This window comes from Empidonax traillii, unplaced genomic scaffold (assembly GCF_003031625.1).
Source record: "Empidonax traillii isolate 1590-97213 ecotype Southwest subspecies unplaced genomic scaffold, ASM303162v1 scaffold1395:size116970, whole genome shotgun sequence".
NCBI classification, from domain to species: domain Eukaryota; kingdom Metazoa; phylum Chordata; class Aves; order Passeriformes; family Tyrannidae; genus Empidonax; species Empidonax traillii.
In genome coordinates, this window is record NW_020956588.1 from 1 (window position 1) to 113,550 (window position 113,550).

General features: G+C 40.6%; 1 protein-coding gene across 2 annotated transcripts; it reads right to left on the reverse strand.

The window, feature by feature from the left end:
• Positions 1-23,283: 23,283 nt before the first annotated feature.
• LCLAT1 (lysocardiolipin acyltransferase 1) lies at positions 23,284-103,957 on the reverse strand. Of its 2 annotated transcripts, none has more exons than XM_027907050.1 (6): positions 103,860-103,957; positions 98,672-98,840; positions 95,756-95,954; positions 83,622-83,768; positions 74,954-75,070; positions 23,284-25,650 (listed from the first exon to the last, which is right to left on the reverse strand). In XM_027907050.1, exons 2-6 carry the CDS (start codon positions 98,834-98,836, stop codon positions 25,142-25,144), a joined length of 1,137 nt encoding a protein of 378 aa, XP_027762851.1. In that variant the 5' UTR covers positions 98,837-98,840; positions 103,860-103,957; the 3' UTR covers positions 23,284-25,141. The 2 variants fall into 2 exon arrangements, with proteins under 2 accessions (XP_027762851.1, XP_027762852.1); XM_027907051.1 differs by lacking the exon at positions 103,860-103,957 and adding an exon at positions 101,680-101,698.
• Between the last annotated feature and the right edge of the window lie 9,593 nt (positions 103,958-113,550).

The following is a 113,550-nucleotide window of genomic DNA, read 5'->3' on the forward strand; positions in this document are numbered from 1 at the left end:
GTGATCCCCTGCCTCGAGAGGACAGGGGGGTGCCCGGGTGGCAGCTGCCGGCAAATACAGTGAGAATCATCACTGGCCTTCACAAAATGACCTGAAAGAAAAAATGGATATTTTTCCTGGGGCTGTGTGGGTTAAAGAAGGGGAAAATGGTTGGGCTGATTATTAGAAAGGTCTTTCCAACAGTAAGGAAATGCTGGACTAGGCTGCCTGGAGATCTCACCAACACCTATCTTGGGGCACTTAGGACCAGTTCAGCAATACCTGTCCAGAAAGGCACAGGTACAGGCAGTCATCCCCCCTAACAGTCTCACAGTTCAGCAGCAGACCAGAGCATTCTCTTACTACCCGATTTCTGCACAATTTCTTTCTCTTTCACTATGAACTTTACAGAACTTTTTTGCTGGGAGTCAAAAGACTGCCGAGTGCCTTCAGCTGTTTCTATCATCCCCTGTTTCCCTGCCCCAGCTGTGTTTTCCTGAAGGCTGCAGCTCCTGTGGAACTCCTCTGCTTCAGTGGCTTCATGGCTGCTTGTCCTGAGTTTGCTCCCTGGCAGGATCTAGCTCAGAGGGGCTGGAGGAACACTGCAACTTGCACTGCCCTGCAGCCAGTGCCAACTGCAGCTGGCACCAGCATTTCATGGGGAGAGCAGCAGAGGAAACACCCTGGGGCCACCTCTGAGCAAGGCTCCTATCCTGTGGTTAGCCCTGCTTGTGTTTTACTCGTGGGACTGAAAATTTCAGCTTTGGGATTGCTCAGAAAAAACCCCAAATGCAGAAGTGGGAGGCTGCACACCCATGGTTGCTCCAGGGGAAGGAGAAGGAAAACCCAAGCTTGGGTGCAAAGCAGAAATCCTGCTTTGAATTGCCAATAGTGACCAAATCCTGCCCTGTCCTTCTCCTCTAGGACTGTCAGAAACAGCTCCCAGGCCTTGAAGCCAGCTCTGCAAGCAGACCTGGGGCTGAGCAAATCAGGACAACAGTCTTGCTCACTCTACAATACTCCCAAGGGCCCAGGAAAGAGATGGATTTTGCAGCCTAGGGTCTCCCAGGACAGGATGGCAGGGCTGGGAAGATCCAGAAATGAGTTGCCAAAGGGCCCTAGAAGAAAGCTGGAGAGGGACTTACAATGCATGCAGTGATAAGACAAGCAGGAATGTCTTTAAACTGAGAGTAAGTTTAGATTAGGTGTTAGAAAGGAATTTTTCACTATGAGAACAGTGAGGCACTGAAACAGGTTGCCCACAGAACCTGTGGATGCCCCATCCCTGGAAGTTTTCAAAGGCAGGTTGGATGGGACTTTGAGTAACCTGGTGTAGTGAAAGGTGTCTCTGCCTGTGGCAGGGGGGGTTGGAAATAGATGATCCTAAGGTCTCTTCCTACCCAAACCATTCTGGGATTCTTTGATATGATTCCACCTGCAGAAGAAACCACTGGGTTGGAATTTTTCACCCAAGCTGGCTGTATCCATGTTTCACATTTCTTTATCACTTGCCTTGGCCAGGAGGCCACATCTCCTGCCCATGCTCTTTTCTGACAGCTCCCCTCTGGCACTCACCTCAAATCCAGGAGTGCTTTCTGGCACTCCTGCAGACTGTGAGCATCAGGGTAGTGCCCCCTTGGGCTGCACAGACACCCAATGCCTCTGCTGCTGGGGGCATCATCTGCTTGTTCTCTTACCCAACAAGTAATAAGTAGCAATACCAATATCAATAATAACAGCAACAACAACTGCAACGCTTCCCCTCCAAATGCCAGAATAATCCTATGTTGTATTTATGAGAAAAAAAAAGTAAAATTAAGAATTCAGATGTCTTCTTCAAACACAGATCATGAGAGAACTGGAAACTGGAACAGATATCCTTAATCCTACTGCTCAGCTCAGCCACTGTGTAAAGAAGTTAGAGAATATCTACAGAGCTATCTCTAGGAAGTGTTGTCCCTCTCAAGAGGAAAGTGGTAAGAAGCAGAACTGAAGGAGCTGTAGTCACCCCCATGGTTAATGTCATGTCCAGCATGGATAGTGAGGGCTGATTGTCTGGCAGAGCAGAAATAAGAGCAGCCAATGCCTGCCATTACCCCAGGGTTGCGTTTCCCTCTTTTCTTGAAGGAGCATGATGCCAAGAGCAATGGAAGAGGTCTCTCCTCCACAAAATTAGTTGTGTCTGATTTCCAGAAAATCAATCAAATGGGACAAAACTAAAGCAAACAGATCAATCTGCAGAGACTTTTCTCAGTCTTTCATAAGGGAAAAAAAAAAAAAAGGAACAATCCCTTCCCTTAAAAAAAATCAACCCACCGATGTCATCTGCCAGCACTGTTATTTCCACTCCTGGTGGGGAGGCAGACTGGTGCTGCTCCCAGATTTTCTGTGAATGGTCTGGGAAGCAAAGCAATTAGGCAGAAAATAATAAACCATTCATCCAAACACAACAGCCAGCAGAAGTGTAGTTGTAAACAAGTCAAGCTTTCTTATCTCCTCACTGCTTTGAGCACTCAGTGGTTTTGTGAAAAAGCTGTGAGCAGTGGGAGGTGTGGTGCCCACCCAGTCCCTCACTCAGCCCCACACCAGGGGCTGCCCCCAGGGCAGGTTCTGTGCCTGTTAAGAAGCACAAGGTGGTATTTACCCACCTAAGGAGTCATTTGTGTCTGCAAATATTAAAAATTCTAAAATTCTCCAATATTCATAAGGAGTTTTTGTACTTGTAGCCTCCAAGAAGAATTTGTCTGATACTGGTGCGTCAGGCCAGTTTGCAAACCACCTTAGATTCCCAGTCCTTGCTGGTGCAGTGCCTGTGTCACCTTCACACTGTTAATAAGCTCTTCCTTGTCATGACTCTGGGAGTGGTAAAACCGACCTTCTTCTCAGGTCTTGCACAAATGTTCCCTAAACACTCTGGTGCAGCAGGCTGAAGCTGGGAGGCAGAGGAGAATCAAGGGGGATCCTGCCAGGACCCAAAACTTCCTGATGGCCAAGGCTGCACTGGAAGCAAGGAAGGCTGCATCCTTCCTTGGTCCTGCTGCTCAGCAGGAGGAGGGAGAGACCTGACACTGCCAGGCGGATGCAGGTTTGTCCAGAGAGGAGCCATCCAGGTATGACGGCTGCACCTCCAAAGGGTTCACTTGTATCAGTACAACTTCCCAAGGGATAACAAATCTGTTGTTATCTGCCACATTGTTTCCACTGATTGAGTGTTTTGGTGGAAAAGCTGCATTTTTCATAGAAATGCCACCTCTTTGGCAAAAAAAGTACGATGCTTGCTGAGAAGTCAGTTTTCAGGCAAAAATATTGCATTGGGAGAGAAAACTCTCCCATGTGAGCAGTCCAACTACCCCTACCTGAGCCATACAGCCTTGGACCTGGGGCAGCCATGGGAGTGAAACAGAGGTACCACTACAGATGCATCCCCTCAAAGAAATGGTTGACCAAATGGTAGAGGACAGGACAGGAAGGAAAAAATAAACGCAGTTTTGTAATATCCAAAAGAAAGACAGAACAAATTTAAAGGGAAAAAAAAAAAAAAAAGAGAGAGAGAGGGAGAGACTCTCCATTTATGAACTTTAAGAGAAGTGATGGGCAAGGGATGAGAGGAGGAAGAGCTGTGCTACTCAGGTGTATGACACTGAATAGGCTTTTTAGAAGCCTGCCACAGCCTCTCCTAGGCACATGTCTTAAGATACAACAATAATTTTGTTTAGTTTGGCACTTTCACTGCACCTGACAAGCAGGCATCTAGAAAGGCTCTTTTGATTTTTGCTCCATAAACACAGGCTTCACAGGAGGAAATTTCTGTGTGATGATAATCAAAAAAGCAGATGCCAGAAGAGGCTGCTTCAGGGAAGAGTTAACTCTTTGACCACTGGGGCTGACTGTCCCTCTGGCATCAGATCTCGGGGGCACACATCTGAGCAACTTGGGAAAAAGCACCACGAGTTTGGTATGCTCATTTTTCAAGTTCTGTACAATTTATTGTCAAATAAATAAAGTCTTTGCTGAAGTTTTTGTGGTTTTTGTTTTTTTTTTCTGTGAGCAAATAAAATATAAAACATGATTTTGAGTGAAAAGCCTGAAGCCAAACAGTGACGGATACCTTTTTACCACCATCAATCATGTGGAAGAGCTGTTTGGAGACTGCTGTCTCTAAATAACATCCCATGTGTTTGAGAAGTGATCTATACAACCATTCCATCTGTCTTTGGGAAGACAAAAGCCTTCAGATCAATCTCCTTACAGATTTCTTCATCTGCATCTCCTCACCTGATGATGGGAAACCTGGGATACAAATCTCTTCTGGCTCTTTTAAAACACTTCATTGCAGAGTTGGCAGTGCCATATGATGAAACCTGACAATAATGTTTTTTATTTATTATTTATTACTTTATTTGCTTACTTATTTATTATGGTTGGCCCTTCTTAGCTTTTGGAATTATTGGGACATGCATGGATTTCCTGGCTGAGCCAGGGGACTTTTTCCCCTTTTTAATGCACAGATGTATAGACCTTCCACCTCTCCCAAACCCCTTAGGGCATTGTCTGCTCATGAATGATGGCATGGACCACATGGACATTTGCTGAGTGCCCAGTCTTCTCATCCCATATAGCACAAGAAGATAGAAGCACAAGTCTGTAAGCAGGTGGCCCTTATCTCCATCCTTCTCTGAGCAAGGGCATGTGGCTGACTGAGGTGGTCCTGGCCTCTCCCAGGACTGCCCTCTCCCTCTCTGTTACCCTGGTAATACAGATTCTGTCCCATTAAAGGTTGCTGTCCCTTCTCTCTCCCAGGCAGTCTTGAAGCTTCTTGCTTCTCTCCTTGGGCCATAGACAGCATCACCAGAAGTATTCCATCATCTTCCATTGATCTGTGTAGGACAACCAAAGGGCTAAGCAGGCAGAAATGGATAGTCCAGTACATTTGGGTGGGCCTGCTGAGTGATGTTGATTCCCCAGCTCTAATTCAGCTTCCCCTGATTTGAACTGTTGTTCTTTATTCCCAAATTATATTCCAGCTGACGTTCACCACAGGTGATTGGGAGCCCATCGTGACCTCAGAAGAGATGCCAGAGACAAAGCTTCCTGTGTCAGCTCGGGATTGTCTTTCTCAGCCTTACCAGGACAAGCTAATGGAGGAGTCTCAGGAGCTTTGCTTTTCCTACAAGACCCGTTCTGCCTAATTTGCACGTGTGCAGGCTGGAGTAGGGCCCTCAGACACCCTCCTCTGAGAGCATGTGCTGCCCTGGTTCCTTTGTGCCCTGTGGCTTATGGGAGCTGCCCCCCTGTGCCCTGCAGCAGAGAGGGCTGAACAGAGCTGTCCCAAAGGCCGAGCACTTCATGCTAATTGAATTAATGTCTTCCGTTAAGGTCCCTGGGTAGTAAAGTGCTAATTTTCTTCCCGAGCCTGAGGACCAATTTTCCAAAGCAAGGAGAACACCGATGCAATGTGAGCCCCTCACAAACTACGTCTGGTGTCTTACCTGGGTCCTCACTGCCAGTGACCTGAGACACGTTTAGCAGACACCTACTCTGACATCTGTAGATTCTGACCATCTGGCCATCAGCAGAGACTGAAGCCTCAGCCATCACTGTAAAGACATTTTTCTGCTCAATGTAGAGAATCACACCCTTAAGCAAGAAGGATGTTGCAGGCTTTTGCCATGTCACATTGTGTACAGAGATTTAGTGTGACTGTAAACAAGGATTTACTCTTGCTGTACTGCAGATGAACCACAAAACAGCTAATGGGTTCGTCAGCTCTGCAGGTACTGGGTCTGCACAAAAATTAGGCCTGCAGCTTTCCCTATAGCACCGATGTGCTGCCATGCTGTGAAAAAATCAGATCTGTTCACAGCTGCTTCATGCCAAAAAATATTGTACCTTTGACAAGACTAGAACAAAAACCAAGATGGATGGCTTGAGACAAAATCACTTAAAGGTGTCTTCTTGTCTCCTTGAGTCTATATCACACAAAGGAGTTACAATAAGTACAAGATTAAGTACTATCAAGACTCTAAAAGCAAGCTGTGTGTAGTAGTGCCCCTGAACAAGACAACGCCTGGGATGAAGGCTCTTAGAGGAGATAATCTCGGTCTCTTCTCCTCTGTGCACACACAAAACAACAATCTCATCATTCTGATGTCATGGCACGTCCAACAGATGAAAAAAAGCAACTAAACCCCCCGCAAATCTCACAGACACATCAGAGGAGTGCAGCCAGTGGAGGAAGCCAGCACACATATTACATCAGCCTGCATCGGGTTGCTATGCGACCAGGAAATCTGCACGTGTTGCCATGACGATGTCACTTCATCATCATTCAGTGCACAGTTCAAAGGAGTGCAGCGAGTCCTCACTGTGCACATACTGGGACACAAAGATGTGGGATCAAGCAAGAGCCTCGCAGTGTGGTGGGCATGGGGGGTGCTGCTGTCAGAGCCTCTCACTTGGGCAAAGCACACAGGGGTGCTGGGAGAGGTCTTTAACCTTTTCCTCATAACACTTCATGGTTCAGCACTTTCCCCTGGCATTTCTCAGCTGATGCCATGTCTGTGAAAGCCCTGGGCAGCATACAGATGGGCAACCCATTCTGTGTGAGGTGGCAGCATCCTCCTCCCCTCGCCACTCCCAGGGAATAACAACAGCCAGGGGAGGATCATAAGGGAGAGTAAATATTCCAGCTGGGAAGAGAGGGAGCTGCTTGTGTGTGGCTGAAAACACAATGCTGCTTCACAAGCTTTCACAGCAATAGTATGGTTGCTGCTACGTATGATGCTCACAACAAGTAGCACCAAAAAGAATTAGGTGACAACGTTAAAGACCAACTGGAAAGCCACATAATGCCACACTTACCCAGGAAGCATGAGTAAGCTGGAGCTTGTGTAGGTAACCTCAGCTTGGCATCACTGCCTAGATTTGGTTTGGGATCTTTAGGTCCCTTTGAACGCAAATCACCCTGTGATTCTATGATCCTGCAGTGTTGAGCTCTTCAGAAATGGGAAGAGAAGGAAAAACTTTGATTGGGAAGGAGGCATGTTGTTAACCAGGCTGTGGAAAATAATCACTCTGGCCATCAACTCCCTCTGCTACTCTCCTCCACACTCACCTTTTGCCACATGAACCGCTGCTCATTTGCAAAAACCATCAGCTGCTGGTGCCTCCAAGCACTGAAAATTGTGGAAAGGTTTCAGAGAAGAAAATCTTGCCGGATAGGTGGGATAGCCAATTCTGGCCCTAAACACAATGGAGGGATCGCAACTGGTTTGTAGCCACCAAGTAGATGAAATGACAGATGATCACAAGTTGTCAGGTGAGTTATTCACAGCTGACACTGGACTGGCCCTGCCAGATAAAATTTAGTGGTGGAGAGGGAGAAGTCCTAGGTGAAGACATGGCTGGAGAGGAAGATCTAAAACATGTCACTCTGAGGAGCTAATCAAAAATAAGATTGCAGCCCAGTGTGATGCAAGAAGGGGCTGCTGTTGTTGAACATTATGGGAAGTGTTCCCTCCACACTGGGATGCACGGGAGAATGCTAGCCCTGAGGCGGTGGTGGTGGCTGAGCTGGGACAGTCTGATGGTTCCTCTCTGCAATGTCCATCATGTCACCAGAGTTGGTGGATTGATTTCCAGACTAATTTTTATGGTTTGAGCAACAAGTCCTTTTCTTTCCTCTTCTTGTACGAGGTCTATGCATTGCTGAATCTCATCTAAACTCAACAAGATGAATTACCAGAAACTGGACATGCAGGAGCTTCCTATGAACTCAGGTGTGAAGGCTGCCTGGGTTTCTCCAGAATCCATGCCAGCCTCCTGCCCTCCTGCTCTGGCTGTCTGCGCTTGCGGTTGATGCATCAAAGTCACCAGGAATCATTACAGAGGCTTCTCAGCGAGGTTTGAACACCACCAGGTACATTTCCTTCTCTGAGTACTAAGTATCTGCTCCAGGGTTGTACTCAGGGTGGAAAAGCTGAAACACTGAGAGTGGAAACGGTGTGGGATACACTGCATTCTGGTCCTGGTCATTGTTACTCTTATTGTGGAGGAAGGTGTACTGGCAATGAAATATCGATTCCAGCTATTGCTCTGTCAGTATGTGTTTTGCCTGGATATCCAGCAAAATGCTTGTTCTTTTGCTTTATAATCTAAGGTTGCAACACCTGCCTATGAGGTAAACACATCCATAGGAACACTATTAAGAAAATGGAAAAATTCAGATCATTTGCCAGTCTGTTCGTGCTTGGAGCAGCACCCAGGGTTTGGGTTTGAAAATAACCTTTACATTTCATTTAATAACTGCTATCAAAAGCCTATCTGAACACTAATGCAATTATTTTTCCTCCTTCCTGCTTTCCATATCCATCTATTCTGAGGAAGGAATGACAAAATATTGTCATTATGTATCCTTCATGTCTCTGTACAACTCTTTGTAATTTAGCTGGTATTTGACTCAGCCATTTGAAAGAACAGATCGTAACACCACACATCCATGCAGCTCCTTTCTCAGCAAAGGGAAGGAAAATTGCTGGCATCACACAAAAGCTTCTGTATTTTGCTTTCTATCTTTCTATATGTATTTTCCCCTTAGTGCTCTGTGGCTTTTCAAAACTACCGGACTTGCCCAACAAACACAAATCTATTTCTTTCCATTTTCTTCTTCTACTTTTTGATTTGTTGGGATTTTTTGCCCCCCCCCAGAGGTTTTGTTTGTATTTCCATTGAATGCCCCCTGGGACTGATTGCAAGGGGAAACAACTGTTTGTGCTTGATCCATGCCCCAAATTCCAAACTCTACATTTGATCCAGGGGCACTTACTGAGTAGAGTTGCAGTTGTGGTACCCCTGCCCTTTTCCATAGGGAAAGGTAATGTTCCTGCTTTGCAGTTAACTGTGAGGAAAGATGAGGAGAAAAGCCCCTTTTTTATCAAGCCTAATGTTTAGGTCATGGTTCTGTTTATGGCAGCATGGACTTTACCCAGCAAGTCTGCAGGATTATCTTGACAGTGATTTTATCTTATTTCTTTTTTCATAGTCATAATAGAGATAAAAAAATAGCCAGTGGTCCTATGGAAGGATTGTTTGGTTTCCACATTGGCCCAGGTAGAAGCTGGTCAGAATAAAGGTCTGCACAGCCCATTACCTGAAAAGAGGCTATTAGGAGAAGAATAAAATTGGGTCAAAACCCGATGGGTTCTTGCTCACAAACCCTACACATCTCCAGCAGCGTGTTGCTGAGGAGCTTGGCACCAGAGATGTTTTCTGGGCATTAATAAGTCTTCAAAAAGGCCTTCTTCTGCCAGTGTGCCTGCTCTTCCCCTGGACTCCTATGACAAGGTTTTTTTGTGCCCTCAGCATCCTGGGACCAGGCACTCCCCTGTTTTTTTGCTCACTACACAAAGACCCAGCTATTGTTGCTGCGGCCTCACAACCACAAGCAATGCATGGAGCAGACCTCATGTTGAGGGACATGGGGTAAGCCTTGCCACACACACTGCTCCCACTGCTCCCCCTCCTCATCTCCTGCCAGCCCCCATCTGTACAGGACTCCTTCCTGGCCCCAAAGTAGCATCAGAGTGGAGTGGCAGCTTCCTATTTCTTTGTCATTCAGATACCAAGTGCTCAGGTGGGCAACTAGCTGTGGGATAGTGGGCAAAGGCATGGAGAGGGAGCCACAGAAATGGCTTTCAACAGCTGGCAGGGAATAAAAATAGCTTTGCTGGTGCATGGGTATAAAAAGGTTTATGTGCTATACTTTGGAGGAGAAAATTGACTCTATTACAGTCAAGTGTCTTGGTGCCTTTAGCTCTGTCTGGACACTTCTGATTCTCAAGGAAAATTATTTTGATACCTTTTCTTGTGCTCTTTTAGCAGAGCTATGCAACCAGTGTGCTCAGCCACCCGCTCTTCACACCACTGCCTTCCCTGTGCCAACTGGACCCAGCAGATGCAGGAATAACTACGTACAAAGTCCCCAATTTTCCCTTGGTCCTGCTAGAGTTTGCCCAGCTACTTCTAAACCCACGGTCCCTCCTGTCATAGAATCTTCTCTGTCTCAGTTGATGAGAGTGTCTTCTGCATGTGCTATGCTGGATTTCTGACTGCAGATCCCCCTGGCAGGCAGCAAAGATCATTCACACTACCTACTGCTGAGGTTTGGATTTATGCCCCCAGCAGAGATCCTCCTCCTCACCTCCATTTTTCACAGCATCCCCTGTGCCCTAGGGGATGCTCAACTTCTCTGAGTTTTCTGGGATGCGAGATCCATGCCGCTTTGGGACTGTGCTAATGCTCCCAGTTGAGACCAGTGGTGCCATGCACCATTTGCTGTGGAAACACCCACATGGGTGAGGACCCTCACATCAGCTGTGCTGTAGGGTTGTGACTTTCCCCAGTCTTGAAGTATCCACTTCTCTGATGAGCTATGGGGGCATCAGCCAAGCGCCACCTCTCTCCAGCTTGCCCACACATCAATGACAACCCTGCTCAGGCATTACTGTTGCTGGATCTTGACATCTGTGAGCCAGAAAAAAAAAAAAAAAAATCTTTAGAAGAATTTGTCAGACTAGACTAAACTTGGTATAGGGGCTTCAACTTCCAAGGACATTGAGCTGAAGCCAGCAGAGCTACATGAGTTAATTGCAGCAGAGAATCTGGCCAGGTGTTCAAGTCTCACATGAAAACTCAGAGTCTGAAGTGATTTCTGGCTTCGAAATATCCTGTGTGTTGGCTGTTTCTGACTCTGTAATTAACTCGTTTTGTTGCCATCACATATGTTTTAGATACACGGGCCTTTCTGGCATACCTATATTCCCTGTAGGAAACCCATATTCCCCTGTGTGGGCACAGCCTACCAGGCAGCTAACGGGGCACAGTGCGTGGTGAAGAATCAAGTTTTCATCTTCCTTTTGGAGCAGCAGCCCCAGCACGCAGATGTAGCCAAGTGACGCTGACATTTAAAGCAACTACCGAGATTACATTACGGAGATTATATTTAATATGGATGGCCAAATCTTTCAAACAAAATCAATGTTCTTTTACTTAATAATACCCTTGCCACATCTTAATGAAGGCTCCTCCAGCCCAAGGCCCTATTTTTCTGCCGTCATTTCGTTGCGTGACATCGCTGACTGCATCAGATGGTACATAATGCTATTTTCATCCGTTTCTATTGGATTTTATGCCTTCCCATCCTTGATTTGTCAATTGCCGGATCAATTAATCAAGGGGCTCTTAGGGGAGAAACATTTTTATTACTGAGAAGGAAGGGGAATTCATTTAAATTCTGCATCTTCCTGCAGCATCCAGCATCTATTATTAACTCTCCCCACCAAGCACAGACAGGAGGACGACAAAGAATCTACAGACTGGTCTATGGCTATCTGAGTTATCAGCAGAATTAAAACCATGCTGGGCTGATCCCTGGTCTGTCCCTCAGTTCTCACACCAGCACAGGCACCCAGGCAGTACCCCTGAGCCTGGGCAGTCCCAGGGGAACCCAGGGGTCCTGCAGCAGGTCCCTGCAGAGGACTGAGCCTGCCGTGGGCACAGCCCAAGGACCAAACAGGCTGTGCAGGAGTCTGAGCAGCAGTCACAACATCTGTGGGTGAGAGGAGAAAGACACTTGTCATCCCAGTAAATTCAATTTAATTAGAGATGCCTGAAGAAATTTAGTCAAGACAAGAGCTGCACTAAAACTTTGTGCAATTACAGAGCCCAGCATCAGCCTTTGTGAAAGCTGGGGGGGAAAACCAGTTAATTTATGTGTCAGCCGGTGCCTGTCTCAGGGTGAAGTGTGCCCCAGCAGGGACTCCTGAGCATCCTTGTCAAGCTGTAAATTTGCTGCAGGCCCAAGTCTAGCATATTCCAGAAAGCAGATTCCTGGCCCCAAAACAATCACCAGCAACTACATTTTCTCCGGTCACCCCAGCATGGACATGATTCCTGCCTGTAAGCATACTCCCATCACTGGGTTCACTGTTAAGTTTCCAGTTGGGATTCCGTCTTTGCATGTACCAATCTTTGCATGCCCTCTCCCAAAATGCAACGTGGCCTTTCCCCTGGGAGACTCCACAGCAAGTTTTGTGGCTGAAGAAACCAGCTGGGAGTTTGTCCCAATGAAAACAGAAGCTTAACACATTGAGTCCAAGCACTTCTGAATGCTTGGGCATTTAGGGACAAATCAGACTGGGATTTGCTCTGGACAAAGTTACATATCAATATCTCTGCGTGATCCATCCCTCTCCCCAAATTTTCTCTAAAAGCAGCCTTGTCTGGGGGTCAGACCCAAACTTCCCATGGACATCTCCTCACACCCAGCTGACCAAGGGCTGTTGGTCCTCCTGCTCTGAAGACAGAGTATGTGCTACAGAGATTAAAAACAGATTTAAAAAAAATTATTATTTCAATAGTGTATCCAAAGAGGATAATGAATTTGCATGGACCATAATGCAGTTTCCCACTTTTCCATCCCAATAACCCCCTTTAATTTTTTGTCAGTATAAAAGCGCTGGGGTGAACTCAGTCCTTGCAGCCACCTGCCTGCACCTTGCAGTGAAAAGGCACAAGCTCACCATTCCTCCTGACAGCCCTTCTCTCCACTCCACAGGGAGAAGACCCCCTGTATTTTGCAGCCACGGAGAGCTGGGACAGCTGTTGGCACACCAGGTGTCCGGATCTCCCCCTGCCTTTGGCGCCTGTCAGGTTCATTTGATGATCGGTGGTTACTTAATGAGGATATGTGGAGCTGCTGAGACTGCAGGCAAATGATAAAGGTAGGGCTTTTGTGTCCTGGGGTTTAAAAATAAAAAGTAATTTCAGCAGCCGCTGCAGGAGAGGAATGTGCCTTGTGAGCCTGTCTAGGAGATGTGGGGCTGGGGGAGGAGGAGCTGCTGAGTTATCTGCAGGGAAGACTGATGGGAGCAGAAAAATGTATGCAAAGTTCTCTGCCAGGACCAGCTCTTCCAAAAAAATTACCTTTCTCAGGAAATAAGCAGTGGGCAGACCAGCCCCACAGCTATATTTGAATCAATACTTTTCCTTGTTTGCCATGGAACAGAGCCTCATCCCACAGGGGCCAGGGATGCTGATCAATGCATCCATGGGGTGGTGCTGGGTTGGGTCTCTGAGCATCAGCCAGTGACATTGCTGGGAGCAAAGAGGAGATGGCACTCAGGTGCTTGACCAGCAAGAGCCCAGAATGACTGATCCAGTGCCACTAGTGGCATGGGTGGACTTTGCAGTGACTGCAGAGACCCCACAGACTTGAAAAAGTAAGAGAACATCCTCCTGTGGTTTATGTTGAAAACCACCAAGGTTTACACTGAAGGTAGGACTGACACTACACACGAGTGCAATACAGATGAAGACCTTACCCAGTGCCCCTGGCCTGCAGCATGGATGTGACCACTGGTGTTGACCTCCCTGTCCTTCTCCAGGAGTCTGTCCTCCCTGTCAGGGCTGCCAGCATCTACAGGCATGGGAGATGGGCACGATACCTGCAGAGCTCCCCATGGAGCACCTACACGGTGCCTGCACTTGCCTGCATTCCTCTGTCCTGGGCAATCCCTGAACTGCTGAACCCTCCTCTTCTCTCTGACCTCTTCTTGTACTGTCCCCAAGACACTGCTGCTCCTCAACCCACAGCTCAGCAGGATCCTCCTTTCAAGCTGGAGCAGCATTCCTGGTCCTGCAGGAAACCTCCACCCTGACATTCATGGGAGACAGCTGTCTTCAGAAAGACACAAAAATAGCAATAAGAAAGCACTTTATCATCAAGCTTTTACAAACCATAACAAAGCATGGAACTCCAGGTGGATGAGAGTGAGCCCCTGGGACTGCAGTACTTGAATCAGTATCAGCACTCTGCAAACCCCACTGAGAGGAACATCAGCCTTGGCTGCAATGGGTCACTGACTCAGTGCTCTGTGCAGTTTACCCCTCTACAGTTTTATTGTTTGCCAAGTGGTGGGCAGAGATTAGAGCCACACAAGCCCATCCATGGTGGCCCTTGCAAGGGGCAGGCCATGAGAAGCCAAGGACTAAAACATCGCTGGGGATGTGACAGGAATGCACAGCCATGGGAGTGATGGCCAATCTCATGGGGCAGGCTGTGTGGCCAGGCTTTGCTCTCTGCCTTGGGCAGGCAGGTCCACCAGCTGGTCTACAGAAAGGCAGAATTTGGTCCAGGGCACGGTATTTAAGATCTCAGAAAGGTAAATGACATGTGTAGACACTACACAAACACAGCATGGGGCCTATGGGGCGAGGACCAGTATTTGCCTAAGCTGCTCTGAGTAAACCAGGGCACTGAGCTGTGCTCTTCGGCACTACAGGCAGACAAGTTCACTTAGTAGAAACCAAGAAAACAAAAGTCTATCTGTTATTTCCTTACACCTGCACCAGTTTCCTAAACATAGATCTCATTAACTATCTTTATTCATGCAAGACAGCAAAAACACCCCTCCAGCTAGCTGCTCACCTCAGTGTCTCCACCCTGACACGGAGTGGCTGTAGGCCACTGCTGATGTGCTGGAGCTTCCCCACTACGATGACAGTTTAGGGAGTGTGAGGTGACACAGTTGCTCCTGAAGGCTGGGCACTGAGCATGACAGAGACAAACCTGCCCCCAGTTTCCCCAGTGGAGAAGAGGAGGAGGAGGAGGCACAAAGCACATGTACCACTAGCACCCAAAGCAGGGCTCAGCACAGGTAGTACAAACCAGCCTCCACATTTGGTACTAGCCAAGGACCACCCCGATTCTGAATGAAATCAAGCACTTGTACTGGTTCTACACCCTATAAAGAAGGATAAATCTCATGTGTGTTCAGGTTTCATCCCTCAGGCTCAAAGGGTGACTGGTGCAAAAAGGAGGTTGACTTTACGATACAGTGGTTATGGCACGGGCCTTTCTCTTCCTTTAGGCACAGTTCAACAGCCAACACCACAACAGAAGTTCGAAAGGAGGCTTAGCACAATGTGGATCCTACCCTTTCAGAGGCAATGAGCATCTGAGCATAGCACAACCCCAGCTGGAGCTGGAAGGGCACATTGGGGCCTCCTGACCTTGGCTCCCTGAGCAACTCAATGATGCCCTTCTGCAGCCGAGTTGTATTTTTAGGTCTTTCTCCCTGCTGATTCATTAGGGGAGCTAATGTTCTCCAAACTGCTGGGCTTCTGACCCTCGAGGTGTGTACGCCATGCACTCCTGATAAATATAGACCACTTCAATTACATAACCTCTCTAATAAGCAGTGCTTGTCCTCCCTGTGGGCACGCGGGGAACCAGGAACTGAAATGCCTCTGCCAAGGGTGTGAATGGGTGCCTTGCTCTTCATTTTATTTCCACTGTCTTCCATTTCCAATGACTTCCTGCTGTACCATCTTAACGAGTGACTCAGTGAGGCTGGATGGTCCTGGAAGTACTCCAGGTTCAGGGTGACCTCTCTGCTCTGCCCACTGCCACCAGTGTGCGGGGTAAGGTCCCCCTTCCTAATCCTCCCTTCTGCCCAGGGAGACATGGCGATGGGATGATTATGATTCAAAAAGACTGAGCTAAAAGCTGGATTCATTTCTTAACTGTATTGTGTCAGAGCATTTGGCAGACTAGAGGTAACCAAAGGACTTTACACCTAGGGGTACAATGATCTTTCACTGGAAAAGGCACCTGGCTTGGTTAATAGAGCAACAAAAGCACCTACCTGTGTGCTGTGTCAGTACAGAAAGCTTAAAAAGGTCATGTGATTGGTAATAAAGACATCTTGGTGTCGAGTAATGAGTCATTGGTGGAGTCAGGCTGTGACCTTACAAGATGTATGTCTGATAACTTTAGGACCTGGATGTAACTGAATCAGCTGAGTTGTAAAATGCAGAGTAATTATTTTAAAAAAAGCATTCAAAGTACAATGTGAAGCACATTATTAATAGACTAAACAAATGCATGCACAAGTGGGGGGATTTTTTTTTTTTGTGCATTTGTTTTTAACCCCTGATCTCTGGTTCCTTGTGGCACTTGCAGCAAGAGCCCCATGGACAGGACATAGGGAAACCAGGTCTGCCCCACGACAGGAGGTTTCTCCCCTTGAGAATGCAAACCTTGTACTATTAATAGAGAAAAGTGGCTGTTCTCATAAAATGCCCCCACTGCTTGCCATGGGCTTGGCATTGCTCTGCCAAGCTGGCTGTGAGCAGCATCATGATGGCAGAGGGCTGTCAAAACAGCTTGAGTGATATTTATGACAAGGACCACTCTACCTATATTTGTTGTTCCTGCTGTGCCAGCATTCCAGTATGTCCTGTAATAACTTTAATAGCTTTTATGCAATGGATAGGAATGATGAAGCTAATTCAAGATTAGGTACTTAACCTCACTGGTTTTATTCCTGTCTTTATCTGACAATCAACAATCTGATCTCTTCCAGCTTCCCTCACTACCACATTCAGGCTGAAACAGGGCAGAGGGCTGGTCCCAAAGTGAGGGGCTCTGCTCTGACCTTCACACAAGCAAATAGCTGTGCTTTTGCTCCTGGACTGACCCTCTTCTGAAATGCCATGGCCTGCCACTAGGCACCACCTGAGGAAAGGTGACAACTGCAACCATACTCTCATGGGGCTGGAGCACCTTTTCACCCACAGAAAGGGTCTGTGGCACAGTGTGGTGTGTGTCCCCAAGCAGCAGCACATCCCCGGGAGGTGTCTCCATTCCTGCCGAACCACTTGGGATGCAGTATGAGCATGATACGCACCACTGGACAGTGGTAGACCCAACAATAAAGCCCAAAGTCTTTGCCCCAAGGTCTGCAGTGACAGAATCACAGAATATTCTGAGTTGGAAAGGACCACAAGGATCACCAAGTTCAGCTCTTAAGTGAATGGCCCGTATGGGAATCAAACCCACAACCTTGGCATTTTTAGCTCCATGCCTTACCCAACTGAGGTAATCTCAGGGTCCACCCATGGGGCCACAGGTTTGGGGTCTGTCCCAGCCTGCAGCAGAGGATACCATACCCCATCACTCCTCGCCTGCAGTGCCCTCCTCTACCTCCCATCCCTAAATGATGTGCAAAGTCTGCTAAGAACTTTCCTGCTGGAAGAACTCAGCAGGAAACAGCTAATGCAACCTCTCTTGTTCATCCACGGTACTCATGTCCAATGGGTAATAAAACCACAGGCTCCTTTCTCATTAATCCCTAATTAGGCTCTCTCTCACTCACATAGCACTTTCTGTCATTAGCGGTGGAAAGCTGAGAGCCTGTCTTTAACCTTCACATGTTGTGAGAAGGCAGACCCGAACACCTTGCTGTGATCTTGCATAAAACATCTACTTGTGCTGCCTCTCAGAGGCTCCTGGAAAAGAACCTCCCTTTCCCCAGCATGGGCAGAAAGCAAAACCGCTAGGGGAGTGCAGCATCTGCAGCGAGGAGGCTGGAAATGTCCACTGGGTGTGACACTTGACCACTGAGTGACCACAAGGCCAGGTTTGCCCTTTTATGTCTGCAAGAGCCCAATTGATGGACTGCAGAGGCCTGATCCAGCTGCCCTGCTGCTAGTTCATCGCAGAGTGAAAATAGAGAAGGCAGCCACACTGCTCCTAGAGCTTCAGCATCTTAATTTAAAGCCTGGCTGGTCATGAAGGGATATAGGCTGAGGCACCCCATGTTCTGAAACCGTGCATGCGTCCCTCACATGGTGTAGGAGCAGGAACTGCAAGAGGAGAGCAGAGATCACAGCTGAACATCAGCCCTTCTCCCAGTTGTATCAGAAAAACTCCCACAATATTACTAGGATGAATGCTCTGGGGTGGGCGTGCTGGGCACGTGCCAGGGCCAGGAAAGGCAGGTAGCTGAGTCAGTGGATCTGTAATGCAAGTGCCAGCCCTCAGTGCTGCTGGAAATGTGGCACTTGTTGCTGTTATCTGGGCAGCTGTGGGGCAGCTGCATCCTGTGCTGTCCTGCCCATGATGGTGGGGCTTACTCCCAGCTGAGGCCTCAAGGGCCAGGAATAATACCTGTCCCAGATGGATGTGCAGCATCAAACCCATAGGTAAGTGTTAAGAGCCTGATGTCGGGCACATCCCTGGCTTGCAATAAGTGCTGCCTGTTCTCTGTCCTTACCCCTGGCCCACATTACTCACAGCATCCTTGATAAGACCACTGAGGACACCTGAGGTCTATCAGTCGGCAGGTCCCTTCCCAAGGGCTCTTCTCCAGCTTCCCAGCTGCTGGATGAAGCACTGGGGAGCTGTAGGATGCTGCTGCATGTCCCATTGTCCTTGTGTTGGGTGTGAGGATCTCACGTTGTTCATGCAGTAACCCAGGAAGACAAACCAGCTGGCCTGTGCTCACACAATAGACTAGCAGTGGGTGAGAAACTGGATCCAGTCCCTCTCCATGTGGGTCCCTCCAGGGACAGACAAATGCAAGGAGCTTGCAGTGTTGAGCAGTCCTCAACTCCTGCCTTGTGAACCTGCTGGGCACAGCTCAATCCACACAGGACAGTGGCTTCAGCATCATGTTCTGCTTTAAGCAACTGTAGCACAGAAGGTGTCCCAAAACTTTCTCCTCTCTTGCTCCTGGCAGGGAAAGAGGAGAAGGAAGGCATAGAGCAAGAAAGGAATCAGGAGACACTTGTTTACTGTTAAAAGGGGTTGTTTAGAGCATTAAATGGCTGATTCTGCTCCTGCAGGGATTGGTGTTAAGGCCTGTTAGAAGCAGCATGAGTTCACCTCCTGACCTCCCCGTGTCCAGGACTCCGCATGGTATTCTGATCCAACCGGAATCCAAGTGTTGGAAGGGAATCCCTCCTGCCCTTACAGCAGAGGAAAGGTTTCCTCTCCATGACCTTGAGACCGACCCACTGACTGATGATTTGTGCCCATCACAAAGCACCAAGGAAAGCCCCTGGGAAAGTGGGGACCTTTGCTTAAGTAGCTATAAAAAGGGCACTTCTCAAGTGAAAGAGTTCAGAGATGAGCTTCAGAGAGCTCTTGAAATAGCATTGGCAGGGACTGCAAAGCTGTAGGAAGCAAACCTGGGGATCTACCAGCATGCACAACATCTCCACTTGGATCATTTCAGGAGATAATCTGGAAGAAGAACTAACTGCAGCGGTGGTGAGGGGGATGATGAGGCAGCTCCTTGCCAGCAAGGTGAGGGAGCACCCAGCTGCCAGGCAAAACATGGATTGCATAAGGCAGCACTGTGTTACAACTGACTTTGCAAGCTTCCCTGGAAAGGTGGGTAGCTTCCCAGCCTGCTGCTGGGAATCTTACTGACAGTGAGGGATTATTTTATCCTTAAAGAACTCAGGGTCTTGCACAGCTGCCAGGAAAAGGAACAGGAGGAGCTGTTTGAATGTCTTAAAAGGCAGGACATCAAGTGAGACACTTGAGTACAGAAAGAGAGGATGTATCACCCCAACTAGCTACAGGCACACACAGGCCATGCCAGCATCAGTGGGCAGCATGGCAGGTAAGAACAGAAAGAAGGCAGTTAGTGGGTAAAGCTGGGAACCACCCCATGGAGGATGTTCTTTTTCTCCCCACTTCACCTAAAGATGTCTGAGAAGAGAAGTATTTTAGCAGAGCCCTTTTCTTTCAGACTGAAGTAGGATGACATGCTCCCAACAGCTGTACCCAGCACTGACAGGAGTCAACACTTTCCATAGCATTTCTGTTATCCCTAACATTCCCCACCTCTATCCTGTTATCCCTAACATTTCCCTCCCCTCTAGGTTCAGTGTCAATCAACATACATTTCTCTCACTCACTCAACACCCAGCAGTTCAAAGAGCAGAGCAAGCAATGAAGGCAGACAAAGAAAACCCAGCAGTGATGTCAGTGCCAGGTTACAGATCTGCTGCAACCTGCAGTGCTTCCTACTCCACCCTACTCCCACAGCATCTCCTTGTGCTCTTGCGCCCTTGCACAGCTTATCCTCCTCTGCTAGGTGTCCTGGGGATGCAGAAGCAATGCTGAGGCCCAAGCTCCTCTAGCTCTTCCCTTTGGTAAGGCTGAAGGTGCTTCTCTGCTCCCTGCAGATGAGGGTGAAAGGGCTATTGCCTTATGTCTCACACAAGCAAAAGGAGAGAGAAGTCTAGGGAAGAGGCTGCTGACCACCAAAACCATTACACCAGCACCTGCACACCTGCCTCTCTCATGCACCCCAGCATGAAGGATCTCAAACACCCTTCCCTCTTCTCCTGAGAGCAGGTATGAAGGTCAAGTTTTGCTCAAACTCCTCCTGTCAGTCTTCTGCATATCCCATCACCAGAGAAAACAGTGACTTCAGATGAAGACCTCCAGAAAAAGGGATGACAAACCATATGGAGGCCCTACTGTAATAGAAAAAGACATCTACTTAAAAACTCGGGGCCTTATATCCACTCCTGATAAAGATGCCTGGACTTTCGAGAGGCCTAGCAAGAACAGAGGTGAGCGCTCTCTGCCTCTTCTGTGTCTCAGCAGAAACCCTCTCTAAGACAAGAGTCACCCAACCATATTACAAGCAGACCTTGCTCCCCACTCCCAGGAGCAATTTCTGGTTGAGAAAGCTTGTGGTCTGATCCAAGGTACTCAGAAAATCAGTCAACCTTTTTGCTGTTGTATTGAACTGCAAAGGAGGCAGTTTTGGGGCAGCTGGAGGGAGAAAGCTTTGGCCTCCATTACTATTATTTTCTGTAATGACAAGAAAGATAGATAAATACATTTTTTTCATTGCATACTTGAGTTCTGAGGAAACCAACAGGAAGGGTCAACCATCTTTCCAGAGTGACAAGCCATTCATTTTTACTTCAGGGGACTGATTTGAATGCTCTGAGACATGGCAAATATCCTTTCTAGCTGCAGAAACTGCTACCAGTTTCTTGTGTTTTTTTCTGACACATGCTACCTGCTAGAGCTGCAGCTGTTTTACTAGGGCTGTCACAGCAAGGCTATTCCCCATCAGGTAACGAGGAGCTGAGAAACACAGCCCTTGTGCTTCCACACTGGATTAGCATTCAAGCAATGGAGAGAGAAATCAAGGAGCCTTTGATCTGAAATTACATTAAAGACAGCTCCTCTAAGAACGTGACCCTTGCCATAGATCATTTCTTGTGTCAGCAGTTCCGCAGACGGTAAAAGGATATAGCTACAATGGAGGACTTACCCAGGGATCAGCACCTAACACAGATTACTCTTTAGCAATCCTGGTTAAGCAGCACAGCAAGGCTAAAGCTGAGCTGTACTTCTTGCACACTCTTGAAGGTTTCTGCACCCCTTTACACAAAGAAGCTTGAGTGAGGGTACAGTCAGACCCCCCTTCCAACTTCCCAAGGAGAGAAGGGGGGGGTCTCCCCTCCAACAGCCACAAACCATGTGCTGAGCATCCAAATGGACACCAATCTGCCCAACAGAGCCAACTACAGGATTGAAGACAAGGTTTGTTCCTTAAAGGTGCAGTAAAAAGAAAACAACAAAATTAAACACGTGCAATGCTTCAGGTCTTTATTGTTGCTGTAGAGTAACTGGTACATGGTTAAAACATTCTAATAATATTATCAGTGAAATCTGAAAACTAAGGCTTTCTGTAGGTTTGTAGTATCCTGGTGTTTCCTTTCACACAGTGCACATATAAAATCAAGTTATAAAAACACGGATCTTTTTTAAACAACACCGATTGATGCAATGCACAAAACTAAGAACTACATTTCCAGACAACACCCTACAGACCAGCTTTGGGCCTTGCAGCTTTGAAGTCAAGAGACTTGGTCTGACATCCTGCTACCCAGATGAGCTTGATGACACACACAGATGGCAGAATTTCAACCTTCTGTTCTGAGCAGAGAGAAAGAAACCCCCCGATGCTGAAGAGGAAACATTTGATTGAGCAAACAGGAGCAGCATCCTTAAAGCACATCACTGATTTCAAATAATGTAAACAAGACCTACCCAGACCTGTAGGTCCCGTAAGACAGAGCAGTGGCTGCTCAGCAGTGCAGCTGCTTGGGACTACAGCAGAAGGTGAGCTGGGACAAACCTGCCAATGAGTGAGACGAGTCTCGGTGCCAATACGTGTCCCATGAAAGAGGAGTGGGTGATTCCTGGAGTACTAGCACCTTTAATCTAACAGCACTGAAAACATTTCAAAGTGATTTACCCAGCACAGAATCATAGAATAATTTAGATGAGAAAAGACTGATGCTAAACCATGTCTTTAAGTGCCATCTTAGTGTTCTTCAAATAGGAAAATAGGGTAGGAACAAAGAAGCCTCCAAGAAATCTCTGTATTAGAATATTTTCAGTAAAAAGCCACATTCTGACCAAAGAGAAAAAAAATTGACAGAAATATCTTCCCTCAGTTTCTCAACCACTTTTTAATCAAAGAAGCTTCTATATCCACAAAGCTTTTAGTTCTCATTCAGTTTTTCCCCACCTTGCATTTCTAATTGAGCTGAAAAATGATGCATGTAATCTGAAAATTTACATCAGACACAAACCCAACACCCTCCCCTGGGAGAGGAGGATTCTTCACTGACCACTTACTCCACATCGTGGAGCTGGGCGTTGCAAAAGTGACATTAACAGCTGACAAGAATATTGTTCTTTCTCTTTGATCCGAATACATGAGAGAGGAGGATGAATTACAGATTTGCAGGATGTTTTTACCACATTACAGTAGGTTACGTGTTTGGCTCCAGCTGGGAGAAAACTCCTTGTAAGGGTCTATGATGGATTGCATGACTTCACTTTCAGAGCTCAACTTTAATCACACACAGATATAAATCCTTTACTGCTCCATGGCCAAGACTCACACTGATGCTTCTGATACATTTGATGACACCACAAAGTTCTCTGAACGACTGAGAAAAGCATAGCTGGTATTTATGTCACCAACACACAGAACCTGTTCTCTGAATTCACTCCTGAAGATGATGTTAAGGCTATTGGAGTAGGCTGGCCATGGTTACTCCTGGTATGAAAGCACAGCCGTGGCTTAGGACAGATTAGAAGAAGCCTTTTAGGTCTCCCCTGCATTAACCATAGATGCAGTTTTTAGGTTTTCCCTTGCAGTGGATTACCTGGATGTGCAAGTAATCTGCACCAAGGATGGGAACTGCACCAAAGCGAGCATTAGGTGAAGAAAAACCAGGCTATGTAGATTTAAGCTGCAACCATGCCTGTGATATTACAGAATTGTGTTAAAAAAAGACCTCGAGGTGCAGAAATGACCTCCTTCCACTCATGACAATGAAACACCAATTGTCAGTCGTCAGGTACTCAAATACAAATATGAAAAAATCATTAAGAAACATAACCCTAAATATAAACCTAGTTTTGTTTGTTTATTTATTTATTTTTAAGAAAAAAGGGATTAAAAAAATTGGAGTAAACCAGATGGCTTCAAGTACTTTCCGCATAATAAACAATTAGTTATTATAAGCATAGATTAAAAAAGACTTGTCACCTTGCAAGGGACAGTTAAATAGAGGCTGGTGATTTGTTAAAAGAATGGTCTTTGAAACAAACACATAAGACAACATGCTTAGTGTCGTAATTTAAAAGCAAACAGGTGTGTCCACAATGCCAATCCAACGCTTGAGACACCCAGCACAGTACAAGATACATTTTGCTCTGCACTTTCACATTTCACGGCAATGCCACTTAACACACCGAGCCAGGCCATCTCAGTCTGGCTCAAACAAGCCCTCATGCAATAAACAACAAATATTTAGTAAGTCAGGAAGGTTTTGCAGCAGTAGAATTGATCAAGTTGTCTAAAATTTTTGAGGTTTGCAGAACAATCTAACCTGAAGACCTGAAATGTCTCCTAAGTGCTGGCAATGCTTTCGTCTTTGAATATAACATTACTTTTAATGTATATGACAAGGAATACACTTGAAAGTGCCTTGTCTAAGCTTAAGCCTTCAGATTTTCTGAATGTCATGAAAAAAAGTGAACATGTTATAGTGGGAGCCCCAAGAGAACCCCCCTAAAAATTGTGAAGGAGGTTAAAAAAGTAATGATGTCATCAAGAAATCAAAGCCAATACAGCAAAGGGAAGATGTAGCTCCTCCCTGTTCTGTGATAAGTCTAAAACCCAAACCCATCTCTTGTACCAATACGGAGACAACCATTCCATCATATGCATTTCAACAGGTCTGTCTGGCATGCATGGAACAAGCAGTCTTCCTGCTTATCTATACGGACACGTGAAATGCCAAAGGAAGCAACGTGAAAACCAAAACTAATGCTAAAAAAAAGAGATATCTTGCCTACTCTGAAAATTATATAAAATGTTTTCAATCAAAGAATGTCTACAAGGACACTGTTTTGAAAAAACATTTTCCAGCTATTTGGAGACAGACACTTACTTTTGCCTCTGTGAGAAAAAAAGACCACTAAACCAACAAAAAAACCCAGTTCCCCTATCCCACAGCTCTGCATACTACAGTAGGAACAACTCTCCCACAGCTAAGAGGGAGACAGAAACAGTATGAAATAGTGAGAAACCAAAACTTAGCTGCAGAGGTCTATTAAATAATCAGCAAAGACTTAAATGGAGGCAGAGCCTGCACTGTTTTCAGTACTATGACACAAGAATGCAAAGCTTAAAAAATCCTCTGAGTGACCAAGCCACAATGGTTGAACAGTGGTAGGTTCAGTAGTATTTGAAAAAGCTTATGCAAAAATATTATTTTAAAAGAAGTTTGAGTATTTGAAATATAAAAAAGAAACAGAACAACTTCTCCAACTTCCACCTACCATCAAAACATCACATTACCAGCTTTCCAAATCCAATGCTTACTTCACAACAACGTGATTATACAGAAATCATACATCTGTCTCTGTTAGCTGAACAGTTTGGGTTTCTACACAAAAGTCCAGTGCATTACACATTTATTAACGTCCTTGTGATTGTTCAGTAATCCAGCAATTTGTTTCTTAATGACAGCAGAATTCAGTTGCTAGCTGTTTGCAAGAGCAATGTTGAAATTACATTCAGAGATTAAAAATTACCATTTTCACATGTAGGAATAACTAACATTTTTCCTTCTCTTCACAGAATCATGTGCAAACGTCTAACAATGGCGATAGTAAAAGACAATTCTCATGCAAAAATTGTTCCCTGTGCATAAAATTCGCAGGGCATCTCAAACCTACCCTTTCTCTACGCCAGAACTAATTGTTTTTTGTTTCCGTGTCGTGAAGTTTCTGTTGCTTTTTAAAATATCGATGACAAGCCAGTTCAATTAGTTCCAGCCCACCAAATATCTTTTGCTGCACAACAAAAAAGATGACCATGGCTGCAAAATACCACTGTGCAAAGCTGTACAGGTACAGCAGCGCGAGCATACCCAGCGGGAACACTGTCCAGTAGAGGAGCGAGATGCACTTCACCGCCAGGACCCTGAGCTCGGATTTACAGGGGGGAACAATGCCTTGCCCTGCTGCACTGAAGCATTTTCCACCTTCATAGAAGCGTCGGAGTCTCTCCTCTTTCTCTTCCCAACGCTTCCGGCACCAAAGCTGCAGCTCCTCCTTTGAAGTGGGCACTGTCTCTATTGGGTATCTCTGGACGTGGAAGTGGATCTCCTTCGGGAAGTTTCCATTCAAAAGGTGTTTCTCTGTCTGAGGAATGTTTTGGGGGTATGCCACGGTTATGTCATGGATAGCATCGAGATTGTCACCTAGAAGAAAAGTTTTGGGGAAAAAAGATCAATACAGATCACATAATGGTCAGAACATTAATTTGCTTCAAGATGTGACTGAAAATTGTGGCAGAAATCCCAGAGATATCTTAGCTATGCAGAGGACGTTTAATGTGCTAGAATCTTTAAAGGCTGAAAGGTCAAACTTTTCCCAATCATTATCTTTTCAGAATCTGAGCAAAAAACTTTGTGAACAAGATTATACACAGTATAAACCAGTGCAGAATAACAACAGCGAGTAAGAGATTAAAGTCAAATTTAAAGGAGAGAAGGCACACATCTGGTCTTGGATAAAGAGCACAGTATGTGAGTCTAATATTCAGTCATTCCTAGCTGTGCTGCACGCTGAAATTTCTTTTCACTAATGAAATAAAACTTAGTCTTTGTTCCTGCGAACACTGAAACAGATTCAGGTTGCTCTGAAGCAAGCAGCATACACAATCCTAATTCACCGAAGACTGAGAAAACATAAGTGAAACATTTACCAGCTAAATATCATGAAGTAATTAAATCTAATGTATCTCACAAAGGATGAGGAGCAGCTCTGCAGCTCAGCCAGCTTTGCAGAGCACTCTTGTTAACACAATTTCTTTTATACCTGAGCAGCCAGTACTGTAAGGAGGTGAGCTGCTGTTCTCTGCACTCCAGATCTGGGAAAGATAAAGTGCAGCCTAAGTGGGGGTTGAAGCCCAGCGTTAAGTAAACCACATACAGTTGGCTATTTGGGTACAGTGAGTGTAGTTAGCCATTTAAAAGGCAATTGCAGATTAGATATTCAGGTTCAGATATTGATGAAAAACTCCCTGCTCTTCATCAGCATGTCTGATTGAGCCAATGCTCTTGGAAGGGTATCAGTGATGCCAAAGTGGGGCTTGCTAGCCCATCTTTGTACTAAGTGGTTTTATATTTTGCACTTCCTAAATACCTTCTTTAGCCCCCGGTCCCTGACCAGACATTCTTTTTAGATTTCATAAAGTAAATTCTGCTAGTGTAAAACTGATCTAAAAATAGGCATGTGGTGCACTGGACGTTGCATAACTGTTAAGTTCTGCCAGCAGTGATTTATGTCGCTGTTTTTATTTGGCTGGCTGGCTGAGGGCAAAATAGAATTGGAGACTAAAAGCTGTCTCCACTTGCAGCAATTGAAGACTTTTGTTCTCACAGATGATGCCACTTCTTGCAAAAATGATCAAAACCTACTCTTTATCCCCATTCCTCGTTTTTATTTGCTCTCCTTCCCTGGCATTTTGGCTCTCCTTTACAGCTCTAAAAATGACATGGCAAGAATAGAAGGTTACTTTAAAAGGCTATGTTCAAAATGATGTATCTAAAGTTCAATTCCAAATATCACAAGAGGGGGAAAAACCCTATTCAGCCTTTCAGAGTATTTTATAACTGTGCTGCCTTATAACAATCTCTCTCGGGCAGCAGCAGATTACTCAGGTTTTTAAAGAGCTATATATGGCTCCTAGGAGGTCTATCAGAGCAAAACTCAATATTCCATCTTTTCTCTAGTTACGGGATCACCTCCTGTATAAGCAGAGAATCCCTGTACAGGTAGAACTTTTCAGATCTCCTACCAAGAGATGCCAAAATTGAACATGTCTTAAAAACCCAGCACTTAGAAAAGAAAATGATAGCCAGCCTGCTGCACCTGATTACAAAATATTTTCATTTTGGGAACATCTCACTTTTCCCCCCCACTATTCCAAATATTTCTGCCATCAGAAGGAATTATGGTCATCCCCCAGTTCCTGGCCCAACCAAGGGAAGGGCTACTACACATACCTCCAAGAGATGTCCATCTCCTACAATCTGTCTTCCTCCTGATCATCCATAGCTACCCAGGTCCTGGTGACACATAAAACCTACGCACTTTACCCCAAGAGGGAGGCCAGAAAAGTTCAGCCTTCCTGAGATCCTTGCATGAAAAAAGACTTATAAAAAAAGTTTTTGGCTAGATGAGTTTCTCACCCACTTTATGGCCACTTGCACCTTTGCAGCTAAACAGTCTGCCATTACATGCAAGTGTTCCCGAAAAATCAAGGTTTTACAGGACCACTGGCAATTACAGGGTACAGGTAATAAATCATCAGATTTCTTGATTCTGTACAAGTAGGACTGGCAGGACCCTCTGTACTCACAGCTGGTCGGACCTCTCCAGCATGCAAGTATATTTCTCCCCATGAATTCCTGATCAGAAAGAGGGATGCTTCTACTCCTTACCTATGGATCCGTGCCATCCCTATACAAGAAACATTCCAGCAGGGCTTCCCACCAGACTGTAGAAGGTCTACACTACATTATGGTTACCCAGAACCAAGCTCAAAGAGCTGCATATAAGAGGATGGACGTTACTCTTTCAGCATTACACGCGGGGATGATTACATGACCTGCTCTGTGTGTCCAGCTTGAACCAGCATCTCCTAATTCCAGCTGCAAGGTTCACCTAATAAAGTGTATTTTACACAAGGAAAAATGAAACTTCAAGGGTTGATTTAGCATATCTGAAAGAACAGACATACCAGAAAGAGAGAAGACCAGAACACCAGGTTTCATATGCAAGAGGATTAGAGCCTTTCTCAACAGCCCCCTGGTCTGGGTCATACATATTTAAGAACTCCACACAAATGGCAGCCTGAAGCTTTAATTCCCTGGCAAGGCAAGCATGTGGAAATAACCAGCTCTAATCAGTTTTCTACAGCTGCTGAAAGAAGCATGCCCTGCTAGTGTGACATGCAGTAGAGCTGCTGGATCCAAACAAAAAGCTTCTGTGTCTTCTATGCTGATTTATCAATGGAATGGATATGGAAGGGGTCACTGCATCACTGCCAAACATGCTACTGGAGAATCTCCTAAAAAGAAGAAAAGTTACAGCAAGAGATAAAGGTAGACTATTCATGAGCAGGGACAAAATCCCTTTAGGCTAGGTTTACTCAGGAAGTTCTGAACCTGCACTCTTGTCTACAGCCATCTTTACTGTCTCCCTCTGAAGTTAAGCTCATTGCCTCTGCAATCTGGAAACATCTAACAGCATGTGTTCTAAGGTGTCAGTCAACCAGAAAAAGAAAGTGATCTTAAGTGAAGATGCAGGGCAGTCACTGACTTTAAAGATCCTTTTTCCATCTGAATTTAAAGTCTAGCTTCAAAAACCCATTTCTGCACATTTTAAGAAGAAATTGCACTAAGGGAAACCACATCATTGTACTTCTCTAGTGCATTAGCTCAGAGAAGCTGTTGGTGGACAAAACATCTCTTTAAATGCTTTTCGTATCCACGTCCCACTAGGGCAGGAATGAAGGACGGAGGAAATCAAATAATGTTCACAGATTTGCATCTGAAATCTAATTAAGCTAAGAAACTGCCCTTAAGATTAAAACATCAGGCAGGTAGCCCATTTCTTCAGGACAAAGAGACACCATTTTAAGTAGCTTTACAGTCTCACAACTTTCTTCCTGCAGTGGTAGAACTATGTATCCTTCATAGACATGAATAATATTCTGTCCTATGCTTTATAAAAGCACCTCAGAAAATGAAAGCTTACTGCAGTGCTCAGGAGTGAATATAAAGTTTATTTCTAATCATTGTTAAGTGGCTGTAAACTGCATGACATGCAGAGAGTGATTAATCCATGTGGTGGTCTTCATTTTGGGATGACAAAATGCCTCAAAAGCAGAACTCTTTTACTTACCTAATTTTCTGTGCTCCGATCAAAATCATTTATATTTCAGGCTCCGTTAATACATGACATTACTTCAACCTATTACAATGCACAGCTAGTTGCTTTGGGCACTGTACTCAGAGGTGGCTCAGGGAGAACTTAACCAGGCTCATGACCAAAATATCAGCATCAGAGAAAGATACTGCCTTTTAAAAAACATTTCCAAGGAAAAACGAGGACATTTTCTTTCACTACACTAGTTGTTCCATCAGAATTTTTATTCTTTGTTAGAACTTGCAGCATGTGGTAGTCCAGAACAGCTCAGTTTTTGCAACTCCCCGCCCCAGCTAGAGGCAAGCCTGAGCAAGTACTCCCAATGTGCTCACACACAAATACACACGCACTGTGCGCCGGCACAGACAGACAGCCAGCCAGCCATGGATCAACAGGGACAGAAAACAGCACCCAAGCAAACAAAATGGTCTCATGGCCTGCCTCTCCAGTTGCTAGTACTTGCACCTCTATATGCAGACTTAGAGTCCCCTCACCCAGGAAAACAGAAATAAGGTTTATTGAGAAGATGGGGCAGACTGGGCTGATGGGGCACAAGGCACAGCCAGCCAAGTGTACTGACCAGCCCCATTTAAATGGGACCAGCCTCTTTTTCCTCAGTTTTCAAAATTAGTTTCCTCCAAAGGACCTTGAGGCATCCCTTTCCTCACTTTTGGTTCTTCACCTAAACATCCCATAATAAGTCTTGTCCTTCCAAAAGCTCATTCTTTGGCATCCTGCAATGACACTCCCAGAGCCCTGCCAGCAGTAATGCCCCTTAGTCTGCAAGGTGATGGACAGGGTCCTCTCCCATGGACTCACTGATGGGTGTCCCTCCTGGCCCACGAGCCAATGGCTCCCCTACGACAACCCCTGGAGGAGCTGGGGTAGAGGCTTTGTTCCTCCATCTGGGATTTGGGGCTTTGCCTGCCTGCCCCTGTGCTCCTTTGCATGGGTGCAGACAACCCTTTTATCTCATCCCTTATTATAAAACCTTACAACCTGAACATTAATTGTGTGTTTAATAATACCATGCCAGCACAGTATTTTAATTCTAGGGGGAAAAAAACCCAGCCTGAACACAAAAGGTGGGATTAAACTATTTTTCAGCTTCTTTCAAACACACTCACAAGGGTAATACTGCGATGCAGATGCAATTGCAGACAACTGCCAGAAGTGATGCTCAGTCCCACAGCACAGTCCCACGTAAGTGGGCTGGCTGGCTGGACCCATCCCCTCTGCCATAAGCATCACTTGGGAGCTCAAGCACAGCCCATTCCTCAGGGATGATTCACACAAATGACAAGGACACTTCCTTGCTCGTACTGGGGACTGAGCAATGCTGAGCAAGCTCCTTGCGAGACAAAAGGATCTGTACAAACAGTGACTTCAGAGCCAAAATGATGATTCAGAACAGGAGCTCTGAAAGCCAAAATGACCATCAGTGAGCCAAAAATGAGGATGGTCCCAGGCAAACCCATGCAATGAACTGCTCAGACTGTCTGCAGCCTAGAAGGTGAACAGGCAGCTGAGTCTCCTTGGCATTAAACCATTTCCATCCCTAGCAAGGATCTCAGCAGATGTAATTTGTCCTACTTTAGTTATCATTGACATTACTTACAAGGATTATACAAGTCTCTCCCCCTGCATTGATCCAGCAGAGAAGATGCTATTCTTAACCACAGTACACCACAGAACAGCACGCTGATGAGCTGTTGAACCAGAATGGGGAGAGGCATACTGAGATGCTCTCACAACAGAATATTCATGATCACCTTACATTAAGCAGCTTTGTTAAAGGTGGGACCAATATGTGAGGCCCTTGTCCATTCCACTTCTCACCTCCATATAACTACTTTCTCCAGTGAAGTGACCTATCTGTCCCTTCATTGCACAGCTCCAGATATTTCATACATTTTCAGGCTTTCATAAAACACTGGGCTGTAGCTCACCCACCTATGCCCTAATATCCTCAACCCTACACGTTTCCTTCGGAAACCCGAAAGAGCGAGGTTTGGCATTTCTGTAAATAAACTGATCAGCAACATAATTAAAGCAGAGATGGAAACAAGTAGAACAAACTTGTCGAGTTTTACAATACGTATGTTAGCTTTGAAACAAAGAAACATTTTTGGACATTAAAACAAAAGCCATCTAAAACTGCTTACTGGATAATACCACTGCCTTGGCTCACGAGATTTGAGTGATTTTTCTTTGAGAACACAGTATCAGGAGGGAGCAGCTTCAAGGATTTACAGCCCCTCCTGGGAAGTATCATGCTTGTGAGGATTTAAAACTTCAGGCAGCCCTCTTTAAAGCAGCAGTGTCAGCTAGGGTTAATCTAAATCACTTTCAACTCAGTAGTTATTGGAAATCTTTTTTAGGTAAGTGCAGCAATCAAATAAGCAAACAAAAAAAGACAGAATGATAATACTAGCCTTGATTAACAGAGGAGAGTGATCCCGCATACCAATTCTTTGTATGCCTATCCAATTTTCTGCTGGCACTGTGATGCAAGGAGAGAGGAAGACCCTCCAGCTGCTGACATGAAGGAGTTAAGGACATTGCACCTCTAGTCCCTGAGGGTGGGAGCCTGGGAAAGGGACAACCCTGGCTGCTTTCTGCTTCCCAGCAGGAAGGAAATGTGCTCTGGGTGCTGCATACTGGAGTAGAGGACTATTGGGAACTGATACCAGGTACCTCTGGTCTGGCTGGTACAAAGACCAAGAGATATAAGGATATTCTCATAGCTATCAGCAGTCATTACATGTGCTTAATTCTTTAGGTAAATACATTTACATGACATAGTTTTGCAGCCTGATGCTACATCTCATTAATATGTAAACTATACCACTAACTGAAGTTGTTGTGAGGTTGGTGGTGGGGAGGGAGATCCGCTTTGACTTTGAAATCTCTGTAAATACCTCATTTAATTATTTTAAGACCAGACCTAATGTTATCATCACCTAATCTGATCTCCGGAATGACAGAGGAGCTTATGCAGAATGTTTTTGGTTTTGCCATGGGATGTGGTTAAAGCTTTTAACATGAGATAAGCAATTCCTCTAATTAATCAGGGGGGCATGTGTATGTGTCTGTGTACATTACTTTCGTACTTTTACTTCCTGACCATATAACTTGGCTAAGTTAGTGAGCTGTCTGTGCTCATATAGGTAAGCGGTTCTATGATCTGTCAACCTAGTAAGTTGCTCTTGAACAGACTAAACCTACTTAAGTTTCTGAAATCTCAATATGCAGCAAGTTTTTAAAACTCAAATCTCTTTAGTAGCCCTCTGAATCTCTTCAATATTTCAATATACTTTTCAAAGAGTAGGTGCTGCAACCAGGTAGAATTTTCCAAAACGGCCACCGTAAGTCCATAAGCAGGCATCTAGTCCTAACATTCCTACTTGCTTTTTGTTTTTATGCCTCCAAAGACTACATCCTTTCTTGAAGCCACAGCACCACTGCAAGAGCTGATATTCAGCCCTGTTTATTAAGCATTATAAAGCTCTTTACTATATCTTGGAAGACAACAGAGTCAGTAAGCTATGGTGAGCCTGGCAGGATGACACTTGGGTAGGTTTTGAAGTGACATGCAACAGGGCTGAAATGCAAAACCCACTGTCCTCCAATGCAAAGTCCTTTGAGATGCCACGGCTGAACTGGGCAGCCACTTCCAATGGAGACAAGACATTGCTGAATTGGTAAGGTGGAGCTAGCAAATACCACTCCCTGTTTTTTGGGGGAAATTTTTTCCAGGCAAGGAGAATATAGGCTGGCCCATCATCTGTGAAAAGATGCTGATCCCCAGCTGCATCAGGCACACAAACAAGCTAGGGAAGAATTTTTCCACTCTTACCTGTGACAGAGCCTGATATTCTCCCACCCCAGGCTGGCATCTGATAATCGCCTTTACCAATTGTACCTTGGGCTGCAGTTTGAGAGGGGGATTCTCCCCCTCTGCTCCGCTGTCATGTGACCCCACGTGCAGTGCTGCCTCCAGCTTTGGGGTCCCCAACACACAAAAGATGCGGACTTGTTGGAGCAAGTCCAGAGGACACCGCAAACAAGATCAGAAGGATGGAGCACCTCTTCTAAAAAGGCAGGCTGAGAGAGCTGGGGCTGTTCAGCCTGGAGAAAAGCTTTGTGGAGAACTTAGAGCACTTTCCAGTGCCTAAAGGGGGCTGCAAGAAAACTGGTGAGGAACTTTTTACAAGCTGTTGCTTACTGTTGTGACATGATAAAGGGGAATGGCTTTAAAGTGAAAGAGGGTAGGATTAGATATTAGGAAGAAATTCTTTACTGTGAGGAATGCGAGGCTCTGCCACAGGTTGCCCAGAGAAGTTGTGGATGCCCCTTCACTGGAAGTATTCAAGACCAGGTTGGATGGGGCTTTGAGCAACCTGGTCCAGTGGAAGGTGTCCCTGCCTATGGCAGGGGGGTTGGAACCAAATGATATTTAAGGTCCCTTCCAACTCAAACCACTCTGTGATGTTATAATTCACATTTATTGCTTTAACACATCTCTCCCCTCGCCCTCTCCATAAGTCAAAATATAAGGAGGACTGCAGTTAAGCCAGCCAGCTCCCCTCCTCCTCTGCAAACCAAATCAGAGCTAATACAGTGTAGTTCAGTAATGGTATGAGAAGTCAGTACTGTGGGAAACTTCAGAGTGGATCAAGAAGTATCTTATCCTGATCTGCAAGTTAAGATATATCAAGTGATAACTGATTCTTAGTTTGTAGATTAAACTGTACAAAAATACTTGGGCACTTGTTGAGCTGAAGGAAAATGCAGAAGATTTAGCTCATAATTATTGCAGGCACTGTTTACACAGTTGTGCTTTACACGATAAATACAAGTATGGGTTTTGGATTTCATGCATTTCAGAGCAGCTTACAACCTCCACTAAGGTTTTACAGATAAAACTCTACTTGCCACCTCCCTGGACATGGGCCCTCTGACCCCACTGCTATGAAAGTCACAGCCAGCTGGTCTGAAACATCCCGCGTGGCTCCTGGGTACTGCTGTCAACATAAACCCTCTGACGACTTCAGGAACTTAGTTTGCTTGTTTAAAAGAGGGATCTCTGAGCAGATGAGGGAAGGATGTGCAGGGGAAAGGGGGGACCCGGCCACTGCAACAGGGAAAGCATCGACCCAGGGGCTCCATCCACAAGACTGCCCAGGGGGCTGTTGCTCTGTGGTCTTCCCTCCCCAGCTCTGAAGGGTTATTTTACAAATTGCAAAGCAAAAGCTCGTGGAGCTATAAATAAAACATGAAAATATGTGGGGAGGAGGGAATGAAGGGATAAAAGGGTTGGAATAACAAGTTATTTTCAGTCACTAGAGATGACCAGGCAAAACTGACTCACCACTCTTTCCTCTATCATTCCCAAACTATATTTATCAAATCCCGATAACAAAAATGCCATGTTTATTCCCCTGCCTGCACATCTGCTCTCTCCTGGCCTCCTATACCACAAGTCTGCTCTACTTACACATGTGGGATGTGGTTTTCACAGGTATGTTACATGTTAGGTAGAAAAAGCCATGTTTTTTGTAGGCTTATAGGACATCACTAGTTTTCCAAAGAGAAAAATTTTATTTCATATAAGGGAGACACTGATGCACTGAAACACAACTTTCCAACTCCACTGAGCTCTAACATAAATTTCCTGGCAAACAACCAACAAATGCAAGCTAGAATGACAATTATGCTTGAAATGATGATAATTTACTATACTTCGGTGAAATTCTTTTAAAAAGCATCATATGTACTCTACCTTGTCATGATAAGATGCCTTGTTAGACAGGCAAATGTACCTAAATTAGGAAATGGATGATTAACTTTTTTTTTTAAAAAGAATGCAAAACTATTCATCCAAGCATTTCTGAAAAGCCGAGTATCATTACAATTAAGCAAAAACAAGACACCGAATACCCTTAAAATAAATCATACACAAATACACAGAGCTTATTCTAATCTTTAATATAACAGACAATCGACCCAATTCCTCTATTACTCACTGGGCATTTCAAATCACTGGGAATCTGAGAAAGAAGTAATCCACCCCAGCACATTTCTTTGCCCTCTGCTTGGATGAACAATCGCTCTCCAATGCAAATGGAATAAAGCATCAATCTCTACAGCTGAAAACACATTCCTATTCTAGGTAATCCAGTTTTGCTAGAATTCAGCTTTGCATCTGCAATTTCTACCGCCATTTCTGACAGGTCTCACTGAGTTAACAGTAAAGCAAAACACTCTGGAACAATTTACATACACAACTGTCATACCAATGATGCTCAACACTGCAGGATGTTACTGCTAGGTAAACAATGGAGCTGGCTTAAACCCTGGAATTGTAACAGAAGAAAAGTGGTAATTTTTAAAGATGCAAGAGGTAGCAGTATGTGTGAACTGTAGCACAACAACGTATGTTAGCTTTCAGGATCCCAATGAAAATGCAAGCATTTAAGAGGTTATCCTTCCTAATCTCTGTGGTCATTTTATTACATGTTATTTATTTCCCCCAATTCTTCCACAACTATTGCTAACACTCTTTTCAAATACATCTATCTTTTTTTCTATAGTTCTAGGATTTGCCAGGATGTAGGATAGGAATTTCCTCATCATTTTCTCATAATTTTTAATCCCTTTCACATTGTCTTAGGTAAAAATCAGTCAATCTACAGACTGACCATGCCACTTATTTTGAGTATTAAGGCCTTATTTTGAGCCTTGTCCTTTGTAAAGTCACTACAAAACTACTGTGAGTCACTGTGAGTAGAGGAAAACAATTCACTGCAGATATTCAGAAGGAAGCAGTCCTGGCAGTTCTTCCTTGGTAATCAACAGATCAAAGTGCATCCTATCTTCTCTGAAATGCCATGGATTCTCGCTTTCCATCAGCCCTCATTTCAGGCCAGTGGAAGAATGGTGCTATGAATAGCATAACACCATCCAGCACTGCATTGCAACAGTAGCAATAAGTAAACAAACTATGACTATAAGAGAAAAAAACATTTCATTCTTGGCTTCTAGTGCATTACACCTGTTATTTGCTATACTTCAGATACAAAGTTCAGCTTCCCTTCCTCACCTTACTCTAATTTTCCTTGCTTTTTCAGCAGTGACAGATGAGTGCCCTTAAGTTAATTCAGTGCACTTTGCTATCTGTCCTTATCACTACCCAAAGTCAACCGCTAGAGAGTACCCTTCAGCTGCGCAGTGACCTGACACTGTTTACAACCCTGTCTGCTTCAAACTGTCCCAGGCATCACTCATGAGCAGAACAGCCTTCAGCAGCCCCAGGAAGAGCAATCTGGAATTAGGGGGCAACTCTGATTCCATGCGATACAAAGCACTGGTGAGATGATATACCCAGTACTATTACATTTGGGATACACAAGAAGACACCAAAAACACATTCAAACTTTTGAGAGATTCAATATTACAAATACAGCCCATCCCACACTAAAACACTAGATGAAAATGTATCCTGCACCAAAAATAGAGTATGAACTGGATATTGAAAAAACACCTGCTAGCTGCCACCTCAAATATTTGGATGGAGTGCTCCTGCAGACGTCCTGAGCCGATCTCTCGCATTTCATGCCTCACCGATTTGTGCTATTGCCATTCTTGGTCACAGTGGTTTGTTTTCATTTCTGTGTACAAAGCAAGAGGAATGCAGAACAGCACGAGCAGCCCCACAAGAAGGTGTAATTTCAGCACACAGAAATTATGATGCTTATAGCTTTTCTCTGATGCATATACAGACTACAGCCATATCATGTTTTTGTTTCACCTTGATCTTTAAACCCAGGACAAGGATTTTGCTCTGAAAACATTTCATTCCCTGCTGTTACAAGAACTTCTGTCAGGAGCATCTGCTTTATTATCTGAATTTGCAGTGGAGGCATATTTACATAGAAATGAGCTTATCTGTACATCTCAGAGAGTGATAACAGTTTGGGGTAGAAGAGCACTCAGGTTTCAGTTGAACAGCAAAGGCTTAGCCATGAAAGAGTCAACAAAACAGAGCCTCTAACACACTTTAATCTTCCCTTCTTTACTGTAACCCTCTAGATGTAACTTAGCCCTTTGATATTCAATTCTACCACTACTAATTCAATTTCCATGTTTTTTTTCCACCACTGACTGACCACACAAACCATAGTGCCCCTGAAACAAGCATGTACAGCACTGTGCAAACCAGGCATTTAAAACCACGGCTGCCTGCACTGAGATATGAACTTATTGCTCCCAATCCCCTGGTGCTAAAACAGTTTCCACCAGACCATGATACACACAAGTGAGCAAATCTTATTAAATTTAATCAGGCCAGTACTTGGGGGAGCCATCTTAATCAGAAAGGGATTTAATGAAAAGCCACAACGCCAATGAATACTCTTTAATTACGACTGACTAATATTTATCCACAAAGAGGAATTTGTTTCAGGATTAGTCTGAGACCTGGAAGAAGCCAAAGACATCAATTTAATAATGGAATGCCTAATTAAAGTATAATGGAAACCTAATTGTGATATACTGCTTTGTAGCGCACATGATTTATTTAAAACAATTGCTTTTCACTGGGCTCATTAGGGAAAGTTAAACAAAACACAATAGTAAAAAAGAGAGAGGGAAAAACAGACACACTGAAACTTCCAAGATGATTATAATCAGCTGATGAAAGACAGTGACATATTTGTCAGATAAAGCACTGCCATCTCTCCACAGGCTGTGATTAAAATTTCTAAAAAGGATAATGATTATATAGTTCCTTCACTCCCTAACAACACGGGATCAGACCCAAACCCTACTGCAGCTACTTGGTGGAGCTACTGTGATGGAAAGGATACATAAAGCTGAAGGGCCTGATGGCCTTTGGATCTTCCTCATGCACAGAAACCTCATGTAACACATGCACCCTCCCAGGAACTACAGAAGGAGAGAGGACAACCAGTGCAGACCCCTCCAGCCCTTCCTACCTGCAGCCTGAGGGTACGACTGACTGCTCTTGACCAGGATGCACTTCTTTAAGAAGGGGTAGTCCTACAAGTATCCATGGCACATAAGTGAACCTCTCCTTTTTTTTTTTTTTTTTTTTTTCCTAAATCAAAACCAAAAATCTGCTTAAGCCATTCTTACTGTAAAACCAAACATCTTTCTGATTGCATCCTGATAGCACTGGCATGGTGGTCCCCCCAGGACACTGGGCTAGCTGCTACCCTCTTACTCACTCAAACCGAGGTGAAGGACATGCACTGTTTCTCCTGCATCACATTTCTAGAGTGTCAATGCAAGCCGTGTTTCCTCTCTTCCCTTGTAAAATGTTAGGAAAAATGAAGGAGATGCTCCTTTGTCCTGCTGTGCCCTGCAGGAAATAGACACAGGGAGGTCCAGGAGAAGATGAGCTTCTTCCAACAGTGACTAATGCTTATGTTTACCTGGTGATGTGAGAATGGTTGTACCAACAGAAGCTGTCATGAGAGTGCCAGAGAGAAGACAAAGGGATGCTACATGCAATGGGATCTCTGAAAACAGAGCACCATGGCCTTAAAGGTGAATGAGGGATCGCAGCAATTTTAAATGCACAGCAACAAAAAGGTCTGTCTCTAGAGATAAAATGATTTGCTTATTTTTTTTTCCAACTACTGCTGTTCACAGTCATGCTTAGAAAAATTCTACTGAAGTAAATCCCTTGAACAAAAATGAGCAAAGACTGCTGAGAGTGCCTGGACAGTCATTTCTGTGCCCAGACAGAAGCTGAATTCTGGGCAACCATCCTGTACTTCCACTTGTTTGATGCTTCTCAGTCTGCCAGCCTGAGAAGTAAAAAACTGAATTCCTATTGCAAGGACAGCAAAAGAGTCACACAAAGGCCAGCAATTCATCCTCAGATCTGGTCTCAGTATTACAAGAACAGGGCTGAGAGAGACCCAGTATGCAGTGGCCCAGCATTGAGCCAAATGTGCTGCTCTGCTCAAGGCAAAGACAACCAGATTTGGGGTCATACTCTAAGCTTTGTACCTTCACATTAAAGACATGTGCAGCGTTGGTCTGCTCGTTTTTATACCGACAGAAGGCAATCTCATGCTGGGAGCTGAAGTCGCAGATGAGAAATGTTGTAAATCCTTGTTGTACAGGCATCTTTAAACAGAAGTCTAAAATTGGTTTCCTGAAAACATCTGCTATAAACTTCCATCTCTGAACTGCAGTAGAACATTTAACTCCACTGGCACTGCATGCTAGTAAGCTCTGAAAGCAGTCATTACTTATGTTTTTAACACTGTTTTTTGACACAAATATGAATATGTACATAACTAAACCACAATGAATAGAATCAACTTAAGCAGTTCAGTTTATTTCACAGGAATTACAGAAACAAATGGCCTTCAATTTAAAAAGTCCATTGTTGTCAGCACACAATTGTTTTCCCGAAATATTTTAACTTGAGGAAAAATGAAGCCCCTAAATTTCACACAGTGCATTGAGAGGACAATGCTTAATTAAGGGGAGAAACTATGTGTCACAGCAGAAAATCCTTTGGAGGTATGTTTTCCACAAATACACTCTGCTCTCTGGAACACATTTGAGTTCAGAAACACTTTCCCTCAAGACGCTCTGAACAATGTATCTGCATGTTGCTCCCCTGAGGCTTATCACTGAAAGCACAAGAGACACTATGTGGTCCTTACTCCACAGCTTCTTCCACTGGAGGATCTCAAGGTTAATCGGAACAGCAAACAGATCGGAAACGCACACGTTGGGAAAACATACCAGAAAACTCCATGTTCCTTGGAAGACCTTGGCTATTTTCCCTCAAGTACTTGTTTACATAACACTGTTCACTACAATCACCATCCAGCATCACTATTCTCCCCGTTGTGTCTCAATAGCCTTGAACAAGCTACACACCAGCTGCACAGACTTCAGGTGAAGACTGCTATTCTCACTCATATTCGGTCTATGGACACCAACAATTGTGGGGAGTTTCAGCCAGGAGAGAAAGGACAAGAGCCCTCCTGAACAGCAGTAAACACACCAACACCTCTGCTCTGAATGAATGAAAGTCAAAGAAGAGCCCTGGCCCAGGGCTGGTGGAAAACTCTGAACTGCCTGCAGTGAGGCTTTGCCATGGTACAGTACTGTATCTCCAACAGACAGGAGCAACTGGATGTCTCCAATGTTCCATCCTGCTGGGAAGGAAAGAAGTCATCCTTACAAATGGGAACAAAGAAGTTGCCACTGGTTCACAGGGCAGGTCAACAAAGGAGGTGAAAAAGTTCAAGTTTCTCTGAAGAGCACAGTCTATTCTCTGAAGAACAGTTAAAGTTAGACTTTTCAAGAGCTGCTGAATGAAAGACCAGTTGGTCTTTAAAAAATAAACAATGGAGTGATGAAAAATCCAGTGTAGCAAAGACACTTTAGCTCTAAGAAGTAATTCTGGCCAAAACCTTTCTCTCTGTGGGAAAACACATACCAAGGTGACTTTCAGTAGCTTTGATTTACTTTTTGAAACATGGAACACAAGGAATGTTGCATCCCAAAGCCCACCACTCAGTGTATTTTCTGCCTAAGCAATGGTGGCCCAAACTAACTCCCACCAACTCTTCCATCTGTCCCGCTTCAAAGAGCATTAAAACAGTAAAAGTAAACACACCAAACAATAAGCAATTATAGCATGAATATCTCTGGAACTACACATATTTAGCGACTGAGGCAAAAGAAATGCAAAACAAAAAGTAAGATCTCCTATTTTTATTCTCCCAAAGCCATGTCAACTTAGTGGTGACGGCAATTGTAACTGTGTTAATCTGTCATTGAAATGGCCTTTCAAATGTCCAGGCTATAACAGAATTAATTTGACAAACTAAAGACAATTGTCCAAACACGTGCAGTAACTTGTTCAAGAGGCCTGCACACCAAAGTGACAAATTCTTTGATTAGTTTATAAGATATATGGTAAGTCAAATCAAAACACAGTGTTAGAAGAGTGAATACACTGCTGCAATAACAACTAACGTCTCAGGTTACAAATGGAATATTTTTCTAGATCAGTCTGTGATCTGAGAAGTCGTCATAGTATCACTCCACTCACCAACTGCAGACGTGAATGAATAATTCTATCCATAGAGTAAAACCCTGGCACACTTTGGCATTTCAAATTGACTAGTACATTGAGTTATGGTACTGCCTGTGATGAAATAACATTGTAGGCAAGCGCCCCAATATGGAAATGAATTGGCTACTATCCATCTGTCTTCACTGACTTTCAAAAAACTTCTCCCCTGACACCAAAAGTGAAAAATTAGGTACAAACATGTTTTTAGACTCATTGGTAAATTATCTAACCTAATCTGAAATAGGAAACTTATGGAGGTCTGGAATGCTGTCAAACTTTACTGTATTCACACCTTTTAAGCTATTTTGGCTACTTGTCAGTTACAATTACAGGGCACATTTCTATACTGCTCCCTGTGCTCTACACATTCAAAAGAACGAGCAGAGATGTACACAGTAGTAGATTGACACAGCTACATCTAAGCTGCTCTACTGGCAGTTTCAGGGCAGGCATGAGGCCAAACTCACCACCTGTTCCTAGTTACTTACGAGGAGCATCCTCATGAGGCTAGCTGCAGAAAAGTCCTGCTGGGATTCCCAGAGGGAAAACTTCAGATGTGCCCAATGCTTAGGAAAAAACCCCTCCTTTATTTGTTGGATTGGGACTTGGTGGTCTTTGTTATCTCCAGGCAGGGTACAGAGGTTGTCCAAGGTCCTCCACAGAAAGGGCCTGGTACCACCTGCAAGTGGGGGCTCATTGGGATTTGTTCAGTGCTTCAGGTGATAGGATCTGCCAGGGTAGAACAGGAAGACTGTGTTGCTGAGTGCTGCCACTTGCCCAGACCCAAGTGTGTCATCAGAGCCCTCTAGCTGAGCACAGCACTCCTGAGTCAGGTAGCTCCACCAGCAATGGGTCTGGAAAATCCAGATCCTGCACTTTGGGTTTACCATCTGCAACATGAGTAAACAGCCCATCCATCTATAGATACCACAGGCACACTAAAACATAATTAGAGTTTATATAGCACTTTGAAAAACATACAAGAGTGCTAGGACTCTTAAAGAAGAATTATATACAATAAAAGGGAAAAAGACAGATGAACAATTACCTTCTCTTGTTTTCCTGTGTGAAGACACACTTCTACTGCCAATGGTTGAACTCAAAATATGACGTACAATTTTGAAGTATGCTATAAAACAAGAAATGTATCCCCTAAAGCAAGATGAAGATGACTAAATGCTGAGGAAGTGCATATTATCAGGGAAGGATTCCAAAACTGAGAAGTCTATCATTTTGTCCTGACATCAGCAGGACCCCAACTAACAATGCTGATCAGCTACAGCTGATCTATTCAGATGCTTCTGATTTACCACACATTGCTTTCCCTTCATGATCTACCATCTGAAAATGTTAGCCAGTAACAATACTTCTCTCATTTTTAAATACTGAAAAAGGGACCAGCAGAGCAAAATACCAGTAAATGCATGATGCCCTGAATTCCTGACTCTTAAGTATACATTCTCAAAGGGCTGTTTTAAGAAAATATTTACTCTTTGGTTGTTATGGTGATCATCTTTTCACAGCAGTTTATAAAAATAGGAATGGCTAAAAATAAAATCCAAAGGAACCTAAGGCACTAAAAAGGAATATGGCATGCAGATTTGTCTGCTTCAGAATAAATCTGCATATAGTGTCCTGCAGCAGCACGTTTTACAAAGGGAATTAAAGCCATGAAATTAACATTTTAATGAAGTAGAGAGACCATTGACGTCAGGACTACACACTGATTGTTGCTTCCAGGTGGCCTAATGAGATGAAAATGAAGTTTATATCTTCAGCTAGTCTAAGCCAGGCTTGTTTTGTGACTGTGATTGAATTTAAATGAGAAGATACTGCTGTGTGCAAACATGTCTAGGCTAGTAAGTAGCCTTATCAAATCTAGGCATGATAAATGCTTGATTTTAAATATTTTACGTTAAGAAAAGGGATTTCAGTCTTCCTTTCACAATTCAACATATATGCAAAGCCAAAGTCTTATCATTAATTGTATAGCATGCCACAGCTTTTGTACTGGTTGCTCCAGGAATTCCCACATAAAATTTTTACTGCAAGATGTGCTCGTTTATCTATCCAGACACAAAAAGCATTCTGCTTATGAATGTGAAATAGGAAATTGTAAATCCTACGTAGCCTGTGGATAACCCACACTGTGATGTTTTGGCACCAGAGGCATGCCAGACATTAAGGTACAGTGATGGAAATGCGAGACCATCATGTATTGTGAAACACAATAAACACAATAAACAAGGAACTGCAGCACATCATAAATTCTGTGTTCCTAAATGCCACTGAGAGCACTGCATTTCATTTTCTGTCTTCACTATACATAGTGAATAGCCATGTATAAATGTTTTCCATTATTTTTTATTAGGGGAATGAATCGATACTGGTCTTGCTTTAAATACCGTATTTCTACTTAGAGAACAAGACAACCATCCTGCTGGGGATACACCCTCACAATTCCTGGGAAATCCTGTAGTTTAGTAACGTTTCACTTTCTTGCCCTCAATATCATATAAAAAATAAAAATAAAAAAAACTAACCCAAAGCCAGACTCAGTTTGCAGGACTATGTGTATTCTTTAGGTCCAATTCTCACTTCATTCCTGGGTTCCCACATCTGTAAAGTAGTCTTCAACAGTCCTAATTTCTCACTTCCTAAGATGTCCTGACATGCAATCTGCTACTGCTGTTATAATTGATCAGCAGTACAGACTGGAGCAGGGCTAGAGAAAGAGAAAATAAATTGACTGGCCCTCCAACTCAGCTCTTCTTCTGAGTCTGTAACCTAGAGTTAGAATAGCTATGAGGGGATTTATTTTAGGTTTTCTCTATTTTGTCCATTATAAAATACATAGTTAGGTTCATAGCAAGAAAAAAAGTTGCCCATCAACAGCTCTTTGCTCTTTTTAAAATTTAAAAACTTCACAGGAAACCACTACTATGCAAAACCCCTTGTTTCTCTGCAAGATGGAGCTACTAATGTTTACTACTTCTAGCAGATTGCTTGTAAACCTTTTATAGACATCAGCTTCCCAGGCAAGATGCATCTCTAGGTACAATATGTGTATCTACATTCCTATTTTTCTCCTTCTTTTTTTCTTCCCTTTTTTTTTTTTTTTTTGTTCCCATGGGAACAAGGACTGTTGCACATGGATTACGTTTAAGGATTCAACAACTAGGCTCAAAGAATGGCCCCTCTAGTAATTTAACAGTCATACCAGGCTTTAGCTACCCCTGACCTCTACAAAGCCTGGCCAAACAATCTTTGTGGCTGTCGAGCTGTTTGAGATCTTGAGGTCTACAAGAAAGCTGGTGAAGGGCTTTTTACAAGGTCACACGGTGACAGGACAAGGAGGAATGGCTTTAAACTGAAAGAGGGCAGGTTTAGATTAGATATTTCGGATGAAATTCTTTACCTAGAGAGTGGTGAGGCACTGGCAGAAGTTGCCTGGAGAAGTTGTGGCTGCTCCACCCCTGTAAGTGTCCAAGACCGGGTTGGATGGGGCTTTGAGCAATCTGGTCCAGTGAAAAGTGTTCCTGCCCATGGCAAGGGGGTTGGAGCTAGTCAAACTTAAAGGTCCCTTCCAACCCAAACCATTCCATGATTCTGTGATCTTAGCAGGTATGAGGCACAGAGAGACTGGAAGGACTTCATCAAATGTGCTCCGTGCCCTGCTTTAGGAACTCATATGCAGGGAAAGTGACTGCTTGAAGCAGGAGGTACAGCTGGCAGACACATATTTGAGACACTCTTGCATCATCAGCAAAAATAACCCATGTTCTCACAGGCAAATAAACACATCTGAGCTCAGGACTGCTCTCTGGCCCCTGGGAATACCTTGAATATGGAACTTTCTGATACAGTTCCTGTGCTACTTTAATTGTTGAGACAACTGTCCTGGACAGAGGGCTAGATATAAACATGAATGTTCAGTGTGCAACCAAACTAGACAAGTAAGTAGCCTGTTCAGCCTTACAAAAGGAGGTTTTAAGCCACTTTTATTCCTGGGATGCAGGTGATAGGGCAAAATCAATCCAGTAACAACCCACTTCTGGAAGGAATTATCTTGCTGTCTCCTGCCCCACCCTGGATGATCCCTTTGCTCCCCTTGATGCTGCAGTGAGCCCTTTCAGCACACGGAGCCAGCATAAGATAACTGTGCCAAGAAGCTATACTAGGGCTGCTGAAGAATCTGGACCCCTCTCTGTCCATGGAAATGGGACACAGGTATTCCCACTGCTAGCCCAAGGAGTCAGGAGAGCTCATCATGCTGGACTGGACACTATACACACAGCATGTTTTCTGATCAGAAACCTCTTCCTTCATCCACCAAAGAAGATAAGCACTCTGTTTCCCCTACCCATCCCAGATGTGGGTGAAGGCTTGTCTTTTTGAGGCAGAAGACCCAACCTGCAGCTCACATCTGTTGTGCCGGTAAGATGTAAAAGCAAAATTACACAGAATGCAGCGTCCTCCTGCAATTCATATGAATTCTGGGCCAAAGGTTGGAACATTTTTTCTTCATTATTCTACCATTGCCTAGAGTAGCATTTTCCTCTATTAGTTGCTATTGCCTAGAACAGCATCTGGAACAAGTTAGGTAGCCAGAGGAGAGTAACAGACATGAGCTCAGTGTGTTCCCAGGACCTGGTTTTCAGAGATACAACACACCTGCAGCTTTCAGCAAATTCATTACAGAGCTAAAGAGATCAAAGCTATCTGAAAAAATCAAGCCCATGCTGCTTAAACCCTCTCAGGATGTATGCCACTGCTTTCTACACACCAGCTAAATGCTCTGGAGACTTATGAACATTTGCTCCAAGTATGGATTCAGCCTGGGAGGTGACAAAGACATGAATAACCTCAGCAAGATCCACATCCGAGAAGGATGTTCACAAATTCCTGGCTAGCAACAGATGGAAAAAACAAAGGCATGGAACCACAGCTGTTTCTTTTCTGAAATGGTGAAGGACCCAAGAGGACCTCCAAGCTACAAACTCCACCAGAAGTGAGAGGCACACCCTCCCTCCTCCCTCCAGAGGTGTAGGCACTCACTCCACCCCTGCAGACAAACACCCTCTGCCCAGCAGCTACACACGTCACTGCCACTCAGACCCAAATTTCTACACCACTGACAAAACACAAAAGAGTTTTGATTACAGAACAGGTACATGCCTTACATGCTTAATCACAAACATCCCCAAACTAGGTAAGAAGAAAGTAACAATGAGGTACTCGAGTTGTGATAAAATTGTGGAGTTTAGCACTTTTTAATCCCTCCCCCAGTATTCTTATGCATTCATTTATCTAGAATAGCAACAGTTCCAGCACATTACTGAAGTTAAAAACTTCCAGGGAGGAAGAAATCCATATCAAATATCACCCTGTGCCATCAGCTCTGACACCTTCACACACACAAAAAGCATCCTGTTGTTAATAGGAGATATTCAAAAAAGGGTGAAGTGTCTCAAGGGAAGAGAAGAGAGAAGACTGGGCTATGCCACCATCCCCAGATGTGCATAGTTCTAAACTATTGGATTTCTGAATTTTAAAAGATTCCATCTTAAAAGCAAAGCAAAAGCCCAAGCAGAAAAAACTAGTGGAATAGTTTTTTATTCCCTTTGACTAGCAGAAGAAAGCCAGAAAAGACTTCAATTTCTAATTTTGGGTTTGGAGGTTCTTTGGTTTCGGTTTTTCTTGTGGGTTGTTGTTTTTTGGGGTTTTTTTTCCCCCCAAACTGAAGGTCTGTGTTTCAATGAAGCAATTTCTACAAGGTGTTTCCTGCTTCCCATCAGTCCCCCAAATCTTGATCTTAAGTGATGGGGAACTGAAAAGACACATATATTCCTTATTACACTGCATGATGCTTAAAGTTCCCTCTATGGTATATTGAGCTGATATGTCTTAGTAAATGGCACATTTCTGGCTTTCACTGCTTTTCAGTTTCAAAATAGAGATTCCTACTGAAGGCTTAACACATACATTTGTAAACTGACAGATCAAACAGCGCTAACGCTTGATGCATCATAATTACTTCTGTTAAAGACAACATTGTTGAAGGCAAGTAAGCATGTTTGTTTTTAGGGTTTTTTAAAGATTAAAAACAACCCCTGCTTTGCCTAGTCCTTCAGTCTTGCTTCCTTGACTTTATAATGTTTTGGCAAAGTGCTTGACTAAAGAATTAACTGCAGAAACAGTAACCAAATTCCACCTAAGGTTGTTCATAAGAAACTGTGTAAGGCATGTACGTATTCAGTAATAAAACTCTGTGTAAGCAACCCTGCAGAAAATCGGTTCAGATAAAGAGATTTGCCATCAAAGAGGCATGAGAAAGACAAGCTTCAACTAGACACAGCCACTCTTCTCCATGGCTTTTGTTACAGCTACAAAGAAGTAGTTACAAAACAATGTTTAACGCCTTTCCTGAAAACCAGGTTATAGTTTGTGCACTTAATATTTGGAATTTACAATATTTTAGGAGACAGGAGTATTTTCTCCACGCACAATGTGCACAAAAGATATGCATGCTTAGGCCTGTCTAATTATATTTCCTGCTGTTATGAAATGCAACTAGAGTTTCCATCCTAAATTACACACAGGATTCTTTATTATAAATGTCGTGACTCACCCCTGTATTTGCAATCTGCCAAGAACTGCTTACTGCAGTCAAGTGCATGGCAGGCACGTTACTGGAACACTGCACGTGAATTACCTCAGTCCCTCCTCTCCCACCCACCACCCTAATCTCTGAAGTGTTAAAGTTCAAAGGTACTTCATGCTGCCTTTTGGGATTGCTCCCACCACGCACCAAATAAGCCAAGTTCTATATGGAAATAATTTTCTTTCAGGGAGGATTCATATCTTTTTGTGTGTTTATCATGTGTTCACTATGCTTGGCAGATATGAGTCAAATGTTTGAGCCCTGGTTGGGACATGCAGAAGGTTATTATAATGCAATTCATTACAACAACTTTCAGTTTTATGGATGAATCTCAAAACAATCCAGTGGGTTCCAGGAGCTTCTTCCTAGGAGAGAAGACCTGATTTATCTTTAAAAATACCCCAACCCATTGCTGAGAAATTTGGTTCAAGTTTTTTAAGTAGTTTCTGCGATGTTTCACTGCCTGCTTCTGAAAATTAGCTTGTAAGTGTAGGAGACCCACTTTTTTTCTGTTGCTTAACTGAAGTACCCAACAGTTTAAGGACTCAAACACAACTTGAGTTTGTACTTTTCCATTTCTCAAGTGGAAACAAGATCACACAACTAAATGGTATGTTCACTTCTTGTTTCATGCACAGAATTGCAATTAAACGTTAATCTCATACATTTAGAGAGATCAACTAAGGTTTCAGAAAAGCTTTTAAATTCCACTCCAAAACAGAAAGGAAAGAGGCTATTCGGGAAAAAAAATGCAGCCATTCTGAACTGAAAATTATTGTGTTGCCTCTGGTGAGGTCAAAATCTTCATTCCTTAACCACATTATAGCACTGGATGTCCTGTGTGTGAAAAAGACGCCAACTCAGGGACTGCACAAAAAGATGGCTGATTTTGGTTTAGAGAGAAAAGCAAAGACAAATATAAACTTCTTTGGAAGTGTGGAAATATATTTTCCATATATCAAAACCTACTAAATTAGCCTAAAAAAGAATGGAACTAGAGTTTCTAAAATCTACTGTTAAAAATATTGACTGGAAAACTACATATGCCTATATATGTGTGCATATTTATATATGTGTTTATATATATATATATATATATAGCTGTATCTGTTTATCTACATCTTAAAAATGAAACTTGAAAGTTTTTATTCCTGTTGTTTTAGAGTGAAAAATTATTCAAATTGGACAGAAAGTGACTACTGACAGCATTTTATTAAATGTGCAAATACATTTGGAGGAAAAACACAATAAACCAGAAATGAGGCATGTGTTTTTTTTAGTTGACAGGGTAACTAATAAAATATATTGTGTTTCAACATGTTTGAAAGAAAGAAGATGCCTGCAGAAGATGAATTACATAAAGAATGCTGCTGGGGTTTCATATAAATTGCTTTATTTTTATTTTCAGAAACCTAATGTACTAACAGTCCTGAAATCAGATGTGCATAACTTGCCCTGTGTATTTCTGCAGTCCCTTGACCACAAATGAAATTGCTAGATTAGGATCTCAGATTTAAAGAACCTTCTTTAACCTCTCGTACCTGTTTATTCACACGCACAGCTGCCAGTGCCTTGAACAGTTTACAACCCCTCTGTGTATCTTTATTAATTTTCCCTGTGCCAGCCATATCTTCCATTTCTCCTTATTTCCTGCAATCCACAAACCACATTCTGTGCGAGCAGAGGAAGCCACAGAGGGGCCAAATGCAACTGCTGAGGCTGTAAGTACATAAGAGAAGCCCCTCATTACACAGCAGAGCATTATATAACGTGGTATTCTCACATATAATGTTTGATTTTCTCGGACAACACATGATTATTGAACGAGGAATACAGATCCCTCATGTCACTGGTTGTTTGCAGACGCAGTTGCTGTAACAGGACACAGGTCAGGTGAGTACAATCGCAGACATTTTGGAAACCTCATCTGCATACTCCGACCTACAGAGTTTGCTGTAAGTCCAACTATCTTTAGTGCTGTAATTTTTAAAACCAGCACTAAAGGTTATTTTGATAGATTTGAGTTAGCTCATGATTAAAAGTATTACCTCTAACATTTACCAAAAAAGACTCCTAAATCTTCGTTTTTTAAAATCTGCCAGTGAAGCAAGGAAAGCCTTAGCTTTTTTTACAGTTCTGAATTGAAAAGATTTAAAAAAAGATAATACTTTTAAAGTTGCGTCTCACAGACCCTTAGTCCTCACTAGAAAATGTTTATATAACATTTCCAAGTTATTCTATGTTGATATATAGACCCTGAATTTTATTAACAGAATTTGGCGTGATCAAAATCCCAGTAGGGTATGCTGACACTGCTCTCCCTCCAGCTGCTCCTCTCCATCTGAAACATTCTCCAGGCCATAAACAGGAAAAACTACTAAGAAGCCGACAGCATCATATGCTGCAGACACATGTATCCCTGCAAACGTGCAGTTTACAATATCAACAGCTGCATGGAAAAAAACACCCAGAAAACAAAGAGGAACATTTCATAACAAGACTAAAAAAACCCCGAAACCTTAACAATTAAACAGTTTTTCGTTGAAGAGCTGAAGCTTATTACAAATATCCTGTCTAAAAGTATCAGATTGTCCAGATGCAGAAACAAAGATAATACACAAAGAAAGACAGATGTCGCTCCCAGGATGGTGCTGCATGCAAAAATGTCCATTTTCACATCCACTAAAACACAACAGGGGGTGTGCAGGAGGTGGAATCTTTCTGCCAAATGCACAGAGGAGAAAAAGAATTTCAATATGGGATCTGTCCAGAGATAGAGGTCAGAAAGAAGAGAAAGGAGAAAAGGTCACATTCAAGCTTTTAATAGGCAATAACATTTTCTGGAGGATATAATTCCCAAACTATTTGGCAAAACTTCAGGACATCCATCAGCACAAGCAAAATGAGGGTCAGTTGGCTATTCTGTGAAATATTGAGCATTTTGTGAGTCATAAATTTAATAAAATGTGGATGTGCTAAATTTACTCCACTCCCAAGTCACACCCTTTTTTGGTAACCTCTGTCCATGATATTCTTCAATGCATCAATAATGGGAACCCTCCAAAAAAACTAAACTCAAAGGAATTAGGACTGAATAAAACCAGACAATACATACATATTTAAGTCCCATTTAAGGTTACAAAAGAATAGGGTAAAAATTTCAGACACACACATACAAAAAGGCCCGATATGTTGTTTTTGCTATAGGGTTGTAATTAGTGATGGGAGAACCCACATTGCTCCCATAGTTAAAGGATCGGAATCTCATGAATAGTTTTGCTAGCCTCTGACAGATGTTTTGCAGCTATTTTACTGAAAATCTCATTTTTAAGCTAGGCCCTTTCCCCACGTCCTTGGTACATGACACCATAGTGCTGTAGAATGTGTCCCTTCAGTCTGCCCACCATCTCACTGCTCCAGCTCGCAAAGCATATTTTGCTAGACACAGATTCATAACATGGACAAATCCATGTTCCTCTCTGTAGCAAACCAGTAACGACCTAGGCAGACTCAGAGCATTTACATCTCTAGGTGATAGACTGCTTATTCCACGATTTCTTTGTTTCTTGTATCTCTCCCTGAAGCAGCTGCTGAAGGAGTTTGGATACTAGTGATTTTATTTTCCTTTAAAAGAATACAATCTCAGTGGACAGTGCTCCGCTTCCTGAAGCCTTCAAAGGGAGCACGGGAGACTTGCTGCTACCCCATCCCTTGGCAATATTCTGCCTCAAGCCTCTTGTCTTTTTATTTTCACTGCAAGTTCTTTGGTTCAGCATTCAAAATTACAGTGGAATGGAGGAAGAATTATTGCTATATAAAAAAAAAATCACAGAGCAATCTGCCCCAAACAGGCCAGACTTCACAAGCTGTTTAGAAGTGGAGACTCAGCCACAATTTGCAAAGGGCCTCATGGATATGCACCACTGCAGTTTTAAACCATGCCTGGAATAAAGTCAGTAGTGGCAAAGGGACAATCTGTAGATCCTAATACATTCACTACCTACAAATTAGCATGAGTCATGAAGTAAAATGCTGGGTGGAGTGGGAAGGCAGGGGAAGCAAGACCTAATTCAAGAAACCACCAAAGAGAAGCTTTAATTCAACCAACACTTACATGCTCCCTTTTCAGGAAAACAAGAGAAAAAAGAGGACAGGAGGCTAAATAGAACTGAAACTGGCAGAAAGTCAGGTTCCCAAATAAATCTTCATGTTAGAAACTGTATCAAACCCAGTGATGGATTAGTGGACCTTTAAAGACATTGTTTTAAGGAAACCCTTCCCTGGCTGAAGCTGAATTTCAAATTCCAGCCAAGAAAGAAAAACAAGAAAGTGTCTCTTTTTCTTGGAAATTTAGAGGAGAAAATAGGTTATCACTGTTTTACAAGGATGATTTAGCCTGTCTTTTGTTGTCTTTCAAAAAACACATTTATTTTTATATTCACTTATTACAACTGACTGCATATTTCCTCAGGAGTTTCAATTCATCAGATGTTCTCAGAGAAGCTACAGGAGTCAGTACAAAATGAACTGATTTCTTAAATTGCCAGAACAACAGTCATCACAGGTGACAGGTTTTGTATTACAGACACACATAATTACTCTTCAAATCTTCAAAGCAATCTTCTGAAAATAGTCCTGCTTAAACTCCCGAGATGGTCAAGAAAAAAGGCACTTGCTCCTAAGACAGTGCCTGCAGACAGGTAGGCTCCCATTGTTTCCCTGGATTTGGCTGCACCCAGAGGCTCAGCTTTTACAGCTCCTTTTAAAGTACTCGTGGCACAAACATCACTAAAATTGCAGCTGCTGGTAAGGTTACCAAACAATCTCATTAAAGTACAAAAAGTTACTTTGTTTCCAACTAAGGGTTTTTGTTTGTTTGTCTGGGGTGAGGAGGATATTCGATTAGTTTAGAATGATCCTGCCTCACATGAAGTACAGCAGGCCATGTGATTTTATCAAAGCCATTTCTTTATTATTGTCATTCCAACACACAAGCCACTGCTGCCTTATTAATTTCAACTTAAGCAGTTTTAAATACAGGATAATAACCACATTTAGTGGAACATTTGGTTTGTTTCCTTATGACTCCTGTTGTTTAAAAAGCAAAATGAGAATGAAATCAAACTATATCAGTAATATTTGTATATGAAAGAGCATACATAAAACAAAAACAAGTGATGAAGCTCCATAAATGCTCCATAAATCTGGAAAAGATACATAAGTATCTTATTAATTTTCAAAGAGAGACTAATCTGGACATGGAGACTATCAGTATTTTACTAAACTTATATCAAGTATGGTGGTTTTGTTAAGATTTAAAAAAAACCCCAAACAAAACAAAACAAACAAACAAACAAAAAAACCCATAAAAAACCCCAACCCAATTCAAACCAAAAAAAACCAACAAAAAAACCCACCCATCCAACCCAAAATAATATATTTACAAAAGAAAAATGTTTAACTGTTCCTTTTTAAATATTTATAAGGAATTGCATTGCCAGGTTGGATGGGGCTTTGAGCAGCTTGGTCTAGTGGAAAGTGTCCCTGCCCATGGCAGGGGGATGAAACTAAATGATCTTTAAGGCCCCTTCCAACCCAAACCTATGTGTCTACGATTCTATACTTTTTGGCACCCAATATGGGGCTCCAAGAGTTTGAGATAGTAACAGACTGACCAGAGAGTATAAGAAGGCATTTAGACTTGTTAACAGCGGTGGGTCAGGATATTGATTCCTCTGTATCAACAAGACATAAGCAATTTAAAAAAGCAATGTTGACACCTAATATTCAAGCTGGCTTCTAATGAACTCATGTTTTTTCCTCAATCAATACTAATAAACCATTAAATTCTCAGCAACCTCTGCCTATATACAGGAGCAGTCAGCAAATACTAAATTTCAGAAGATGATGGTTTACTGGTGAAAGAAAGAACAATATCCCAGGAAATGGTCAGTGTGCCACATTTACCAGTTTATTCTGCAGCCCAATGAATGCATGAGTGCAAGGAGAAGGTTTTGTGGAGATCTGGACTCTTCATGTGCCTACCTCCCACAAAAGTAAAAATGTTCAATACCCTCAGGTCTTTCCAGATGTATCAAACTAAGTCAGGTGCCTACTCATATATGTAAGAATTAATTATTTTATTTTGCCAACTGGTCAGATTACCCTGCTGCTTTAGGGTGAAGCTGCAGCACTTGAGCCAGCATTCTCCACTGTCAACAAAATGAAACAGTTTCATCCACCTCCCTCACTTTCTGGTTCTGGCATTCCAGGTTTGCTCCTTCCCCCTACGACCACTGCTATGACACCAGGATTTGCAGGCCAGATGGCGAATCATGTAAGAAAAATTATCCTGTTGTAAAACAATCCTTTTCCTTTATTTTTCCCTGGTGGCACTCCCTGGTTTACATGCACATAAAACTACAAAGTTGATTACAAAGCTTTTGGGTGCTAATAATGCCCCACCCCCCCCAAAACCCCTCCACCCCAGTTGTGTAACTTGTTGAGAAGCAAAGCAACTCAAGATCAGCTTCCTAGTTTATTTTTACTAAAGTTCAGAAATAAAAACCTGAGCTTCCAAGTGCAAATCCAAACATTCCAGTTAAAAGAAGTGCAAATACTTGACTGGATGAACAGCTACAAAGCTGTATGGATTTCAGTAGAGCTAAACTAATTCACCCAGGCTAAAGACTCCTCTGCCTTTGCAAGAGCAGGCAGGCAGAAAAGCAGCAGATCTGCACTGAAGTCGGCAAGAGCTACATTCATCTTGGAAGGCAGCAAAATAACTTTACCCCTAAATGGTAAGATGATATTAGTAACAAAATTCTTCACATTCTTTTCACGAAAAGACGTTTCACATTGCAAGACCATATCCTAACAAACCGGCCTTAGATGGTTGGATTGAGTCTGCACAGTGGCAACGCCAATGTATCACACATTCTCCTGACCAAGCAAAAAATCAAAGCAGGACAAGTTGTCCAGTCCAGATGGGGCTATTTGGTCTAAAAATAAAGTTCCTGAACACCAATTTTATGCTGGTATGAAACAACTCAGACGACAACAGCCAATTTCTTTTACTATAAAGCAGGCTTAGTACCTCCACATTACAATTTCCCACTCTTTCATTACAAGCCCCTACTGTAATTGCTATGTACAACGTCAAATTTAAACCACTTCCACTGAAGTGGTTTAAATTTCCAGGCTCTTTCAGACTCAGATTCTTTTTCTTTTTTTTTTTTTTTTTTTTTTTTTTAAGGGAAGAAGGAGCACCACAATCTCAGCTAAAGCAATTCAGCTATATCAAAGATTGAGGCTATGGAAAAAATGTTTTTGTTACTTAAAAAGTCACAGAAAAATTTCAGATGGTTTGTTCTTTGGAAAGGAATAACATCCCCAAGCCTTGGAACTGGGACTTGAAATTTGGCAGGAGATGGTATTTGTGTCAGTAACGTGCCTTTCGCCAACTTTCAAGAAAACATCCCAAATTTGGCCAACAACTACGAGCCTTTGAAGAATCTTAATTTTGCACACGCTCAGCAAACATTTTATAGAGTTTACAGCTGAAATTTAAGAAGAATCTGTCCTTATTGAGTATTCCAAACTTCTAGCCTTCAGTGCATGCATCATTCCCTCTGAGTAAACGACCACGTTACATCCCCTCCTGGCTCCTGCCTGTGACCACCCATGCAGCATGTGGAAGGAAGTCATCTGATTCAAATGCAAAGAGGACAATTATTTAACATCTCTGGAAGGGAATTTGGAAACCAAAGCAGAGACCCAGCCTGTGGAGGGATGGTGGCAGTATCTATTGCTTGATCGGCTTTTGATTTACTGTTTGAAAACATTTAGAATAACAAAATACATGAGTAGTAAAGAACATTAGGTTGTAAAGTTCAATACTCAGATCTAGGGAAATGCAGATCTATTGCCTCTGCCTATATAATGGATATTATCTTTAGTGCTGTGGTGATATACTACTTGGCCCCAGGACCTGAACTCCAGTGAATCAGGGTTGTGTAAGAACTGAATGCAAGAGCTTTGCTTCATTTGCTGCAGGACCAGGAAGGTCTACAACAAACAAAAGAGAGGGAGGGGGGAGGAAACTAGGGGGGAGGACTAGTTCAGCTTTAGGCAGCTGAGTCTCAAACCAATCTTCATGCTAAATAAAACCTAAGAGAACTGCATGTTATTTCTGCCTTTTTCATAAACAGACTTTAATGCCTCATCTTCTGGTTTGACTCACTGGAAGTTACTAGGGTCAGTTTTACAGTGCTGCTGAGCACCCTCAGCTGCAAGCTGCATGGAAAGCACTGTGACTGGAAAATAAGCCCACAGGTGTCTAACACCAGACAGTAGACCTGACCTTAGTCTTGCTGCACTTCCATTTCCCACATACACGAGAAAAATACAGGCACAGTGAAAATAAATTCTTTCAAAATCAGGAAGCATTCTAGTGCTAGAGCAGCAAGCAGCAGAGAAAGATGCTTATATGGAAAAACTGTTTTCAGAGAGGAGTTTGAATAGTGCAGCACATAAACCCTGGGGCCACACACTGAAGATGAAGAGAAAACAAGATATTTAGAGTTGCTCCTTCAGTGAGTGCTCAATGAGGCAGAGGACGTGTGTGTGGGGAGATTGGCATGCAATCATTTAGCTGAAGACCAGATCATCTCATATATACAAGTAAGAAAACCAAATTAAGATTCCGCAAACAGCTTTGTGATGTTTGCTGACTTGTGAGTGACAAGTTTTCCAAACACTGTAATTTTTTCCCTTTTTAATTTTGCTTTCATTGTTGGTTTTACCCAAATAAAATTACCAGTCCTCCAACTAAAATAGTCCTGTAAGATTTAACGACATTGGATACTGAAATGTGATAGAGAAATCTGGCCTCAGCCTTAAAGAATACATTAGACCTTTAAATACTCCGTTTTGCATCAGCTTTTAAATTCAAATCCCAAACCTGATCTGTGAAGGAAGAATCAAATTTTGCAATGTTAATAATGATCAAGTCTTAGCATTCTGCATATATAAAACCAGTGCTTGTTAGTAACTAAAGATAACTCACTATGTTTTTTCCTCATTCTGTTTCTCAGAAATTATATTAGACTTCAACTCCATGTGAAAGTTGTATATTTGGAAACAAGCTAAGGAAATAAATAAGAATTTTATCATTATGATTTTCAGTTCAATTGTTAAAACCTCACCTACAAATTTTGCACGTATTAACTGTTTGTAATAAGAGCATGTTTTTATTTTGTCCATTGTAATATGAACTCGGTTGATGCTTCTAACTTTTCTTAATTATCCTTAGTACAAAACACTTCTCCTTAGCACTTTCAAAGCTATTCAAACCTTTGCAATGCACGGCACTGTATAATAGAGAGGTAAAAGACTGTGCCCTGTATAATTCTGGCAGTTTATTTACCACTGATTAAGGACACCTGTTTTACAAGAAGCTGAGTGGTGGCTCAACTAATCAAATTCAACAGTAAATTAAAAAGAATAGCACTGAATTTGCAGCTCCGACCTCAACTCTCTGTCATGACAAACTATTTGACAGGCACTGATCTAAATGCTCTGGGATTTGTACTGCAAACTTGAATAGCCATATGCTTACCACTGAAACGTGCCAAAGGTCTGTTTTTCCATAGTTTTTGAAGTTTGTTTACCAGTGCATACTAATATACATTTAATAATTACTTTAATACCTTCCTCCCTCACCCTCAATGACTAAATGACTCCAAGAGGGTTCTAAGAGGTACATACAATTACACTTGAACTTTTTATGCATCCACAGATAATTCTGGAATGAAGTAATATAAGCAGCATAAATAAATCATTGCATAAAGTCATGATAAGCACTGCCATCTATCAAGCAATCTGCAGCAGAAGACTAAAGACACATGCATCCTCTTTTTGAACTTTTTCCTTCTCCCCAATCCTCCTCACTTCTTATTCTACGATTAGTCTCTACAAGTGAGTTTTCCACCTTCCAGATAACAGGCTGCTGCCTCTCATCTGAATTCATGCTGGAGCTGTTCCCCCAAGGAAGCAGCGTGGTGCAGCTAAACCTGCCCTTGGAGCATCTCCACCTCTGCCAGACCAGTCTACACCCAACATACTCTCTTGGTACAGAGCACCCCTTTTCATTACTTCCACAAAGTTTTGGAAATAAGCTAGTCCTTACATGATCTTGGCATTAACTATGCCTTCTTATCACACTGATTTAACACTCGTCCCTTTAATCACTAAAAGAGATAACACAGACAGGAAACCCACCAAAGAATTAAATTAGCTTTTAAAAGGCTAAATTGTCTGATTGTTTCTATACAAGATGATACCTATGAAGACCACATTTTTGCTATGAATAAAGCATGCATTAAAATATCTATCCAGGAAAAGACAGTTTAAGAAGAAATGCTCTATTTCAAGTGTGAATTTGCTGCTTTGTTCTATTCAAATGCAAAATAGTGTTGTTGCTTATTATATTGCCACTTTCAATGTTGCTTAATTTACATAAAAATTAACTAGATTCTTCTTTTGCATGCATCAAGTATTCATGGTTAGCTATCTATGTATATTTAATATATTTCCATGTCATCATCCATTGCTAGGTAATTAGTTCCTGGAACTCTTACTGTGTTTCAAACAGTGAAACATAAGAAGATCTTATTTAACATCAAGTTTCCATTCAACAGATGAGTAGCAATTTCCCACTCATCTTCACCTCTTCTGTGTTTTGATTCTTTTTTCCGATGTTTTACACTTAAAGGGGATGTACGCTGCAGTTTCACTCAACCGAGCTGAGTGAGCATTCAAATTCACACATCTAAGCTGAATTTCTCTCACCCCCTTTATTAACTGCCTTTTCTCAAAGCCCTACTACCTATCCCAACATGCTGATATACAAGACAGCTACACAGACGAAGCCTCACTGAAACAGAATAAACACATCATTTTCTATCTGACACACTAGGATTTTAAACATTGCTGTATACAGACATTATACAGTTTTCTGTCGTGCAAAAACACATGCAACCACCTTTCTAGTACAGTCAATATGAAATTTTTGACCAACTTCAATGAGTGAGGGATTCTGCAAGGATCTGGTAGCCAAAACAGAACTCTTGAAGTTATCTTAACACAATCTTGAATTAAAAGCCACTGAAATTCCTGCAAGGGAATTTCTACCTTATGACTAATGACAGAACTGCTATACTTAAAAAACAAAACAAAACATTAAAGATTTTTGCATTCTCACAGTACACTAAGGCTGAGCAATACTGAGGTATTGCAATAGCTGGGGCACAGGTTTGATAAAAACATCTTTTCCATTTCTCTCCCTGTTAAGATACTTAAAGCAGTTTGCAGTTCTGAGATCAGGTTCCACTCACATCTGCTGCTCTTGGCCTAGACACTTTGGACCAGATTTCACCTATGCTTAACAAGGTAACTACCTGCTCTTTGTTTGCTAACAGAGGCTTAATAGCTTTTCCTTTCCTGACTTGATGTTACAGCCAATTATTTTCAAGCCCAGTCAAAAATTCATGAAAAAGTTACAGCTGGACACCTCACCCCAAGTCTCTACCTTCTGCCCAGCATGCCATTTGAGGTTCTTGAACAGACCTTCCTGTCCTTCATGGAGTTATACTCACACATTCTCTGGGAGCTTTTCTCACCATGGATCTGCCTTCAAATCCGATCAATAAGATCATTCAAACACATCATCCACTTGTAGCAAATTCCTTTGAGAGTGACCATCTGGCCAGCTGTCATCTAAAGCAGAAGTTTGGCAGGGGGACCTTATTATTCATGACTTAATAGAGAGTGCAGCAACCTAAAGCTTCCCCTACTGTGTAACCTCCCCAAGCCTCTTCTGCTAAACAGAGGGAAACTACAGAACTCAATCAACTCCCTGCTAACTGAATTTCAATCAAAATGTCATCTATGGGGTTCACTATTTATACTGAACAAAAAAAGGAACCAAATATATCTCAGTAATGTTGGGTTGGAAATTTTAATATCACAAGCGTCTGTTGTGCGGCAAGAAATTTGGGCCCTCATACACTGGATTAAAACATTTTTGTACTGGTGGCCACTTGCCAGGCATCAGCACAACCAGGGCTGCCTTAGGTGGAAGTGTGCAGAGCGGAAGTCTCAGAGAGGCTGCAGAAGGTTTCTTCTGACAAGTACCTGATCTGGAGCGACTTTGTTGAAGAAAGTCAGCAAAGCATCATGTTTTTCATGCTTGAGAGAGAGGCCCATCAAATTTTGGCTTCTTTCAGGAGAAGAATAAGCTGAGCATTAACGCACAGAAATTACTAGCAATTAATTGCACTGTAGTGAGTGCCAGAGCAGGAACGTGGTGATGAGCACAGAGAGAGCAGAAAGCAGAAATGTCCACTAGACAAAATCAGGAAGGCTTGAGATTTCTTAGTTCTCTTGAACTTCAGAGTTTACTCCCTCTGTCCTCAGATGAAGACAGAAAAAAGGGAATAGTGGCATAAAAGAGAAGGAACATTGAGAATGAACTGTCTTCTGCAGAACTGGTGATGCCACTTAGGTAACTCTTTCAGGGCGATCTGCAGAGGACAGTCCCACAATAACTTAGTGAAGAAGGACTACATGAAAGTGTATTTCGAGTGTTTAGAGCAAGGAAGTGTAGGAAGGAATCCTCCACAAAAATCCTGACAGTGTTCTAACCAAGTATGTGGAAAAGACCAAGAATTTGGATGATCCTGAGCTATTGTTTAGTAGTATGCACTGTTCACCTAAAAGATCTTACTGGCTGATGAAGACATAGCTGGGCATGAGGCTAAAATCTAAGCACATAATTCAGGATGGGGTACAATGGCAAAGGCAGCAAATTCCAAAGCTGCTGTAGGCTGCCAGATGGTCAGCTCCATTTTAGCAGAATCGCATACTCTGCTGTGAAGGCTGGACTAATTTGACCATTCTGTCAAACACAAGTGCCCTGTAGTCTGTGGTGACAACAGCTCCGAAAAGGCACTGCTTCCTCATCTACCCATTCATTGTCAGCAACTTGCATCTGATGGCTTCCAATTAGCCTCATTCAGTGCCAAGGTTCTGCTGATAAGCATCTGCTCCTCTGGACTGCATTGCTTCAATCTCATTTTACCTTAGTTGATAAATCAGAACATTTGTGATCTTCATGTAAATTTGCCCACAAATGTGCAAATACCTTAGTTACTGCTCTTTGGTTTTGACCAAAGTAGACTATTACAGGAAAACAACAGAAAGAATAATTTATCACATCTATGTCAGTATTTTGTTTCTCTTGTAACTTTAAGTAACTCCTTCGGTTTATTACAATTTAACCAGGCTCCCTAGTGTATTTATCTGGTTCTGAACATTCTTTTGTATAATAAACACTGCTGAAAATAACATCTTATGAATTACAATAACAGCCTGAGAAAGACACTTTATCCTTACACTGTACTAAAAACAGTTTTTGAGAATTATCATATTTAAATACAATCCAAAACTCACTAAACATTTTCAAACATGAAATTTGCTTCCTCAAACCTTTTTTCCAGTGAGTAAGAATACCTAGTTCTCGAGTTCATTGTAATGCTAATGAAAACCTTTTTTTATACCGACTTAGTTGAAGGATATCCTGTCCTTCTGCTGCATTATTAATACAGCCAAACCACTGGAAAACTAATTGCAAATGCCAATTCACTTAGTGCTATCATTCGGCTCTACAGAATTTTCCATTTTAGCTACAGTGTGTGCTAAGTGGCAGACAAAATATATTTTACATGCAGGTCTCAATAGCCTTTGTTTATTTTGTGACAAAAGCCTGACCAGAATATTGCTCATGTTCTTATTTGTTTAAAATTGGTTTCTTAGTGTGTTTATTTTTTTTCAGAGAACAATTTATGTGAAGTGTCATACTTCTGGGATTAAAACTATGCTGGTGCTCCTTTTCAAGATAACTCTTGATTTTTTTCCACATCAAGTATACATAGCAAATTCCAGGGAGGAAAAAGCAACACGACATTTCTGCTCCAAAAAGCAGAACTAAAATTTAGTAACAAAAGCCAATGAAGAAACTTATCACTCGAAAATGAGAAAAAACTTTTGTGTGTTCTTTTGTTTGCTTGTTTGTTTGGGGGGAGCTTTGTCTTTTGTAGTTTTGGTGTTTTTCTTTTTTTCCTAAGAGAACAAAATCTGACAGCTAGAAGATTCTTATTATGTAACCATGTGCAAATATCCCATTTGACATACACTGTTTCCTAAAGTGTAGTCTGGATTACTCATGGGTATAAAACATATTATTGTATTTATAAGATGTGGAAGCGTACTCTTCTGTCAGACTATACATCTTCAAGCCTCTCATTTCTTTCATCTATCTCCACTACTTCCATCCTTTTGTATTTGCCACAACCCTTCTATTAAAATAACAAAAGTATCTTAGGAATCTGTTTCTGGATAGCAATATACTTTGAGAAAATAATGTTGAAATAACAGTTGTTAAAGAGTTACCATAGAAGTTTTCAAAATAAAGGCAACATTTCTGGAGATATAACCAGATATTCCCAAATTCCACCTTTCTTTTAAGAAGAAACTGTTTATTTCCTCAGGTTTACCCGTCTTGGGCTCCTCCAGAGACCATATACACTTGCTTTATTCTTTCATAGCTTCTCACACAGCAGATCAACCTCAAAGCCCTGCCAGTAAAACCTCTCCATTCTGACTTATTTTACCGTCGTTTGAAATGAAAAACCATGAAATATATTGTTAGAAGTTTGTCATTCTAAGCAAAGAAAATACCAAACTGGCAAAACACATTAGTTCTCTTGCTCCAAAGCATACACCACAAGAGGGCTGCATTCAATCTCCCTTTCTGAAATTCCCACATTTCTCAGTATTTAGTTAAGCAATCTGAATGCCTGACACTTTCCTCCTGTTTTACTTTGAAGGGATGCAGCACCTTATGAGGCCATTTCACTTGTAGATCAAGACAGAGCATCCTGAGAGCAGATCCTTGAAGGGTTTCAAAGCGATGTGTACTTACTCACTTGAGTTCCTCCTCTCGCCCAGCTAAGAGGTGGCAATGGACCTTCAGCAAGAGGCCAGTGAAACTCATTCTGAACAACACGGTTACCCTGGCTGGGGGATGCCTCACAATATTTTGCAGACTGAGTGACCCTGGTTTGCTCACAGGCTTGAGAAGCTGAAAACCCATGTAGCCACAGCTTCACAACCACAGTTCTTCAGTTTGGGTATAAAGCAGCCCCCTTGTCTGGCCACAGTGCTTTCAGTAAGCTTAGAGGGAGTGGCAAAGTAAAATAATTTTGCTTATAAAAAATCAGAGGGCTTATATCCTTACTGCATAAATCCATAAAGGCTAAGTAAGATTTGTTTTCTGTAACTGCATTAATTAGGTTTTAGAATATGATCCTCATCCTAGACAGGTTGCCAAGACAGAAACCATTCACCAAAACTCCCCTAGATCCACACATTTCTGTAGGTACATACCAGACCTTACAGGAACAACCCCCACCATTTGAGTCACAGGTGCATTATATTCTATCAGCATTTTGGTTGATCAGTTTTAATGAATTCTGTGCTGTCCACTGGTATCCAAACAAGAAGACATGAAAAAGAATATGCTGCTGGTTGATTACAACATGTGCCAGAATACAGAAAAACGCAAGACTGAAAGTCAGGATTATTTATACCTTCAAGGGGGAGAATAATCCTTTGAAAATGTTGTATCCTAATGTACAACACTGCTATTATAAATCAGAAATTATGTATGTATTTTAACACTGAGTGCATGCTTACGTGTGTGTCTCAGTGTGTAATGTCAACTGAATTTGTCAGCACCACAGGTAGCATAAATCCTGATGAATCTCCATAGCCGCTCAGTGTGGTTTGGAATGTATTATTAACAGGTTTATTAAATATTTGCAATGCTGTGAACATGCAGAGTCCACTATTTGAGACAGTTGCAGCTTAACTGCTACCTGCTTCAAAGAGGATAATATATCAGTGAGGTGGGTGTTTCAGATGAACCAAACTGAAATGCCTGCCTCGAAAAGACACGGGCCTCACAGATAGTGTGTGAACAATAGGGAGAAAAGCAGGAGCCACATAGCTGCTGAGTATATGTTTCATTTAATTCTCTGATACATGCCACAAGAGCAAAAAAGAAAAGGGCTGACAGGAGAAGCCAGGGAGCTTTCAGATCTTTTGGAAGGAATGCTTTTTGGATAAGTGAAGGCAGAAGTCAACTGGTTAACTCACAATGGTGCTGCTGACAGGATGAACCTGGAGAGCACTTAAGGAAAGAATCCTTCTGAGTGACCATTTTTCAAAAGCATCCAAGCAGATATAAAAGAACACTAATTCTTATAGGATTTTAAATGGGACTTACGTCCCTAAGGTCTGCCCTGTGTGTGTTTGGCTTTTAAACATCAGTACCCATAGCAACTTCCAGGCAACGCAAACGTGCCATTGCTCACAAATTCCGAAGTCTCTGAAGCATTTTGAAAATGTCTCACTTCTTTTTATTTATTGTGCATGCTATGCTTTTCTCCTAATAGACGGCGTTACTGTCTATGCCATGCCAGAAACCATCAGGTCAGGTTGGCTCCTTTCAGAGTAGCGCAGTGTAGGACCGGTGGATCAGAAGGTTTCTCAGATCCCTGCTTCTGGTATTATTTTAAAATCATCAAGAGCACTTACTTTTACTGTTATGCTGCAAGGTCAACAATGACAACCAGCGCAAACAAAATGACAGTTTTGCGTAAGTCTAAACATAGATGATACGCATTTCAGAGATGCTTATTTTAAGATATTATTAGTTTTCAGTGGTATGAAGTAAGGTTAGGGAGAGACACTACAAACCTGAATGCTTATTAAAATAGTTCTCCAATTCTTAACTGGTATCCATTCCACAAATAAACTAATTTATGGGAAAACATTCAAACCCTATAACTGTAATATACTTTGTTATAACAGTTAATTCACATCGTACAGCACTTCAAATAACTGGCATGGCACATAGCAGCAAAGTGAAACCCTTCCTATATCCTACCAATGTTTAGTGAGAACATAGAGAGCCGAGACCTTATTTCCTGCCCTCCAGAGTCCTGCAGTTCAGAAAAAGGTTGACAAAATAAGTCCCAAAGACAGCAATATTTCAGATTACATATATAGTGATGAATGAGGTGTAGAGTTGAATTTATGCTGAAGTTCATGTTTTGATAAAAATCTATTTTAAAAAGCATTTATGCTCTACTACAATTTTTCCCAAGCTCCTCTGCCCTCTTATGTTTTTCGTTTTTCAGTATCAGTCCCATAGCAACATTCAGGATTCATGAATGTGGCACTGCTCTCAACATCTCTGGAGCAGAGCCTTGCAAACGATTGCTAAACTCAGGGATCTGAGTCAGCTCGGAAAAGTATGGTGCTGGGCTAACTTTTTTATGTCCTGAAAATAACAGCAGGGGACTGGGAGGAGGGCAAAAGGAAGGAGAGCTGAAGCTGCAACAGCAGAAAGGAATGAAAGAAACAAACTACTTAAGGTTTAATGATACATAAGCGGCATGTTTTGCAAGTAGATGAGATTGGAAGTTTTATTACTGTCTTACAGATTTGGGGGCTATATCTGAACAGTTTGAGGATTCCAGCATTTCCAGTAAGTGAAATGATACTCCACGGACCTTCTCCCTTGCCAGCAATTACTCATATAGAAAAATGATATCAGGAATACACAAAACACATTTGCAGAAACCTTAATGCAGCTGGAAATGAAAACAGCTAGCATCTGCAAAAAGTGGAAGAGTGGAGAATCTAACAAATATGACTGAGAAACTCCTCTACAATGGGACTCTTGATTTGGGATTAGTCTATTCAGCCTGTAGATGCTGCTATTTTTCTAATAAAACACATCAGGAAACATCATCTCCTAACGGAAACTAATGCAGTTAAAAAAAAAAAAAAGAGTATGGAAAAAGTATGTTTAGGTTTCTCTCTCCTCAAGACTGCTTGAAGCAATTATCTGCCTTACTAATAAACAGAGTTGAAAAACGAGTGTGCTGTGTAAAGCATCTGGAAATAGCATGTGAAATAAATAGATGTCAGTATTATTCCTTTGTTTATAGGAATTAATTTCAACTTTAGCAATAATTAAATACGCTACCAATCCAGCCAACATCACCTGCAAATTCTTGGATCACTGAATGACAAGAATGAGCAGTAATTAATAAACCTGTACTTTACCTGAGGCTCACCTCTTGTCTGTCGTGAAGCCATAAGTCTTTAAAAACAACCATAGCTCTCAGTACTCTGACACAAAAACCCAAATCCCCTTGATAATTCTCACAGTATTTAGTATACTTTATCAGTGTCAAGCCCATCACAAGGATGTAGGGAAGAAGCTCACAAAATGGACAGTTTGATGTTTTGTGTAGGCTCGGGGGAGCACCGAGGGTATTGCAAGGCTCTGTGCTAAGCTTACTGTGCCTGCTGCAAGTTACACTATAGCAAAAAATCCAAACCAGACAAATATTCCAAACAGATGAATGACCTTTCAAAATGCATACTCAGAGATGCTGCCCCAGCCTAGCCCAGCAGACACACCTTGTTACACACACTCTTAGTCCAACACCTAGATAAAGTGCATTAACTACCAGAAAAACCTTTCTTATAAAAAACATCAAAAGGAGATAAACTTTTAGATTAAAAACAAAAAGCAGGAACATCTCCTTAATTCTGAAGAAAATAATTCTATTTTTTCCTGAGCAATCATTTTTCCTGAACTCCTCTGTGGCCAAGCTTCACTTTTACATATGCAATCTGATGAGCTAACATCGTTCCAGGCCTCCAGTTGAAGCAATTAAAAAAGTCCACACTCGCCAAACATTACCACATCGTTACCACAGATACTGTGTATTCTGAGTTAAGGGAAAACAGTGGAAACCTCTAATACCACTGTGGGGTAACTGCTGGCAAATAATAAGTTTTTAGCATAGTTACCACTGTGACTATTAATTTCCTGTGAGGAAGTAAATGGAAAATTATCCACTGCATGGTATATCTGCTTGTCACAAGCCATGACTCAGACGTAAGAGACTGTAAGGGGATTATGTCAGTAGGTGGATCTTGACAGGCTCAAGAACGTAAAACCTGAAATATTTCTGATGAGTACCACAGACGCGTGGTGACACAAACAACAACGTGTCAACCTGCAAACACTAAAGGGGGTACCGATTCTTACACCATAAACCCTCCAGTGAAAGGCTGAGCTCCCTTCTCAAAAGCAGCAGAGGATGGAGAGAGGAAAGGATGGGGGGGGGTGCGAGAAAAGAGTAATTAGGAAAAAGCAAATCCTTTCCAGGAGGACTAAACAATGGACTATTTGCCACAGAGGTGGGGCAAGCAGTGCAGACTGCTTGAGTAAGTCATGAAAGAAGAGAAACAAAAACTTCAGTGTGTTCCAAATGCCACAATATATCTAACAGAAAGCTGGTGTTCATTCTGAGAAGTACATCACAGCCAACACGTGCAGATGTTTGCGAGATATGGTAATCATCAACGGTTAACAGGAGTCTGGAAAAAGTCGAGATGCCCTTTCCTGCGTTCCAGCATACAGAGACAACTGTCAGCATTCACAATAAAGCACAACAGCCTGCACCTGATTTTCTGCATTGCTGAATTTCACAGACATGCCCAGTGATAAAAGTGTGCTTTTGAACAAGGTCTCCTCTTTCTTTTTTAAAAAACTAATGTTATGAATTTTTCACTGACACACAAAAGGCATAAAAAGCATGCAAGTTTCAATTTACATACTGATATTTCTATATCAAAGGCTATACTATTTAATGCACAGGATCCAATTCTCATAAAAGCACAAGTTCAATTACAACAGCCTGTGAAGCTCTAATACTGCATTTTAAGCTAAAAACTTGCTCAAAGCTCTTTCGCAACAGCTCAGTAATTTCAGAGTATCAGTCTACTTAGTTACATGACTCTGGACGGATCACATGCATAGAGGGGGAAAAAAAATCAGGAAGAAAGAATTCCTTTGCATTAAGAAATGATGGTTTAGAGTTGCTGCCTAATCTCTGCAAATCTGATGGACATAAGGGTGAAATTAATTGATTGAGGACCAAGAGTTAAGGCTCATGTGGACACTTAAATTTTCCTATTTTGAAAACAGGCTGGTTTTGGTTTACACAAGCACGGAGCAACCAGCACAAACAGGCGAGAGCTGCTCTGAGAGATGGCAGTGCTGGTCAGTGTGCAAGGTTTGGCCTTGCCAAAACCCACAGAAATTTTGGCAGTGACCCAACATATCATTTTAGGAGTCAGGAATCTGTTCAGTCACAACGTGGGAGGCTAAATTTTGTTAAAACAACAGATCTAACCCTTTCTGTCATTTGAAGTGGGGCCTTTCTACATCCTGTACCTCTGTTACACGGAAGACAAATTACGCACAAACCTGAAAACTGCTGAAGTCATGTACACAGTTCTGCTGGAGCACATAAAACCTCTGTAACTCAGAAGGCTTCCGTGATCAAGACCCACATGTCTCACCCAATATTTATAGGAAAAGGAAAGAAAATTTGTATAACAAAATAAAAAGCAGTATATTTAATATGTACATCTATTCATTCATACACCCCAACCACCATAGCCTGAGCATTTCAGTCAAAGAACAGACCTGATTTTTACACTTGCATCAATTTTCCCTTTAAAAAAGCCAAATGTAACACACTTAGAAATCGGTATTGCTTTGATTTATGTTTGAAAGAATGAATGTCCTCTGTCTTGTAAGCTGTAGGTGCTTCAGAGATAACTGTGCACAGAGTAGAAGCAGAAAACAAGTACACCAGACGACAAGTCCCTGGCAGTATCATGGTAACATTCCTCATTTCATCCACTCATAAAAACATCCTCCTCTCTCTCTTTCAAAGTCACAGTGAGAAAAACACTCCAGGAGCTAATACAGTCTAGCTTCTTCAAGACGAAGGATCTCATTAATAAATTACTAAACTGAGAGTCTCAATTCTAAACATTGTTTACACAAATGCATCAAATTTGAGTCTCTTTGCTCATGAGACAGTTGCAGGGCTCAAGACAGAATCATCTCCTAAAGATGGTCCATAAGCTACTTAGGGATTTATATGGAAGCTTGCTGCATTCTCGGTGCAGAGTGAGGACATCCAGACGCCGCTCACAAAGACCTGCTGCCTGATAACTCCCTGGCTACTTCACACCCCAGCCAAGTGAGCCCACCCTACGTGTCAGCTCTTGAGAACTGCTCAACATCATCTCCTACTGACTGTCTTATATATTAATCTGCAAATCACAAACTGTTCCCCTAGATTATTAGCTCAAAAGTGCCACATAAGCAAATTGTACCATAACCCAAATAAATGGCTTTAAGAGTTAAGTGTTAATACGCAGATGTGGATACTCCGCATATAAAAACATACAGAATCTGTATCATAGTCATTAAGCATCACAGGATTAAAACATTTACATATTTTTATATATAGATATCCTGGATTGAACACCTAAATCCAACTTTTCTGCCCTAGCAATAAAATAAGATGGAATATCTGCATTTGCTTACTGAAACACTGTACAAGTGCAAGACTCAGGTATTAACATTAGAAAATACAGACTAGTTTCTGATTGTGTGTGTCAACATTAATTTTAAGGTAAAACTATCAATTTTGAACCAATCATGGAAAAAAGGATGAGAGTCACAGTTTCTTTCCATTGGTAAGGGTGTGCAGTGGAGTTAAATTTGTATCTTTGTTTATTTTAGGATGCTGCAGTTGGCAGCTGTTACTTGCAATATATTTTTCAGTTGGCTAATTATGATCCAGAAATAAATTCAAAGCTGAAATACTATAATAAAGCAAATAATTCTGACTGATCATCATACTGTAAACCCAGTGAAATATAAACCCCATAATGGGAACATCCAATCCCATGCATCCAGATATTAAAGACTGTTGATGACTGTAGCGAAAGTGTCAAAAAGAGGTCAGTTTAAATTTAATGTTGGCAGAAATTATTGTCTGTAAAAGCATGAATAATCTTCTAATGATGCTTTAAAGCTTTAGCTCTGTCTTAACACTTACTGTTTATTTAGTCCTGAGAAAATACTTTAAAGCCACGAAGCAATTTTAAGAAAATATTCGTAAACAGCTATTTTCTCTTGACAGACTATTTGGCTACAATTACAGATATTATGCCAAGATAATATATGTGATTCAATGAATCCAGACAATATTGAATCAAATCAACCAGTATTATTTTCCTTCCCTTTGAAACTGAACATTCAAGCCATCTGAACTTTCAGTGTCATTTGGCACTTGAGAAAAAAACTTTATAAAATACAGTCAGGCCTGAAAACCTATACTTCATTTTTGAGTAACCTCCTGACCTTTTATAGAAGGATCTCACAAACTGGATCTTCAAGAGCCTTATGTAAACCACAAATGTTTTCAATTAACATTGCTAAAGTCTTATTTAAATTCCTGCAATTTCAGTCCTTTTCGAAGTCACACATTTTGTAAAAGGAGATAAGTTACCTTAACCCAAGCTCTGCCAAAAATTACTCCATATATAACATCTATTCAAAATGTTGGGCTTAAAAGAAAGGATTACACATGATTTTAGGAGATGGTTAAAGAGAGGTATATGATGATGAGTCAAAAAAAGTGGTCAATCCTCATTTTGGTGCCTAGAGTTCTCTTTCTGTTGCTCATTTACATGTTCTGACTCTGTCTCTCAAAAAATGCTTGCCTTTTTTCCCCAAAGAAATAAGCATTAATCAGGATTCCAAGCTGAAGGCAAGACAACTGACATACTTGATCAAGTGAAGAGAATTAGAAACAAGCAAATCACCTGTTTTATTTCTCTTAGCTTTCCATCCATAGTCACCCAATCAGACTGAGTATCTTATTAATTATACCCCTAATTATTAATTATACATCTAAAGTATGTTCATAGTCTGGGTTTGCTCTTGGGGGATTCCATGATTTCTATGAATGAGAAAACAGTAATACGATCATTCGCAGGTAAAATAATATTTTCACTGTTTTGGCACCTGAGCGTAATGAAAACAAAAAATGGTCAGCTTTTACCTGGGTTTCTGCTTAGAAGAGCCAGCTCAGGGGGGAAGAGCTACTACTCATGAAGAGCCAGAATGGAGAAAGAAAGGTACAGCTCAAAACCCAAGGAGATGTATGATCTAAACAATTTTTATTGCTGTTTTGGTAGAGGTTAAATAGATCTTTTTTTTTCAGCTACCATAATCTCAGCAGTGACTTAGAAACCATCACTGCAGCATTTCTGGGCAAAAGAGATCAAAGAGTTGAAATAATGACCATATAAGAGCAAGAAGGCTGCCAGAGGAATTTAAGTGTCGGTCATCAATAACAAAAATCCATTCACATGGTTCAGAAATTTTTGCCACCTATGGAAAGCAAAGGTAACTGCTCAGATTATACTGTCAGGATGCAGACAGTGCTTCCTCTAGTAAGAAACTCCTTTGCAGAAATACTGGCAACATTTTACTGCAGGTTATTTTTGCCTGATTCTTCATTTCCTATTCAGAAGGGTCCCTAATTGTTATTTTTATACAGTAACAGGTAATTCTTTCATACTACAGCTTGTGATGCATGTTAATCAGGGTCCTTGCCAAATTAGATTCGTTTCTTCAACATTTGAAAAGCAGTTAAACTTCTAATGACATTTCTCCCCGTTTCATCAACTTATCCTTGGAGCAAAATAATGTGCTCAGGCCTGAAGAAAAGACACTTGAGCCTCAGGAATGGAAAACAGCCACAGGCCAAAATGTATTCACTGGAGAGCTCTAGGGCAATAAGGTTGTCATCTATGCACAAAAATACTTTCAAAGACGTAAACATGATGTTAAAATCTCTACCACTCCCTCCTGCATGTTAAAGACACACACACTGCTTTATGCTTGCAGTTATGAACAGTAAAAAAGGAAATAAGTCTATTTTTATGATTATTACTATGATTGTAGCACTAAGAGTTCAGAAACAGGGACTCAGGTTTACACTGTATCCTTGACAACCATGGTTTTATTTATTACTGCTAGTATCAGAAATCAGAATTGTAAAAAAAGGCATTCTAATAGTTTAAATAATAACTCAAACCAGAGCTGCACAATAACACTAGGTACCAACTGGGCCATCAGCATCTGAATATCAATCTGAACATCTATATTGTACAGACAAAAAGATAAAGATATTTAAAGTCCATCAACTACAGTTAGGTTGTACACAAAAATAAAATTTTTCAACACAAATGGTCCACATTTGGCACACTTGCAAACAATTGAAAACCAATTATTAAATTATTAAGTGATAACAAAGTACTTTAAAATACTACTTGAACTACCTTTTCACAAATAATTTACTACGTAATACCATCCAGTTGTAATAGATGTAGTTTATAATGCCTATCAAGATATAAAATACCTAGTAAATTCAATGCTAAAGGAAGATTAATATTTCACACACTATTTGCCTGCCTTAAATAAAAAGAGGATTTAAAACCACTTGAAAGGCTGGACAAAAAAATGATCTGGGAATGTTTTTGTTTTTTCTCCGGCTTTCTACTGCATAAAATCAGTTAATCAGCCTCAACTATTTTCCTTTTTATAATCAAATAGCCTAATTTGCAAAGATCTCTCATAAAGGAATGGAAGAGAAAAGCATTTTTATAAAATTAGAAAATTACTGTATAACCACAAAGCTTGTTTCTGCAGCAAATGCAGAATCTTTCTTTTTAACTTGTTAATATTTTGAGCGGAAAACATTTCTTTAACTGAAAATTTATTCCAGGCATGAAATATTTGTAGGCACTATGCTAACTTATTGATGTGAAAATTTAAAACAAGCTTTTGAAATTGTGTATGTGGCAAATTTTTTTACTACAACAAATTGAGTAATAAACATTCAAGACAGATGAAAATCTAAGATGTCCATCTCTGAATGTCCAGTACAAATAGGGTCAAACAGACACACGGTGCAGCTTGGATTGTCCACCTTGACAAAATACTAAAGCAAACACAAAATTACAGCAATTTTAGGATATCTGTTTAGTAGGAAGCAGGTAAAATGCAAGCCAGATCTGCTTCTAAAATCCAAACAAGGATTCCAGCAAGCAAAAAAACCTACCAGCAGGTCCTTATTCTTTTTAATAATCTCAAACTTCTTCCATTGGCAGTCAAAATAACCAGCATGTGTTAAAGATCTAGAATCGCTTTCCCCTGAAGAACTAGCCTATAAAAAAGTCACTTCATATCTACTGCACATGTTTATTTTCCTCAACCATATATCCTGCAAATATTTCCTCATCTGAACTTGAACCACTGCCACATCAGTACCATTTAAAGGCTACATCCTTATGGCTTCAAACCTCATCAAAATGCTTATTCCCAAAACAACTCACAGACATCTCAATCTAACGACCAATCACATCTTTATACTCAGTTATCCTGATAACAGGAACTCAACTCCTAGATTAAGAGAGGATGGAAGACCACTTCTAGGTTGTGGTGGTTTTAATCTAGGCCTTCCCTGGTTACCAGTAACCAAGGAAGGGGCAGTGTTCCCAGTATTCCATACAATTTTTATGTAAATCATGGTATAAGTAAGAGGGGAGAAGCGGCCTTCGTTCTTCTTCTCTTCCGCCAGAGTTGGGGAACAGTGGGTCCCTGCATTGGTCTCGCTTATCTAAGGCTGAGGCCTGCAGCATCCACTGACCTGCCATGTGGAAGCTTGGAGAGTGCTGGCAGTGTCTGCCAATCCTGCTTTCTAAGGGACGTGGTGAGATTTGTTTTACTAGTTATTTTACTAGTTCTCGGGTTTGATTGCGCATATCTATTTGGTGTCCCTTTTTGTTTCCTTTTGTCCCTTTTTCCCTTTTCCCTATCCCTTCGGGGGGTGTTTGGATTCCCTTTTGCTGTGTACATAGCATCTTAACTGTAATATACATAAAATATATTTTTTTTATATAACTAGCTTGGTTTTCGGGTTCTTCAATTTGCATAGTTTTTTTTCCTTTGCCCTGGGGGAAGTAGAAAGGGGGGAAGAGAGGGGCTGCTACTGGGGGGTTGGGCATTTGGCAGGGAGCCAAGTCCGAACTATCACATAGGTAAAAAGCAAGTATCACATGCTCTCTCACCCACCACCCTGCCAAGCAGTACAACTTTTATTTTACAGAACTTCTCCAAGTCACCATCACCCAAAAAAGCAGACAGCACTGGGCAGCCGACTTGCTACTTTTACATGCTGCTTGTCCTTTAATATAACAACTTGTTTTCTCAGCTCTAGGACTTAAAATCAGAAGCTTTTTCAGAGAGGGCAGTGACATAATTGCCTGTGTGTTCAGCATCAACCATCTACTTGGGGTTGAGGATAATACAGACAACAGGGCTAAACTTCCTTAGGATCTCTTCCACTAGTTTTCTGAGGTAATACCACTAAACAATCTACAATATTAAGAAAAAAAAAAAGTTGTTTTCTTTCACTGCATACTCCTGACGATATTACTGTCTGTTATCAACTCTCTCAAATCTCTCCATGTTACAATCATTTTAAGTAGGGTTGCAAACAAGGCCTTTCTTTGTGATCAGTCCTCCTGGAATTACTTCAAGCAGTTTTGTGAATGTCACCTTCAACAGCTTGGGTGAGATTTGTTTTCTTAAACAAAGAAAAGAAGAGAGCAGGGTTACCTTCCCTTAGACGCTCAACCACGAAAGTGAATCCAGTTGTTCGCGGGTGTAAGACATACTCGTATTTTCGAAGTCCGTTCTTTTCAGCGAATTCATTACTGCGGGCTTTGGTATTGGCTGAGGAGAGAATAAAAAGCACCATTTTCTGTTAGTATGAATGTATAACCATAAAATAAATACAGTGATCATACGACAGGAATGGTACAACAGCAGTTCACGCGGTACAAATGTACAACAGCTTTTCAGGTGGAGGCAGACAGCAAGTGTGCTTTCAGTTGGCCATACCATAGTATGAAGAAGAGCCACGTGGATTGCAAGAAAAGCCTTTTTACTCGTTCACTTATCTTACAAAATCATCAGCAAACCTCGTATCTACCAAATGCAACCTGAAACCTATAAATTAAAGTCTGTTAATAGTTCTCTGTACACTTCAATAGTCATTTTACAGTAAAATGTGTCAACTGGTTCAATTGCATTTCAGGGTTTTTTTTAACTCAAAAGGCTCAGTGTATAGTAATGTAGGTTTAATACTATGTACAGAAATACCTTGAGGTCAGTGTTTAACCATGTCAAACTTATTTCAGAAGAAAACATTAAATGGACAAAAGCAGTTAATCCAATATATTAAAATTGTATTTTACATCTTCATTCTGAACTTGACATGTTTTATTCATCAACCTGCTCTGCGCATACATACCCTGTTTTAATTTTTTGATCAAGTGACTCAGTGTCACAACACATGCCTGCTACTGTAGGTAGAGTACAAACAAGGCACCTGAAAAGAAGGGTGGCTAAACCCTGTGACAAACGTGCTTCAAACCTCTGGTAAGAAGGAACCTCCTGCGAGAAGTCAAACAAAGGCTTTCCAGAGCTGGTTGCTAAAAGAGCCCACTAAACAAGGAAGATGGGAAAACCAAAGCAAAAACTTCTGAAGACAGGCAGAGAGGAAGCAATTTTTTCCCTGTGGTGTGCAGAAGGCTCTTCCAACCAGCCTCAGTCAGGAGGTAAATGGACTTTGCTGGCTACACTTGGTCCTTTACTGTGGGTACTGCTGTGCCTCCCCTGGAGCCAATGGGCAATGGACACGTGCAGTGTTCCCTTGGCAACATGGTAAAAATCAATTTGATCAACTAGCTTACTTAGTAACTCATTTATGAAGTTTTGCAGACGAAATCCCACCAACAGATCTATGGAACAAAATAACTGTTTAAGGAATATATCAGGTTTTTCAAGCAGAAAAAGGTCTTTTTTAAGTGTTCCTAGTTAACCTTAACAGAGATGACAGATAAAGTAATGAAAACCATGTTGTTGTTTAATAATTTAACAGAAGTGATAAAGATAAATCCTTCCCCTTACAATCATCGCAATTTTTTCCTGTAAAGGCACAGTAGCATAAAGTGAACAAATCAACAGGAGTGGGAAATTTCCTTTCTGCTGTAATGCAACATTCCTGCATCTTTTTTCCCCCTAAATTATATGAGCTCTCTTTATGTCTATCTTTTGTGCCCCCCCCAAAAGATTATCTATCAATTAATAAATGCTATTAGTGTACAGAGTAATTTTTCCCTGTGACCTACTGTTTCCAAGCATTAGGGTGCTGCTTTTCATACATGCAAGCCTTAAGATTTAGTGCACAGATTTCCTGACCATGTGATTTCGAGGAAAGCTGTTGCACAGTAGCCAAGCAAGTGATTCAGCAAAGAGAATCCAAATATTTAATTCTTGCCAAATTGCCCAAACGTACAAATACTTGAAAAACATTACAACTTCAAAAAGCATTGCTAAAATTACAGAATGCGTGAAACACTAAAATTACACTTGGCTATGTAACTTATCTTCCCTTGGACATATACATTATGCCTTTCACCACATGGTCAGAGGATCTATTTTTGTCTCCTCGACTACTACTCATTTCAATATTGCAAATGGACTATTCTGAATCAGTGGAGTTGCCTTTCACACTCCCATTGTAATGGCAAAACTTGTAAAGTGAGCAATGAGAAAGACTTGGAATGGCAGAAGAGGCAACAGTAATCTGGTAATTATTAAATGCTCTTCAAAAAAAAGTCAGGTTTTAACTCTTAGGTGTACTTGTATTAGCTCAACAACTACAACTCTTTATTTTCTAAGAAATTACACTGATGACCAAGACTATTGCTATAAAAAAAATATCCAAATCAAGAGTTCCAGATTCTGTAGTGATTCAAGTACAATGTTTTAAATTATTTTATCACAAAGTTCTTAGGCTAATGTACTGTTGTTTCCAAAGGACAGAAGTATAATCTTCTTCATTTTCTGCATATCCAAATTGGGGCTTCACTAGGGAAAACTTACTGTTTGTCTGCAAATCAAGTCAATCAGAGCTTTGAGACACAAGTGCCATATAAATCTACATAAAGTCAAGCACTTAAAAAAAATATAAAATCTAATTCTTAAGCATCTCAAACTGCACACGGTTAATGAGCACTCAGAAAAAATACCTCCTTCTGTCTGCTCACTAGCACTTGGCTTCAGAGGGAGCATGAAAATTAATTCCTTGGTGTTTGTAAATCACTCCTACTTGCACCACAGGAAAGCCAAAGAGCAAATGGGCACATTCGTTCTCTGAGTAAGACCTAACTGATACTGCAAAAAAAGATTTGGGACCTCCAGTGCCCATTGCCTTGAAATAATCATCTTCAAACTCCTCTTAGTGCACCTCCCTGTACTTGGAAAGAACTCACTGTAAACATCTGCAAAACATCTTCCAAATTTCCCCTTACTACGCTGCCATTCTAAAAACGTGTGAACAGCTGGACATCAGCACACTGGCCAACACTATTCAGCTATTTCCTGACATTTGTATCCCTGTCTTGCCTCTGGACTGTAAGTTTTATATAACAGAGACTGTTCCCTTCCCTTTTCACATTACCCTAGCGTAAAGGGATTTTAGAACTAGAGTAACACTCCCAGCTATCACAACAATCATTGTCATCTGGAAAAATCATCTCCCTCTTCCCTTCCTAACAACTACCAAGTCACAGGTCTTTGTGCATTAAACATGATTATTTATTACAGCAAGTCAGGAAGGTCAATGGGTTTTGATGCCATACTGAAAGCAAGGGTAGGATATGCCTTCGCTCCACAAAAAAAACTAAGAATAATGTTCTTCCTCCCTCTCTTGTTAGTCTCAACATCTGAAAAAACCCAGTTTCTTACGCTACTATTACTTATGAACAAATGCTCTGACTGCCATCATGTCAGCCGATGTAAGCACCTCTGTGCCCACTGCTGTTTGAAATCCTTGTGAGCGATACCAGTGCCCAAAGCCCTGGGGGAAACTGAGAGCAAGTCAGCTGCTCAGAATTAGATTCAACAAAAGGCACAGAACATGCGATGCTCCTCATTATATGAAACCCAGAGGTTAGAAAGCTGATCCAGGAAATTAGAAACCCATTTTTACATCCTCTGCAACTTGAGGGAATTCACACGACAAACACCTCTTTAAATTCCCTTAATCAATGGACCAGGCTACACTGCCAGTGCAGCCAAACTTCATGCAGATCCCTCGTTGTTCTGCTGGTCAGATTATAACATTCATAGATGAAAGAATAAAAAAAATGTGCCTAAAAATTTCCTTAAAAAGAAGAAACACGTTCCCTTCTATCTTCCCAACCTACTAATACAAATAGCCATCAAGAAGCTCTTGAGACAGGGCCTGGAAATTCACTTGGTTTGGGTTTCCTCAATCCCAAAAGATCACTCACATCATTTGGCTACACGTAATGTCCCCCATTGCTTACTCTCTCTGAAAAATATAAGTGTTGCTTTCTAGAAACAAGTATTTTCTTTCTTACACTGTAGTTAAATCAAAGCAAACACACTCCCAGAATTTTTGTTCCTCATTTCTATTAGGAGTATTCTGCATTTTAACTCCTTGGTTCTATTTGCTGATAAAAAAGAGTAAGGAGAATAAGTTATTTTTATGGAAAGTAGCCAATTTATTGATAGGGGGTGATGTGGGACACTTACAAAACTGCTTCATGCTCTGTCTACTCAGGTCTTGCACTGACTTGTCTCTCCTCCCCCATCTCCTTCAGCTAATACATTCAGTCCCTCAGAGCATACATTCACTGGGGTGGTGACAAGTACAGGTAGTCCAATTTATTTATAGAGTATTTAGACATTCCTGCAGATTGACTGTCAAATAACACAAAAGTACAAGATTTTAAGGTTTCTGGTCAAAACGTCTCACTTTTTTTTGGCTCCTGTGTTGCCTTTGGTAAATAATTTGATTACTTTTTTTTTTCCTCATTTATCTCCAAATCATGGGGGCAAATCCCATTTATTGCATTTTTAAATTACTGAAAAAGCTCAGAAAGCCAGCATTTTCTAGAAGCACCACACTTCAGAATTTCATTTAAAGTAACTGGAGGAAGAAATGATGCGAGCACATTTTCTTGATTTTTGAGTTATAGATTTTAAGAAGTTAAATTGATTTTGCTCCTGAAAACCAGTGGAAAAAGTGAATAAATTTAATTTTTTTCAAGTCAAATTAGATTTTTAGTTTGTGAGCTAATTTTGAATTAAAAATCTCTAGGATTTTACTTTGATGAAAGCCATAATGCAGTAACAGCTGCATTCATCTGAGTCTAAAGCATGTTTGGAACTAAAACTGCAAGATCTATACCCAGTGAAAAGCTAAGTCCCTGCTCCCTGTGAAATATGTATGCCGTATTAGCTCCTCTCAAACAAACAGGCTCATGTACTTTTACAGAGTCAACACCATCCAGGCTGATGTATTTTGCTGGGTGTTACCCAAAAGAATTGTAAACTTCCCTCATCATCCTACTGGAAAGCTGATCTGGACAACCTTATTACAAGTACTTGTGAATGACTCTCAACTACTACTTTTTTCTTTTCTGCTAGTACCAGTGCACTGAAATTTGACTATTAACTACTGCCTTTTCCTTTAATTTCACTTATGAGAAAAGAAAAATTATAAAATTATGCATGTACATGATAAAAGCATGCATGTACTTTTATGACTTCAAGTACCCTCAAATTATATTACTGCCAGACAGTGAAAGAACAAATGAGCACTCTCAAGGTTTATCTTATTGAATAAATAAACAAACCCCTCATTTATCTATTAGAGGTTTGCATAGAAGTGATAAAACTACACTGGCTCACAATTTTAAGAAAAAATTAGGTAATTGTTCTTACTTGTGTTATTTTCAGACTATTACATGTTAGATCAACCCCTACCAGTGCTTTTGAACAGTATTTTTTGCACTACAAATTTACTAGAAAAGTTAAAAATCCAACTACAGCTATTGTTACCTTGTGTCATCCACATGACAACATTCCTGCCAAAATCTGAGCTCTAGTTAGTTTTCCTCCACGGTTTTCAGCTGTTCCTCAAGGAAAAAAGGTCTGTGCAATCACACTTTGTCCACCTGTTTGTTCCCCTAAATTTTTGAAGCTGTTGCCACCTGCAAACAAAGTTTATCAGGGACAAGAGATTCAAAGACAATTAAGCCCAGCAGAAGTTTTAGGAGAAGGGGAATCTTCTGAGAGCAGAGATCCTAATAATGGGAAAAGCCAGGGAAGGCTCCATGGGTATTCAATCTGTCAGGGCTTTCAGCACAGCATGCAGCAGTCCATCAGGTAACACAAGTACAGCACACGATGCCTCTTGCCAAGACAGTGGAAAGAGCTTTGTGGGGAAGTGTCACACAGAAGGAAACAGATGGAAAAAGGAGAAGCTGGAGTGAAAAAGAGACCATGTACAGGGATGCAGACACAAATCCATAGGAAATGAGGCTTTACCAGGCATAGAGCAATACAGTACTTTTTTTTATTCTGTCATTGCTTTTTGAAGAATTATTCCAAACAAGTCTTATAAGGAACACCAAGGAAAACAAAAGAATAGGCAATATGGTGAGTTGTATTCCAGCCTTCCAGAAGCAGGAGACTTATGGTTGCTTTGTTTTCTTTAGGGCTTCAGAAAGTCTGGCTATATGTTTATCTGCTGAGGGCTTCTTTTGAAGCAATTACAATAAAATACCTTTGATGCACTTAGCTTTAACCTTCAAGTACTCCAGAGTGAAAAGATGGCCAACCTATCAGAAATAAGTATATAATTATATAATTATTACCTCAGACCCTATACATCCAGTCTGCAAATACAACGTTCAGGGTTCATGACTTCACTATTTCTAAAATTTATTCATGCAGCATCTTCCACCGCAAAGTACTTTACCAACATGGAGTCAGGCTTTGGCCCATGCACAAATACAGTCATACTTTACATTTCTTTGAAATCTTTCATTCTTGAATACCTGAAAATATTATCCCAATTCTTATAAAGAAGAGTAAATCAATCATTGCCATGTAGTCACTGAGAGGATAAAAAAATGACAGCAGCACAGAGCTGCACAGCAATTCTGCTACTCAGTGAAGTGCACGTAGAATGTTATTTTTCATTTTAAGCACCAGAAGAATTCTGTTCTCAGAAGTAAGTAGCAGTTTTGGAATTTCGTCAGAAAACAAAAGTCATTGCCTCTATTTTTGCAAAACGTTCCCTAGAATTTTGAGCAACTTATGTTCAGAACAAAACCCAGTTTATTTCTTATTCCCACAGATGGAACCCAAGGTTGAAATAGGTCCTAACAGGTCAATAACATAAGTTTTCTGCAAATCACTTTTTCAAAATGTTACATCAATTAGATTATGTTCTAGCATTCTCATATGGTATAAATTTATTGCTTGGTCAGGATTAGCTTGTCAAGGGATTTTTCCCTTTCTCTTATAATATTTTTAAATATATGAGGTAATGTTTCCTGTGAAGACAATTAGATAGGGAGAGCTATTTACTTCCACAGAAAAAATTCCAGTATTTTGCTCGTCTCTAGACATCTTTTTATGCACAAATATAATATCAAGGTGGCGTTCATCACTTGATGGCAAGTTAAGACTGGTAAACACAGGACAGTTTAATGTGTCAGAAGCCAGCACAGCAGTACCCTGTTGTCTCCTCTATCTATCACTCCATCCTTCCACTGCACTGCTTCCTCCCTGGGCTGCCCAACCACCATCAGCACAAGTGGCAGTCTCAATCCTCAGCTAAATCTTCTTTTTTAAAGCTGCAGTATGAAACTTTCTCAGTTCTTTAAAAATCTGTTGTCTCTGAGGAATACTGGGAGAGATTAGAAGGAATTCCAATTGGATTAGAATAAGCAATCCAATTCTTTCAGTAATCTTGAGGTGGAAGCACCTATTCAGAAAGAGAGTGTGTGCACTCTCCTAAGGAGGAGTCTTCTGATTCCGTGAATAAGATAAATATTACATCTCATAATTTAGAGCAAAGAGGAGACAGTCCTTCATGAATTCTACGAAAAAAAAAAAGATAATTTTGTAGAATCACAGAATGGTCTGAGTTGGAAGGGACCTTAAAGATCATCCAGTTCCAATTCTCGTGCCATGGGCAGGGACACTTTCCACTAGACCACGTTGCTCAAAGCCCAATTCAGCCTGGCCTTGAACCCTTCCAGGCATGGGACATGCACAGCTTCTTTGGATAACCCATTCCCATGCCTCACCACTCTCCTAGTGAAGAAAATTTCATCCTTCTTTCTACCTTTAGATACAAAATAACCACCTCAACAAAAGTTATGATGTGAAGGAGTCCAAGAGGGTTCAATGACTTTACCCTCTTTCTGGAAGGCTGATCAAGTGATGACAATTCCCTATGGTGTGACAGCACCTGGATACTATACATATCAATTTTAAGGATATTTGTAATAGAGAAGAAAAAATAGCAGTATATGTTACATTTTTTATGCCGTGTCTAGTACTTACTGATGTGGCTTTGCCATAAGATATGATTTGAAAATATCTGCAATGCAAAGTATAGCAAAAATCTTCCAAATGAGCTGAAAGTTAGAAGCTTAATTGTAATTGATTTTCTATTTAAAGATAATGCTTATTGTATCATGCTGCAGGCATGAACTGCCACAGAACATTCATACAATGTTTTCTTTAAATGGCTCTTGAGTCGTCTTTACTGGTTAAGAGCTTGCTACTGATGCCATAAGATACCGGCACAGAGGTAGATACTTGATTAAAAAGTAATACTACAGGTTCAAACTCATTAAACTCATTCCTATGATAATCTTAACATTTGCTTTACAGAGATATTTCTCTTGTAGAGGCATATACAGACTGCTTATGTGACCTAAAGAACAAGAATCTCCATGTTCTCTACTTAAAACATCAGGCAAGAAATCAAACAGAATTGTCAGTCCTTTTCAATCACTCGTTCATAGACATGAAATGATTTTGCCACAGTAATACAGGAAATGGGACCATGCAAGTGATATATTCCAGGTCTTTAAACCTACTCTTGCTAATGCAGTGTATATACAGTACTGACCAATAAAAAATTATTTCAATCATCAGATGCTTTGAAATGTAAGTTACTTCAGGAAGATTGGCAAAGTCTCTCAGTGGAAATATGTTCGTGCCTCTCAAATGAATCAGCACATCATTTTATTATTTGCTATAATTTCTACTGTCCATGTGAACAAAGTCTTGCTCCTGCCTTGGACTTTTTTAAACTCTTTCCATAAACAACAAAGAATTTCCACACTGAACATTCCATAAGATGGTGACAAATGCAGCCTACCTGTGAGATCAGTTCCTTCTGGAAAGATGAGGAGTTGTAGTGGCTCACGAATGTCACAGAAGTAATCCAGCATTTTTTCAAAGTGACTCTTGTCATCTTCCCACTTTCTCTGAATGAAAACAAAGGCAGCAACCTGCATCGCCCAGCCTGAAGTTTAAAAAAATAAACTTTTAGTAACGTTTCAGTCTGATACTTCCACAGTGTCTGTTATTCCAAAATACTTTATAAATTGTGTTAGACACCACATTTTATTTGCTGCCCACCTGTCCTCACCTGAATAAGAGCACTTTGTTACCTTGTCAAAGGTGTTTTGGACAGGAAGAAAAAGAAAAAGAATGCATAAATGCATAACTCAAGTTACCAGAGTCAGAAAAGTTTTCCAGAGTGCAAGAATAGGGTTCATGCTGTCACGAAAGGAGATTGTAGTGAGGTGGGGGCCAATCCCTTCTCCCAAGAAACAAGGGACAGGACATGAGCAAATTGCATCAGAGGAGGTTTAGGTTGGATATTCAGAAAAATTTCTTCACTGAAAAGGTTGCCCATCTATCCCTAGGAACAGGCTACCCAGAGAAGTGTCTGAGTCACCATTCCTAGGGGTATTTAAAAGCCACGTAAATGTGGTGCTTAGGGACCTGCTTTAGTAGTGGGCTTGCAGTTCTGGGTTAACAGCTGGACTCAATGATGTTGAACTTTTTCAACCTAAACAATAATATGATTCTCTGAGGTGAAGCATTTAAAACCATGGCCCTCACTATAATATTCTTAATCCCTGCAACTCTGATGTGCTCAGGTGATGGGCACCACTCAAGCAATGCACTGCAGGGTAACAGCTGCGTTACGTAGAGATCCCTGCCCACTAACCATGTGCGGTGTGCAGAAAATATCTGTTACTTTAGGGGCTTTATTACATATTCCTTCCTATAATTTTCATTAATCACAGAAGAAAATACCAAGTTTTTCTTTACAGTTAATTGTAGAAAAAAATTATGTGTATCCATTTATTTGTATTAATATACAAGAAGATTTAGAACCTGACATCAAACTGACAATGTAATGCAGTTAAGTAAGTGAAACTGCTGCTGAGCCTGTAGTTCAGGGGTTATACACCATTATCTTCAATAAGTATTCTTGGGGTTTTTTTGGCACAACTATATAGTATACAGTATGAGACATAATATTAGAAGTTCTGTCCACTAGTTCAGTCAGCAGGACGAAAAATCAGGATTCCAGTCCCACCACATGCCAGCGATCTCCCTTCCTAAACAGGGCTCAGAAGATCATGACACTGCCTTACCACTGTACTTGGCTAGCTTGTATCTCATCAGAAAGCCTGCAGATAGATCCTCCACATCAAATAGAAAACATCACAGCTTCCCATTCTCCCCTTTGCTCACCACAGTTCTCAAAGTTTGTTTTTCCTTTGCTGGTGACTTACAACACATTATTCTTGCACTTTATTTCATGTTCTCTTTACAGGGATTCCTTTCTGTTCTGTTCATAGCAGTATCTCACAAGAAGCATATGCTAGAAAACCAATTATTAAAGTCACTCATTTTTAAATCAACTTCATAAGTCACTCAGCCTGGATAATGCATTAACCAAGCTGCATAATCTCTTTTTGTTGGTTAGAAACATTAATTCTACTGTTAAAGATTTGAGACCTGTATCATGCAGTAGATACTTTTGATTTTTAAATCAGCTAAACAGATGGAACATGCATAACTAGGATGCCTTCTGCAATCTGGACCTAATGCATTTCAGATATCCAGATAATCAATGATATCCAGACAACTGAATACTAGAAGTGGTTATATGAATTAAGAAAAGAAACGCCCAGAATGCAGTCTCAGCAAATCTCTTCCAATTTGCACACTATACTTGTGAAAAACTCTTTGCAAACAAAACTAAACTCTGACCACAACATTTTATGTATATTTATGCACATATCATATTCCCACATTTGCAGTGTCAAGAAGTATCAGTACAGCTTTATTAATAGAGGTTATCCATGTTTAAACAAATTATCTGAAGGAAAAACAATACAGGTAAGTTTTAAAGTAACTTTAAAATAATTTATGTAATTTAACTATGCTATCTTCTGGCATGTACTCATCTCCTAGTGCTATAATACATGGCACTAAAACACTGCAAACCCAGTATTTTAACTTGAACTAATCAGGGCTTCATACACAGAGATTAGGAAAGTTCTGCCATGGTTTTGGGGTTTTCCAATTATTCTTACCTCTCTGCCCAGACCTTTTGTATGTTTTATGTACCTAGGATACTATGCCTAAAGTAGAATATGGAAAATCTGTACTGTGCTAAACCATTCCATTGTGTGGTATCACACATCAGGCCCAAATTATTCCGTCCTTGTGCTCCCATTGCAACAGAGCCTGTAGGTCGAATTAAGGGAAACAAGAACCTGATACTTTCTCAGGTCAGAAGCTCCTTAGGAAGAGTGATTGTGGCCCACAGCAGAGGGAGCATGGAAAAAACCTCACTGCCAGATACCACCCTCTCCCCTACCTTTCTTCACACAGCACAGGGCTTTAAATTACATGGAAACTTGCACATAAACTCTAGCTCTCATTCTTCAACAGCACAGTGAACATCAAATTATAAATACCTTTAGCTACTAAAAAAGATGCTGCTTGGGTGACTTGCACTTCACCTGACTAAACTGCGTAAAGCAGAGGATATAGTGCAGTAGTTTCCCATTCCTGCTTTAAGCAGTAGTGTTATATATGGGCTATGAATAATTAAACAGAGCGAGTAATGTAATGACAGTAGGATGTCAGGGAGGAGGAAGAAAGAAACAGTAGGAAAGGAGTTGGGAGGTATCCAATTTTTAAGATAAACAACAGGTCTGATTTTCTAACCTTTCCCATAGATAACATCCAGTGTTCTGGAAGAATTTGTCTATCTTTAAGTGCATATCTAATTAGATAAAACAGTCCTCACTGTTCAAATAAGAACAGATTATCTAACAGATAGATGACTAATAGTAAATGACCCAGGTTTCCTCCTGACTTACCCCAGCACAGCACACTGCACCAAGCTACCTTACCATCTATCAAAGTGGAAGAGTCTTCCACATTTGCTCATGCTTTTAGGCCTCCAGTGAAAGGCAGCAAAAACATGAAATCCTGGTTTCTACCAAAACCCTGGTCTGTGCACCATTTGGGGAGAGTGCCTGCTGTACATGTGTCTCACCATCCCACCAGACTCAAGCAGGAAAGAAAACCCCACACAGGCTTTCAGATGTCTGCTTTTGAACAAAGCAAAAGCAGCTCTTGCTTTGATTTCCATTCCACAGTGCGTCTGCATTGTGCTGCTAGAAAAACATGTAACAGGTCCAAGGCATGACATGGGAGCCAAATGGGAATGCACAGAGAAATGGGAGGAATTCAGTAAATCAATGGGCAGGATGAAAGGTTTTGCTAATCAGCAAGATTTATAAGCAGCAGAAGGCAGTACCTTCTCATGTGCAACCTGCAGTGAGACATGCTGTTCAGTTAATTACTTTTAAGTTTAGGTCAACACATTGTTCAACAAAAGTAAATACATTTTGCTCTTTTTGCTCAGTATTTTTGGTTGTCTAAGAGCTCCTGGGCAACAGGAATCTTCCTAGGAAAGGCAGCATTTACTTAACTGCAGAAAAATGGTTGCCTTTTGATTTGCAGATTGTTGAGAAATCATTGATTACAAGAACATGGCAGAGAAAAGAGTGAGGCTAAAGAAAGCATAACAATGCAACTTCATTTCTTTGCTACAATAATCTCCTTATAACAAATGACATTTTGGATAAGTAACATTGCTTGGAAAAGTATACAAACACTGAACAGCCTTTGTTCAAAACTGCAAAACAGCAGTGCAAAAACCTACCAGACAGAATAGCAAGCCCCACTGACCTTTAAATCAACTTTTCAGAGCTGAAAAAATAAACAAGGCAGCTTAAAATCTCTAGTAACACATACACAGTAATGATATGTATTCTATCAGGACATAACTCTACACAGAAAATAAATGTGCTTACACAAAAAGGAAAGCCTGCTATTGAACTAGAGAAATGTGCTCTACGTAAGAATTTCCTTACTGCCTTGGGGATAAAGCAAATTATAGCTTATGCAGGTCAAGAATTTGCAGCATTGTATTAAAAATGCTAGCTCCAAGTATAAAGCGTTTTAAATTCCAAGACCCTGCACTTCTATTCTCCTCACGCCAAAATCCTTTAAAAGAAAATAACACTTGAAGTTGAAATTTCCTGAGTGTGTTTTCATTGCAAAGGTAATTTGGAAGTAAGTAGATACCAAGGATGGAGGTGGCAATGAACAAAAGATAGAAAAAGGGGAGTTGTGCCAAAAAAAAAAAAAAAAAAGTCTGATATTGAAAGCAAACGTACACAAACACATCAAGAAAATGGTATCTATGTATTTCCTGTAGCAATGTAAGATAACAACTAAACCCTCCCCCAAACAAATTCATTAAATGATTCAAAGCTATAGAAACAAGTAGGAAATAAAAGGCCTAACTATGAGATTTTGTTATTATATTCATTCGTTCTCTCTCTTTTCCTTCACTGCATTATTCCCTGTTTTTTCATAGCATTATCTTGGTCAAAAATAAAAGCCTTATTCAGTATGCCTGTATTTAACAGGGGTCTGGTCCTGATCAGGGCTTTTGAGGCATCAGGGAACCAGACATCTAGGCTTAATAAGGGAAATCACTCGGAAGCTCATGATCCCACTGTATACAAATAATTGGGTCCATTAACAGTTTGTTATTCCAAATGTTTTGCTGCATAAAATTACCACAAGGCAACAAGCATGCAAGTCCGAATGCTCCCAATTTCAAAGATCATAGGTATTGAAAAGATGTTGGCACACATAAAATCAGGCAGGAAGTCAGGGCGTAAAGTTACTATGTATATACATTGTTGAGCTGTCTTCAGTATAGACTGATTAGCACCTTTCTGAAAATTCAATTAGAACTGGTCATTTTCCTGGATAGTTTTATATATAAATCCCAAAGCAAACTAATTTTTTTTTTTTTTAAATTTAATGTAATCATCTGAGTGCACAAATTGGGAAAATAAAGAAAAAAAATGCTTCCTGAAACAATCTTGTGAAGTACAATCTCTGCTCCTGGTAAGTTTTCTTTACCCGTGCTCATTTCCAATAATGTAGTTAATAGGAGTATAATGAATTGAACAATTGCCATCTGATTGGGTGAATCCTTTGAGCAAATTACAAAACTAGAGATTAACTAAGAGATAAAATTCACAAATATAAATTCACAGCAGTGCTCCTAATTTTATAGTGAAAAATCTGATTCAGTCTATTTGTTAATTTGATTTAATCTATTTGTAAGGTGTCTATTTAAAAACCACTGTGCTTTTCCTATTGCTTTGCCCTATCAGACTCTGACCATTACTTTAACTTATGTCTGTTTTATAATTATTTTTATGGTAATGTCTACTTTATGTTCAGACTAAATATTTCATATATGTCTATACCATGTAGTCTACTAAGTATTCTACAGAACATAATTTCTTCCAATGTGTGTGAAGCCTAAACATTTCCTTCTAACTGAAGTTAAGAAACAGCAATGTGAGAAACACAGATTTTTAAGGTAACTGAAAAAGAGAAATATTATTCTGGTTTTGCTCTGTTCACTCAGTTTTACCTTTGACTTCCCCGTAGTTCTCATGCATTTATTTCAGTACGAAAGCATTCTAAATTTTATGTTTATTTAAATCACTTTCAAAAATTAATGCTTTGTGTATTTCCTTTGCTCTGCTTCATTCTCTTGTGGGACAATACAGGATGTGCCAGTACAAACCTCAAACAAGGTTTACAATACAAGATTCCGTTGTCAGGGCAAGAACAATGCTGTCAACAAGCTAGTCAGATACAGTGGCCTACGTCTTAGCTGTAGGAATTCAGCCGTGGAATCTTCTAGAAAGGATATTCCATTGAAGTATTGGTGTCTCTCAGCTAAGGCACACACACACAATGTGTGAAAGTATGTGGGAAAAATTCACTACAGCAGTAGCAGAGTATGCATGTATATAAAACACCCAGACAGAGACATATATAATCTTCTTGCAAAGTATTGTTTCAATATTCAATCCCTTAATCATGGTTTAGAAGAATGCTATTTGGACACTTCATACTCAAATATTCATTCTGTTTCCTAAATTATGCCATTTTTATAGAATATGGACAATTAGATGATTAACTCTATCATTGTGTTAGTGCTACTTAGAAAATGCTATAAATGTCATTAAGGACTATTAAACCTACTCAGATTATTCATCTTAAAATAATACTTCAAATTCGAATTTGATTTGATGCGCTGTGTAGAATCAGAATAACATAACATTACTCTAAAACAAACTAAAGCAAAGGCTTAAACCTCTAGGATGGCTGGAAAGTTTCTTTATCTAATGCACTTTAAAAATACATCAATACAGTGAAACAGCGCATGAAAGCCTAAGCATTAAAAAAGATGAGTTTTGCCCAATACGTACCTGGAGAAAAACCCCACGTCATTCCAAAATCTCCAAATACATAAAGAACCTCTAGTTGTTAGACTGTGAGGAAAAACACCCAGGCCCTACGAAACAGTGTGAAACACTCCCACAGATGTGTCATCTTAACTGCAAGTCAGGAACAGCGAGAGATTCTATGATGAAATATTTCTTCCACAGGCCTACATCCTCTTCAGACACTCATCTCCTCCATGGAGGACCATAAAAGTAAGTCAGCCTGATGTGCTGAGCCATACGGATGCTTTAAAAAAAATGAATGTTATTTGGGAAAACATGCCATCCTAATTCTGCTGTTACTTGTTTCTTGAGCTTGGACAAAATAACCACTCTCCATCACTTGTAGGTTACAAAATGGGGAGTAAGAGAGAGGTTAGCATCTGATTGCACTCTTTTGATGTGTATTTTGTAGAGGCAGAGGGGTGTAGAGAAAATGAAGCCTTTATAATATAGAAAGGATAAGGAAAGTTTAATGATACAGGCTAGTTGAGTTTTGGCTGTGTTTTTTTATTTCCTCAACCCCCCGGATAGAGTTGAAAGAAACCTACTATGCCTTTTTTAGAAGAGACAAGCAGGGAAATAGATACCTAAGTCTTTTCTTTCCTCTGAAAAAAAAAAAAAAAGGCATGTAAAGTTACAGCTAACTTTAGTTGCATTTCTGCTTCAAAGTAGTAATCCTTCCTTCACACTTAAAACTTCTTCTAGAGAGTCTTCAAAAGAATCTTCACCAGGAAAAACTGGTAGAATAACAATTTCGTTTTCCATTAGAGAACATACTTTTACAACTTCTACTTTAAAAATCACGCAGGATAACAACTCTATGGCAATTAAGTCTGGCAGCTCACAATTAAATTGCTAGAAGACATCACAGCTTCTCAAAACTCTTATTTCAGCCTATTTTAATGTAAGATACTTGACACCTTCAGTAGGTTACAGCTTTTTTTAAACCAATATCCTCTACTGGTAAGAATTCAACCATGTCATGAACAAAGATGCTTTATGCTGAAGCACTTCTATCCCTACCTGTGGAAGTAGCTGTGACAGCACAAATACTTCCATGCCAATATAAATGTGTACAGATTCTCTGCAGCATGCTGCTTTAGCTATACTCCGATTGAGTTAAATGTTAAAATTTTCTAGGCTTAGTGACAACAATATTTTACTTCATGGTAGCTGATCCATCATAGCTGTCGGTGTGCATGCTCTTAGCCTGTGGCAAAGGCAGGATAATTTGAGTTGTTTTGCCCTGCTTCATGAAAACTAAGATGACTCAAATTACTTTGAGCTTGCTTCAGGGGAAGCTCACACACTTGTACAGTTATAATGGATCAACTGACGTGTAGTAAAAGATTGGTGGGGCTAAGCCCAGTGCTGAAACAGAGCAAAAGCCCTTTTTTCTTTCTCCCCCCTGGCACTTAATACAAGGGCCAAACCTAACTTGAGCCTTTGAGAGTTACAACACACGAGTGAACAGATGAATGAAAAACAACAACTAAAAAGCTCCTACATCTTGCAGTCTTCTTTGAGAGCAACGTTAGCCAAAGAGTAACTTGAATACAGAGATGAAGATCTGGACAGAGTTACTCAGTTATCTCTGCTTCAAACTACTCTGGGTTTGTCAGCTTTGCTTATTCTCCTCTTCTTCCTTCATCACCTTGTCCTTCCCTTTCCTATTCCAGTCCCAGTCTGCTTAAACTACAAATCCCTGCTTTAGCAGTCTCAGTGAGCCTTTTTTCAAAACAGGTAAGTCTTCAAGATTTGTCCATCAATGGTGCCTGTAGCACCCGCATACTTTACATTTGTACACTGAATGAATTACGATGGTATTTCTCTTTTCCATCTGCATTAAGCAAAACTAGGATTACGATTACCTCATGTAACAGCCATGCACTGACACTAAACCCTAACCCTATTTCAGTTTTCTCTCAGTTATTCTGAGAGTGCTCAAATCAAACCCAAATTTTGATTTATTTTTCACATAGATGTTGAGGCGCTTTCAACTACTATAATCCAAACATTACTGTAAGCCCACCCAACATATTCAAATTGCCCAGCATTAAAATATATACCTATTGCCAGTGAAGTCTTACTGGTTAACACAACAAGACTTTCACAAATGAAACTATTAAGAAAAGAATTAAAAGTATCCTCTAGTCATTATGAATATGGCCATCTGACATTACTGTGTATGTCCTTTGGTACCTACTTGAACAGCATGTACTCCATGGCACATTCTGAACACAACTGCACCATAATCTGTATCACTTCCAACATTACTCCTTATTAACCGGGAATAGACGAGAATATTAATTGTTCATATCTATTACAAGTACTGTAGAGAAGTCCTATCATGTCAGACTACGCAGGAAACTGTCAATGCCATTAGAAATTCTCCTTGAAAACTGATACCGCAGAATGTGTCAGTACTTTCTGATGATGTCAGATGAGAAACTGCAGCAACAGCTAAGAGCAGAGTAGTGCTCCCTCGAGATGCCAGCTTTGGCAAGATGTACTGAAATGCTGCAAGAATGTTTCTGAAATTGAGATTACTGAAATGTAATATCTCTTTTTGAAAACTTTACTGCACACAATTCATCAAGCCAAAGCTGCAGTTCCAGGAAGAACAGACCATCTGTTTTCCTTTGGACTTCTTTTTTTAAAGCTCACCTTTAATCAATTTTAAGTTTTTTTTCATACACTGGAATGCAAAGACTTAATAACTTAAGAACTGGATAAATGACTCAATGTGTCTCCTTGAAATACTGAATCCTCTGATTTTAATTATAATTAACTAGAAAATAACTGCCTACTTGTAATACAGACTCATTAAATCTGATATCTTTAAACTTTTAACCCACAAAGGGGGCAACAAGAACTCTGGATCTATTTCCATTACCAGCTCTGCCCTTCACCTACCTTATATGCTACTTGAAGAATCCTAACCTCTCACAGACCTATTTTTACACCCTAAGTAGGAAACTACTTATGACAACAGAAGTGCTATGCTGAATACTGTCAAGGTTTTCAGAAACATGGAAACAAGAGGGTTGTAATATAAACCTTATCTTATACACAAGTTTAAATAAAATTCTTGTTTAAAAAAGATCAGAATCTTGTTTGAAAGATCAGAAAAAAATGCATGAAAGCAATACAGTATATTCATTCAAATATTTCTCAAACTCAAAGCAAAATTACCATTAGGTTAAGATTTATTAAAATTTATGTTTAGCCAATGTATCAAAGTTCCCTAATCCTATACTTTTAACTATGTATAATTAATCCATATAAATACATGAAAAGATAAAACTGAAAACAGCTGGTTGAATTTCCACTGATATTATGTCTTAAATTATCAACATCTGAAAGTATTGATTACACATGCAGTCCACTGAAACTGTCTGGTTGATTTCCAAGTGATCTTGCTTTTACAAGCTCATAAAATAAAATTTCTAGGTAAAAACCACAGGACATAATCTAAAAACCAAACCCAAAACCTGACAAACACTTATTAAAGGTGTATCACATAATACAGCAGAGCTGAGAGTGGTAAGAGAAATTCTACTGTTACTGCTGACATGCAGGGTTGTCCTCTTTAGACACCCTTTTCTGCGGTGATACTGCCCCAACAAACTTCATACAGATTCATCTTTTTCCATCAATCTTCAGTTAATCCAAGAGTCTCACTTTCCAATGGTCCCCTCATTATGTGGCTATACAGAATATTTTATTTTTGCAAGGAACTGCCACTCAAAAGAGCCTGTCTGAACACAGAGACATGTATTTCTAAGTCTTCCTTTTAGATACAGTATGTTAAAACAGAAGCTTATCTCTCATAATTTTAGAGCATCAAATCATGGTTTGAGTGAAGGACGTAAGTTTGGCTGAAATCCCTTCCTGTGATTAAAAACACAACATTAACAGTTTACTGAAAGATAAAGTTTTAATTCACAACATTACAACCAAAGTCCTCAAAGCCCTATCTACTGCAGACAGTGCTTGGGGATCTGGCATTGAAAGGAGTGGGTTACAGCACTACAGATCCAGACAGCCACTCCACTTTATCACCAGAAATGTTCATCCTGGAATGCAAACAACAGGAGTAAATGTCTGCCTGTGCCACTTCGACATTACAGCCCACAAAACACAGTATGAGCCAAGAATTTTGTTAGCGGCTTAAGCTACCATATCACGAACAAAGAGGGCATGATGGTCTGCTAATATTGACCTGCCACAGATCCATCTGCCTGAGTCTACACACCAAATCTATTAGATGTGCCCGGGGTATGCAGAGAAATGAGAATGGAATTTGGGGGGAAAAAAAAAAAAAAGATAATCAACCTCTAAAAACTCCTAACACCCTTTCAGGAATCAAATTTTGCCAAGCATAACTTAGTATCCAGGCTATTGGAGCTAACCTTCCAATTTTATTAAAGGTATTAACAAGCATACATACAAATATTTTGCTAATAACAAAATATATGCTGCTTTTGAAGAGGTAAATCTATGACTCTTCTATACTATACTGCTGATTTAATCTTCCATCATTTTGCTTTAAAAAGTTGCATACTCAGCTGATTACAAGATTTCAAAACATCTCTGCTGTGTTACAAAGATACAACATTTATCTAAATATGTATTTTCTCATTTCCTGTCATGTTAAAAGAGATGTCTTTTGTCAAGTAAAATTGACCTTAATGTTTGGCCACTAGGGAGAAAAACAAAAAATCATTACCTAGTTGCAGCTCTTACTAAAGGCCCAGCAAGTGAATGTAATACAGTGCAACAGTACGAGAGTTCCTCAGTATGGAATCCTGCCAAAATTATTTGTTCAGATAAATGGCCTGACAAAAGGGAACCATAAATAAGGTTACTCTTTCGGCATCATAAAGTTGACGCATATCCTGCCCAAGCTAGTTTTGTATAAAACAGCAAATAAATCTAAGAGATAAATAAAATGCAGAGATGTTTTTATTTCAGATAAGTCTGCCTATTTATTCAGAAACCATTTGCACGACAATTTTTGGCCTATCTGAAACGCTTTCTCTGAGTATGTACAACTCAGACCTGTTTCCAGCCTACATTACTATAAATCCTGATTATTTCATATCCTGCACAGCATATTTTGCATAGCCAAGTTCAATTTAAAACTAGTTCCTACGATCAACCAACAACTTTACAATTGCCTACAGAGTTTTTTTTGTTAATCTTCACAATAGTATACACTGGATAATGAAGAAAGAAGCTTGATGAGAGCATGTGCAAGGTGGGGTGAAAGAGCACAAAAAACACAGTGTTGAAAGAGACTTTGAAAAATGCTTTCAGTACTTCAAGCAGAAATATTTTTACCTACAAGCAACAACAGAAGCACGTGTAGTATCTTTAAAAAGAAAAGCTTAAGCTTGTAGTCCAAGCATCCTCTGGAGATTTAAGGTTTAATCGCTCAACACGCCACATATCTTACACAAGTGTTTTTCAAAATACTGAAAAAGAATTTAAACCTACGTCATTTAACAGGTTATGAACAGTGCAGGGCATCATTTAAACAGATCTTCCTTTCAAATTAAAGGGTTTAGTGACATACCAAATCCTGGAATGCTTTTGAGACTGGATTTGAGACAGATTTTTTCAAGTCTGAGGTAGCTGTATCGCAGCAGGCAGTTCCACAGGAACATCCAGTCCATTCGTGTGCGATGGTTCATGATAATGACACTCCTTTCTCCAGGAACAAATCCGTCTCCAGTGACAACCACCTTGGCACCAAACACCATCTCCAGCAAGGCCTAGAAATATTATCTCCGTATTATGGCTTTACTCACAAAAGAAAAGCATCAGCCTATTAGCAATAAAAATTAATTTGAATTGTATAATTTCACTTATTCACTCATATCATCACTGGTAAACAAACTTCTGACTGTTCTCTGATAAAGCAGCCAGCTTTCCCACAGTAATAGCTGTTTAATGGAAGCGGAAACAACAATTAAATAGCATTTCTTAAAAAGCACTCCATTAAAATCGCTGCTTTAAACTTACCGTTCCCTGTTCTTCCAAGAATCCTAACACATAAGAATATAAGTGAGTCAGTATGGGTTATAACTCGGTAGGTAATCTAAGGAGAGACTGGCTGCACAAATAATCTATTGCTTAATATTCTCAGGGTTTGGGAAGGTATCAGAAGCTGCCTTGCTTTCTGCTTGGGGCCAAATGGTTAACATGTTTCACTCCTCCCAAAGCACAGAATAAGCCTCAAACTTGGAAGGACACAGACATGAGCCTGGGCAAACAGTTGTTTCCATTTTGCCTGAAGAGCCAGTGATGCCAGAAGGTCACGTAAAAAGCGTGTTCCTTGCTTTACCTGCTACATGTGGTTGTGAAGGGCTAAGTTATAAAGCATAGGTCAGTGGTTTATCAGAAGGAAAGCGCAGGCAAGAGCTACACAGTATGTTTAACAGGGCCTGGTTTCATAACCTGGACAGTCAGACCATAAGCACATAACTAGACTAGTTGTAGTAACTATAACTCTAGAGCCCAACAAGCATGCTCTGGCCACATTCACACCTTATCCAAATTGCCCACCGAAAAAGGTTTCTGATCCATGACCATTCCCAAATCATGCAGGGAAGTGTATGGGGGAGTGCTGGTTGGTTACAGCAAAAGACCAGGACTAGGCAAAGAATTAAAAAATATGGATGACTGAACCTGCAACCTTTTAATGCCTAGTGGAGACACAGTGGAAAGGTACAAAATCCCAAGAAACAGATGCAGACAACAGACATTACCTAGAGGTTTGACTTGAGTCCCCTAAGGTCAGGGTCACTGGCAGGACACTATCCAACTCAGTTAGCACAGAAAAACAAAACAGCAAAACACAGTTGGACATCTAGAGGAACAAACTTACCCTTTAGCCCTAACATAAAAAGCACTTCAAATTACCTCCTTACCTAATCTTCCCCATTCTTCCTCTAAAAAGTATAGAAAAAGAACAAAGACTGGGGATTTAAACAGAGCTCCATAAATTAAAACAACTCTCTGTTCTGTTCATATTTCTGCTAAATCTGTGCCAAAGAACATAAGTTTCCAGGTTAAGTCACCTGTAAAACTAGAATGACATTTTCACAATTGCAAATGGCTTGAGATCTTACAATGAAAAGCATTACATTGGCCAAGTATTTATAATATTAATAAGTCATCTCACTGTAATTCCAGAATAGGTGTTGCTACCAAGAGAACTATGGGCCACTGCAAGAGTGGTACAGGCAGTAAAGCTCAGAATGGCAAAGATACCTTCTTTTCAGAAAGAAGAAAAGCAGCCTTTTTTGGGTAGTTTAATAAGAATCATATTACATATTTAAGATCTAGTTAAACATAATAACGAATGACTACCCTGTTCTACATACTCTAACCCTAATATAAGCCAAACTAAACTGAAACAGTTAAGACCCACCTCACTGTCCTGTCCTGCTGAGTCTTCTAGAGAGGAAATTAAATGGGATAGCAGAGTGAGGAAGGTGGAAATTTCTTACATCGCAGAGGTCAGGGTCAGAGTTTCCCTGCTGAAGTCCAACTGGTACAACAGCACTTTATTTATTGTTTGGAGACACAAACCAAGAACCTGCTTTTCCTGACCAAGAATGGATTAAGTATAAGGACAGAAAACTAAAGCAGACAATGTCAGAGCCTCAAAAAGGTTGGGTGCAAAATCTTTTTGAGTCTCCTTTTCTGATATGTAATAGGATAAAACTTCTTTTATGCCACAAGATATATACTTCTTCATACCAATATGGCATTTTACTCCAGAAAGTGAAACAAATCTTCAATGGTCTAGAGAAACCAAGTCCCTTGGCTTTCATAAAACAGATAAAAAAAGATCCCCTCCCATTCATACCGCCTTTCCTCTGGAACAATTCAGCAAAGAGCTTTATTACTGATTTCCAAACTCATATGGTTATAAAGTTGATAAAGGTGAAGTTTAAGTTTTTTACTTGAAACCATTTATCTGTAATTCAACTACAATGACTAAATTCTAAGAGGATTAAGTAACAGAATCATGAAGGTTGGCAACAGTGTACAAGACAGTGGATAATTTTCCTAATGAGATAATTGGAGTAAAGTCTAAAGAAACAGTTTACAAGACTACTCATTTAGGAAGTTGGTAATTAAAAAAAAAAAAAAACCTTCTGTTTACTAGTATTTCACCTACTCTTCTCTGCATCTGAGTGACATTGGATGATGATGTCACAAAAAGGCCTTTTCGAGCATAAAATTAAGCCTTAGTTTACATGTAAATTAAACTGTGGAAGAAGAGAGGGACTGTAAACAGGCACACAGTTCGCAACACTAAGCTAAAACCCAAGTTTTCACAGACGATAAGCGTGTTTGGACCTGTTTTGACAAAAGCATAAATAATTTTTTAAAAAAATAAAATCAAAAGTGTTAGTGGGCAAATTAAATTGTGGGATTATAGACAGTTGCCCAGAACTTGGCTCAAACTGCAGCTTACCACTGGGAGCGTGAGCCAAGTGGCCACGATGCAGTCAGTGATCCAGCGGTACCAGGCCGGTGAGATGAACATCAAAGGTAGAAAAGGACCAAGCATGAATATACTTCCAAAGAAACTTCCCAAGAACAGTGCAAGTACAAAGTATATCCCTTTCCATGACACCATGGCTCTGAAAAAGAAAGTTGGCATTACGTTAGAGAGACAAACTGAAATTATATAATTCTTCAAGTCTGTAAGCCCAGTTTGAGGTAATATTTCCCCTTTTTTTCCACGGCTAACAACACATGATGACAGTAAACACAATCAAAATGTTCTACTTCACAGGCAGCAGTAAGGAAAGGACTTCATAAACACAGTGATTTGTAAGGTGAATTGGGACATTAAAGGGGCCATAAAAGTATCGGCTACATCATAATTTCCTCCACTTATCACAATATGTAGTTACACTCAAAAATTCTCAGCAAGCTATTTTTATTATCCAAAGGTACAAAAGAGCTATATAAGAGAACACCAGCTACATTAAACTTTCCAGCCATTATAGTTGTCATTGATGAAGTACTAATGTTACCATTTTCTAAAGACAGGAAACTTTGCTAAACATAGCGTTGCAGAAACTCATCTTCCCCAGCTAACAAGGGTCTATGTGTGACCTCCATCACAAACCACTCAAACCCGATGAGCCTGACCAGCCATTTCAAATTCATGCCAACAGGGCAGGCAAGCAGTGGCTGAAGCCTCCCAGTCCAGCCTGGCTTAGAGAACTCATCACTTTTAGAAGTCTGACGTACTTCAACTGTCCTTATCAGTTATTTTCCAACTTACTGCACCAGAAAGCCAACAGCCTTTGGTTTTCAAGGCAGTAGTCTAGACTTGAAATATTTCAGTGTCTGTGCTATCAGCTACATCCCTTATTATAAACTGAAATGTACAGTACACTGAGCTTCTTAATGCATTACGGCAGAACACTCAGCAATCCTCCAAGCATTTGTAATAGCTACAAGCTTTCACAATTTAGCAACTACTACCAGCTATGACAAAGCAAATGTGGAAATATCAATTCTCTAAATTAGGGTCCAAAAATAGACTGTTTTCATCTATTTAGGACTCAGTCAATTGTTTATAAAATCAAAGGTTAAGCAGAAGTCACTTTTTAGTCACTTTACTGAATTCCTTTTTTTGACAGGCTATTTTAAAAATTATAAGAGCTCAGTTAGACAGGACTTCAGGACAAGAAAAACAGGAAGCTGGTGGTTTTAACTTTAAAATGAGCAATGGAAAAGCAGTCCATTAAGCCTTATGTACTGTAACATACATGATTTATCTCAAGCATGGTTTTGTACAATGTCCACAGCAATAATGTTTGCACAGGAAAGTATTTGAAAGTCAAGAAATGGCAACGCTAGTGTTGCTAGCACACAAACTTGTTTCTGCTACTTCATGTTGACAAGTAACAAGGAAGTAGCTCTATTTTGAGATACTTTTGGGTTTAAACAATTTCCTAAACCTCACAATATTTGGAAAAAGGCCGAGAGAAGAGGCCACGCAAATTTGTTAACGCAAGAAGGATATAGGGAGCTGTATTTAACTCTATTTTCTCAGCACAGTAAAACAAGTATTAAATACAAATGTTTGCTGACAGTTACATCAGAAAGATTTTAACACAATGAAATTTGAATTCAAACAAATACATATTATTTACATCCTGGAGTACAGAGCCCTTGCTTTTCTACCAAAAGCAGGAACTAAACAACCATATGTCTGCACATATGCACCAGCAGGACCAATTCTGACACATCAAGGGACCCTTGAAGAGCAACGCACTGAAGTAACAACATTCCAGCTGCCTTGTTGTATTTGTTATTGCAAACCTCTGTGGGGAAAGATCAAAATAAAGGCAGAAGAGGACAAAAAAAAGCCCCCAAAACACAAACACAAAGAAAATCAGAAACCGTAGAAAGGGAATAAAATCCCCAAACATTAGTTGCAGCAAGACCAGAAGAAAAAGCCTTCTCCTGACATCAAGATTTGAGACCTACTGCAAAAGGTAGCAGAGAGGTTTAAAATTCAATATGCTTGACCTAATCGTGCATTTTTTGAGGAACACACTGCAAACCAACTGTAAACATGTAGGCACAGTTGCTCTGAGGTACATGGTGTGATTCTTGGCGTGTCCTGTGCAGGGCCAGGAGTTGGACTCGATGGTCCTGATGGGTGCCTTCCAACTCAGGATAATCTATGATTCTATGAAAGACCACTAGCAGACAGAGAATACAAGTTTTTTAAGCTTTAGCCACCTACTCTGGTCCTCTGCAAGGCTGCTCAGAGCCTCTGGGCACCGGTCAGATGCAATGACCTTCCCCAGGCAGACACCCTGGCTCCAACAGGCCGCGGACAACACGGACATGATGCTCCAGTCCCAAATACCTGAGTACTGCACAAGGTAACCACAAAGCTAATGAGACGTCTCTCTGTCATCCTTCTAAACTCCTAGGAAAGCAATGTGGGTCACTTATTTACAGGCTGTCCTTTTCACAGTTTACACTGGTCCTTTCCTCAAAGTATTGCACAGAACCAAAGATTTAAGGAAAAAAAATTTTTTTTTTTTAATGTGAAAGACTGTCTCATAAACATTTTTTGTTTGTCTGTTTTAGTTGAAGGTATCTGAGTTATGGAAAAGACCTGATGAAGTTTTGAATTTTCTCTTCTTCAACTAGCACTCCAGCAGTACTTTCTTTATCATTACAGTATATACATATGTGAGTTATACTGCATTCCAGCAGGCTGAACACTGTGGTGTTTATTTCTAGACACAAAAGATACCATGTGTGTTTTCAATTGATGCCATTTATCACTCTTGAAGCCAAATTTTTAGTGTGATATATACCACATTTTGCTTATTGCTTCTATATAATCCATTATAGATCTTTACACATGTCCATATGCATATATCTAAAATAATGGGTAGACTCTGCCTCTGAATTACCTCCACCACACAATAAAGCACCTACCATGCTAAGAGGTATGAGAACAGAAAAACAACTCCCTCTGAATGAATTTGAGCAAAACTGCGAGCTGAGAAGCCTGTGATAATGTGAAGAACTTACAGCAAAGAGTAACCATCCAGCTGGCTTTCTGAAAACAGTGGAGCAAGCTCATTTTTGTAAAAAGGTCAAACTGTTAATACACTCAACCCATTTGTTTTCATTTGTGCGTTCACATGGTGGAGTTACAGTCTGGACAATAGTTTACATGATTTAAAATACATCTGCCTACATTTAGAAACATTTACATATACTCTAATTTTAGCCAAGACTCGAGAATGGGTAGTCATCACCCAAGGTGCTGCTGGGTGCCAAGCGCACATGCCCTGCCCTGGCCAGCAGAAGTCCTGCTGTGCCCAGGGAAGGTTGAGAGGAGGCTGAAGCCCCAGGATGGATTTGACACACCCACCAGACCAGGTGCACTGCTGAAGCCACGTGAGCTCTCTAATTCAGGTGGTGAACAGAGAAAAGCAGCTCCTTGGCTGGGGGTTCAGTGCCCAAGTTTGTAAACTGTGCAGAGCTAGCTCTGGGCAGACAGAAGAGTCAGTCACAACTTTGTGTCCTACCAAAGCTTCAGTACAAGTTTGGGAATTGCCCCATCTCTGAAGCAGTGCAGCCATGTTCACGCAGCGCTGCAACTTGCCTAACAAACTCTCCCCTGCCTGTCTCAACTCTGTATCCTCACCTTTTTCTCTTTCCAATAGCAATCCTTCTCCCAGCCCTGCATCCTACATCGCCCATCCTGACACTACAATACCCCTCCCACAGACCCTCCCCATTCCATCCCCCTGGAATAGCAGCTTGTTTGGGCAGGTGAAGAGCAGCAGGGTCCACAGGGCCCTCCTGGCAAGGGAAGCCGCAGTGCTGAGGACCGCAGGGTTGGCAAGTGGGCTCAGCTGTCGGGTCCTGCTAGGCCAGACCATGCTCTGCACAACCCTGTCAACTCGTGTTGGCACTGCAAGGGCTGCTTACCATTCCAGAAACCTACCACCAAAAACAACAGGGAACTGACTCTATTATCACCCTTTAGCATCCGTCAGCCCCTTAAATACCTACCTTAGAAACAAACTGCCTCTAAGATATGTCAGCCATCCCAAATCTAACATCTGCATTCAACAAGAGAAGTAACAGCTACAAATCAATGCAAAATACATGCCCGCAACTTCAAAACATGATTAAAAAACAGCCAAATAATCTCAAAGCAGAAGGAGTACTTAATGAGGACTTGTAAAATGATCTCAAACAAATGTGAAAAATCTCAAAACAAAGAAAATTGGAGCTGACTCATGTCAGAGATGAGACACCCAAGAAAGGAATTAAAGGATTCAACACGAAGTCTGAACAGAACCCAAGCATTTTTTAAGTACAGAAGTATTCTGTTACTTCTGCTGGCAACTATCTCTTTCTAATCCAGCAATCACTCTCAACACTGGATTTAGCATGTATGGCCTTTATGTATCTTTAAAGCCACTTTCCATTTACTGTGTGGATCAGAGCTGTGGAGGAACACTCGAAATTATTTTACAATTCAGACTGAAAGTTGCAAACAGTGAGAAAGACAGCACCCTCAGACTGGGCTTGTAGTTCCTCATCTATTTCATGGCAGAACTCCAAGTTATTGGGGTACTGTACTTCACATGTTCTTGTTGCCATAGCAGAAGGAAAACATGCTCTGTCTCCAGGTAACTAGAAACAATAATTCTTAAAATACAATTTCTGCTGTCTATTTCAGTTAATTTTAAAAATTCTTGGCTGCAAGGGGACAAATTACTTTCCCAAACAGTTTTTGCAAACTTCATATTTATTAGACTATTTACTTAAAATTATTTCAATATTCTATACAAACAAAATGTTTGCATGGTAACATAAAGCAAATGCACCTTCCTCTGATCGGATTTTGGCTTGTTTTGCTTAACATCTAAATACCTTTATTGAAGGCACAGTTGGAAGGACAGATGAACCGCAGCTTTTTGTGATGATGATTTCAAAAGGTTTTAAACAGCCTGTTCTCTACATTCAAACTTTTTTTTCCACAACTGCTTCTATGGCTTTTAAGTGAGCAAAGGATGCAAAATAAGTTTATCTGCTGAGAAATAAAAAAGTTCTAAACTTAGAGGTCTATCAATTTCAGAGGAGTCAGGACTCACCACAGGGATTCACGTCTCCTTAACAGCTCCTGGCTAATTCAAAGTTCTTGTACAAGCAGGTTAATTTGTCTTCCAGGTTCAATGTAAAACAAGATTTTAACCTCAGCATGGCATTAAGCAATACTACCTGACAAACAGAGCCAGCTGCCTGATAACTAGAGAGATTTTTAAGAGCTTAGTACTATAAGTGAGCAAATCATGTTTTATTATACCACTGAAAAAATAAGAAATGCTCTTCAGTGCCAATAAAACAACAGTGTATTATTACTGGTCAGCAAGTTTCCATTCAATCAGCACAGGCAATAAAACTGTTCATTAGCCTTCAAAAACTGAATGGGGACTTCTAGGCACTGGATTTAATGCTTCCTTCAGTCAATTACCAATGGAAAAGGTAAATGTTATCTTCAATTAAAATCAAGCTGAAACTCACACAGACAAACAATTATGACTTATCTCTAACAGGTCTGCAAAGAAAGCAACCAGTTAACTACAAATTGACTTCACTTACTTCTGCATTTCTTCTAAGCACAGTAAATGAAAGAGGCGAGTTGGAAATTCCAGCTCCCATATTCAACTTAGCAGTCTGAAACATAATTCCCAAATCAGAAGACACAATTTTTAAAACCTTTGACCAGAGTGAAGTGAATTGAACTTCAAGGAGGTAGGCAAGACGGGAACAAAACCTGTCAACTTCCCAGGTGTCTATTAAACAAACCATCAAATGAATGACTCAAACTTTTACTTGTTCACTGTTTTTTAAGGTTCCTAGGCAAAATCATCTAGATAGGAGAGCGAGCAGGCAGAGGGACAGTTCTTCCCAGATTGTGAGGCAAATAAGAAGGGGTCTCAGCAACAACTGAGCAGGTGGCCGAGTGACAAAACATCAGCCAGGCAGACAAAATGTCAATGGAAATGACACATCCAAGCAGAACATCTCAAGTTCAACAAAATCATCATGCTCTTTTATTTGAGTATTTTATGCTGTTCTTCCCTATCAGCATTTAAAAGGAAATTTTTATCAATTCACTCAGAGCAAGAAACTAGTTTCTATGTAGTACCATATTTAAAACGAAATTTGTTCATAGCAAGCTTTTGTAGACTGACTCCACTGTATTTCAAGACCTAAAACTTACCCCATCTCTTCTCACTTGTGCCTCAGTTAAAAGAACTGCAGAAATAGCAGAGGTTATAGGGGAAGCAATGACAGGAGAAAACTGAATTATTAATTGCAGAGATATCCACTCTAATCAGTAGCAATACAGACAAGAAGCTCCATCCGTCTCAGCAGACCTCTCTATGAACTACATTTTACTCCTAATCCTTCTCTTGGGCACTTCAGTATTTTAAGGAGCATACAAATACGGCACAGATCATTATCAGAGAAAAAAATACGAAAAGAAACAGTCACTTGACCATTAAAACCACTTCTTTTTTATTTAGTTCTTGCATTTAAAAACCTTTAAAGATACATGTATCATAAAACAATACAGAATAGGGCAAGAAGAGGTAATAATCATCACAAACCACACCCCTGACCCTCTATAACAGTAGAGCAGATATTAGCTTACACATGCCCAAAATAAAAAGTACAATCCTTAATGAGCAATTTCCGTAAATATTACCAATAAAATATGATTACCGCTGCATCTTACAACTTATTTTGTCTTTTATTTGCCAAGACTTAATCTGACTATTATAATTCAATAAAAAATTTAACAGAATATTGAATTTGCTCTTCCAAGTAATTGTGTCTTTCCAAATGAAAAAACCCTGGCTGAGATCCTTTGCAGTACAGCCTTTAGATACTGCAAGCAGGTAATTCAGTCAGGGTACAAACATCAAATCAGCCTGATGCTTTTTCACCCTCGTTTACCTGTACTCTCTCCACTGTTGCTCCAGACAACCATTAGACCAATAAAGCCTGAATGAGAGCATGAGCTAAGGTATTTGAAATCATTTGTAAGAGGGTATCATGCAATAGCTACAGCTGCTTCCTGAAAAATCCCTATGATTTATGGTAAAGTAGCTTGCTTCCATTCCTTACTATAATCAGAAAATTTAGATGAATTGACAAATTTGAGCTGCTTTAGGAAGAACTGCACAAGATTTTTTTCTACCAAAAGCCATCTCACTTTGTTATTATGCTTATTGCATGGACACAAATAATTTTGAATTAATTCTTCAGATCTTTCCACGCATACAGTAGTTTTCTGCAGTATCCATCAAGTTACTGAGACCTTACAAACTGTACTGAACAGCAACCAAGATAAAAAGAGTGCCCTGGCTGACAAGTCATCAAAAATAGGTTTGGCAGATAAAGAACTGTTGTTTTATTTCCCCCATCCCCTGCCTTTAAATAAAAAGAAACAAAAAAACACCTCCATAACATTGCAACAAACATGGAACAGTGGTCATTTTGGGGCTTTTATTAGATACTTTATGCAAAACCTGCAGGTAAGCTCCAGATCCAGTCTATTTTTCAAAAAAGTTATATGTGATCAACAGCTGGCAAATCTAAGTCCTCCATTTTTCAAAGTCTACAGCAGACCAAAAAGCTGACCAACACTTGGACAACAAATCCAAGTGAAAACTATGAAAAACGCATAAAATGTTCTACTTAGTAATTCAAGATGTTACAAACAAGCCAATAAATCAAATTTATTTTCCCCCTACATAACAGCACCCCAACATCTTAGTTCACAGCTATTCTTCATGAGGAGGGGTGGCACTTATAACTTCAGAAGTACCTATTTCACAATCAAATCCTCAGCCGAGGAACAGAAATAAAGGGCTCCAATGCTGAAGAACAGTTACTCAAATACAAAACTAGTAGTGTTCAGTGGAGTAACTTCAAATCTCTGCCACTGGCATTGAACCAAAAATCACACTCAGGGAAGGGAACATCCACGAAACTTCTAATGGCTTTTCTACCCTCATCTTGACAGAATTTTCTCATCAACTAAACTCAAAAGAAATGCAGAGGTGTATGAACAAAACTCATACAGGCTGTTCAACAAGCTATAAAAACCATTGACCATCACTAACAGCATGACAGAAAGCTTATGCTGACTCATATTATTCAAAGAGTGCAATTACAAAAATACAGAGGGGCGATGTAAAAGCAGACTTCCAGAAGCCCTAAGCAAGCCATTCAACTTGGAAAAAGTTTCACTGAAAGCTCTGTATTTGTGACCATCCTTTACAGAAAGCTCTCTCATTTCTAGAACGGATTACGTTAACCCAAATAATTCATCCTTTTCCAGTTATAATGTGTGGTACAAATGAATTTGATTCTGGGTAATACTACAGCATAGTTGGGTTTTTTTAACCAACACAGCCTTTTGCTTTTAGTATCTTTTATACTATGACAGGCATCACCTGTAAAGCAAAAGCGGTTGCTGAACTCCTTTATACCTTTTCTCAGTAGCATGCTACATGCTGTAAATTTCCAGCACGTCCCCAACAGCAAACTTACTGAAGCCAGTGAGTCTCCACCTGGAATCAACTGCAAGATCAGATTATGCATTTTATCTACTCTCAGAACTGGTAAAAGGTTGAAAAGAAAAACTAGACACTTATCTTCATTTCCCTACCATGTAAGTAATTCTGGTTCTACAGTGCTTGGATGAGAAATGGAGAACACTGTCCACAGACAAATCTGTGTTACTATATTTTTTTTTTAATAATAATGAAGATAAATTGCTATTATCAATGGCATACAACTCAGCCAAGCCTCTGAGCCTTTGCAACTGCCTCAGGCTTTGTAAAATGCATTTTCAAAACAAATATCAAAGAAAAAAAACATTTGCAAATAACATTAAAAATGTTCTAGCCATTTAATTGGAAAATTCCATTTGAGAACTTGAAATTTTGCAGGGCTGCCTTTGTGTCAGGAGTACACAGCACTGAGGCATACTTACACCATCAGCAAGTATCACAAGTTTATAACAACTTTAAAAGCCACATAAATTGTAGTTTTCTACAAGTTGTGTTTACAGGCTGGCTGCTTTCCAAGGTAAGAACAGAAGAAACAATAGATCAGTTACCTGGGAGGCTCTGAAGCAAAAGAAGAAAAATGCAGTAGTTCTGCAGAAAATTGACAAATGTTTCATTCCCACTGGAAGCAGCAAAAACAATTTATTTGCATTTGCTCTATTTCCGGACGTGAAACCCTGTTTTTAATCTATTATGTTTTGATGAACATCAACATCCAAAGCGTTAGAGTCAAAAACCACATGTTGCCAAACTACTGTCCCACTTAACTAATACAATTTCTACTTCAAGACCTAACAGTAAGAGAGGAAGTTATGCTGTGCTTTTCAGAGTGTTCTAGACAACAGCCTTCAAACCTCATTTGCCAAGCTCACCAGCAGGATCAGTCACCAGTGTATTTGGATATTTCTAAGGTTACATTACAAACCATTGCTAAACCCCATCTTCAGCTCTGTAATTCTTTCTTTCCAACAGCCACAATGGGAAGCTTCTCTCCTCTGACAGGACTGCAAAGGGACGTCCCCAGGGCTTCAAGTGGATGCAGGTCTTCACAGCTATTTCCAGCAGAGCACTGCATTTCACAGTGTAAACCATCTGCATGGTGTTGTGCATAGATTCAAACTTTGCCCAGGAAGATGCAGAATTGAGCTGGTCCCTCTGTACTTAAGTTAATAAAGCTCTGTGTCTCAGTAGGGGTCTCAGCCCATGCACAGCAGCAGGATGATGTAGACATGGTGCCTCTTGTGCCAGGGCTACTCAATTGGATTCTGTAAAACCCATAACATTTTTCTTCAAATTTAAATGCTCTCAAAGCCAGAAAATGTTTTACCAATATAGTATAATAAAGCAACTCATGTTCCTTGTTAAAGCTGAATGGCTTTGGTCCCTCAAACACCTAGAAAGACATGAGGGACTGTTTAGTTCTTATTTGCATTTACCTGCAAAGGACACAGTGTTATTGACAAATGAATAACAAAATATTTTGCATGAACATTTATCAAGGTCATTTCAGCCTATAACAAATTACCAGTATAAGCAGCTAAATAAAGTAATTCAATGTTGAGGCAACCAGGGAGTTATCTGCCAGTGCTTACACAATATTTTACTAAGCTGCCAGACAAACTGAAAGAAGCAACATCTAAGACCAAGATTTTTAGCTTTTTATTATGTAAAATAGTAGCTCATTTGAAACAGAAACTCAGTTTCTAATAAAGTTTGCCAGAACTGAAAGGAGCTTATAAAGATAATTAAAAGTGGTTTAATAGGTGTATTTCCCATCACAAAGACCAAGTGAATGTTACACTGAGAATCAGTTTCAAGTCAGCTGCAAATACATTTGGCAGTTGCAGATTCATTAGACAGACGTGCTGTGGCAGACACATAGATCCAAGGCAATCCAAGAACAAAGTATCCATGAAATAATTACAGTACAGCAAGTGACCTACTCAGGGAAATAACCTATTATAGCTATTCAGGGACTACTAGATTTTACACACGTGAGCAATCCTCTGGCTTAACAAGAACAGGGAGGAAAGAAGGAAATCCTCACAAGAACTAAAGATCAAGAGGTTCCCAACACACACTTGGGGCATTGTTACAGGCCAACCACCCCTGTCCAGTCTCGCACTCGGTACCACTGATAATGCACAAAATTGCCTTAAAAAGATGGAAATTGATAGGGGAAAGGAACAAAAAGACAGAACAACTTTAAAAAGACTAAGATCACTGAAGCAAAAAATTGTTTGGATCATTCAGAAAACTACGCTACTCACACATAAAGATGGAGACGCCAAAAAATAAAACCCCGACCTACACCAAAACTGTCACATGGAAGATAAAGGAGACAGGTGACAAGGTAGAAATAGTCTCAAGAACACTATTTATTGGTATCCACTCTTCCCCTTAAAATAAATAACAATGAAAAAGAATTCTAAGAGGAAATGCAATGAGTCAGTCTTTCCACTAGGCAAATTATATCCAAAAAAAAGAAGGTACTATTCAGAAATACCCAAATTGGTAATCTTTTCATAGCAGTTTCTATAGTCATGAAACATGTTCAACATCAGCTGTATCTCGATTTTTCTTTAGGACCAGAAAAATTTAGAGTTAATGACCTAGCAATTCATTGTAAGGAATTTTTCCCCCTCTATTGCTGCAAGAATCTGTCTTCCAAGATCTAGCATTCTTAGTTACTTCCAAGTAGGAACACACCCTGTCATGTGTTTCCCCTTTTACCAAGTGCCCTGACCTTTCAGGAAAAAGATTATACAAAAACACAGAATTCCTGGAGAGAATCTGCTCTTTCTGATTAGCATATTAGTATCACAGACACAGAAGTAAGAAAGCTTACCTTCAAGGTATAAAATGTGCTCATTAACGAGTGAAGTACGTGGGCAACTGGCTAAGGATATGTATGAGAAAGCACGAACATCTTTCTAGGTGCATTTGTAGAAGAATTCTCAAATGCAATCACAGCTCTTGAAATGGATTTAAATGAATTCATTGCAATGGGCATTGTGGAGGTGATATTTTTATAGGGGAAATTATAAATTATGGACTTGTCAAAAATAGATCCTTATGACATTCCACTTCCCTCTCTTCCTCATCAGCTTGAGGATTCTCTCCCTGTGTCTTCTGAAAGTAAACATACTGCTGAAACTCTCAGTGTGATTCCAAATAACCAAAGGACACTTACTGTTTGCATTCAAACACTACAGTCTCCAGAAAATGAGTCCAACTCTGGTATGAGCCTGCAAGGCAGGCTGAAGTTTAGAAAAAACACCACAGAGTTGAACACAGAAGCAATAGCATTAAAATGACAGCATTAACAATGAAATACTCTTTTGTTCCAGAGCTATGTGACATTTTCACCTGAGCAAGGAAGAGCCAAGTATCTTATTTCAGAGCTGAACATCTCAGTATAGGATATTATTGTTGCCAGCATGACCATCAAGCAAACAGCTGGACAAGCTCTTGATAAGAGGAAGAGTAGTGATAGGAAATGATGCAACACAAGAACCAAAGACCTTATATTACACAGTCTCACTTGAAGCCTATTAACACGATTCCTTTTTGGCATCATAAGTAAAAACTAACAAAAACATGGAAATTATTTAGATAAACTGGAGTAACACAATCTTCATCAAACAAGGGAGAGTAAAATTGTTCCAGTCCTTTATTAAAATGTTATGAATTAACTGGCAGTTGGGTCAATTTCCCATCTTTCCCAGAGGTATAAAACCAAGACGACTTGCAGGGATGTTGCTTTCCAAGCTCAAAGGCAGAATGAATAGTATGGGAATTCCTATTCTTGTGGAGGCACCAAATCAAGATGCACTCACTCCTGTACGTCTTAACTCATACTGGGTGTGTTAAATCTAATTCTCTACAACGGCACAGAAATAAGAGCCCCAGTGACAAATAAGGTCCTGCCCTTCACAGTTCTGGCTTCTCCCCTCAGCAGGTCCAGCTTGAACAACAACAGAGGCAGTAACACCTCTTTGAAAAAGTTAGCTGTGATTACAGTTAAAAACTCCAGCTTTCACAGGGGACACTTCTTCTGAGCGCTTCTGCTCCTAACACTGAGCATGTGCTTTGATATGAATTTTTGTAACAGCACTGGCTTTCCATGAGGAAAATACGCAGTTGGCCCTAAAAGCTCTCCACAGAAACGCACAAACTGTTACATTGCTTAATTTAAAGATTAATAATATGTTTGTCATAGCTTAAATAGAAGATAAAAGTTTGCAACTTCTACTATGGTATCTACAAACACACTGTGAGAAAAATCCCTGGCTGTTATAGTATCAGTTATATACTTGGATTAACATAACTTAGAATAAGTCCATTTTTTTCTCAGGGCTAAAACATATAATTTTTATGTTTATGCAAAGTGGCTTAACATTCAGAATTTTCTTCTCATACAAATCATTTTCACCTGCTCCTGCTGTTGTTGCAGATTAACAGCCTGAGAGAGAGGACAGAAAGAACCAAAACAACACAGCGCTGGGAATAAAGGAACACAGTGTCAAAGAGGAAGCCTAGAGCTATTGGAAAGCCCAGTATTCCAGTTCAGCAAGGCAAAACAACATGCCTTCTAACAAAGAAAATTTGAAACAAATTACAACCCAGAAGATTAATGTACTGACTCAGGCGTAGATGAGCCTGAATTTTCCACCGCCCATCTTTCCCAAGAATCCCTGTCTAGCTCGCAGAAGGAAGGGTAAAGATGGTTGTAAAAGAGTTTTCAAAATGCAGTAAGGAGTAAATTTGAAAACAACTTGAGGAAACATGGATTCCTGCTGAGCACAGAGTTTTCAACAACAGCTAAGATTTATTATATTGAAATTTTTTTCCAACAAGCTACAACAACGTGTGTTTCCTTTCCAATTCAGCCACAGCTGAACATTTTATTGAACCATTACAGTAAGAAAAGAAGCTTTCACAATAACTTTAAGAAGCTCTCTTCTTTTGGGATCAAACAGATATATTATTAAAATAATGCCAGTAAGAAGAATCAATCACTGGACTAACTGATGTCAAGGATTGCTGAGCAATTAAATCCGATTACTAACTTTGATGCATTGATGAAATCTTCAGAACAGAGTATTCAGGAAAGAAAATCGAAGACAAATGTTCATGAAACAATTCTTCGAGTCTTTACTTTCCCTCTGTCCTGGATTTGCATATCAAGAAATGCAAATAACCTCTTTCATCAATATTTAGAAAAGTTTTATGGGCAATGCATACAGTAAACTCAGTTTTTGATAAAGATATTCCCATAATTACTATGCAATCAAAGTTTTCTTTTAATTTGTTTGTTTGGGATTTTTTTTGCTATAGAGAACTGGAAACAGGAAAAACCTCAAAAGTGACCCCTTTGCGAATTTCCATTGTAAAAGGTGAGCTAGCAATAGTTACCAAATCCAGCACTTTTAGATTCTCCCCCACCTTCACCAGTTTAATCATATGACAAATTAACACTCTTTTTAAAGAGAAAATCCGTAATCAATTCAATACAATTGCAGTGTAATATAAAAACAATGAAATAACCATTTAAACTCTGTTTGGAAGCACAGGTTTGGTCAAACAGCACATGTCTAGCCCCTCACTCCTCCCAGCATGTGCTGCTCTTTGATATATTCCCATCCCAAAGGATGTGGAGGCAAAGCTGCAGTTGGTTCTTTGAAAGGAATACCATTAAAGGATATAAATAAAAAATTCAAAGTGTCAAGGTTTTATTATGGAACAACCTATTTTCTAACAACAACAGATGAACATTCCCACTGATTTCCTTGCAGAAAGCAAAACACTTTTTGTAGGATACTATTTACAATTACATAATCTTTATTCTTTACATAAGCCATTTTTAAAACCTCTCCTAGTAAATTACATCTGATTTTAGTACTCAGTTTTTATTTTATCCTTTTTCATTTTCTTTTTGCTTTCTTCTTTTTTTTTTTTTTTTTTTTTTAAATTAAACTTTGCTCCACAAAATCACCAGCAATTATGCTTGGTGGAATGGGGTAAGAAGTTCACACAAAGCTCTCTCACTGCATAGGCAGTGATGACAGGCTTTGTTAAATATGCGTTTTCTCACCTTAAAGATATTTCACTGGAAGGGCCTGAGTACAAGAAGAAAAAGTAATGGTCTCTTGGCAGTATGTATCAGCTGCCATTATTGTGATGAAACATTAAA

Coding starts and splice junctions, on each gene's coding strand:
- LCLAT1 (XM_027907050.1), bottom strand. CDS start 98,836: ATGGTGTCATGGAAAGGGATATACTTTGTACTTGCACTGTTCTTGGGA. Junction 95,955..98,671: donor CTTGGCTCACGCTCCCAGTG/GTAAGCTGCAGT, acceptor TAATATTTCTAG/GCCTTGCTGGAGATGGTGTT. Junction 75,071..83,621: donor AGAAGGAACTGATCTCACAG/GTAGGCTGCATT, acceptor TTCTCTCCTCAG/CCAATACCAAAGCCCGCAGT.